The sequence below is a fragment of the Adiantum capillus-veneris genome, chromosome 3 (genome assembly GCF_014529385.1).
Source record: "Adiantum capillus-veneris isolate H3 chromosome 3, ASM1452938v2, whole genome shotgun sequence".
In the NCBI taxonomy this organism is placed as follows: domain Eukaryota; kingdom Viridiplantae; phylum Streptophyta; class Polypodiopsida; order Polypodiales; family Pteridaceae; genus Adiantum; species Adiantum capillus-veneris.
Window position 1 is genome coordinate 44524314 of NC_140933.1, and position 144179 is coordinate 44668492.

General features: G+C 42.9%; 1 protein-coding gene across 1 annotated transcript; it reads right to left on the reverse strand.

Annotated features, from left to right (window-relative positions):
• Window positions 1-29416: 29416 nt before the first annotated feature.
• LOC147460831 (uncharacterized) lies at window positions 29417-97929 on the reverse strand. The gene is made up of 4 exons (XM_086508520.1): window positions 97601-97929; window positions 97318-97519; window positions 30531-30708; window positions 29417-30103 (listed from the first exon to the last, which is right to left on the reverse strand). Exons 1-4 carry the CDS (start codon window positions 97833-97835, stop codon window positions 29594-29596), a joined length of 1125 nt encoding a protein of 374 aa, XP_086364646.1. The 5' UTR covers window positions 97836-97929; the 3' UTR covers window positions 29417-29593.
• Window positions 97930-144179: the final 46250 nt, after the last annotated feature.

Consider the following 144179-nt stretch of genomic DNA (forward strand, 5'->3'; position numbering starts at 1 on the left):
AAGAATAGGTTTCCCATCCCACGGGTAGAAGACCTATTTGATAAGCTACAAGGATTGACCTACTTCAGTAGGATTGACCTAAAAAGTGGCTATCATCAAATAAGGATAGTCGATCAAGACATTGTAAAGACCGCATTTCGCACCACATTTGGTCTTTACGAATACATTGTCATGCCTTTTGGCTTGACCAATGCAGCAGCCACATTCAACCGCTTGATGGAGAAGCTGTTCAGGCCTCATCGAACCTTCACTGGAGTGTTCTTTGATGATATTATCATCTACGCTAATTCATTAGACGAACACAAGCAACACCTCCAGGTAATATTTCAAGTTTTTAGAGAGAATAAACTTTATGTTAATCGAAAGAAAAGTGAATTTTTCTTGCAAGAGATTCAATATTTTGGTCATATTATCTCTCAAGATGGCATCCAAATGGATCCATCAAAGTTAGAGGTAATAAAAGGATGGCCTAAACCAAGGAATCTTCATGAACTAAGAAGCTTTATAGGTATGTGTGCATACTATAGATGCTTCATAGAAAAGTTCTCACAAATTGCGGGACCATTGCATGACCTAACAAAGAAAAGCGTTAGGTATACATGGTCTGCTAAGGAGAACAATGCTTTTGAAAAGCTTAAAGAAAAGCTTATCTCTCAACCTGTGCTTATACTATCGGATCTCTCAAAACCATTTGAGGTCCAATGTGATGCTTGTGGTGATTGCCTTGGAGCTGTTTTGCTTCAAGCAGGGCACACCATAGGCTATGAAAGTCGAAGGCTCGACCCTGTTGAGCAAGCTCTAGGCATATATGAAAAGGAACTCCTTGCAGTTCTACATGCCTTAGACTCATGGAAGCACTATTTATTGGGGACTCCTTTCATTCTGCAAACGGATCACCAAAGTCTTAAGTACTTCATGACACAGACCAAGCTCTCCGACAAACAAATGAGGTGGGCAAATTTCCTTTCGCAATTTCATTTTCATATTGCTCACATTGTTGGCAAGCATAATCAACTAGCTGATGCACTCTCAAGACGGTCGAGAGTGAATGCGGTTTCCATAGCAACTCACAATGATCTATCTTCAATGATAGATGAGTACGCTATTGATCCCGATTTTAGAGATGTGATTTCAGCCCTTGCATTAGGGAAGAAAGAAGAACCATTTACTTTACAAGATGGTTATCTTCTCTATGGCAATAGACTATGTGTTACTAACTCACTATGTGAGAAAGTAATGTATGAATCTCATGCTCCACCTTATGCGGGGCATAGAGGGATTCAGTCTACCTTAAAGGGAATTGAAACATATTTCTATTTCCTACCATGAAAGTGAACATACAAGAGTATGTTTCTAAATGTGTGGTATGCCAAAAGACAAAATTTGATAGAGGGAAGCAACTTGGATTGCTTCAACCCTTGCCAATCCCTAATTCACCATGGGAGAGCATATCCATGGATTTTATCTTTGGATTGCCTAAGTCTATCCATGGGAATACGAGAATATGGACGATAGTAGACAGGTTCAGTAAACAAGCTCATTTTATACCTGTCAAAAAGACTATCAAAGCCCATCAAATGGCAACCCTCTTCATTTCACAAATTTTCAATTACCATGGCTTGCCAATGTCCATAGTGTCGGATAGAGATCCTCGGATGACTAGTAATTTCTGGAAGGGTCTCTTTGAGAATTTAGGGACAAGGCTAAACTTCTCTTCGGCCTATCATCCACAAACGGATGGCCAAAGTGAAATAGCTAACCTAACCATTCTTGATCTACTAAAAGCCTATGTAACGGAAGTAGATCAAAGATCCCAATGGGAGAAGTACTTACCCTTAGTGGAGTATGCTTACAATAATACTGTACATACTTCCACGGGAAAAGCACCTTTCGAGGTAATTGAGGGAAGATCAAAAAGTCCCTTTCTACTTAAGGTACATGGGAAGATCTTCGCTGCAGATGAGTATAGCCGAGACCTATAAGAATCTTTTCAAAAGATTAAGGATGCTATCTCTATCTCACAGCAAAGGCAAAAGGCTACTGCTGACAGGCACAGAAGAGCCCAAGCCTTTAAAGAAAATGATTGGGTCTTATTAAAGTTTCCCAAGGCTCGATTAAGGCACACGATGGGCAAGAATCCTACGGGACACCAAAAGTACTATGATAAATTAGCAAAAAGGTACTATGGTCCCTTCCAGATTCTTAGGCCAATCAATGATATGGCCTATCAACTCAAGTTGCCCAATGATTGGCTCATACACAATGCTTTCCATGTGAGCCTATTAAAGCCTTACAAAGGAGAGCCACCTCAAGAACCAACTATTGAAGACCCACCGGAGATCGAGGACCAAGAGGAGGTGCTGCAGCTGGAGTCCATTCTCTGACATGAAGACAAGGTATTAAGAGGCGGTAAGACTATCCGACGATATCTTATTAAGTTTAAGAATTATCCTTTTGAAGATGCTAGATGGATGCAAGGCATACAATTAAAGGATAACCTAAACCTTCTCAATGCTTACAATGCTTCCCAAGAGTAAGCAAATGTACAAAATGTTAAAAATGAACAAAGTTTTTGTCTTATAAGACTCTCTTTTTCTTTATTGTGCACAAAAATGAAGTAGTATGCATGCTTAGATCAAGTTTGCGGAGACGAAGTCTGCAAAACACCAAGTAGAGCTTGTCACTCTACTATGGAAGATTGATAGGACTAATGTGCAGACATGCTTGCGGCAGCCTCAGTCTCTCAAGTGCCAAATGGACTAGTCATCCATTGTGGAATGATGTCGTAGGGTAACATAGGGATCCTCTACCCGCTAAGAAAAGGACTCGTGAATATGCTTTAACTTCTCTACACCATAGTCAAGGACAACTATGATTTCAAGAGAGAGGTAATGTCATAATAATCAATATCTAATTCTCCTAAATGATTTTCTCATGTTAAACTGATCATTTAATATGGGGAAGTGCCAGGGGAGAAAAAGCTAGAATATTGGTTAAGCTGGCAGACCGGCCACTGTAGGGATCCAAAGGAGGGAAAATATGGATCCAAAAGGGGGGGCCATCTGCAAAAGAGCCATGTGCAACAATGGGCTAAAAAGACCCTAAGGTTCAGCCCATTAAGACTTCCAAAATGCTAACGTTCCAAAAATTCAAAGGTTGTGTCCAAAGGTCGTGTCCAAAGGTCAACCATAGGGGAATTGGATGCTTTGTGTGTGTACAAAAAATTCTTTGCAATCCCTACTTATGAGGGGGCGAACCTTGCATGTAGGGGATGAGAGAGAAAGCCACACACACACACACACACACACACACAAGCTCCCTTTACACAAAGGGAATGAGGGACACATGTCAGCTCCCTAGGCCAGATGCCCACAAGGTGTACCCAATTCCTATTGGATGGCCTTGGAGGTGGACCAATGAGAATTAAGCTAGAGTAAATCTAGTTTAATTAATTCAAAAACACTTAACAAAAGAACCAATGAGAATTAAGTCCTCTAGAAGACTATTGGACAGTCTCCCAAGGGGTCCAATGAGCATTCAGCAGCCCAATGGCTTGCCTGATTCCTGTTGGCCAGGAGGCAAAGGGGTCCAATGAGAGTTTAGTTGAATTAATAAATTACCTAAAGCTCTCACAAAAGGGGAAAGGGGGACACATGTCAGAAGGCTATCACTTATGCTGCTTAATTGTCATTGGGTAGCCCTAGGGAGGTCCAATGGGAGGATGGCAAGAGCAAATAGCAAGAGGGCTTGCCCAAGAGAGAGAGAGGGGGCTAATTTTTGCAAGGCATTATCACACACATACTCTCACACAGTCTATGTGAGAACCAAGAAAAAGACTATCTCTTCCCAAGATTTAATGGAGAGCACATCACCTACTCCAAGCTTGTGAGATAGAAGCCTACATCGACACACTCTTGGCATGTGGATGCAAATCCAACCAAGAGCCAAGCTTCAATGCATGCTCATCTCCTCTACCATGCTAATTACTAAGCTAAGCTATGCTAATATGAGTGATTATGTGAGAAGATGTACATCTTTCTCGTAAGATACTCCTTCTTCCTCTCAATCTACTCTCGTACCCTGCTAGCTCTCACCATCTTTGAATGTGTGTGAGGTCTTGGGTCTGAGACCGGGGATAATTGATGTTGTGTTTGCTAAGTGTTTTGCTTAGTGCATGAAGCTTTCATCTTCATTGCACTTGCTAGTCTTGAAGGAACACAAAGAATTGTATTGTACAACGTCTCTCTTGATGGGAGAAACCATAATACAAAGCCTTTGGAGGGGGGACCGGCTCCATGCAAATCCGGTCCTCAATTGTTGTCAATAGCTTAATTTCTCTCTCTTTTGAAAGTATTGTTCATGCTATCTAACTAGGTGTTATGCTTTTTGTTGCTCTCTCCACCCAAGCACTCTTGTAATTCTCATTAGGAATCTATTCTAATGAAATGCCCACTATGTTCATGCTAATTTCCACTACACACAAGTTTTTAGGCCATTAAATGCTACACAAATTTTGACCTCCATAGCACGAATTGAAGCGATACACAGAGACCAATCACGAGAGTTCTCAAAAGCTCTACTATATTTATAGAAGAATAGCTAACTTGATTAATTTTGTACACGAATCAAGTTGCAGAAGAGGAATCGGTGGCTTGACAAGAAAGTTGCAATTGAATCAATTAGAAACTGACGATAAGTCAATCCAAAGGTGAGTACTCTATTCAGGGCTTCATAAGTCTATATGAACCTTAGATCTGGTCGTGTACTAGAAAATGAGGGCATACTTGGAGAAACCTACAGTAGAGTATCTATCGAAGAATGCGTGAATCAAGGCAAGTCCTTGCACACAATTCCTGAAGAAGTCTCAGACACTTTTTCAGATTCAATATCTGAAATGTCTTCTTACTCGACTCACTCGAAAACCTGAACGACAATGCGCTATAAGCATATACTCTCTTTTTACAAGACTAACCGTCATGGAGCCAAGGTTTACTTGGACCCTAACGAGGAGTATGCTATTCACATTGATGACTATGGTATTGAGTTCGAAAAAGAGGTTAGGGCAAACAAACAAGAAAAATGTACATGGATCGAAACGGAACTCGATATGTACAAGTCAAAAATCCTGATGTGGTAGAAAAATGGGGGTAGAAGTAAACACTCTAATCCCAGATATGTCAGCAAAAGAAGGACCACCAACTTTGAAATTCGAGAGATACGATCAAGTAGACTTGAAGCCTTTGAAATGGCTTAGTACGGATAATCTTAGGGTCGGAGTCTATTGTTGGAAAGATAGAAACATAAAAGATCTTTTGTGGAATTCTCATGCCAGACCGGGACGATTAACGGCCATGAAGATCATCTATATCTTCAAGATCAAAGATAAGGGATCTTTAGATCTACCAACTTACTTGTTTAGGGATTGTTATAACAACAACTTTGTTATGATGACTCCTGAGGAGGTAAAACAAACCAAATACCATGGGTATTCCATATGGGATTGGATCTTGGGTCAAGGACCAGACACCACTCCAAGAGACGAACATCGTGAGAGATCATATGAGAGTAATGTAAAGAAACCAAAAACCACCTCATCACGTAGAAAACCGGGTGACACTAAGGTCAGTCCAGGGCTGCATGAGTCACTATTTCCAACAAACTGGTTTGAAGGACTCGGAACAGGACCAACTCTCAGAGACCAAGAGTTGAACCAAATAGACGTGTCAGACCAGCTCATTTTCAAAAATGGGTCAGAAAATACAATGGATCAGGGGATCCATATGACCACTTAGCAAGCTTTAAGCAAGTGCTAAGAGCAGAGCGTATATTTGATTTCCATACTCAATTCAAGGGGTTTGGAATGACATTAGAAGGAAAATCTTTGACATGGTTCCAAAACATTCCACCAAGGTCAATCATGGACTTGAACACATTAGCTCAAGGATTTGTAGCTTCTTGTTCCAAAACGGGGATTAAACATAATACGGTAGCTCAAATTTACAGCTTTAAATAGAAACATGGTGAGTCTATTAGGGATTGTGCAACTCGAATGAAACAATACATTGCCAGATGCCCAGAGATGGAGATACCTGCAGAAGAACGACTAGTATCCTTGTTTCTGGAGGGACTACTAAACAAAGAACTTCATGCTATACTCTATAGTAAAAAGCATATAACCCTAGAAGCGCGTGTGTCTGATGCGATTGACCTAGGAGACAATTGCGAGATCTTCAATGAAGAAGATGTCCCAAAGGATAACCAAAGCGAGAAAACATCATCCACAAAACCAGTACAAGTGGGAACGGTTGTTGCGGCACCACTCTTAGCCATAGGAGATATGCTAAAAAGGATGAACAACATGCAAAAAGCACCTATAAGAGGATCAGGACAAGGGATACCTCCACAGAGACAACCAATTAGGCCACAAAAATGGTGTGCAATCGAGGGTAAATGGACCAACCATGAGACCAATGAGTGCTACTACAGACTAAAGTATGATGGAAATGTTAAGTACGTGCCCATGAGGCCACAAGGACAACCCATGTACAGATATCAGCCTAATATGGCCCAAGCTCAAAGACCACCAATGGGTATGGAAAGACCTCAACCTGTGTTGGGACAACAACCTTCGTATCCAGGACATAACGCATTGCTTGTAAAGTACATGCACTCGGAAGGAGTCATAGATGAATAAGCATTACTGCCTGTTACACCCTATGCAGAACCTAGTTCATCTACAGTAATGGTAGAAAGAGATTAGTATAGTCCACATCCACCACCAATGGAAGAAGCCATGACTTATGCTCCACCAGAGCTCACGCCAATGTATTATATAGCTAATCAAGGTGTCAGACCTCCCATGGGAAGACCCATGATGAAACCTAGAACATGAAAATGTCATAATTGTGGTGTTGATGACCATTGGAAGAACAAATTTCCATAGCCTGACAAAAACCTCAAACCAATTGAAGCCTTTTGCATACAATGTTGCAAAAAGGGAGGACACTTTCGGGAATATTGTCCTAAGAATCCTTTGAACAAGGGAAAAACTATCGTAAACGTAGTCCAAGTGATGTCGAGTAGCTCATTAGATAATGAACTGATTTTTCTAATCAAGGTAATCACTAGAGCCCAGGCAAAGAAAAAGAAACACAACTCCTCTGATGATTTGGAGAACACAAAAGTTTCTTCTTTAAGAATCAAAAGGAGCAGAAGCAAAAGATATGAGATGAGAAAACAAAAACAATGGGTGCAAAACGAAGAGAAAGCAAAAATGCTAGCCCAGGACAAGTTGAAAGAAACTGACAGTGAATTCAAGGAAACAATCGTGAAATCTGGAGGATCCATTCTGGTTGATAAAATTTTGAGCCTGTTAATGCTGCCTTCGAAGCCTACCAAGCAGGACTTAAAGCAAGCCAAAACATAGAAAGCAAATGGAAAACTATCCATCTCCAGACATGGAAGCAGCAAAGTTGGACGCTTATCAAAACTTGGTAAGAATCACACAAGAAATGTTGGATAAACAAAAACCCAAGCTTGAAGGTATTGCAAAACCTGAAGAGCTTGCGATAGAAGAAACGAAAGCGAAATCTGACGTGGTGGCAGAACCCCACCTTGAAACAAATGAACTAGAGCTTATAGTGCCGGATAGCGAAGATGCCTTAGACAGAATTCCATTCGTAGAGGAAGACTGGCCAGGACACTTATGGGAAAAGGTAAGAGAGATCAATGATGGGAGCCTAACTTTAAAGTCGGTTCCTATAGAGGAAGTCTGGTTGGATGACCTACCATATGATATGAACATGGATTTACAATCCTTGTACGGGGATTGCGGATCGGAAGCTTCAGGAATATCTAAACCATTGACATTAAAAACATTACCTTCTTACTTGGAGATAACGAAGATGAATCCATCGTTTGCAAGACCACTCAAGTAAAAAGAGCCAAACAGACCTAGAAGTAGACAACATTCATGCAATCATGTCTACACCCATCCAATGCACTCTTACTTTGGGAGAACTGTTGAAACTCAAACCATACTTGTGGAACGATTTACAGAAAACCCTAGAGAAGGTGGGGATAACGGGGTTAATCTCTAAGAATTTGGAAATTTTGAAAAATGAAATGAAAAACAAAGAAATTCGATTAGTTCCTATGAACAAGGTCAAAGAATATTATGAAGGGGAAGAAGGAAACACCACCCTCCCAGTGAAATATAATGACATTGAAACCATGGCAATACTGGATAGTGGAGCTGGCATAGCCATAGCCACTAAACCAGTATGGGAATCCTGGGGACAACCAACCATTAGACAAACGCGAATGAAATTGCAGTTGGCTGACGGACACATTGAGAGACCACTAGGGCTACTTGAAAAAGTGATAGTCAATTCTTGTGGAATTGAATATCAACACACTTTTACCATAGTAGCTACAATTTGGAAAAAAACTCAACTATGAAATCATATTGGGAAGACCTTTCATGCGACAGGTACAGCTTATCCAAGATTGGGGAAACAACTATCTGCACTTGAAGAAGGTGGAATCTATAACAAGAGTCAATCTAAAAGGTCACACTTATAGAGATGTCTTGAAAACACCCATCCAAGAGTTTGATTCAGTCTCTTCGGCAGAAACTAAACTCCCATCCTGGTTAAATAAAGACACTCCTATTTGGATGTGCAGAGCTTCAGAAAATGGAAGCTTAAGACGAGAGGAATGTGCCTTAGAAAGAGACTGTACAGACGAAGCCTACATACCTGAACCCCTTCCAGAGAATTTATTTGAACCATTCGAGTGGACTCAAATTTTAGTGACAATGGATATGCGTGTTAATACATCTATGCCTACTCAATTTTGCAATGAGGATGGCTACGACATAATTCCCATACAAATGATGTCAGTCCTCAACATTAAAAACAAGGATGAGGAACCCAAGGACTTGATGAAAGCTCAACAAGTCTTTTCTGACCTCTATTACGATGCAACTGATGAGTTAGATGAACACTCAGCTACCTCAGAAGATTCGGGGTCAGAAAAAGAGCATACAAGAGCCCAGTTACTCTTAAGGGGAGGGGAGGAAAAGTTTTTTGACTTTCCAAACCAGAAATTAAGAAGACAAATATGGTATAGACGAAAGAGAGACGCCAATATTGTGAAAACACGACCTATGCCATCAATCTCTAGTAAAACACAATTCTTAATGAAGATAGATGCTAATGATTGTGTCAAGGACAAAATAACTGGCAGATATCCTTCAAACAGAAACTCAGAAATGTCTTAGACATCGAGAAAAACAAGAAAGGGAACTCAAGAAAAATCACAGAATAAGAAACCACTCATGACCAGAGTCGAACCGAAAAAGAAATATCAAGAGTTGAAAAAAGCTATAAAGGAGATATACACAACCGAAATGGAAATCACGAAAGAGGATAGTAAGGATGTAATGCATGTTCCATCCCATTACAAAAAGTATACTCTCCAAGATCGAAAAATCATAATTGAACAACCTGTTAGGAAACAACGAAAACAAGGCGAATCTTACGAAGGGCCTGAAAACGCTAAAAGGGTAGACTTGGCTGAACCATGAGAAGAGCCTAGACCTGCTTACATCGCAAATGACCTAACAGAAGAAGAAGAAAAGCTTTTTTTGAGCCTGTTAAAGGAATACCGGGATATCTTCGCTTGGTCTTACAAGGATCTCAAGGGTGTTGATCCAGAAATCTATCAACATACTATACCCATGAGAGATGATGCGAAACCAAGTAGACAGAGACCATACACTTATAACGAAACATTTGCCAAGAAGATCAAAGAAGAGATTGGAAAACTACAAGAAGGTGAATTCATTTACAAAACTGAACACACAGATTGGGTGTCTCCAATTATGGTAGTACCTAAGAAGAATGGGAAGTTACGAGTGTGTGTTAATCTCAAAAAGGTGAATGGAGCTACCATTAGAGACAACTTTCCTCTTCCGATAACTGAGCATGTTTTAGAACAATTGGCAATAAAAGAAGCTTACAACTTCTTAGACGGATTTTCGAGATACAATCAACTTTTGGTTGACCCAAAAGATATCAGCATAAAACTGCTTTTGCAACAGAATGGGGTATATTTGCCTATCGGGTTATGCCGTTTGGGTTAACTAATGCTCCAGCCACATTTCAAAGATTGATGAGCCATGCTTTCAAAGAGTATCTTCGGAAATTCTTAGAAGTATACATGGATGATCTATACGTACATTCGTCAATCCGGGCTGATCATTTTGAACACCTCAAAAAGGTATTCGAGAAATGTAGACTTTATAGGATTTTCTTAAACCCTGAAAAGTGCACATTCATGGGAAGACAAGGGAAAATTCTTGGACATATAGTGTCTAAAAATGGCATAGCTACCGATATTGAGAAGATTCATGTCATTGTTGATTTTCCTAGACCAACAATAGTCAAGGGGGTACAAGCCTTCATGGGACATTGTGGATATTACCGACGGTTCATCTACATGTACGCTATAATTGCAAAACCCATGTATAGCTTGATTACACACTTTGAATGGACCGAGGCATGTGAAGAATCCTTCATGAAGCTTAAGCAAGCTCTCACCTCAGCTCCAATATTAAAAGCACCAAATTGGGATAAGATGCTTCAAACTTTGCTATTGGTTGTATACTAGCCCAACGAGGAGATGGAAAAATTGACTTTCCTATTTCTTATGCTAGCCGAGAATTGAACATGACAGAAAATAATTATACCACCACCGAAAGAGAAGGACTAGGAATGATCTATGCCATTAAAAAGTATAGACATTACCTATTAGCCAACAAGTTTGTGTTCTTTGTGGACCACCAAGCTTTGTTGTATTTGGTCAACAAGACATGCAGCACATGGAGAATCGTGAGATGGTTCATCATTCTTCTTGAATTTGATTTCACTATGGTTGTAAAAAAAGGCACTACACATCAACGAGCAGATCATTTGTCAAGGATTGTTTCAGGGGAATTACCTAAAGGGGTAGACGATGATTTACCAGATACCTCTTTGTTATCCGTGGAAATGATACCTAGATGGTCGGAAAATATTGTGTCATTGATGACAATAGCTCAAGTGGATTCACAAATACCACTTCCTATCACAATTGATTTAATCGAGCAATCGCCTATGTATCAATTACTAGCTGGAAGGTTATATAAGAGAAATCGGGACGGGATCTTGATTTTATACATTAACCCTGAAGAAAAAGAACAATACCTAAGTCAAGCACATGTTACCATAGTAGGACTTCACTTTGCGAAAGACCAAAATATGCAATGAATCTTGAAACTTGGAGTATTTTGGCCGACTATGAGGAGAGATGTTATATCTTTTGTAAAAGATTGCCCTCAATGTCAAAAACAACCACCCATTCCTCATGTAACATTGTTTCAAATGTCACATGTTCCTAAGTGGAGTAATTATTTGGTTACTTACTTATCGAGCCGAACATTTCCTGAGGATATGAGTAAACGTCGTCAAAGAGCAGTTGAAACTGAAGCAAGAGACTATACTCTTATTGGGAACCAATTGTATCGGAGAGGTAAAGATCAATATTTGCATCTTTGTGAAAATGAAAACAAGTATATTCCGATTATAGAATAAGCATGTGCTGGATTAGCTGGAGGTCACTTTTCTAGTGAGACCGCTGCAAGAGAAATCTTGATGGCAAGCATATGGTGGCCAACGATTTTTGCAGATGCCAAAGAATATGTTCAAAGGTGTGATGCTTGTCAACGAGCAAAAATGCCAACACGAGTAGACAGCATGTCCTTAAGACCAATGATGGGGGCTAGAGCCTTTGCAAAATGGGGTATAGATTTTGTTGGACCGATATAGCCACCTGCTTATGGAACCCAAGCTCGATATATCATTGTAGCTACGGATTATTGGACCAAGTGGGTCGAGACTAAAGTGACTCAAAAGAATGATGCCAGAACCACTGCTGCATTCTTATATGAGTATGTATTCACGAGATATGGACTGCCAATAGAGATTGTCAGTGATCGGGGAACTCATTTCCTCAATGAGGTAATAGAATATTTCCTTAATGAGTTTATGGTCATCCATAACAAGTTAGCTCCCTATCACCCACAAGCAAACGGACAAGTTGAGCATACGAATAAAATTCCTAGCTCGGTACTGACCAAAGTGGTTAGTTCAGGAAGGATAGACTGGGAAATGAATCTCCATGCTGCTCTATGGGCTTATCAAGTTTCATTCAAAATAGCTCTAAATGCTACACCCTTTAACCTTGTTTATGGTCTTGATGCCATATTGCCAATAGAATTTATATTGCCGACATTAAGGGTAGCACAGAATCTTGAGTGGACTGGACATGAATTGTCAGAAAGACTTGAAAATTTGGAAAAGCTAGACGAGCAAAAGCTAACTGTTGTAGCTCATATCTATGCACAAAAGCGAAAACAAAAACAGTTTTTTGATTCCCACTTAATCACAAAAATCTTCAAAAAATTTCTAGTCTATTCCCTTAAGCAACACATTTCCAAGTTTAAGAAAAAGGGGAACGGACCATTTATCATTGAAGATGTATCTTGAAGTGGAGCAGTAAAATTGTCTACCCTAGATGGTGAACCAATGGCGAATTAGATTAGTGGATGTCATTTAAAGAAATACAATTTTCCACTACCCAATGATTTGCTAGAAAGAATGCATGCAGCCAAACAAAGGAAGATCAAACGACAGCAGGTTATTGATGAAGCCCAAGAGGAAGCTAGGATTTGGGTACTCAAGCAGAAAGCTGCTCTCAAGAATCAACAGATACCGATTCCCATCAACACTTTGGAACTAGATGATCGACAATGGGAATTACCTAAAGACGCAGTTTCAACAGATGACGATTGGTTAGATGGAATGGATCTGCGCATCAAAGTACAGCTCAACAATCATAGCACCAATGCTTTTGTAGACACGGGAACTAGAGTGAATGCAGTCAGTTATTCCACATACAGGAAGGCAACAAGTCAAGCATTGACAGTAGGAATAGCGACAATCAAAGGATGCAACAAGAATCCAACTCCAACATTGGGAGTAGTCAACTTGAACGTGGTAGTACATGGATGTTCATGTCCTTATCAGTTTGTATGCTTGCCAGATGAACACATGAATGAGACGATAATTCTTGGAATTCCTTGGATGCGTACATACAAAGCAGTACCAAATTGGGATACGAATCAACTAAAACTATCACCTAAAGGTGGGCAACTCATTGTTCCAATTGCACCAAGCAAGGAGGAATGGAAAAGAAGCAATCAGCAGACCAATCCATGAAGCCAATCTTCTCCATCCCCTCGACAATCAAATGCTACATGCAACATGCAAGGAGTCAGGAAGATTTGGGTACCAAAAGCACAGCTTAAGGATAAACGAATTCAAATTTGGGTGCCTAAAACTTCACCGAAGAAACAAAAGAAGGTTCCATGGAGTCGAACACAGAATCGAGTATCTCCGAGCAAGGAACCTAACATGAAATGGGTTTGGAAGGAAAAGGAGCACTTATCTTCTCCACAAACCGCGAAACCAATCAAGCAGTGGCAAGTTAAGTCTCAACAGACTCCACCACACCATGCAGCACCAAGCCGACCAAGCTACCAATGGAGAGAAAAAGCTCGACAATAGTCGAACACTTTCGACAATAGTCAAAAGTGCTACCAACAACTCAAGCAATTAGAGTGCTAAAGCACCCAGATGGTACAATCAAACAGAGAGCACAAAAGCTACAAGATTTTCTCTTTGGAAGACATCGGCAGTAAACCTCGACATCGGAAACCCTTGAGTTAAATACTCAAGACCCAGCTCTTGCACAGCATATTGGTTTGCATTGCATTGATCTTCATATCATGGTAGGGCCAATCACATCTATGCATAGACACAATTGTTCAACCCATGCACGCAGTCGTCCCGGAGTACGCCATCTAGGAGGGGTGGAAGAGCGCTAAGTACTAAGTAATTAAGGGCAATGTTTGAAGAGGGAGAAAAAAGTTCCATGTTAACGTGTGATTTTTTGCAAAATTACCTAATAATGCCCTTATAATCCATCATCAAGGGAAAATTCATTGATAATATCTTCCCGATGAGCGTAAATAGTGTATATACTATCAAAAAATCATCAAAAATAGTCCTTTTTGGGTATTTTTCATCATTTTTGTTGATAAGGAGGCTTAAAAATAGAAAAATCCAACAAAAAAAACAATAAAGCTGTGTTTTTCAAGGGATTTTCTTAATTATTGGATTTTTACTTTACTTTTTTAGAGCATTTTGCTATTTTCTTTGATTTTTTCAAATAAACAGGTTAAAATTAATAATAAATAGCAGGAAAGCTCATATGGAAAAATGGAAGACACGATGGTGATCAGAAGTACAAGGCGGGCAAGCACAAAAAGTTTCAATGAAATCAGGAGACAAAAGCGGGAAGCCTGAATTAGGCAGTCAGGCCTACTTTTGCAAAATTCTTGCAGAATGAGCTACAGGAATTCGATCAAAGAAATTTTTGAGTCTAACATAGATTTCACGGCCTAGTAGGACAAACGGGGGAATTTGGGGAAATTTGGTTCGGGAAGTTCAGGTATAGATATCCATGGTAGGCCAAAACCACCTCATTTCCACGTGGAGCCTTTGCAGAGAGAGATTTTGGCGTCTTTTGCGCGACATTTCCAGAGCCACAGTTGACCATTTTTAGCGCCCTCTCACACGAGACATGAGGGTAAGTTCTTTACTCGATAATGATCCATTTTGCACGGCAGGCGGTAGCTAGTCTAAAGCCTTAGAAAAAACCCTAGAAATCGAGCAGTGCACGAAGACCTACAACCTAAAACTGACCATAGCGGCCTGCCAGCTTGACCAAATTCAATGGGATTTGAACCATAGCATGCCCTAACATAATAGAACCTTTCTATACCATCAGATGACCATTCGGATGGGGTCAAGGGGGTCCGCAGTAGAAAAGTTAGGTTTTTGGCAAATGCCAGAATTCCGACCTGACTCCACAGATGGCTTGCTAATGAGGTCCATATACAATTTATATGATTGGTTCGGTGAAATCCATCAAGCAAAGCCCTTGAAAAGCAGAAAATGGCTCGAAGGTTACAAAGTGTCAAATTTGACATACGAGGCCAAACTGACTCCAAACGAGCCAGAATTGGACAGGTAGCTTCACGACTATGTTGCAGACAAGTCCAAAGCCTCAAAGTTGACCGACCAACCCAACGGACAAAGTAATCACAAAAAATGGTGATTTCAGAGTCGACAGAGCACAAAGTGATTCCGGCATGACCAAACTTGAACAAATTCAATTTAGAACTTGTATTAGGTGTATAAAACATGTCTAGGTCAAAATTTGTAGTTTTGCAAAGTTTTTGTCACTGAAGTTAATAATCACGATTATTTATACTTTTGCATCATTTTTGCTTGGAAATTGTCAAATCACCTCACCTATCATGTGTACACACCTATTACATGCCAAAAATCAAGTATGAGCCAAAATGACAACCCATTACTTGTAAAATTGTCAAAAAACGCAAAGAAGTCTTTGCAAGCCAAAATTTGGGTTATGAACAACTTTTCTTGATCCAAATCACCTCGTATCTCATACCCAAGGTCTATGCCATGCCTAGAACCAATTTGTACCAAAAAATATCAATTTTGAAAGAAAAGTTAATTATCGCGATTATTTACTTTTTGGTCAAAATTGGAAAATTTTGATATTTGGCCATCATACATCCAAAGTACATGTTGTGATAAGCCCACTAGCCAACTTGAATCAATTTGGATTTAATCTCAGATTTCCTTTATATCTATTGTTTCAAAGACCTAAAGCCAAAATCTGGTACCATTTTCAACCTGTGCATCCAAATGAGCCCATATTTCACTCAGAGCATGTATTGGGTATATACTTCAAGCCTATAAAGCCAAGTTTGCAAAAAGTTAAAAATTTTCCTCAGCTGTAAATAATCGTGATTATTTACTTTGGTTGCAAATTTTTGATTTGACCACACAGTTTTATTCCTTGCATGATTTTATGCATTTTTGCTTGTTCAAAATTTGATTTGAAGCAATTTGAACCAGATTATCAGCATTTCAGTCTAAAAGGCCATTCCAGAGAAAATCCGACAAATCTGCTAACTTTGCACTCTATTCACTGAATAGGAGCAATGCAAGCAGCGGAGAAGGCCAAGAAGAAGCTAAACCAAAAAGAGAATTACAAGAACTGCCTACGTATCAACTAGACCCCGAGTCAGTCAAAGCGGAAAAAGCATCCTATCTTTCTAAAGAACAGCTGGAAGAGCACCACACTACGGTCTTCATTGGCATATTCAAGAGTGAAGAAGGGCATCAGGTGGAGTTGCAACTCTTGCCTAAAGAGGTTTGTGATGTAGCTGTCAAGCCAGAAACCAAAGAGGCTAACCGCAGGTTGGGGCTCAGACATTTCTACGAACAAGAGCCTTGCAGAGTGGACTTTCAGAAAGCTTATGAGCTTTTGTCCACAATCAAAGAAGACGGAACTGCCCAGATATCAGACACCCAAGGGAACAAGGTCGAGGTAGTAATCACAAAAGAAATAGTGGCAGAGGCACTCCGGCTGTCCATTGAAGGAAGGACCATGCGGGCAAGAGATAGGAAAACCACAGGCACATTTACCAAGGAAACAACCGCGGCCACATTTGCCGATCTTATCCACAAACAGGTGGAAGAGCCAGCCCGTTTGTACCATCAACACTTTCATTTCCTGGCAAAAATGTCACCAAGGTACACTACACCAAATCACGACGTGGCCACCACCTTCACTCAGGTTCTTAAGTCAACAACACGGCAGCCTGTGGACCACGCGCAGTATGTCTTGACAACCTTGAAGGGCACCAAGAAGGAGGGTAAAATCACATACTTGGGCACGCTAGAAGTGTTGAAAAGAATAGCCTATCATGCCAATGGCATGGCCGATAACCTACCGCCTGCACTGATCAGAATACATGGATCTTGGCAACACAACCCTCTCCAAGAGCTACAAGATCAGGTAAAAGATCTTTTAAATCATGTGATGAATCAGATGACACCTTGCTGGAAAGGCACAGCAGTGAGAGCTCTGACAACGAAGCAAAGAGAGCTCGGAGGGAAGAGCTGAAGAGGAAAGGTGTGGCTGCCCACCAAGAGGAGCCAGCTCAAAAACAAGTGCGTTTTGAAAGAGAAAAACAGTCTTACCAACGCAGTAGGCAAGCACAAGGAAAGGACCCAGAAAAGTGGGTACCCGCAGGACTGAAAGGACCTCGAACGAAGCATCATACAAGAAAAGAGGCAGATAATCCAACAGATTATTTAGAAAGAATGTACTAAGAGGCCGAAGCCCTAAAGCTGAAAGAAGCAGAAGAAGCGACAAAGAAAGCTGAGGAAACGGCTACACAAGAGCAAAGCCAGGGATCTCCCCGACCCGACTCACCACCGCTGGAACAACAGGACCATCCCATGCCTAGCCCACCACCATCACCACCACGCAAAGGTTCCAATGAAGAAGCAAAGACTGAAAAAGAGAAAGATTCTGAGTCCACCCAGCGAACAAAATCTACACAAACAGCTTGACCACACCAACGGACATGAGGAAAAAGAAGCCGAGCCAGAACCGGAGCAGGCAGCAGAAGAAACTCAAAAGCCGGCGGAAGAAACTGATAAGGAAGTAGATACAGAAAAAGAGCATACCACTACACATGAAACGGAGCCCGAGCCAGAGAAGGCAAAAAGGCCAGCACCTGAAGAGACAGTAAGAGTTGAGACCACACCATCTATTTCTACTCAGCCAGAAACTGTCGAGGCATCAAAGCCTCCAGATGGCCAAGAAGAAGAATAACCATCTACCTCCACAGAACCAGCAACAATTACGATGCAGCAAGAAGCAACACATGAGACTGCAGGCACATCCGAACTGGCAAGACAGGAGGAGTGGCAGTCCAATGATGAAGTTATAATACAGGTCAATGATTATGCACGCCAGATGCAGGAAATGACCGAGAGACTCCGTTCTGCAGCTCTGAGCCGCATCACAAAGGCGAAGGAATTAAAAATGGTGATCGACGCTCTTCAAGGAGAGCTCAAAGATAGAATGATTATCATCACTGATCTCCAAAAACAAGTGCAACAGCAAAAGGTAGAAGCGGAACAGCATCAGATAGCCAGGGATAAACAACAAAAAGAAATGGAGGAGTTAGGTGACCTCCTCACCAAATTATCTGATGCTTGCAAGGTAAAAGAAGAGCCGCGGACAGAAGTCATGAATGAACTTCTTATAACCTCTCTGTCAGCTCAAATTTTTCAAATGCAACTAGATGTTGCCAATGCTTCCCTGCAATATTCTGAACAGAGAATCAATGATCATGCCATTTTCTTACAGCAAATCAAAGAAAACCCAGCCGTGGCCTAGATCAAGGGAGCTGATGAAGTGTACAAGGCACTAGAAAAGAAAAACAAGGATTTAGAACTGGAATTAAAACTCGAACAGTCACAAGGCAGAGACCTGGCACTGATGCGGGTTCAAAGAGAGGAGGAGCTCCTAAAGGAGATAGCAGAACTCAAGCGCATAAATCAACTCCTCAGAGATGGAAAGCCAAACATGCAGGAAGCAGGCACTTCAGAGCTGCCCCAAATAAACATACCCTCGGTCTCGTTTGTTGAGTTTGAGACGCAGTCCATAGCAGAGCCGAGTGGAAGATGAAGATTTTCAGGTTCACATCACAGACGAAGATACAGTGCCAATGGTCCAGCTGTCAAAAGCTAAAGAAGACGCACTAAAGGAGAAGATCACCTTAGAGGTGGATGAGCAGTGGAAGGCCGCTATGGATTGGGAGTTGAGAGTTTTACACTCTGCCAATGTCACACAACTCGCTCCCAATCAAATCAATGCTCAGTGGCACCAACTATCCCTGCCATACCCTCTCATCAATGTAGAACTTTTACAAGTGAAAGAAAGACTGTACAAGGATATGCAAGAAGATGGCGCAGATAAAGACCACCCAAAGTGGCGGTTACGTTGGATGAACAAGAATTCGCGATACCTGATTCTGTTCACAAGAGCACCTGCAGCCTTACAAAAAGATCCAACATTTTGTCCTGTACCTAGAGTAAGGACATGGCAAGCGCATGAAGCACTGCAGAAGAAGGGCCAACTTGGCTCAACTTCCCCAGGTTTCCAGCTCCAGAGAGAGGCCAAGCGACAGAGGAGTACATGGTGAAACCCTAACGGGCGCCATGGCATTCTTCAAGAGTCTGCTAGATCTCTCCTACACAATGTTATATAGGATATGCAGGATGCTACTCACATGTATACAAGTTTTCAATGAGCCTGAGCAGACAGGAGCCCCATGGCTCTCATTGTTGGAAGGAAACAAAGACCTATGTTATGATCTGAGTGGGCAACCTTTAGAAGAAATCCTTTATCGATTCTATGCCAGATGCATGTTCCTACCCTCGCATAATATGCTAGCCTTTGAAGAATCATTCTACACTAGATTCTTCACCTGGTGAATGAAGATATTTGCGTCGGTGATAAGCAACCTCACATCCAGGTTTGTAGGCTACTTAGCGGTGAAAATGAAGAATCAAGTCACCATGCAATTTTTGCAAGTGCCTGACAAAGAACGAAGAATCAGATACCCAAAGGCACTGGAAGCACTTAAAGACCACCTCGCCCGTCGTCAACCCGAAGACTACTTCAGTCCATAAAGCTGTGTCAAGGGACGACACAGGCGAGGAGCGGGGGAATGTTAGCAGCAAGCTAACGTGGACACCATTTTTCAGAGTTCTCCTTGTAAAACAATTATTATTTTGATAAATCGAAAATATTGTACTCCTATTTTCTTGGTAAACTTTGTAATTAATGAGCCGGAGCTACAAGCTTCCAGATTGTATCAGCCAGTCAATTCCCAACTTTGGTAGAACTCCAAATTATTAGTTTTGACCACCCAAAAACCTTGGCTAAGGTATAAAAGCCAATTTTTGTAAGTTTTTTATAAGTTTTGGATAAGAAATACACAGCGTGAGCCAACGACGCTCACTTCTCTCTTTCTCCCTCTTCCTACTCTCTCTCCGATTGTCACATTGCAAATGCGTCTGTTGCATTGCAACCACAGGTAAGAGCTCTACGCATTGACGTAAGCCATTCACAGTATTTCGTAGCTTTTGGCGTCGCCGACCCGCAGCCTAATTTCATCATAACTATGAATTTACATTTTTAAATCGAAAACTAAGAATAGGCCGGGTATTGCGGCATCATTGCTAAGCATTTAGATGCATTCTGGGTCAAAAACGACTAGGTCAAAAATCCACTGCTATTAATAATCGCGATTTTGAAACTTGACCTAAAGTGGGATTTGAGACCATAGGCATGTGTGCTTAGGTCTTGTAAACTTGTCCTAGAAGTTTCGTTATGTTTGGATGTCATTTGATGCTATAACGGATGTGAATTTTTTCTCGATGAGCGATTGGCTTTTGGTGATTTCAGTCACTTGAGTGTAGCTTGAGTTAGATGCGAGTTGTTAGTTGTTTTTCGAGAGATTGATAACCTCTTGTAGCCTCTATGCACTAGTCGAGTCAGCTTCGTCCCATGGTTTGACAAATTAATCGTGGTTCTCGCTAATACTGCAATAAGATAGGATAGTGAGATTAGACATGCATCCCACAGCAACTGCATTTGTAAAATTTTGTCCACACTTGTCATACAAAGTGAGCTTATACAGCCCATGGCACAAAAGGCCAGATGCAACAATTTCATCACCAAAATTGAGATGGTGAACTGTACATCTGTTATCCACAAATTTAACTACAAGTCCAAGTCTAGCAAGTGCAAATAAAGACAAAAGATTCTTCTTGATCCCAGGTACATAAAGTGCATCAACAAGTGTGAAAGGACTACCATTTGCAGCAGTAAGCACAATCTTTCCAATTCCTTAAACCGGATAAGAGGCATTGTTGGCACAAGTGACTGAATTCCCATGAAGGACAGACTCGAGAGAGGTGAACAATTCACGATGTGAGGTAATGTGCTTTGTAGCACCGCTGTCGAAATACCACACATGTGAATCTGCAGCAATTGACATGCATGCATCACGGACAGTAGGATTGTAAGTGCACTCTGCACTAAAAGCCCATTCTCCATCAGCATCAGCATCACAGTCTCCTTTCATCACAGAAGACTCAACAATGGCTGCATTTGTAGTGGAACCAGCATTTGCAGTGGAACCACCCTCTTTCTTCTTAGCCTCTTTGGCCTTCAACTTAGGACACTGCTTGATCAAGTGATCATTAGCTTTACAATAATGGCAACACATCTTCTTTTTGCCCTTATCACCAAAATTTCCATACCAATTGCTGCCAGCAAAAGTATGAGGAACAAAAGTTTTGCCACTCGCAGCAGAACCATAAGAAGTGGCTGCATTGCTAATACCACCCTTTCTTTGAGAAGCAATAAAAGCCTGTTCAACTGCACGCTGCCTAGACCTGTTTTTTTTGGAAAGTGACTCTTGCAACAGCAATGTGCATAATGCATCAAACTTGACAACTTCAGGATTTCCGTGGGTCATAAGTCTCCAAGTACTAGCAAAAGTCTGGTAGGAATCTGGTAAGGCATCAATAACAGTCTGCACAAGGGAACCGTCTGAAATGACTTCACCTGCAGAAATAAGTTGCTCATTGATATCCTTGGCACCAGCAAGGAAAGTGTCCATATCATCTTCCTCATGCATAATCTTCGATTCCAGCTCTTTCCGCAGCAAAGCAATTTTAGCTTTATTGCGGCTTGCATGAAGACCTGCTAGAATATCCCAAGCCTATTTTGTAGATTTTGTTGAACGAATGTGAGGAGTAATGGTGCGCTTCACAGACAATGCAATCAACACATGAGCCTGCGCATCCTTTACATCCCAACGAGCTTGTTCAGTTGTAGGCAAAACAACTCTAATAGCAGCAATCCTTGCAGCAAGACGTGCCACATCCTCGACATTGCCTACATCCTCAGAACCAGGACGTACATCAAGGCCCTGCACAATATTCGAGACGCCCTTTGACACAAGAAGATGTTGCATCATGTAAGCCCACATAGGGTAATTGTCTCCATCCAATCTGTCTTCAGCAACAAACATCTTGAACACATTTGTGCTGTTGTCAGCCATGGTAAATGTCTGCACCTGATGTGAAAATTGCCAGAAATGAGGAGAAACTGAGTGAGACCAGCACGTGCTAATAGCACAACCCGTAGTAGACTGTATGGGACCTGTTATGCAGTATTTGGCACTGACAAAAATTTTGCACAAAATGACAAAATTGCCTGCATAGACCTGGCTGTAGTGGAAACAGAGGCCGAAATGAGCTCGAATCAAAAATCTGAGCAGACGTGTGCTGGAGCTGCTGGGGCGACAAAGCCCAAGAGGATGCAACCTGCTCTAATACCAATTGTTGGAATTAGGGTTGCAGAGAAATGCACACAGCTTGGAGAAGACGAAGGAAGCTCAAGGCACACAATAGAGAGTGTGTTACTTAGTGTGCAATGGAAAGATAGATAGCCCTAGAGTGATGGGCGTACATACAATGCATGGGGGAAAAAACCTCCTAAAGAGGGAAAAATTTCCCCGGCGGTCCTAGTGTGTTCATACACATCACTACCCCATGTATATGGTAACAAAGGGTTGTTTCCACATTATGTAGGCAGTAGGGACATTGTTTTGGCCATATCTCCCAAACCATTAAGAACTAGGCCAAACCCTATGACTTAGAGAGTAATGATACCATTTAGAGATTTTCTCTGTTGTGCGTCATGTGAAACTTTGGCTTGAGTGAAGGGTTACGATCAAAAAAAAATTTATAATCCATTGTACAATCAACATCTTAGATCTCAGGCTCCTTGGGGAGAGCCACTGTATAGACTTACTGGATAGGAAAACCTACATAAGACAAGTCAAGGCTTTGCTTGGACATGTTGACAAACGTATTTAGATTATCGTTATCACTCCATGAATAGATTTATTAATCGCTTTTTGTACGGAATTACCTATAGGTGTAGGGGGGCTACCAAGAAGGAGTACCATATGGGGTCGTGGCTTTGATGTGAGATTCATATATAGTTTATGGTTTTTTTTAATGAGTTGATTTGATGTCCATAAATTTATGGGTAGATATCTGGTTAGCCAACCCGAACGGTATGGGCAGTTTTGCATAAAATGGCTTTCTTCTTGTGTCATGGGGGTTAGCATGAATTGCATATGGGTAAAGTGATGTGACAAGGTGATAGTTTATTTTATAAGGCTAAGTTTGATGCATTGATATGAAGTCAAACACTTTCTCTTGAATATCATGTGTGTGTGTGTGTGTGTGTGTGTGTGTGTGTGTGTGTGTGTGTGTGTGTGTGTGTGTGATATGAAGTCAAACACTTTCTCTTGAATATCATGTGTGTGTGTGCGTGCGTGCGTGCGTGCGTGCGTGCGTGCGTGTGTGTGTGTGTGTGTGTGTGTGTGTGTGTGTGTGTGTGTGTGTGTGTGTGTGTGTGTGTGCGTGCGAGAATAGAGAAAAGTTGTTTGTGAAGTTATGGTATATTTTTTATCAAAGTGATGCGGCTATTTGGCATCATGATTGGGGTTATGTGATGATGTTATATGATGCATGGAACCTGAAATAAAATGTGTGTATTGTTTTCCACCATTCAAGTCGGAACTAGCTCTATGTGCAAGGGGAGTGAATGTGCGCTTATGATACATCGTTTGTATATGGTTAGATGCTTCTTGGTTATTCAAGATTATGTTTAGACACTAGTTGGATTATTTTGTATGCATTAAAAATTTGACCTTTAAGGATTGTGTGTGTTGGCTCAATTGACTAGTGCAAAGTATAGTCAAAACTCCAAGTGTGGGAGTTGGTTTCAATGATGAATATGGTTTATAGTCAAGGGATGAAGATCCCTTACGGTTATGATTGTTCTTTTTTGTTATGGAAGTCGGTGTGGATCTTGGAACATTTTTTGGGAAATGGTTGTGCTATAAGAATACTACCAAAAATTTTGCATCCATATTATGTGCTAAAGTGGTTTTGTAGAATGGATGTGTATCACCCAAAGTAGGGTGGAGTGCTCATCGCTTGATGAGGATTTGGATGATGGTTTATGGTTTTAGATTTGATTATGATTGGTTTATGGTTTTCGGAGAGGATAGAGGTGTTGTAAATGCTAAAGCAATGTATATATATATATATATATATATATATATACACACACACACACACACCTCCACTTGGTCATTTTCTTGAGTGTGCTTGCTTTCATTCTATATGGGCCACCATGAGAAAGATGTCATCTCCAATATTCAACTCTCGTAGAAACCACATCACCATCAGTTAGAGTTGTGAACAATGAGTGCTATCCCAAATTATCAATTCTTGGCATTGTGCAATGCATGTAGGCTAGCATGTCTCCTCTCCCCTTTCTCTCTAAGTTGTGACTTGGCTGCTTGCCACCCCAATTTCTCTCAGTTTAACTTTTTTGTAACCTCCCACATGACAAAAGGTAAGTTCTCAATATTTTTAGAGCGTTCACCATTCTTTGGAATATAGAGAGACTAGTCATTTTTGGAACACTACACGTGATGAATGATGCAAGTTGCCGTAGGATTTTCTCTAACTATGTCAACCATATCTCACAATAAAAGGAGAAGTCTATACCAAAGGTGAATTAAGGGTTTTACAAAGTCATAAGGGCCCGACATGAGACATGAAAAGGGTCCAGGATGGATCAAATCTCTCATTAAATATAACCTTTTAGGCCTTTAAAACCCTACCTTACCTTCTTCATATTTTTGTCCTTGATGCAACTTTGGAAATTGCACATGTTCATTCATACACATTCTATATGGGTGTGCATATTGAATCTTCCCTCCCTTCTTTCAAGATTTACCATACACATGCATGGAAAGTTTTAGTAGCTTTTCCCAATGCCATGCAAGTTTTGCAAGCCTTTCCTCTAGGAAGGGTATTTAAAAGACAAACCAGCACAAAGAAGGCTATGTTTGTTAGAATCCCTTGAAACATCAATTCTGAAAATATGTAAGGCTATGTATTAGATAGAAAACATTAAAAAGAATCATAGCTCTATTGACAAAAGGAACACCTCAATAAAGAATTGTATGAAGCATAACACGGAATCCTCATCAGAGATAAAAGTTTTTGCTTGATCCTATTGACATTCGTGTTGAGAAAAGTGTGTCTCAGCTTAGCCTTGAGCTGGTTAGAACTTCAAGAAAGCCAGTTGAGAGGAAACTGAAAAGGAAAAATTCCGCTTGGATTTTGCAAGAAAATAGTGTCAATACAGCTAAAAATATAGTTTAATTTGAGAAAAAAATCGGTTAAGATTTGTGTATATTTGGCATGAAGGTTTTTCCCGAACACTAATTGACCAAAACTCACTAGGATTGAGAGGCACATTGTGAGTTGTGTCACGTGTCAACAACAAAATCTCTACAATTGCAAATTCGTCATGTTTGTAGCAATGCTCAACTACAATCACCTTGATTTTATAATCATCTCCATTTGCTCATGCAGCTTACTTGCTAGGTATCCACATGTAGGGAAAAATTTACTACAATCCAAGATTCAATTCTCCACATGCAAACCATATTTTTTGTATTTCTTTGAGTTCCCTTGTATATAGGAGTATTTTTATATTAGATACTTCAAGGATGAGGATGGTAAAAGCATCCATCGTTGCATTTGCGGGATTTGGTGCATGCATTGAGCTTCAAGGAAATGGTGGAATTGGCTATGACACCATTATGAGAACTTGAATTTTTTTTTTTTTTAATCATGCACTGACTACTGATTAATGGACTTGCACGAGGACACAAAATTTCAATATTTGTATCTTTTCTATGGAGTTTTGTCAAATGCATTTTGCTTTGTTCCATTGGTTTCACTTACCTCTTGATGTATAAAGGGATTCATTTGAAGCTTCATAACTAAAGTTTGCAAACTAGCATGGTACCAATCTTTTGGTGTCCCTCTTGAGGACATATGGGCAATTGAGTTTTCAAGTTAGTAATTACACCAAATTTGGAAGGGTAGCTAGATTTTGCCTTGTATTTTGGCAACCAGATTAGATCATATCCTTTCTTCAAGGATGGAAACCGTAGAAGTTTCCCTTCCTTAGGAAGTGCAAATTTTTAACCTTGCTTAAACTATACCCTATGTTACCTCTTTGCTTTTTCTTTGTGTACTTTCTTATCGCACTTTGATGATCCTAATCGCCTCTAGACCTAATGGTTTTGATGCTTTGTGTTTTTCTATACATTATTTTATGCTCACCGCATGAAATAAATTTTGCCTAATTGCCTTCATAAGAAATCGAGGATCACGAGTAGAACATACATTGTTGATACGTCATTTATAATAAACTTGCTATCTATTATATGCTCACTACAAGTCTTTGCTCCATTTACATTCACCATCAAACCCTGGATAACAAGCAAAAATGAATGTGTGTTGTTGACATGTTATCAACATCCATTTTTTTTCTACCCCTCACCTTTGATTAAACCATAAGTAATCACTGGGCCTCTACGGTTGGTGAACACTCAAACACATAATTTTTAATTAGAGTATTTTGCATGGGCTACTGTCTTACTTGTATATGCCCTACAACGATAGTCAAAGCTCCTACCCTTGGAAAGCTCCTATTCAAAAATCTTACTAAACCAAGGCATACTTTGTAGGCTTGTAGAAGATTATGATTTTCACCTTCAAAATGCCACACTTAATTTTGAAGCATCGTGCATAAGAATCTTTAGTATGGTCAAAAATCAACTAAAATGACAATGATAGTGTTCTTTGGAATAAAGGGATTTTGCACAAGGCCATATTTGTATCCATTTATTTCTTTGTGGTTCCTTTGAATCTTCATTTTGAGAAGACATTACCTGCTTCTCGGAGGGAGGTAGTGATAGAGGCGTACCTTGAATTGTAAGTGAACACTTAGTTCACTTTAGTAAATACCTTTAACATGCCACTTTAAATTTAGAAACTCCTTTTCTTAAAAAAATTGACATCTAGTTACAGGAGAATCAAGTTGGTGTATCCTTTATGAATGTCTTCACTCCTTTGAAGAGCATTAGAAACTCCAAAATGTGTGTTGCCATTATCAACACAAGAAACCAAAGTTTTGACAAGACTACTGACTTGTTTTATGGTTTCATCTCTATAATCAAGTGTAAACTATTTTAAAGACCATAAAGCTTCAAAATGTTGTTGTTTTGGAAGCTAGAATAGAGGCCCACTCAAAAAATACACGAAGTCCCTAAAGGATTGACCATGGGAAAGTTACCGGACAATGTAAGTGCAAGCGAGGGGGGGTGAAAAATTACATAGACATGTGAATTAGAGATGGTAGGAGTTTTAAAGGTACATAAGCATGTAAGTTAGGGATCAGCCCCTAATAATCAAACGAGGGGAAACCCACTTTTGTGTGATTTTTGGATTATCCAACTTTATTTTATTTCCTTTGATGAATGTGTTATGCAAAATAATAAACATAAACGTTCTTATCAAAGTTGGTTGTTATGAATGCTTTCTCAATTCTTCTTTTATTGAGTTAGTAAGCTCATCTATGGGTTTGATTATACTCTCATATAAGCTAAATTATTTTTAATCATGATTTGTGATTTATCATCTCAAATCTCAGTGTAGATATTAAATTGATTTATATATAACAACCATACAAAACCTAATATAAATAAGATAGGCGTACAATAATTTTTTTGGTAATTTTATAAGCTTAAAAAGTGGGTTCATATTTACCTCATACAACATAAATAGAGGTTTTTCCTAGACTCTCCTCTCGCAATGACAGGTACTTTTTTATAGGGAGAATCCCTCGAGACAAAGATATCTTATCTACATTACTATATACACGATCTGACAGTGTCTTTAGATTCATTGTTTTTGTTTGGACAATGTCAAGTATTCGTTCATATGGTTTTGTTGTTGAAGCCTCTAGGAAGCCCCTTATTCCTACCTAGAAAGAGACTATTTGAACTTTCAATGAAATGATCCTACTTTTTTTCAGTAAGAGAATTTTATTTGCTTCTTTAACCAATTTGATCATGTTTGTATATTAGATGAATTGTTCAATTAGTACACAGGCACAAAGCATATGTATATACATATGTATAGCATAAATACATGCATCTGTGGCATATGCATATACACACACTCTCCATATGTACATGCATATGTATTCTACCAAACATAATTTAGAGGTCGAAAGAATGCTTACTTCGATATAGGTATGCATAGTTATACTATGTACACTAAAATTTCCAAAAACAGCATGTCAAAGTAGATAAAGCAAGTATAACTCAATCTGGTGATAATAAGATGTGAAGACAGAGGCATGAGAGAAAATTGCAATATAATCCGGTTCTAACCATTTGGTGCTTTTTTCATTAGCATTCAACTATTATATACACTTCATTTTGGTGGTTGACATTTGAAAATTTGTGACGGCCTTCTTTGTTCTATTGTGCAAAATGAGATCACATAAATCCACTTACAAATTTAAACTACTCTCACAACTGCTTTTTGAGGTTTGTTATGCTCATTTGATGTACATACTACATGCATGAAGGGTCAACCTTTTGAGGTAAATAATTTGAGGGCTTTTTTGTCAAACTATCTAAGCAACATCACAATTTCAAGAAATCGCTTTTGTCAAAACTTCCAAATTCTACTTACACGAGCACTCCTATACATGATGTATGTTCCATATCTAAAAACTTCCTCACGATCAGTTGTGGAATTTTCCAAAACAACCCTCAACTTCGTTAGCAGCGACAATTAATTTCCTGAAACTCATTTGCTAAAGTGTGAATGGCATTATAATTTCCTTCTTTGTTATGGATCAAGCTTTGGTCCCACAAAGTGGTGCATTACAATCATTCCATTACTATAAAAGTGATGAGCGGCTAATAGTACAAAGGTTTTGCTGCAAAGGTAAGATGTCTCTGCTTAGAAGAACATTTTTCAGATGCTATCAACTTAGAAACAAAAATCTTGATCCCCATGTCTTTTCAAGAGAGACAAATTATAGACAATCAACAACAAGAATTCCACAAAACCATAAAGGCCTTTATAAGATTCTAATAATTAAATTTCATTTTGTGCCACCCCTCCCTTCTCCTCTGACCCTCTTTACACATAGGGGGCCAAATATCACATGCTCAAAGCAATCCTAATGAGCTAATGGGAGGATATAATATCTCTTGTGCCTGTGTGCGCACCAAAGAGAAGTTTTAACATCGTAAAAACAATCCCAAGAGACCTCAAAGAACTATTGGGGGGAAGAGGGGGCATTCAAGATGGAAATCATTCAGGAGAGGAATCATCCAGCATTCTCAAAATCACGTGTGGCAAGCTCACATCAGCATTTTCTTCTGTGCTGGAAGTGTTGTTTTGCACAAGCCAACAACCCCAGAATGCAAAACGATGAACTAAGAACAACACCCCCAAAACTCAAACCAAGTAAGTACAGACATGCTTCAAGCACAAATCATCCATACATCCTCTGCCTGGCCAAAAAACTCCCCTGCAATTGTTATGAGAATGTTGAGCATGTACAACTCTTCATCGACCACTGTCTTCTGCGATCGTAGCTCAGCGCACTTTCGCAACATATCTCGAAAAGCGGCACTAGTCTGGTCATCAAGAGGAGAATCAACAGCAGCGGCGAGAGCAAAGAGCCACATGGCTCTGTCATACGCGAGCTGCCTCTGCTCATTCAGCCATGATGCATGATATCTGAACAGCGTTGCTCTTGAATTCTCATCCAACCTCAGCAAAAGTTTCAAGTATGGAGAGTGGGTCTTGGCATGACCATTAAGTGCAGGGAAGGGATCTGGGCGTGCACAGCCATCATCATGCTCATCAGAGGACACATCGCTTGACCTGTTCCTGCTCTCGCCAAAACACACAGACTTCCACACAGATCTATTTCGAATGGGTGGTAGAACTTCAGGATAGTCTTCCAAGGCTGAAGTACTAGATATGACCTGCAAATCAATGAACAAGAACGTGAAGACTTTGTCCAAGTTCACCATCACAGCAGTTCCTTTTCACAAACAATTATTTTACGCCAGAGATGATCTTTTGAGCATAATTTCTCACAGACATACACAAGATGCACAGGTGCACACACCACCATAAGTCGGATGAAAACCATTCTGTCCTCTTGAAACGAAGCAACACAAAACACAAGAAATATTTCTGAACAAGGATGGGAAAACCTCCAGTCAAGGCACTAAGAGAAAATTTGGGTCAAGTTTGCAACTTTGCAGTTTCCAACAGCAATAACAGAATGAGGACCTCTCTTCATGCATGCAGCACACACACACATTGTTTCCACAAGAACTCTTAAACGGCAAGCAATGTTCGATTCATTACAGCACGCGAAACTAGTGCCATCAGATGTAAACTCACCTCACGTAAAGCAGAAAAGTCCTTCAAAAATGCATGAACCCAGTCCTTTGAAGGAAGAAGGTTTGGAGAACATGTGAGTATTGGAGCAATCTCTGGCATGTATTTGGTCTGCTCTGGAATAACCTTTGTTTCACCAATCTTGGCTACTTTCACCTTTGGACATTGAGCTGCCTCCCACCTTTTATACATAGACAATATAATAATTATAAAGGTGGTTCGAACTTCAAAGTGCTTTTAAATTCTCTTCAAAAAATGATTTTCAGATGAACAAAACATATCCAGCTAATTGGCAAAGAAACGAACCTATATAAATACTATTTCCAGCCAAATGGGATGAGTACTATGAATGCCCGTAGGACAGCATGACGTTGACAAAACATTTTTTATAAAGTAACAAGATGCTCTAGCAAATGCCAACTATGCAATAGCAAGACTAGCCTAAAACAAAATTTTGGTTCTCTCTCTCTCCCACCTGTTCCCTTGTCACGACACCTTTTGCTGCACTTTGGCATTGTATCAAAACCTAGTCTTGACATGGCCTAGTGGATCCGGAACATGAGGAGGGGCTGATTGTGGCTGTGTTTTTCATCAGCAGGAGGGCGACTTGTGGCTGTGTTCTTGTCGCAAAGGACCCTTGTGTACCTACGTTTTTCAGCCGGGTTTTTGACCGAGTGTTGCTGGTTATTCACCATGGAGTTGGACAAGATCTGGGCTGCATTTAAGGTGATTCGTGTGCGACGGTTTGTGCCTGGTACCTTTACAGATTTTCTACCAGCCGGTTCTGCGGCGAAGGGGGCTATTTTGGATAGATTTCAGCTGGACTACCTGCCCTTCCTTGGAACCCGGTTTGCACGTATCTACAATGGGCATTCTCGTGTTTCTTGGCATTGACGTCATACGTCGGAGATGGACAATGGACAGTCTATGTTGTTGTACATCGACATAGACATGGTGGTTCTAACTTGCTGTCACAAAGTGATGACGTGGCTTATTCCACTGAAGAGGACCTGTTTAAAGCGCCCAAAAGTGGCTGCACAAAGTGGACAAGCGCGAAACCAAACAAAATATGCTGGTGTGGCATCTGTACGAACAGCCCGGAAGCACCGCAAAACACAGTTGTACAAAATTTTCGTAAAATGCAGAAACAGCCCAGAGTGCACCAGCTTTTCAAATCAGAAGCCTTGGGGGGCCTCTCTAGTAATCTAGCATGTGTAAATGCCGAGACGGAGCTCCCCGACAGATGTACCTTTTGTCAGAGCAATATAAAAGAAATACCGAAAGGGGTGTGTCAAGGTTTGGGGCCAATGCATCTGGGAGTGGAACTCCACTCCGTGTCTACCATGTGGACTCTCTCTCTCTCTCTCTCTCTCTCTCTCTCTCTCTCTCTCTCTCTCTCTCTCTCTCTCTCTCTCTCTCCAATTGTGTATGAAGTACTAAAGACTAAAGTCTGTTCCACTTCTGTTTTTTTTCAGATGGCACCTTGCGCCCATCTGTGACCAAGCAAGATAGGTACGATAAATATGGTACCAAAAAAAAACGATAAAAAACATTGTATAGTATGGGTTATCACTACCAGTACAAAAAGTATGTTGAGTACTGATTACAAATAGACGTACATGTCTACTTATGCATGGTTATACATGTAAATAGGCATGCATACACACGTAGGATATATACATACATATGTCTACAACATAATACATGTCTACTTATGCATGGTTATACATGTAAATAGGCATGCATACACACGTAGGATATATACATACATATGTCTACAACATAATATACATGCATGTGTGTGTGTTGGTGAGTGAGTATAAGTAACACCCAGTACGTTAAGTAGTAATACCAATACGCGTATGTATTGTACCATATGGGAAGAATGATAAATACGAGTTTGAATGCAATCTTGGTTGTGGCAATGGTATCAAAGCTTCAATCGTTTGCTATCTTGACAAGCAAACCAAGCTTGTATCGTACGCACGTGTGAATTCTATCCGTACAATACGGATCCATGCCATACGGATAAGATCCGTACACGGTTTTTTTAAAAACAAAAAATCATGGCCGGATTATTTCTGTGTGCTCACTTGTGTTGGATGAGGGTTTTTTTAGCCCTTTACCTCATAGTTACATGGAACGGGAACGGGGAATAGGAACAGGGGCCTCCGGAACATTTCCGGAAGGGGGAGGCCCGGAACAGCCGAACGAGAACGAGGGCCGGAACGGTGTCGTGTCGCTCTGCTTCCACATGAGGAAAAAGAACCAAGTTATGAGATTTTCTTCAAGTGAAGGGTAGATACAAAAAGCATCATGAGGAGTCAAAGGCCGCAAGATTCTCTTTCCTGACTAGACTAAAAGCATGTGCTCAGAAGAAGGATTTGAACCAAGTTAACTGGGATACACATTGTGTTGTACAGTAAAGGAGTGTTTGGTAATTCCTTGGTTGGTAAATAAGCCAAATGTGATGAACTTTGGAGGGAATAAGTGGTTGAGGAGTTTCGGGAATGCCCTAGTTGATATGTATGCCAAATATGGTGCACTTAATAGAGCAATAAGTGCTCAAGGAGCATCTTGTCCAAAATGTTATCGCTTGCAGTGCATTGATAGCTGGGTATGCTGCTAGAGTTGTGCTCAGCACTACCGTGGTTGATCTGTAAGCCTAATGTGATGATCATCGATGCTTTGGCCAAATGTGTTGTGGTTGGCAATGCTTTGGTCAATATGTAATCAAATGTGGTGCCCTTACAAAAGCACACAAGGTTATTGATGAGCTCTCTACAAAATGACGTTTATTGGAAACCGTTGATTACAAGAAATGTCCACTATGACTGTGTCATGAGGACGTGGCAACTCCTAACCTTAGTTGTTGGTTTCTTTCCAATGATTTTTATTTAATTTTTGAGACCCTCTTTTTTAAGTTGCAAATGGTCGGACATTGTATGGCCAATGTGAACGGTAGTTTCACCCGCAGACGGAAAGTTGGTCAGCACTGGAATTCGTATAGTAAGAGGATGTCTAGGCTCAGTTCAAGATCATGTAGGTCCCCCCGTCGCACTTAGCAAGTTGGTGGATACTAGGAAGTGAACTCAATTAAAGCATAAAGTCAAGGTGGGATCACCAACAGAAAGTATCTAACAGTTGGGCCACATTGCACTTTTGGATGCGGTCCCAATGAGGATAGATGGTCAGATGACCAGTGGGAGCCCAACGGAAGCATCTCCTAAAAATTAGGGAATCGCTATTTTGGGCCGTCAAATGTGTTCACGTCATTACCTTCGGTATGACCAGAGGAACATTTTATTACTCCACTGCAAAGTCAACTGATGCACCAGTTGAGAGATTTTTAAGCAAGAAGCCCAATTTGGGAAATTGCATGCATGAGTGCCAAGTGGCACTTTTTGGCCAATTTACCAAGTTTGGGACAATAGAACTCGTAACTGACTTTTTGGAGCAGTTTTGGAGGCTGTTAACGCTGATTTTCAGCCATTTCTCTCCATTTTTTAGCTTCCCGTGACTTTGCCTAGGTCCAAGGAGCTCATTTTCAACATTGGAAGGCATCGTATGCGTGTTTACAGGGCTGTTTTGCTGCATTTTCAGCAATACGCAGATTTTGGCAGCCATGGAAATCTTTCCCTTTTTGCATCTATTTGTTCACAGAAGCATTACAGGTCAAGGGCAACAGAGGGGGCACTCAATTTATGTTGGGGGGATGCTTCATTGAGAACCTGTCACACGTTAAGAGCTATGGAGTGCTTCCTTTCCATTCTATGTACAGTGTGGTGCTAGGAGTGATGACCTGCACACTACACACTGCTCTCTCTCACTCTCCCCTACGTGCAGTTATGTGATGCCCCACAAGAGGGCTCTTCATTTGACTGATGTATAGCTGTGTGGGTTCATGCTTTTGTGCTAAAGCAAGAGCCTCCTTGAGAAGGAACAGGGATAGCTAACTACTACTCCAAAGCAGGCACCGGTGAGGGTCATACCCTCACCGTACAGATGCTCTTTTTCAGCCATACGGACGCCAGAAACCTTGGGAATCGTGCCCCACTGGCAGAGGACAGTTAGGGGACTGTTTGGGGTTGAAAACAGGGCAAAAACCAGTAAATACAGCGTGCTGAATTTATTGTTTTTGGGCAGGAATCAGAGGGTTTATGCCAGTGGAAGAGAGTTCCAACAGGGGAATTGGTTTTGCGCATGTTTTGGGGCTGTTATGCTGCCGAAATTTGGCCAAAACAGGCGATATCTAGCTCGATACAGATAAAGGATTCCCAGGACTCTTCTTTGTAATTTACCCTCCTAAAGAATAAAGAAATACCGAAAGGGGCGTCAATTTTGGGGCCTACAGGTTGTCGGCGTCTGCCCGGAGCATTCTAGCTTCCGAGCCGTATGTGTACTTAGGTGTTAATCCCTGTTACAAGTTACCTTTGCAAAGTACTATGTGTGTGTTTAAAGTAAAGAATTTCGGGTGAAAACCAACGTATACCGCCCCACGGGCCGGTTTCAAGGTTCCATTGCCGAGATATCAATCACTTTTTCGTCAAAGAGTGAACCTCGGTTGTTTTGGGTAAAGACACAGAGTACAGGAATGTGGGATTACACTATGGCCGACAAAGTGAAGGGCATTATGGAAGAGGGTTCCTCTTCACAGGACAGACAGGAAATTCCGCATGTTCGCCTTGCTAAAAAGTGGTCAAATTAGGGCTGATTTTCTGCTGCGTTTTTAGGGTTTTGCAAGTATGAACCAAGATGAGATAGGGAGAGGTCTAACGGTGGTAGATTGGCCACTAGATCTCCCGCGAGAATGATGTGGGTCTGCCAAGTGGCACGCTGCTCGCCGATTCTCTGAGGCGATTGCTTGGATTCTATGACGCATTGGTAAATCATCTTGAGATTTGAGCTTACTTGGTTGTGGGTACAATGTTGTGGAATTATGCTCGTTCGTTTGCAGAGGCAAGAGTCTCTTGCGCAGGTAAAAAAGTTAAGGGAGAGGTTGCAAGATGCTATATGGTGAAGTTCAAGAACTATCCACCTATGGATGGAAAGTGGATGGAAGAGCATGAACTGCTAGAGTCACCAAATGTATTGCAGCTTTACCTTGAAGCCTTTGGGTTACAACCTACCTATACCCCAACCCAACGTGTGCCAAGAAGGGGTAATTATAGAGCTAGCACATCAAATGTACATATGGATTTAATGCAATAGCAGTGTAACTTTGACAAAAGTATGAAGGTCTCATTAAGTCATTTGTACACATGTTTTGACAGTCTTTCTTGCGGATACATGCGATGATAAAAGGGTGCTTACCACACAAGATCATCTATGGCATGTATTTATGGTATGCAATCGAGGACGTTTGCAATTTCAAGAGGGAGGTATGTCACAAGGACGTGGCAACTGCTAACCTTAGTTGTTGGTTTCTTTCCAATGATTTTTGTTTAATTTTTGAGACCCTCTTTTTGAAGTTGCAAATGGTCAGACATTGTATGGCCAATGTGAACGGTAGTTTCACCCGCAGAAGGGAAGTTGGTCGGCACTGGAATTCGTATAGTAAGAGGATGTCTATGCTCAGTTCAAGATCATGTAGGTCCCCCCGTCGCACCTAGCAAGTTGGTGGATACTAGGAAGTGAACTCAATAAAGGCATAAAGTCAAGGAGGGATCACCAACAGAAAGTATCTCACAGTTGGGCCACATTGCACTTTTGGATGCGGTCCCAATGAGGATAGATGGTCAGATGACCAATGGGAGCCCAACCGAAGCATCTCCTAAAAATTAGGGAATTGCTATTTTGAGCCGTGAAATATGTTCACGTCATTACCTTCAGTATGACCAGAGGAACATTTTATTACTCCACTGCAAAGTCAACTGATGCACCAGTTGAGAGATTTTTAAGCAAGAAGCCCAATTTGGGAAATTGCATGCATGAGTGCCAAGTGGCACTTTTTGGCCAATTTACCAAGTTTGGGACAATAGAACTCGTAACTGACTTTTTGGAGCAGTTTTGGAGGCTGTTAACGCTGATTTTCAGCCATTTCTCTCCATTTTTGAGCTTCCCATGACTTTGCCTAGGTCCAAGGAGCTCATTTTCAACATTGGAAGGCATCAGATGCGTGTTTACAGGGTTGTTTTGCTGCGTTTTCAACGATACGCAGGTTTTGGCAGCCATGGAAATCTTTCCCTTTTTGCATCTATTTGTTCACAGATGCATTAGAGGTCAAGGGCAGAAGAGGGGGCGCTCAATTTATGTTGGGGGGATGCTTCATTGAGAACCTGTCACACGTTAAGAGCTATGGAGTGCTTCCTTTCCATTCTATGTACAGTGTGGTGCTAGGAGTGATGAAATGCACACTACACACTGCTCTCTCTCTCTCTCCCCTACGTGCAGTTATGTGATGCCCCACAAGAGGGCTCTTCATTTGACTGATGTATAGCTGTGTGGGTTCATGCTTTTGTGTTGAGGCAAGAGCCTCCTTGAGCAGGAACAGGGGTAGCTAACTACTACTCCAAAGCAAGCACCGGTGAGGGTCATAACCTCACCGTACAGATGCAAATTCAGCGCTGTGTATGCGCAGAAAATTGACTGTTTTTCAGCCATACGGACGCCAGAACCCTTGGGAATCGTACCCCACTGGCAGAGGACAGTTAGGGGACTGTTTGAGGTTGAAAACAGGGCCAAAACCAGCAAATACAGCGTGCTGAATTTACTGTTTTTGGGCAGGAATCAGAGGGTTTATGCCAATGGAAGAGAGTTCCAGCAGGGGAATTGGTTTTGCGCAAGTTTTGGGACTGTTATGCTGCCAAAATTTGGCCAAAACAGGCGGTATCTAGCTCGATACAGATAAAGGATTCCCAGGACTCTTCTTTGTAATTTACCCTCCTAAAGAATAAAGAAATACCGAAAGGGGCGCTAATTTTGGGGCCTACAAGTTGTCGGCGTCTGCTCGGAGCATTCTAGCTTCCAAGCCGTGTGTGTACTTAGGTGTTAATCCCCGTTACATGTTACCTTTGCAAAGTACTATGTGTGTGTTTAAAGTAAAGAATTTTGGGGTGAAAGCCAACGCATACAGCCCCATGGGCCGGTTTCAGGCTGTGACAAGGAAGTTGCGGCCAGTTTAAACCGAAGGCAAAGGGAAACCTTCCGCCAAATGCAATCATCTATACTTGCATTTTTAAGGCATGTGGCACCATCCAAGACATTGATATGGGCAACAAAATTCACGGTGATATTGTCAATTAGGGGATGCTGAAAACGTGGCCAATATATATGCCAAATATGGTGTGCCCATAAGGGCTTAAGCATTGGCCAAGAGGGTGCCCACTATGCCAAATGACCACCAAAGGGGGTGTGTCCACCCAATGCATGTGTGAAGGGGGGAAAAGCAAGGGAAGCATGGCATGATCCAACGAGCAGAGGCGCAGAGGGAGAGGAAAACGCTCACGACGAGCTATGTCGTGCTCAGATGATGTCGCGCATGAAGCGAGAAACGACGAGCGTGCCATGGCACCCCAGTTCAATACAGTGACAGATTTTCCACGTCATCACCAAGGTTTCACGTGCCTTGTCACGGCGGCGTGACAACCAAAGTGAAAATAGGGGGAAATGAACGAGGAGAAGGGGACTTTTGCATGAACGAAGAGTAAGAGAGGAGGGTTGAGCGGGAGGGTGAAAAGAACAAGAGGAAGGGGAGAAGAGGGATAATCTCTCTCGCTCTCTCTATTTTGGGATTCAAGGCTACCCTCTCTCTCGGCATGAAGGGAGCTCAATTTCTCTTTCTTGGCTAAAGAAGGCAACAAGAGAGGCAAAGTTCTTTTATGGCATGAGGAGCGGTAACTCTCGCTCATATTTGGGAGATACAAAGACATGAGGGTGTAGAGAATTTAAGCTAGATTGCATGTTCGAAGAAGCAAAAGGGAATTGAAGGCAATTGAGAGGAGAGCTACACACAGGAAGTAAAAGGAAGAGGAAGAACTGGAGGCGACCGAGGATTTCCATCGCTCTCTTCATCATCTTCAGCTTAAGCTCTGTTAATCTTGTCCAGTCTTTTTGTAAGGAGCTTAAACTTCTTAATCCTTATGTAATCCAAGTTATGGTGCTATTAACGGCCCGCTTAGTCTTCGTAAGGAGCTTAAACTCCTTAATCCTTATGTAATCCAAGTTATGGTGCCGTTAACGGCCCGCTTTGGTTCTTGATTAAGCTTTACTAAAGGTTTATTTACCTTCTTGGTGATTGTCGAAGCTCTCTAAGTCTGCTACTCTCTCTCTCTCACACATCGCTCACAGCCACAGGCCCCGCGCCTTCCAGGCTCACCTTTCGACATACCCCCCGACATCTTTGGTGAACCCGACGTGAAACGCGCCTGGGTGGGAGGTGCAGATGGAGAATTCAAACCAAATGATGACGCTTATGGAAACATTAACTTCCAAAGGATTTGATAAAAATCTAGTAGTTGGAAGATGCTTGAATTGGTACAAGGATGTCTGTTCGAAGTGAAAGCTATGAAGATTAAAAAGAAAATTGACGATGGGGTGGAGATGGCAATCAATGCCATATATGACCAATATTGTGTTTTTCCAAGGCATGATCAAAGGGTTTTATTGCATGTTATGAAGCCGAGATAAAGAGTCTAAGGGTTCCAGAAGATCGGATGATTGCAGCTTTTGAAGAAGTTGTAAGCTCCGAGTTCAAAGATCAGGTTCAAGAGCTGGCGAAAACATATCTCACACAGTGGGACTGTTTTGCAAATGGATTTATTCATGAAAGCTCAAGGGTTATGGAATTGGAAATGAAGCAGATTACTGAACAAAGCCAGATTATCTTCAATAAAGGTGATAGGGATCACATGCTATTCCTTAGCTATGATGAATTTTGGGAACACATTTTTGCAAGAAATAAAGCCAAAATAGATGTAGCTTTGAAAGTAGCAGATTCAATCCAGAGGACCATGTCTTGGGCAATATAACAGAGTTGATGCTAAAACAAAAATTGACGGAAATTTTTCAAAGATTGCTTGCATTTTTCACTTATTTATTAAGTGACTTTTGTTGGGAACTAGGTAGGGCAATTTTGCTAAGATAATATATAAGCAAACCAGAGCTAGCACTTTCTGGCAGAAGAGGCAACAAGAGCACACGCTCAACAGGCAACTTCTCAGCAGAACCCCCAAGAGGCCTAGCGTTTTTGCATCACAGTAGAAGGCTTGCGTTTTTGGACCAGATCAGCCCGCGTTTTTGCATTGGCAATAGCTTGGCGACAGCAAGAAGCAACAGACTCCCAACGTTAGCAGATTACCCACAGCCATACCATTTTCAGCCCTAGCATTTTTGCATCTGCCAGGCATTTCAGCGTTTTGCAGATCTACCACGACGGAACCAACACAAGCACTAGCGTTTTCAGTTTTCAGCACTTAGACATCGCAGAACAAGTCCCGAACCTCGCAGATCTCACCTTCCCGCAGCAGATCCTCGCCGCACAGTCAAATTCCGCAAGGTTTACAGATTCAGCTCGGAAAATGCAAATTTCAGCATCTGCGTTTTCAACACATCGTCGTTGCATCGTCGCCATCGACATCGTCACCGACATAGAGTCAGAATTCAGCAAATAAAGATTTGCAGATTTCAGCCATTAGCATTTTCAGATTTCAGCCCGCCGTCTCGTTGTCATCCTCATCGTCATCGACATCGTCGGCAAGTCCAAAGCATTTAGAGATTTGTGCAATCATAAGTAGACCGCTCTCGCCCTAGAGAGTGGGGCCTTCGGAGGAGGGTTCGACAACTTCCCCGTGTCGTATTCTCTTCTCTATCTCTCACTCTCATGCATTTCCATTCACAGTGTCCATTCACTTTGTTTGTGTCCATTGCACTCTCTCACTAAAGGAACGGAAGGCTCTCCCTTCCATAAGAAAAGGAACCTTGAGCACAGTTCAGAGCACTCATCTTGAGCAAAGTTCACCATTCATTCCGCTACACCTTACATTGGTATCAGAGCTTTGGCAGTGTTCTGTATCACTCAAGGAAAGAACCACAGATTTTTTTTTGCTTGTTGTGGTCGCACGTAAACCAAGTCCTCTTGGGCGTGTCGATTCCTAATCGTGTTTTTGAAGAGTGACAAGAAACCCAAGAAAGAAGGGCTTGTCGAACCTCCCCTTGTGCCTCTTTTCACTCATTGAGAGCGGACCGTGCACTTAGCGGCCGGCCAATCGACGTGAGGTGGGAAAAATCAACCTTGCGTGTAAGGCCACCAAGGGGTGCGCCCGCGGAAAAGAGCAGAACTTGGGTGAAGAGAAGATCCTTCTCTAACACAGATTGCAAGCGAAAGAAGAACCTCAAGAACCCCAAGAACCAAGACCCCCAAGAACCCAAGTTCCTTGTGAACTTAAGAACCCAAGACCACAAGAACCCAAGACTTCAATGGATGGTCATCACTCGAAGCGGAATGGATACTTCGCTTGGAAATGATGAGCATGAGAGAGACAAAGAAGAATTTTTCCCACCAAGAAATTTTTCCGATCCTCTCCCTTCCCCATATACGCAAAGGATTGCACTAACTCCTATGGAGGCTTTCGACATGATGATGATGGACAGGAAGTTAGAACGCGAAGCAAGAAGAGCAGAAAGACGGGCAGAATTTGATCGTGAATGCGCAGAAAGAAAAGCAAAAATGGATCGCGAGAACAAAGCAAGAAAAGCCATGAACGACCGACACATGTAAGAGATGTTGCAACTCTTTTCTCAAGTGCAGGCACTCTCGTTGATTGGGAGGCTAGCTCTTTAACTCTCAATGCCAAAAGTGATTCTCCTACTGTCTTTCATGGAGTGGACATTGATCACTCTCCATCTCCCATTGCTAATATACAGGACAAGGTTGAAAGGATTCGGGATATGGAGACTCTCCCAGTCTCTTTGTCTCCACAGCATGACACACAGAATTTGCATGATTATGAGAAGCATGATGATTTGATGGATAATGATTTGCATAATGATTTGGATGACAATGACAAGCATGATGATTTGCATGATCAAGTTGTGATTTCTCACAAGCATGATGAGTTGCATGAAGAAGATGTCGTTGTTCACAAGGATGATGTGTTAGTGGATGCTTTTTCTAGCAAAGCTAACCTCGTTGTAGATTCGATCAATCACGAAGATCCGACCTTCGTTTTCGAGTCGAGGTCCAAAGAACCCCCACAAGACGATTCGATCATTCAAGACAAACAGATCTTGGCTCTCGAGCCTAGGTCCAAAGAACCGTCACAAGAAGTATTATGTGTTCGCATGATTGATACGCACGCATTGTTCAAGTGTTTCATTCGTGAAGGTTTCCTGTATTTTAGTCAGCATCGTTATGTGATCCCTTTTACTAGGCATGACATATTGTATGCTGAGCACGTTTCTCTCATGGATGAGCACGAATGTATGCGGATTTTTCGTAAAAAGCTGAAAAGTTTGTATGTCAAGAAGTCACATTCCATGTCTCTTTCTTCGCATGACACAGTTGTTGACAGAGCACATGATTGTATGAGCACCAAGCATGGGCATTTCCATTGTGATTTGCCACAGTTGATTAATTTCGATCAAACAGAAAAGATTCGAACGCTCTATGTTCGTCTACATTGCATACACAGTCTTTAGAGAAGACGAGATTTTTTTCCTTCACTTTACATGGAATGGGTATGTTCATGGTTTTGTGTTGGAGATGGTTTCAAGAATTTTCAGCCATGGAGATTCTTGACGACGAAAGAAGCAGGACTCTAGACGAAGTTGAAGCAAGAAAGGAGATTCAGAAGACTTTGTGTCGCTTTCGGCGCGGCCCAAAGAAGCAAGTGTTGCAGACCTTTATGAAGTTCAAGTACCGCTCGACCGACACAACAGAGTGGGCCGGCGAAGAGTCCCTTCCAGGATTCTGGATACTGTTGGCGATCTCCCTCGACGCCATACAGTTCGGTACTAGTACCTCACTTTGAAAAGGAGGGGATGTCACGTGACACATCCCAACCCTATGTGTCCGTGGACAAGCTACACCACAGCAGGGTTCAGTCAGTCCGATCAAGTCTAGATTAGCAGTGATCTGGCACTTTTGTGAGTCTATTCGTAGACCGTGCATGCCCAGTCACTTAGCATAGATGCATATCCTCCGGTTGCACACAGTATGATCATCAGAATTTCCATTAGAATCCATTAGCATCAGTTAGGGAAATTTTCCAGTGCATTTAGCCTATTTTCCTATTTATTAGGATTTTCACTTATTATTTTTAAGTGACTTTCCAACAAAAGTAGGTAGGGCAATTTTGCTAAGTTTGTATATAAGCAAACTCAAGTTAGCACTTTCTGGCAGAAGAGGCAACAGGAGCTTCCCGCTCAACAGGCAACTTCTCAGCAATACCCCCCCCCCCCCGCAGCACCATCGCCACAGTGCTCCCTTCCCTTGGCGTTTCCAGGACCTGCCATCGCCATCCCTCAACCCTCACGCCTGCGTTTCCATTATCCACTGGCAGCAGACCCCAAGAACCACTAACGCTAGACTTGCCTGATCTCCACCAGTGTTTTCAGCCACTACTAACGCCAGCCAGCAGTCCCTAAGAGCAGCGTTTTTCACCTTCAAGGGCAGCAGCACCCAGATCCCATTATCGCTAGCTTTGCTTGAGATTTAGCAGTGGAATCAGCCATTAAAAACGCACCCTGGACTGCAGCACATCAACGTTTGTACAGCAGGTTTTTTCAGCAAGAAAAACGCAGCCTTTGCTAGGTTTTTTTCAGCAGATACATCAGCGTTTTGCCCTTATCATTTCAGCCCGACAAAACAGTCATTTTCAGCCTTAAGACAGCAGTAGAAAACAGTCATTTTCAGCCTTGAAACAGCCCCAGAAACTCAGCATCAAGAAGATCCCAGATTTCAGCCCAAGCCGCCGTCGTCATCACCGTCGTCGTCATCGGCATAGACCAAGCTGCATAGCCCATCGCATACGCATTGTACACCTTTGTGCAATCAAAGTAGACCACTCTCGCCGACGAGAGTGGGGCCTTCGGAGGAGGGTTTTACAACCCCTCGGGTGTCGTATCTCTTCTCTCTCCTTCTCTCAGTCTCATTCACTTGCACGCACAATCCACTCACTTTGTTCGTGACCACAGCACTCTACAAGACGGAAAGCTCTCTCTTTCCCTAAGAACTAAAAGGAACTTGACCAACAATGATCTTGAGAAAATACAACATTCATTCTGCTGCACCTAACAATGACAATGACAAGCATGATGATACGCATGATGATTTGCATGATCCAGATGTGATTTCTCACAAGCATGATGATTTGTATCATCAAGACATGATTGTTCACAAGGATGATGGTAGTTGATACTTTCTCTAGTAAAGCTAACCTCATTGCAGATTCGATCAATCACGAAGAACCGATCTTGGCTTTCGAGTCGAGGTCCACAGAACCCCCACAGGAAGATTCGATCAAACACGAAGAACCGATCTTGGCTCTCGAGCCTAGGTCCAAAGAACCTTTACAGGAAGTACTCTGTGTTCGAATGATTCGTCAGCACGCATTGTTCGAGTGTTTCATTCGTGATCGTTTCCTGTATTTTAGTCGGCGTCTTTATGTGATCCCTTTTCCTAGGCATGACATATTGTACGTTGAGCACGTTTCTCTCATGGATGAGAACGGATGTATGCGGATTTCTCATGAAAAGATGAAAAGTATGCATTCAAGGAAGTCACATTCCATGTCTCCTCTCTGGCATGACACGGTTTCAGAAAGAGCACAAGAAAGTTTGAGCATCAAGCATACACATTTCTATTGTGAATTGCCACAATTGATTGATTTAGATCAAAAAGACGAGATTCGATCTCATTGTTTGCGTTTGTGTGGTGAACGGTTTGACACTCCGTCTATTTGTTCATCTACATTGCATGCACACTCTTTAGAGAAGACGAGATTTTTTCTAGTCACTTTACATGGAATGGATATGTTCATGTTTTTGTGTTGGAAGTGGTTTCAAGAATTTTTAAGCCATGGAGATTCTTGAAGAAGGTGGACTTACATCCATAGACAAAGTTGAAGCATTGAAGGAGCTACCAATGACTTTGTGTCACTTTCGGCGCGGCCCAAAGAAGCAAGCGTTGCAGACCTTTATGAAGTTCAAGTATCGCACGACCCACACCTCAGAGTGGACCGACGAAGAGTCCTTTCGAGGATTCCGGATGTTGTTGGCAATCTCCCTCGACGCCATACAGTTCGGTACGAGTACCTCACTTTGAAAAGGAGGGGATGTCACGTGACACATCCAACCCTATGTGTCCGTGGACAAGCTACAGCATGACCAGGGTTCAGTCAGTCAAGTCAGTCTAGAATACGAAGTGATCTGGCACTTTTGTGACTCTGTCCGCAGACCGTGCATAACCAAGCACTTAGATTAGATGCATATCCTCCGGTTGCACACAGCATGATCATCAGCATTCCCATCAAAATCCATCAGAATCCATCAGGGGAATTTTCCAGTGCATTAAACCTATTTTCTCTATTTTTGACATTTTTCATTTATTTATTAAGTGACTTTTGTTGGGAACTAGGTAGGGCAATTTGCTAAGATAATATATAAGCAAACCAAAGCTAGCAGTTTCTGGCAAAAGAGGCAACAGGAGCACACTCTCAACAGGCAACTTCTCAGCAGAACCCCCAAGAGGCCTAGCGTATTTGCATCACAACAGAAGGCTGGCGTTTTTGGACCAGATCAGCTAGCGTTTTTGCATTGGCAACAGCTTGGCGACAGCAAGAAGTAGCAGATTCCCAGCATTAGCAGATTACCCACAGCCAGACCATTTTCAGCCCTAGTGTTTTTGCATCTGCCAGGCATTTCAGCGTTTTGCAGATCTACTATGACGGAACCAACACAAGCACCAACGTTTTCAGTTTTCAGCACTTAGGCATCGCAGAACAAGCCCCGAACCTCGCAGAACAAGCCTTCCCGCAACAGATCCTCGCCGCACGGTCAGATTCCGCAAGGTTTACAGATTCAGCTCGGAAAACGCAGATTTCAGCATCTACGTTTTCAGCACATCGTCACCATCAACATCATCACTGACATAGAGTCAGAATTCAGCAGATAAAGATTTGCAGATTTCAGCCATTAGCATTTTCAGATTTCAGCCCGTCTCGTCGTTGTCCTCATCGTCGTCGACATCGTCGGCAAGTCCAAAGCATTGTAGAGATTGGTGCAATCATAAGTAGACCGCTCTCGCCCTAGAGAGTGGGGCCTTCAGAGGAGGGTTTGACAACTTCCCCGTGTCGTATTCTCTTCTCTATCTCTCAATCTCATGCATTTCCATTCACAGTGTCCATTCACTTTGTTTGTGTCCATTGCACTCTCTCACTAAAGGAACGGAAGGCTCTCCCTTCCATAAGAAAAAGGAACCTTGAGCACAGTTCGAAACACTCATCTTGAGCAAAGTTCAACATTCATTCCGCTGCACCTTACAATACTGCAAAAAGTGCACAGTTTTCTTCATTTTCTTGGACAATATGCCAGCTATGGTTGGGTTTGGATGCTCTTTCTAATGATGCTTATGTCAGCGATGTTCTGGATGCCAGTAAAAGGGAGTCAGTGCTTGTAGCGCGGATAGTGTGTCTTGCTCTCTACAGTGGGTGCTCCTCAGTGCAATGTGCGTGACAATCTCACTCAAAACAGACTGAAAACAAAGGAACAAATAGACAACAACTGAGCTCACAGAGACACAACAGCAGACCACAACATATGACTCGACTATCTCAAAGAACTGATAGAGACTCTGGCGTGGCAGCACACTCAGCTCCAGCCCATGACTCATAGGTACAATGGGGTGTCGAGGCTCAGGTGTGCAGGGATGGTGAAGCAATGTTGTGTATATAGACTCGCTACTCTAGACGACGACACTGGACCATATATCTAGAAAACGATCCCCCAACGGCTCATAAATGTCAGCCACCTAAGCCAATCTCCAAACTTAGTGGTGGTGGTGACCTGGCCACGATGTCCACTAGAACCACCGTCGTATCCCTGCCACGTGTCACTGCCCAGCCCAGAGAGTCCGTCTAGTGTGGACTAGACCACACCAGACCAACTGTACTAATTATGTGTGTCCTGTGAAAGTGACATTGTAGCCTGCTACTACAGGTTGCCCGCCACAAGACCGCTCACCGTCTCGATGAGAGGAAATATTGAAAAACTAGGAAATACTGAAAAACTGTGAAATAAAACCACTAGGTACCGCATAGTACATCTTTCTTGAAGCAGGTGCTTGGCCCAACCATGCAAGAAATGATTGTAGCTGGCAAGAGAATTCAACACTTGGAGGAGGAGGTTTCTCTGCTCGAACACGGGATGGAGGATTCTTATGCAGAGATGATGACAGTTCAAAAGAATTCTAGGAAATTCCAAGTAGAGTGTGAAGAGCTGCAGCAAACTCTTGGCACTTCTCGAGCTGAAAACCAATGAAGTGTAGCTGCTCTGAAGGAGGCATATGAGAGGCTCCTGAAGGAGTTGCAGAGGCAAGTCGTAGTTGTTGAGGAAGAGAATGAAGGGTTCAAGAAGCAGATTGAAATGCAAACTTTGAAAGTTCAAGAGATTGAACAGCAAGCAATGAAGGTAGCTCCTTGTCGAGAATTCTTGGGTTGCAAAGGGAGCTTGAGGCTACTGAAGGCAGCAATGCGGATCAGCGGGGTGGGGGGAGATGAGGCTGAGGCTGAGGCTGCGGCTGGGAGGGGTGGGGAGGGCTAGATGGGGGAGGGGGGACTAGATAGGGGAGGTGATGAGGGAGCATGGGTATTATAAAAGCTCTGAGACGGAAAAGTACTTTGCATACCTTGCATAGGAGGTGTTGTCAGCAGAGGTGGCATCGGGTTTTGATGGCCATAGGGTGAAACCATGTTGGATGCAGGTGCTATCCCCTGTCGGAGAGAAGGAGCTAGACTTTGTTGTATTTGCCGCAATCCCTTGATATAGTAGCAATCCTTGTCTTCATGCCCTGACTTTTCCCAGAAGTGGCAATAAGCCCGAAGGCGACAGTCCTGTGGAGGATGTCCTGGAGAGCGACACAAGCTGCACCATACCATAGCCTTAGTCTCCTGCTGAGACCGAAGCTCTTCTAGCTCTCTCTTGATTTGATCCAAAGCCTTAAAATGTGGTGGTTTCTCCTGGCGAAGAGAGAATGATTTCTCCTCTTGAAGAGCGCGTTGTAGTTTTAGGGCTTCAAGTTCTCTACGTAGAGTAGTCAATAAATCAGCAAGACTTTCCGAAAACACAGAGGGGGTCTCTATGTGAGGGGAGTTGTTGAACAGCTTCCTAGCCCCCTCTATCCTAGTAGCAGCTGCGATGAACTCCTCCAGAGTGGCGTCGGATCGGAGACTCTCGGAGTTTTTGCTGAGAAGTTTTGGGAAGCGCCTTCTCCACCCACTTCTTAACCATAAATTCACCGGGTTGCTGGGGAAGCTTGGCAACCAGAGACTTGGTTTTAGTCATAAGCTCTGCAATTGTTAGGTGCAACGGAATGAATGTTTGAACTTTGCTCAAGATGAGTGCTCCGAACTGTGCTCAAGGTTCCTTTTGTTCTTATGGAAGGTAGAGCCTTTTGTTCTTAATGAGAGAATGCTATGATCACAAACAAAGTGAATGGACACTGTGCGTGCAAGTGTATGAGACTGAGAGATAAAGAGAGAAGAGAATATGACACCAAAGATGTTGTCAAACCCTCCTCCAAAGGCCCCACTCTCTAAGGCAAGACTGGTCTACTTTTGATTGCACAAATCTCTACAATGCTTGGACTTGCCGACGATGTCGACGACGATGAGAACGACGACGAGACGGGCTGAATCTGAAAATGCTAAGGGCTGAAATCTGCAAATCTTTATCTGCTGAATTCTGACTCTATGTCGATTTGACGATGTCGATGGTGACGATGTGACGACGACACGCTGAAAACGCAGATGCTGAAATCTGCGTTTTCCGGGCTGAAACTGTAAACCTTGCGGAAACTGACCGTGCGGCGAGGAACTGCTGCGGGAAGGTGAGATCTGCAAGGTTCGGGGGTTCTTCTGTGATGTCTAAAGGCTGAAAACTGAAAACGCTGGTGTTGCTTGAGGTTCCATCGCGGTAATCTGCAAAACGCTGAGGTTGGTCTGCAAATCAAAAACGCTAGGGCTGAATTCTGTGCTTCTGCAAAAACGCTAGGCTTCTGCTGTGTCTTGTTGTCGCCGGGTTGGTCTGCAATGCAAAACGCTGAGGCTGATTTGCAATGGAGAGAAACGCTGGCTGTCCTTGGTTGAAAACGCTAAGTCTCCTGCCGGGGAGGGTCTTGCTGAGAAGTTGCTCGTTGAGCAAGGTGCTCCTGCTGCCTCTTCTGCCAATTAGTGCTAGCTTTGGTTTGCTTATATACAAACTTACTCAATTTGCCCTACCTACTTTCCAACAAAAGTCACTTAAAAATTATAAGTGAAAAATGTCAAAAATAGGTAAAATAGGCTAAATGCACTGGAAAATTCCCCTGAAGGATTCTGATGGATTCTGATGGGAATGCTTATGATCATGCTGTGTGCAACCAAAGGATATGCATCTACACTAAGTGTCTGGGCATGCACGGTCTGCGAACAGACTCACAAAAGTGCAAGATCACTTCATATTCTAGACTGACTGTACTGACTGAACCCTGATCATGTTGTAGCTTGTCCACAGACACATAGGGTTGGATGTGTCACGTGACATCCCCTCCTTTTCAAAGTGAGGTACCGGTACCGAACTGTATGGCGTCGAGGGAGATCGCCAATAGCATTCGGAATCCTGGAAGGGACTCTGCGCCGACCCACTCTGACGTGTGGGTCGTGCGGTACTTGAACTTCATAAAGGTCTGCAATGCTTGCTTCTTTGGGCCGTGCCGAAAGCGACACAAAGTCTTCTGTGGCTCCTTCAATGCTTCAACTTCGTCGAGAGTCATGCTTCTTTCTTCTTCAAGAATCTCCATGGCTGAAAATTCCTAAAACCACTTCCAACACAAAAACATGAACATACCCATTCCATGTAAAGTGAGTGGAAAAAATCTAATCTTCCTCAAAGACTGTGCATGCAATGTAGATGAACAAAGAGACGGAGTGCCAAACCGTTCCCCACACACGCACGCAAACAATGAGATCAAATCTTTCTCTTTTGATCTAAAGCAATCAACTGTGGCACTTCACAACGAAAATGGGCATGCTTAGTGCTCATACTTTCATGTGCTCGTTCTACAAATGTGTCATGCAAAGGAAGAGACATGAAATGTGACTTCCTTGAATGCATACTTTTCAGCTTTTCATGAAAAATCCGCATACATTCGTGCTCATTCACGAGTGAAACGTGCTCAACGTACAATATGTCATGCCTAGGAAAAGGGATCACATAAAGATGTTGACTAAAATACAGGAAACGATCACGAATGAAACACTCGAACGATGCGTGCGTATCAATCATGCGAACACATAATACTTCATGTGAGGGTTCTTTGGGCCTAGGCTCGAGAGCCAAGATCGGTTCTTCCTGAATGATCGAATTGTCCTGTGGGGGTTCTTTGGGCCTCGACTCGAAAGCCCAGATCGGATCTTCGTGATTGATCGAATCTACAACGACGTTAGCTTCACTAGAAAAAGCATCAACTAACTCGTCATCCTTGTGAACAATCACATCTTCTTCATGCAACTCATCATGCTTGTGAGAAATCACATCTTGATCATGCAAATCATCATGCTTGTCATTGGCATCCAAATCATCATGCTTAGCAATATCATTCAAATCATCATGCTTATCTTTGTCATCCAAATCATCATGCTTGTCATTCAAATCATCATGCTCATCATTATCATTCAATTCATCATGCTTCTCATAATCATGCAAATCCTGTGTGTCTTGCTTTGGAGAAGAAGAGACTGAGAGAGTCTCCTTTCCCCAAATCTCTTGCATCTGTGCCTGAACTTGAGAATAGAGTCGCCAGAACTCTTTGTTTTGTCGGTCGCTCTGTTCTTGTATTACTTTGTTCTCTGCTTGTCTTTCTGCGCGCTCACGATCCAATTTGGCTTGTCGTTCTTTGGCTTCAAAGCGTGCTTGTTCGCGCTCATGCGCTATGGCTGCCATTCTTTTTTGGTGTTCGCGCTCCATTTCTGCTTTTCTTTCTGCTCTTCTTGCTTCGCATTCTAACTTCCTTTCCATAAACATCTGGTCCAAAGCCTCCATAGGAGTTAGTGCAATCCTTGATGTAGATGGGAAAGGGGGGTCGGAAAAACCTCCTGGTGGGGAAAATTCTTCTTCGCCTCTCTCATGCTCATCACCTCTAAGCGAAGTATCCATTCCGCTTCGAGTGATAACCATTCTGAAGTCGTGGGTTCTTGTGGGTTCTTGTGGTCTTGGGTTCTTAAGTTCACGAGGAACTTGGGTTCTTGAGGTTCTTGAGGGTTTTCTTTCGCTTGCAAACCGTGTTTGAGAAGGATCTTCTCTTCACCCGAACTCTACTCCTTTCCGCGGGCGCACCCCTTGGCGGCCTTGCGCTAACACCAAGGTTGCTTTTTCCCACCTCACGTCAATTGGCCGGCCGCTAAGTGCACGCTCCGCTCTCAATGAGTGAAAAGAGACACAAGGGGAGGTTGGACAAGCCCTTCTTTCTTGAGATTCCCGTCACTCTTCAAAAACACGACTAGGAATCGACACGCCCAAGAAGACTTGGGTTACGTGCGACCGCAATAAGCAAAAAAAATTATGTGGTTCTTGTGGTTCTTTCCTTGAGTGATACAGAACACTGCCAAAGCTCTGATACCAATGTTAGGTGTAGCGGAATGAATGTTTGAACTTTGCTCAAGATGAGTGCTCCGAACTGTGCTCAAGGTTCCTTTTGTTCTTATGGAAGGTAGAGCCTTCCGTTCTTAATGAGAGAATGCTATGATCACAAACAAAGTGAATGGACACTGTGCGTGCAAGTGTATGAGACTGAGAGATAGAGAGAGAAGAGAATACGACACCAGAGATGTTGTCAAACCCTCCTCCGAAGGCCCCACTCTCTACGGCGAGAGCGGTCTACTTTTGATTGCACAAACCTCTACAATGCTTGGACTTGCCGACGATGAGGACGACGACAAGACGGGCTGAAATCTGAAAACGCTAAGGGCTGAAATCTGCAAATCTTTATCTGCTGAATTCTGACTCTATGTCGATGACGATGGCGATGGCGACGATGTGACGACGACGCGCTGAAAACGCAGATGCTGAAATCTGCCTTTTCCGGGCTGAAACTGTAAACCTTGCGAAAATTGACTGTGCGACGAGGAACTGCTACGGGAAGGTGAGATCTGCGAGGTTCGGGGGTTCTTCTGCGATGTCTAAAGGCTGAAAACTGAAAACGCTGGTGTTGCTTGAGGTTCCGTCGCGGTAATCTGCAAAACGTTAAGGTTGGTCTGCAAATCAAAAACACTAGGGCTGAATTCTGTGCTTCTGCAAAAACGCTAGGCTTCTGCTATGTCTTGCTGTCGCCGAGTTGGTCTGCAATGCAAAACGTTGGGGCTGATCTGCAATGGAGAGAAATGCTGGCTGTCCTTGGCTGAAAACGCTAAGTCTCCTGCCGGGGAGGGTCTTGCTGAGAAGTTGCCTGTTGAGCAAGGTGCTCCTGCTACCTCTTCTGCCAATTAGTGCTAGCTTTGGTTTGCTTATATACACACTTACTCAATTTGCTATACCTACTTTCCAACAAAAGTCACTTAAAAATAATAAGTGAAAAATGTCAAAAATAGGTAAAATAGGCTAAATGCACTGGAAAATTCCCCTGAAGGATTCTGATGGGAATGCTTATGATCATGCTGTGTGCAACCAGAGGATATGCATCTACACTAAGTGTCTGGGCATGCACGGTCCGCGAACAGACTCACAAAAGTGCCGGATCACTTCCTATTCTAGACTGACTGGACTGACTGAACCTTGATCATGCTGTAGCTTGTCCACGGACACATAGGGTTGGATGTGTTACGTGACAACAAAAGTCTCCTCTGGCTGGAGCACCATGTTGGCCAACTCATCCAAAACCTTCTCCTGGTAGTCACCTGGCCTGAATGTTGCACAGAACTGTTGTCTTAAGGCTGCCCAAGTTGCAAAATGGTTCTCTGCAAACTGGCTGTACCATTTGTCTGCTAAGCCATCCAAGGTAGATGGAAAGAGTACCAAATAAGCATCCTCTCTATTAAGACCACGACCCCTACAGAGAGATACAAACCTCCTTGCATGGTCGTCGGCATCTTCTGAAGAGAGTCCTTTGAAGGTAGGGAACTTGATGTTCACCTTGGCCAAAACACTTGCCAAAGCCTCCATGGCCCCTTGCTCAAGAGGTCGTTGCTCTATAGCCTGTTGTAGCAGAATAGGAGAGAGCTTTACTAGGGAAGGTGATCTGGAAGATGTGGAACCGGATGGAGGAATGGGTGATGTCGTATGTGGATGTATGGGTGATGAGGTTGATGGACTTCTACTAGGTACCAAGGGTCATCTTCTGTTGTAGTACTTCAGAGGACTCAGTAGTGCGCTTTGACGCTCGACTGACCGCCTTGTATGTGTCATGCAACGACCACCAATCCAACCAAGCTTTGGGTAAGAAAACCTTGAACTGGCTGAAGATTTTTCTAGACTCTACTAGACAAAGCAAGTGACTAGACGCAGGCTGGACCAGGAACGAGGAGGACTAGACCAGGGTTGAGGAGGACTAGACCAGGGACGAGGGCTGGTTGGACCAGGGCGAGAGATAACTAGGGCGAGAGAGGACTAGACCAGTTGGACCAGGGCGAGAGGCGAACAGTGCAACGCAAGGTAGGCGAAGCTAGATAGACCCAACTAGCTTAAAAATTTGTACCTCACAAAGAGTGAGACTTCAGTTAAGGTCCCACCGTGATCGCCAAAATGAGAGCACCTGTAGCGCGGATAGTGTGTCTTGCTCTCTACAGTGGGTGCTCCCCAGTGCAATGTGCGTGACAATCTCACTCAAAACAGACTGAAAACAAAGGAACAAATAGACAACAACTGAGCTTACAGAGACACAACAACAGACCACAACATATGACTCGACTATCTCAAAGAACTGATACAGACTCTGGCGTAGCAGCACACTCAGCTCCAGCCCAGGACTCACAGGTACAATGGGGTGTCGAGGCTCAGGTGTGCAGGGATGGTGAAGCAGTGCTGTGTGTATAGACTCGCTACTCTAGACGACGACGTTCGACCATATATCTAGAAGATGATCGCCCCAACCGCTCATAAATGTCAGCCACCTAAGCCAATCTCCAAACTGAGTGGTGGTGGTGACCTGGCCACAATGTCCACTAGAACCACCGTCGTATCCATGCCACGTGTCACTGCCCAGCCCAGAGAGTCCGTCCAGTGTGGACCAGACCAAACCAAACCAACTATACTAACTGTGTGTGTCCTGTGAAAGTGACACTGTAGCCTGCTACAGTGCTCTTTAATGCTTGCTAGTAACGATCTAAAGTTGCCAAAATTTTATGGGATGTGGGTATTGCACTACGCTTCAGGTGAAGCTCTAGTATATTGTGGGGCCCAACAATGCTATGTCCTTTCAATGATATTTGATCCAGAAGATCTAGGGATTATCAAAAGCAGGTTCAATACGGATGGGTACTTTTGGGTATACATTGTGGTTGCTTGCTGTTGGATCCAAGAATAGCATATCTACACCAAAAATGTTTGATGTTGATTGATACACGCAAAATATGCTCATGTGAATATTATGTTGTTGTTTGGGCACTTCCTTTTATCCCATTTTATCTCGGAGGCTACTGAAGTGCAAGTTGTAGATTCAAAGGATGTCGGTTATTTCTTTTAGCAGGTTACTTGGTAATAGGTTTTGCCTTTATGGATTCGTGCTATGTGGGGAAGAGTTTTGGTTTTATGGTCAATAAGTTTACATGGCTAGCTTTCATTTGACTTCTTTGGAAAATTGCAATATCTTCACATATTTTGGGTTGTTACTGAAGTGAAGGACTTGATAGCTATTCCGTGTGCAGGCAAGCTAAGGCATACTAGAGCTTGACAGAGCTCCATGAATCGAGCTCGATGGTCAAGACATGTGTACAATTAACTGGAGCATACTTGAGTTTGGCGGGGTTCACTATACAGGGATTTCCTTAATTGGGTGTGTTGGAGATGCAACGGATATGGTTCGAAGATTTGTGATGGGCAGTTACCAAATGATAAAGCTAGACCATTGGTGATAGGGTTTAGACCTTATATTGTTTTACATGTACTTACCAATTATTTGAGCTTGATGGCAAAGTGTAGCAGGGCTACAGTGTCCTTCACGGTACAGTGTCCTTCACAGGACAGACAGTTGGACAGTTGTTACACTTGGTTTGGTTCACACTGGACGGACCCTCTGGCTGGGGAGTGACACGTGGCAGGGTACCGACGGTGGTCTAGTGGACATCGTGGCCAGGTCACCACCACCACTCAGTTTGGAGATAGACTTAGCTGACTCGACATTTATGAGCCGTTGGTGGCTCTTTATGATGGTACATGTGAGTAGTAGCGGTAGGGTCAGGATCATCATCTTCTTCATCTCTGGTCCTGGTACGTAGTCATCTAGAGTGAGTGAGTCTATACACAGAGCACGTCTTCACCATCCCGGCACATCTGAGCCTCAACACCCCCATTGTACCTGTGAGTCTTGGGCTGGAGCTGAGTGTGCTACCACGCCAGAGTCTGTATCAGTCTTTGAGATAGTCGTGTATATGGTCTGCTGTTGTTGTGTCTTTGAGGGCTCTGTTGATGTCTATTGTTTCCTTTCTGTTCAGTCTGTTTGAGTGAGATTGTCACGCACATTGCACTGAGGACCACCCACTGTAGAGAGCACGACACATTATCCGCGCTACAGGTGCTCTCATTTTGGCGATCACGGTGGGACCTCAACTGAATCTCACTCTGTGAGGTGCAAATCTTGAAGCTGGTTGGGTCGATCTAGCTTCACCTACCTTGCCTAGCTTCGCCGACCTTGCCTTGCAATGTTCTCTCGCCTGGTCCAACTGGTCTAGTCCCCTCTCGCCCTAGTCATCTCTCGCCCTGGTCCAACCTGTCCTCGTCCCTGGTCTAGCCCTCCTCGTCCCTGGTCTAGTCCTCCTCGTCCCTGGTCCAGCTTGGTCTAGTCACTTGCCTGGTCTAGTAGAGTCTAGACCAGTCTTCAGCCAGTTCAAGGTTTTCTTGCCCAAAGCTTGGTTGGTTTGATGGTCCTTGCATGACCAATACAAGGCGGTCAGTCGAGCGTCAAAGAGCACTCCTGAGTCCTCTGAAGTACTACAACAGAAGACGACCCTCGGAACCTGTTAGAAGTCCATCAACCTCATCACCCATACCTCCACATACGACATCACCCATTCCTCCCTCCGGTTCCACATCTTCCAGATCACCTTCTCCAATAAAGCTCTCTCCTATTCTACTACAGCAAGCTACAGAGCAACAGGCTCAACAAGGGGCCATGGAGCCATTGGCTAGCGTTTTGGCTAAGGTAAACATCAAGTTCCCTACATTCAAAGGACTCTCCTCAGAAGATGTTGATGACCATGCAAGGAGGTTTGTATCTCTCTGTAGGGGTCATGGTCTTAACAGGGAAGATGCTTATTGGGTACTCTTTCCATCCACCTTGGATGGCTTAGCAGACAAATGGTACAGCCAGTTTGCAGAGAACCATTTTGCAACTTGGGCGACCTTAAGACAACAGTTTTGTGCAGCTTTCAAGCCAGGTGACTACCAGGAGAAGGTGTTGGATGAGTTGGCCAACATGGTGCTCCAGCCAGAGGAGACTTTTGCAGAACTTATGACGAAAACCAAGTCTCTGGTTGCCAAGCTTCCCCAGCAACCAGGTGAATTTATGGTTAAGAAATGGGTAGAGAAGACGCTTCCCAAAAGTTCTCAACAAAAACTACGAGAGAGTCTCCGACCCGACGCCACTCTGGAGGAGTTCATCGCAGCTGCTACGAGGATAGAGGGGGCTAAGAAGCTGTTCACCAACCCCCCTCACACAGACACCCCCTCTGTGTTTTTGGAAAGTCCCTCTGATCCTTTAACTTCTTTACGCAGGGAACTGGAAGCCCTAAAGTTACAGCGAGCTCTTCAAGAGGAGAGGTCCTTCTCTCTTAGAGAAGAGAAGCCTCCACATCACGAGGCATTGGAACAGATTAAGCGCGAGCTAGAAGAGCTCAAGTGTCATCAAGAGACTAAGGCTACGGTTTGGTGTAGCTCATGCCGCTCTCCAGGGTACCCTCCACAGGAATGCCCCCTTCGGGTTTACTGCCACTTCTGTGAAAAATCTGGACATGAGGACAAGGACTGTTACTACCTCAAGGGATTCCGACAAATACAGCAAAGTCTTGGTCCTACTCTTCAACATGGGCCAGCACCTGCATCCAACATGGTTTCTCCCTGTGGCCATCCACACCATATGCCACCTTTGCTGACAACCCCTTCTATGCAAGGTATGCAGAGCACTTTTCCCTCTCAGAGCTTTTATCATACCCTTGCTCCCTCATCACCTCAAAGCTTCTATGCCTCCACCTCCAACTCAATGCACCAGGAGCAAGGACCACCTCGCCCTTCGACTCGCCCTTTGAATCGGCCCATTTTGTGCTACAGATGCGGGGAATATGGGCATTACCAAAGCAAATGCCCCCTGCCAGAAGGGTCCCCTCCTTGCCATCATTGCCCTGAAACGAAGGATCACTACAGTAAGGATTGCCCTAAACTTCGTGCATCCACGGCTTCGAACTCAAGTCAAAGCCAGAATGAGTTTGCCTTTCCCAAGCTCAACTTGATAGCAGTGAGCACTGTTTCTCAACCGCCCCCTTCTACCCACGTGGTTACCCCTCAACATAAGCCGCCGCACTTGGCAGAGGAGCCATCGAGCGTCTTCACCCGGGCCTAGAGAGCCGCTCTCGGTCTTAGCATTCCATCAAGTTCAACTCCCCCACACATTCACACCAGTGGATACCCTGCCTGCAGCGGTAAACAAGCCATCCCCCAGTACCAACCATCAAAGAATCCAAATCCTTGCTGATGAAGCTTTCTTGGAAGCAATTTCCGATCTACAGAAGATCAAGGTACTAGAGGAACAACAGGTAGAAAAAGAGAAGCTTACAGCAAAGACAATCTTGAAGAACACTTTCTAACAAGTGTCCCTCTACGACATGTTGCGGCTAGATGCGAGTTTCATAAGTGACACCCTTGCTCTTGTTCAGTCACTTTATCCTGGAGCAGGTCCTAGTGGCGAGCACCTCCCAGTGCGACCATCAGAGTCCTATATGATATCCAATCCCGCTGCTCCACTCACTGATTATAGAAGCCCTCGCCTGACAGTGTCCGTTTTAGGTCGGCAATTCTCAGGAGTGAGTGGATGGTGGATCTGGCATCAACCTGATGCCCGAGTTCACTATGTTAGCTCTAGGTCTCCAACCTACTCGCCCTGCTCCCTTCACAGTTACATTGGTCGACCAGCGAACAATCTACCCAGTGGGCATAGTGGACAATGTGCCTCTGCAGGTACAAGACTTTACTTTTAACTTGGATTTTGTTGTGGTTTGTCTTCCCCAGGTTGAGGGCGGATTTCCTTTGCTCATTGGAAGACCATGGCTGCGACACACTAAAGCACTTCATGATTGGGGAAACGACGCAATGTGGATACATACTTCTGGCTCCTCGATGCAACCCATTCTCTTAGAAGGTGGTATGGATCTCGTGGTGCAGCAAGTTTCTTTGTCAATGGAAACCAAACCTGAACAAGAACAGCCTACTACACCTAAAGGGTCAGATGGAGATTCTGCTCGAGTGGTTGGAGGCTACCAAATCTATGCCTTGTTTTGGAGTCTCTATTCACTCTTGGCCTGAAGATACACCCTCTTCAAATGTTTCCACAGTCACTAAACTTAATGTGCCAGCTCAAGAGTTGAAGGTCACAGAAGATACTCATGATGCGCTCTCGGTGAAAGCCCCCTTGGTGAAAGCCGTTGAATTTGGAAAGCCTATGAAAAAGTATATAAGCGGGAAGAAATCTCCCCTACAGGAGTTCACCACCCCTCAAACATCAACCCCTGTGATGTCTGCTTCTCCGACAGGAACAAAGCTCTCCTCTGCATCTAGCAAACTCCCTTCACAGAGCCCGTCCTGCAAGATGAATTCTATGATCATGGTATCTGTCTTGGTCATGATAATTGGGTGCTTCTTATTTGTCCCTAGTCCACCTCATCCCCTCGCCCCCTACCCCTCGCCCTACCCTTCCCCTCTCCCACTCGCCCTCGCCCTCGCCCCCTCACTACCCCTCGCCCTAGTCCTAGTCCCTCGCTCCCTACCCCCCTTTCCCCCTAGCCTCGCCCTAGTCCCTCCCCCTCGCCCTCGCCCTAGTCCCTCCCCCTCACCCGCTCGGCCTACCCTCCCCCTCTCCCCCTAGTCCCTCGCCCTACCCTCCCCCTCACCATCTCGCCTAGTCCCTCCCCCTCGCCCTCGCCCTCGCCCTCGCCCTCTCCCTCTCCCTCTCCCCCTAGTCCCTCGCCCTCGCCCTCTCCCTCTCCCTCTCCCCCTAGTCTCTCGCCCTACCCTCCCCCTCACCATCTCGCCTAGTCCCTTCCCCTCGCCCTAGTCCCCCTCACCCTCGCCCTACCCTCCCCCTCACCTCCTCGCCCCTACCCACCCCCTCACACACTCGCCCCTACCCACCCCCTCTCTTGCCCTCCCCCTACTCGCCCCTACCCACCCCCTTACACACTCTAGCCCCTACCCTCCCCTTACTCGCCCCTACCCACCCCTCACCACTCTCGCCCCTACCCTCCCCCTACTCGCCCCTACCCACCCCCTCACACACTCTCGCCCCTACCCTCCCCCTACTCGCCCCTACCCACCCCCTCTTTGCCCTCGCCCCTATCTAGCCCCCCAACCACCCCTTTCCCCCTCGCCCCTACCTAGTCTCTCCTCCCCCTCCCTCACCCCTACCTAGTGAGCATATCACTTTGCTGTGGTGGAGCCTCATTTTGTTGTGCTAGTTGGGATTCTTGGACTAAAAAATCATACTGGGATCCCGCCTATTCAAAGGCTTAGGGCATTTGCAAGCAGTGCAGTGTTTTTACCCTGTGAATATGGTGTACTTCTCCTGCTATAAGGTCATGGTTGGGCCTCACACTGCTTCACGAAAGATGTACGGAGGCGGTGAGTAGTGGTTTTCTTTCACACTTTTTTCAGTATTCCTCTCACCGAGACGGTGAGCGGTCTTGTGGCGGGCAACCTGTAGTAGCAGGGCTACAGTGTCCGTCACGGTACAGTGTCCTTCACAGGACAGACAGTTGGACAGTGATTACGGTTGGTCCGGTTCACACTGGACAAACCCTCTGGCTGGGGAGTGACACGTGGCAGGGTACCGACGGTGGTCTAGTGGACATCGTGGCCAGGTCACCACCACCACTCAGTTTGGAGATAGACTTAGCTGACTGGACATTTATGAGCCGTTGGTGGCTCTTTATGATGGTACATATGAGTAGTAGCGGTGGGGTCAGGATCATCATCTTCATCACCTCTGGTCCTGGTACGTAGTCATCTAGAGTGACTGAGTCTATACACAGAGCACGTCTTCACCATCCCGGCACATCTAAGCCTCGACACCCCCATTGTACCTGTTAGTCTTGGGCTGGAGCTGAGTGTGCTGCCACGCGAGAGTCTGTATCAGTCTTTGAGATAGACGAGTATATGGTCTACTGTTGTTGTGTCTTTGAGGGCTCTGTTGATGTCTATTGTTTCCTTTCTGTTCAGTCTGTTTGAGTGAGATTGTCACGCACATTGCACTGAGGACCACCCACTGTAGAGAGAGCGACACATTATCCGCGCTACACAAAGATCTTAAAGTGCTCATAGCAGATGCAGATTGAAGACCGGCGCGCACAAACCGGAGGCTGTGCAAGTTTAGAGGGGGCAAAGATGTCGGGGGATATGTGTTCGAAAGGTGAGCCAGGAAGGGACGGAGCCTCTGGCTGAGAGAGAGAGAGAGAGAGAGAGAGAGAGAGAGAGAGTAGCAGACATAGAGAGCTCCGACAATCACCAAGAAGGTAAATAAACCTTTAAGTAAGGCTTAATCAAGAACCAAAGCGGGCCGTTAACGGCACCATAACTTGGATTACACAGAATTGCTGCGGGACAGGGTTTTGGGGCCTTGGAACGCCGGAACGGAGTTCCGACCGATCGGATTTTTTTGGAACGCCCCAAAACGGACAGACGTTCCGACGGGCAGGTTGTGAGCCGAACGGGCAAGTAGGAACGGGCCGGAACGTTCCCAACGGCCAAAAACGGGCAGTTTTTTAAGTTTTAAAAAATGGCTCTTTGGGGCAGCCAACGGCCAAAAACAGCCAGCATGAGCTTATATATTGCCCCCTCTTCCCCCATTCCTTCACAAATGCATCAAGGTCAAGGTTGAAGGCCCTCTCCCCCTTGCTCTCAACTCTCAAGCCATAGGGCCTCAAGGCTCTGTCACAAGACGGGCACCACGTGCCTATAGAAAAGAACAGACTGAACAGACTTTTAACACTTCAATAACAACTGAACTAAAAGAGAGAGACGATACCCGGGCGTAAAATCACCAATCATTGAAACCAATATTAAAACCAGAGTCAAACAATTCAAATCGGTACCAAGACAGGTTCAAAACAGATACCATCCATTTCAAACAAATTTCAAACACGATCACCAAACAAGTTCTCAAACAGATTCTCAGACAAAATTCAAACTTAAAAAGCAATCAAGTCGATGATGGAGATGATGGCACAACAACAAGAAACGAATCGAGCAGCGATGGCACACCTAGAAAGAAAAACAGAACGATAGGAAGCCAAGGACCGCGAGCGCGAAGAAAGAAACGAAAGAATTGCCATACAACAAGAAGCGATTCGCATTGCCTTGGAACGCGAGCGCGATGAACGAAAAGAAAGAAAAGCACAAAGACGGGAGGAAGCTGAAGCAAGACGAGCGGCCTTGCAGGCCGATCGGGAGGCTCAAAGAGAACTCCGCACTCAAGAATTGGTTCGACAAGTTAGTAAGTATGATGGTAAGATGGATGCTACGGTTATTCATTCTTGGTTGCATCAATTTAATGCTTATTTTGCGACCACTAAGAAGACGGGAAATAGCAAAGTTTTGACGACAGCTATGTACCTTGCCGGTGATGCCATCAATTGGTACCACGCATGGCAAGAGGCAAAGTTAGCCGCGCACCTAGAGGAAGCCGACGAATTCACGCCCCTTTCCTTCAATTGGGCTGATTTCCAAGACAAGCTCAAGGCGCGGTTTATGCCACCTCAGTACCTCGCACGATTGAAGGACGATTGGCGCGCTCTCAAGAAAAATGGTCTGCCGGTTATGTCTTTCTCTAATCATGTTTTACAGCTCAGCACTCAATTACGCAAATCGGATGCGGAGCGCAAGGAGGCATTCCTTTATGGATTGGACGATTATATCAAGTATGATGTGGAGGTACTTGATCCAATCGATCTCAACAAAGCGTTAGCGATTGCTCTCGCACAGGAGATGAAGCACAACAAGGGAAAGCCTAAGGAAAACAAGACTTCTCAAGGAACGTCTCAGAATTCTCAGAACACGTAGAATGGTAAGAATGGTAACTCTTCTAGCCCTTCTTCCTCTAATTCCTCGGAAAAGAACTCTAACAATGAATCTAAGGGTAAAGCTAAAGCACCTACAAAACCTAAGCTAACCCCATATGAAAAAGCTGCACAAGGAATTATTGGAGGATACATCACAGCTGAAGGACAAGTGATTTATGCTAAGGAAGGTAGATGTTATCAATGTCACGTCAAGGGTCACATTAAGAAGGCTTGTTCTAAGACAGCCCCACCTAAAGAACCAAAGGCACCCACAGCAACCACAAGCACTATAGTGAACCAAGCTGAATCTTCTCATGACTCTGACACACACATTGATGAGTCTCTCATGAAGTGTTATGGTCATGTAAAGGGTTGGCGTTTTATCATATTGTTTGATCCAGGCAGTATGCATGATGTGATTAGTGCCTCTCTTGTTGAGAGAGCCCGCCTAGAGGTTAGTCAGAAATCTCCTCTCGAGGTTTTTGGCTTCGCTCCTAGTATGGACTCTCTTGTCACGAAAGAGTGCCTTGATATGATGTTTACCGTTCAACAAGTTGCTTTCCGTCAGAAATTTCTTGTGTCTCCTCTCTCAGGATGTGATATGATTTTGGGCATAAGATGGTTTTGTGAGCTTAACCCTCTCATTGATTGAGAGGCTAACACTCTCACTTTAAATGCCAAAACTAACTCCCCCCTCATCATTCGTGCTGAGGAGGGCTTGCATTCTTTGCCTCTCATCTCTCATGTGCAGGTAAAGCGTGAATTACGACAAGGAGCACAAGCGGCATTCATCTATGCTGCTCCAATTTCCCAGAGCATTCAGGCTCCAGCTAAGTATTCAGATTTGTTTACCAAGTTTAAACATCTCTTTTTGCAGGATGATCTTCCACCTTGTCTCCCACCTGAGCGGCCAGAGGACCATCGCATCGAGCTTATGGAGGGGGCACAACCTGTCAGTAAGGCTCCCTATAGTTTGAACAAAACACAGGAGGAAGAGTTAGAGCAACAACTCACGGAGTTGGTGGATAGAGGATTCATACGTCCTAGTGTAAGTCCTTTTGCTGCTCCTATTTTGTTTGTTCGCAAGAAGGATGGTTCGTCTCGTTTGTGTGTTGATTACAGGGCATTAAACAAGATGACCGTCAAGAACAAGTTTCCGATGCCTCGCATTGAGTAGATCCTAGATAGGCTCAATGGGGCTAAGTTTTTCAGCAAGGTCGATCTCAAGAGTGGATACCATCAGGTAAGGGTATTCAAAGGCGACATCTTCAAAACCGCTTTTCGCACCGAGCGACGGCAATGGGAGTATATTGTTATGCCTTTTGGATTGACAGGTGCCGTGGGTACATTTAATCGTCTCATGGTAGGACGTTTCGGCGATATGGTCGGTGTATGTGTGTTCATCTTTTTGGACGATATTCTCATTTAATCTGCATCGTGGGAACTACATAAAAGAGATGTCAAAAGGGTACTAACCCGTTTGGATGAGTGCCAGTTGTACATTGCAGCTAAGAAGTCTGAATGTTTTCTTACTAAAGTCACTTATCTGGGTTATATCATTTCTGCAGAAGGCGTCAAGCTAGATCCCGTGAAGGTGGAACAAGTTCGTTATTGGGATTTGCCCAAAACTGCATATAATGTGCGTTCTTTTCTTGGGTTATGTCAAGTATATAGTTCGCACATAGAGAATTTTGCACGCATTGATGCACCTATGACTGATGTTTTGAAAGGGGTAAAGACTCGCCGTCAGTGCGTAGACTTGCCCGAGGCAACCATTGAGGCTTTCGCAGCTCTCAAGGTTACTGTGACAGAAGCACCGTATCTTATTCTTGCCTCTTGGGATGATCCCTTTGAGGTATGGACGGATGCGAGCAATGTCGCCATAGGCGCTGTGCTTCAGCAGCATGGTCGTCCTGTAGCTTTCCTTAGCCGGAAGCTCAATAGTGAGGAAAAGAATTATTCATTTTATGATAAAGAACTTTTGTTTGTCATTCACTCTCTTAAGCATTGGAAGCATTTTCTTTATGGTAGAGAGTTTACAGTTCGCACAGATCATCAAGCTCTCAAGTGGCTCCAGTCTATGTCTAGTGCACATTGGAGTGATCGCCAAGCACGGTGGTCACAATTTTTGGAGCAATTTGGAGGTTTGATTGAGTATGTGCCTGGAAAAGCTAACCCTGTTGCAGATGCGTTGAGTTGCAAAGGACAGATTTTGGCTCTTGAGTCAAGATCCGCATTTTCTATTCAGGGTGGGTGAGTCTTTCGACAGCATGAAGAATCAGTATGCGGATTCCAAGTAAGCATTGGTTGCAGGCTCTTGCTTCCCAAGGGCCAAGCAACTATCTCATTCGTGATGATTTGTTGTATTTTCGTCAACGTTTATGTGTGTTGCCCTCTCTTAGGCCAACCATATTGCATGACGCACATGATTCTCTCACGGGTGGACACAGGGGAATGAACACCACTTTGGAAAAAATAGAAAGATTCTTTTATTGGCCTAAAATGCGAAAAGATGTGTTTCATTATGTCACACGGTGCACTATATGTCAAAAGGTAAAAGCTCCTCGTGGTAAGCAGCAAGGCCTCTTGCTTCCGCTGCCTATTCCCGATGAACCTTTTCAAGATATTTTGTGACTAACCTACCACCAAGTTTGCATTCAAGGAACACTCAATGTTTGACAATTGTTGATCGTTTCAGCAAGTTTTGCACGTTGATTCTGTCACAAAAATACGAAAGCATAAACTGACGTTTAATTGCACTTCAAATACTCAAGAGAATTAGAGGGAGAGAGAAAACTTGACACTCCATTGGGGACCAGAAGATGGGCTGGTTCCCCCCCATAAAGAGAATATCTATATTACTAAGGGAGAATCTTTACAAGCACAGGAACGGGGCATACGCCCGTCCTCTATTCTTTCTTCTGTTCTGTTCTGACTACTGACTGAGAAAGTGTTTCCACTTTCTTTCTGCTTAGGGGATTTCCCCTCTTCTGCGAGATTGGTTGGAAGCTCTCGAAAAGAGAGTCTATCTTCCAAAACAGCTCATCGGAAGCTCTCACAGAGGAGAGTCCATCTTCCGTTATGTGTTGCCTTCATGCTCATTCATTCATGCATCGAACGCAAAAGAGAAACAAGCAAAATGCACAGGCACATGCTTGCTGTAATTTTCTGCACATAACCTGAAATTCTTACCTGTGCACACTCCCCTATGCCGAAACAGAGGTCTTATTCGCGATGGAATCGCGCCAAACTTGATGTAGACTTAGGATAAGGAGAGAGAAGAGAATTTCTATGGCTGATCTGCTGAAAACAGCCCTAATTGAGGTGATTAGGGGCTGAAAACAGAGAATTACAGCAGCCGCACTCTGCTAAGAGAGCGTCTACGGCAGCTTCTCGCGATGAAACTTCACCAGAAGGTGTCTATGACTGTGAGATCCCTTGTTCTTGACAATGGGAGCACAAGGCTACCGCATATGTCGCAAGGGGTTGCTCTCAAGCTTCAATGGAGGGCTCCACCGGGTAGAGCACGCTCACATTAGGGGGGGTACGTGCACTGCCAGCCCTGAAAATGGAGGAGGGGGGGCTCCTAAATAGCCATCAGGGAGAGGGGGCGCTAGGAAGAGAGAGAGGGTGAGAGTGAGAGTGAGAGAGAGTTAGTTTGCATTGGTAAGTGTGCCACTTGGCACACTTACTTAAAAAACTTAAAACCCATTCAGCTTTTGACTTTAAAAACTTCTAGCTCATTAATTAAAAATGTGCAACTAACTAACAAATGCTACCAATGATTCTTTTATGAGAACACCAAAGGTCTGTCGGCGCAATGCCGCACTAGCACTGCACCGCCTTTACCTGTTCACACTTGTCCGGCCGCCTGCCCGAGCACGGACCGTTAAATTTAATTTAACGAAACTTACCCTAAGGCTTTATTAGCTTTATTAGCCTTAGGGTCACTGTTCTAAGGACCCCATCTCATTCATGTGCTTGTACTAACGCGCGTATTTTTCCTGATCTGAGGCTACTGCTTACCCCTTTCTGAAGACCCGATTTCCCAATCACTAGGGCTTTAGGGTAATTTCTGCTAAGGTCCCTCTGAGGTGTTGTGGTCCGCATTTAGGCTCACCTGAGGCCTTAGAACTGCTAGGTCTATTCTGGTGTACACACAACTAATTAGATGATTCTGTTCTCGTAAATAAATTAATTATTTACAAAGTCTGACTTAGTTACAGATTCCTTGTAAAGCCACAGTCACGGCACAAGATGTAGCACGGTTGTTCATTAAACATTGGTACCCCCTCTGTGGTTTGCCAAAATCGATTGTTTCAGATAGGGATGTTAAGTTCACGTCCAATTTTTGGCGCGCACTCTTTGAAAATTTTGGCACTAAGTTGAATTTTTCATCGGCTTTTCATCCACAGTCAGATGGTCAAACAAAAATTTACAATCAATTGGCTTTTGATGATTTAAAGTCATATGTGCATGATCAACAGTCTCAGTGGGAGCTCTATCTCCCATTGGTTCAAGCTATTTTGAATGACTCTTTTTCTTCTGCCATTGGTCGAACTCCGTATGAGGCAGCTTTTGGCCATCCATTCCAGTCACTTTTGACTCGCTAGGTCAATCAAATGCCTGATGCCAATGCTGAAAGTCAGTCATTGGATGAGATTTCTGAGAGTGTGAAGCTTCGGCTAAGCAAGGCTCAAGAATCTTATTCACGGCAGGCTAACAAGCATCGTCAGGACGTTTCGATCAAGGAAGGAGATTGGGTATATTTAAGAATCATGAAGCAACGTCTTAAGCAAGTTGAAAAGAAGTGTCCCAAGTTGTCTTTTCGTATGTATGCTCCATTTCCAGTCATTAAAAAGATAAATGAGGTTTCAATGAAATTGCAGTTGCCTAACTCATGGTCAATACACAATGTTTTCCATGTTTCTTGGTTGAAAGTGTTTCAGGGAACACCTCCAAAGGACATTTTGGAAGAAGAAGAACCGGAGATCATCGATGAAGATGAAGTCATGGAGCCGGAGCAAGTGTTGTTGCATCAGTTTCGACATGGTTCGAAGAAGCAAGTGAGAATATACTTTTTGAAGTTCAAGGATCGAGGGACCCACGAAGCGGTGTGGGTCGACGAAGAGTTTTTCAAAGACTATCCAGAGTTGTTGGCAGACTACAAGGAAGCCATGCAACTCGGTACCAAGACCTCACTTTAAAAAGGAGGGGATGTCACGTGACACATCCAACCCTATGTGTCCGTGGACAAGCTACTTCATAACAAGGGTTCCGTCAGTCCAGTCAGTCTAGATTAGAAGTGTTCTGGCACTTTTATGAGTCAGTTCAATAGTTACCCGGAACGCGGAACGGGAACGGCAACGGGATCCCCGCGGAACGGGGGAACGGCTAGGGGTCCGGAACGGGAACGTCGCGGAACGGGAGGTATAAAAAACACCCAAATAGTGCAATTTTTAGCTCCTTGTGTTTAAATACAAGGAGTATTAGAGTGCTTTGACTCTAATACTCACAAAAAACTCGTTTTGAAGACCATTCAACCTTGCTATGACTAGATGATGTAAGAGAGAGAGAGAGAGAGAGAGAGAGGGAGAGGGAGAGATTTGAGAGAGTGGGAGGGAGAGGAAGAGAGCTTAAAGGCTTGAAGCCTTGAGCCTTGAGAGAGTGAGTCTTGAGAGGGAGAGATCTTGAGAGTGAGAGGGAGAGCTTGAGCCTTGAGGATTAGCTTGTGAAGAGAAAGGGGAAGGGGGGTGCATTTTATGAGTCCTTGAGGCCTTGGACACTTTCAAAATAAGCCCAAACATTTACTTCAATTTTTTCAATTTTTGCCAAATTTGTTTGTAACCGTTGGCCGTTCCAGGGGCATTCCGGAACGGTCGGGGGGCGTTTCGGAACGTTCCGGAACGGCCGTTCCGGTTTGCATTGGCCACCCGGAATGTCAGACATTCCGGGACGTTCCGGAACGTTCGAGAAGAGAATTGCCCCCCGGAACGGGGGCTAGGGGGCGTTCCCCGATAACTATGGTCAGTTCACAGACCGTGAATGCCCAGGCACTTAGTGTAGATGCATATCCTCTGGTTGCACACAGCATGATCATAATCATTCCCATCAGAATCCTTCAGGGGAATTTTCCAGTGTATTTTACCTATTTTCCCTATTTTTGACAATTTTCACTTATTATTTTAAGTGATTTTTGTTAGGAACTGAGTAGGGCAAATTGGGTAAGATAATATATAAGCAAACCAAGGTTAGCACTATTTGGCAGATGAGCAAGGAGAACACAGGCCTCGGCAACAGGTTCCCCTCTCTCTCTACAAGACTCCCCACCTTGGGCGATTTCCCTCCAACAAGCTCCCAAGCGTTTTTCATCAACATCGCCCTAGCTTCCCACTGCTTGGCGTTTTCAGCAAGCCACCATCGCCTTGAAGTCACAAGACCTAGCGTTTTCAGCAGAACCTCCATCGCCAAGTATCAACAGGCCTAGCGTTTTTCATCCAAGGATTGGGCGCCACAGTTCTCAGCCCTTGGGCGATTTCAGCAGGTCATTTTCAGCCTTTCAGCCCCTCAACAGTAGCAGATTTTCAGCGACGAAGGCCAGCAAAATCAGCGTTTTATCTTGCGTTTTCAACAGTAGCAGAATTCAGCCAGCAACGTTTTTGGACAGTAGTACAAACACGGCAGAATTCAGCCCTTAGATCAGTCTCGTCATCCCCGTCGTCGTCATCGATCTAGCCTAGACTTGCATCAGTCACATGCATCCACTTTGTACCAGTTTGTGCAATCAATCGTAGGCCACTCTCGCCAACGAGAGTGGGGCCTTCGAAGGAGGGTTTTACAACGTCTTGGTGTCGTATTTCTCTTCTCTCTCTATCTCTCAGTCTCATACACTTGCACGCACAGTGTCCATTCACTTTGTTATGATCATTGCACTCTCTCATTAAGAACGGAAGGCTCTCCCTTCCATAAGAACAAAAAAGGAACCTTGCGCATATTATGGAGCACTCATCTTGAGAAAGAACTACATTCATTCCGCTGCACCTTACACTCAAACCCTCAAAGATCAAGCTCTCTCTTTCACGGATAATCCATGGCCTCTTCTTCTGCTACAACCCCCTCCGTTCATGCGGGCAACACTCAAAAGACGAAGGAATGGTCGTGGTGGGATGAAGTGACCTCGGAGGGCACCTTGTCGGCGGCGGGAGGTTCTCGTGCATGGGCATGCAAGCTATGCTCTTACACGCGGAAAGGGGGGCATGACAAAGTGAGGGCACACTTTCTTCCAGTGCCGAGACATGAGGTGAAATTTTGCACCAACGTAACCATCGAGAAGAGGAAGAAGCTCGAGGAAAAGGATCGGCAATTCAACCATAAAGCCAAGCCCGCACGCAAAGGTATCGATCCAAAGACCCTCATTTTCCCTTCTTCCTCTCTACCCGGTTTAGGTGCCGGTGGATCTTCATCGGGTCCGATTCGTCGCCAAAGAACCCTTGCCACCTCTTGGGACCCAAAGAAGAAGGAAGAGGTGGATGCAGTCGTGGCCCGATTCTTCTATCACGACCATATCCCATTTGTCGCGGCGAGGTATGTTTTATGATTTATCAATCTTCTCTCTCATTTCTTCCGTTATCGTCGTTTCCACCTTTTTGATACTAACCTCTTCTATGTTTGATCGAAATAGGTCGGAGTATTGGAAAGTCATGGTGCAACGGATAGGAGAGTATGGCACCGGCTATGTGCCCCATCTTAAGAGGCTCTCCGAACCACTTTGCTCGATCGAGAGAAGGCTATCGTGGAGCAAGCAACACTCAATATTCAGCGTCTTTGGGCCAAACATGGCGTTTCCCTCATTGCCGACGGGTGGAGCGACACAAGGAAGAGATCTATCCATGGTCTCGTCGCATACTCGAGTGGAGAGATATACTTTGTGCACTCTCATGATGCCACCGAGAGTGGCAAGTCCACCAATGTCCTCTCTGCAGAGTGGACAACGGCCATAGAAACGATCGGTGAGCAACACGTGGTAGCCTTTGTCACAAATGGGGAGGCATCAAACAGGGCAGCAACAGCTATTATAGAGGGCCACTATCCGCATGGCAATGTGCTTTTGCATGGCACACTGCTTGAATAACCTTCTAAAAGACATCGGCAAGCTAGACTAGATCGCTCCAGTCATTGCTGATGCAGTGAAGATTGTTACTTTCATCAACAATCACAACTTGGTTCGGAGTGAGTACCTCAAGACGTCGGGCGGCAAAGTGCTTCTAAAGTATTCAGACACCCGCTTCGCATTCAACTTTCTTCCTGTGCATATGTGCAGGTTGTTTGAATGTTAAAATGCGGTCCAACAGGGCTTCATCAGTGATGAGTTCACCACCTCCCTATGCAAAGACAATTGCAAGGATTTTGTGCAAGGATAAGGCAGAGGATCTTGAGTAGATAGGTTCAGTGCTATGGTGGGAGGACTATGACTATGATGGCCTTGAGCTTCAGAGATTGGCGATTCGTATTCTAAACCAGTCAGTTAGTACCTCGTGCTTGGAGCAATTGTGGAGTACCTTTAGCCACATTGCTTCCAAGAAGAGGAAACGGCTTGGAGTGGAGAAGGCTAATGATCTTGTCTTTGTCAGCGTAAATTTGAAAATGCTTTGCAAGAGTACAGACAAACAGACATATCCTTTTACACAGTGGGAGATGGAGCAAGAGGCTCCTCAGGCAGGTGGAGATGCACATCCACCAACACCAGGTACTTCACCCGTGGCTGAGATTGAGCCGGACCTAGAGCTCAATGATGAGGAATGGGAGGATGTACAGCCGGCTACTACAAATTGAAAGGCCTCTCAGGCTAGTGGCTCTTGAGTCTTGAGGCTTAAAACTCGAGAGTTGCGACTTTAGGACTTCCAAGTTCCATTATCCTTACCTTTTTGTATGGCTGCTTGAGCCTTGCCCTCTTTGATATTTATAGCTACTAGCATCTTTATGGTATTTGTCACCTTCAGTCTTTTGGTATTGTGGTCACTGGTTTGGTCCCCTTGTAGTCTTGACCCTCATTATGGTATATGTCACCTTTGTTTTTTTTGTAGCGCCTTGGCGGGCCTTGTTAGCCAGAATTAAGCGAAAAGTGTTATCTCTGACTTCTACTCTTGCAATTATTTGAGAGCTCTATCTGTAATTACATATGTTATTGACAATTGTGTTATGGGCATTGTGTTTGTTCAATGTTGTGTATGTACTATGTACTCTGGGTGCCGCACATCCCAATCAAGTCATAATAAGGTTGAATGGTCTTCGAATCATGTTTTTTGTGGGTATTAGAGTCAAAGGACTCTAGTACTACTTGTATTCAAACACATAACACTAAAAATAACATTATTTGGGTGTTTTTTTAGCCTCCCGTTCCACACCGATCCCGTTCCCCCGTTCCGTAGGGAGGCCCGTCGCCGTTCCCGTTCCGCGTTCCGAGTAACTCTAATTACTTACATAAGCATTAAAGAGTTTAAGCTCCTTACGAAGACTAAGCGGGCCGTTAACATCACCATAACTTGGATTATATAAGGATTAAGAAGTTTAAGCTCCTTACAAAAGATTGGACAAGATTAACAGAGCTTAAGCTGATGATGATGAAGAGAGCGACGAAAATCCTCGGTCGCCTCCAGCTCTCTCTCTTCCTTTCGCTTCCTGTGTGTAGCTCTCCTCTCAATTGCCTTCAATTCCCTATTGCTTCTTCGAACATGCAATCTAGCTTAAATTCTTTACACCCTGATGTCTTTGTATCTCCCAAATATGAGCGAGAGTTACCGCTCCTCATGCCATTAAAGAACTTCGCCTCCCTTGTTGCCTTCTTTAGCCAAGAAAGAGAAATTGAGCTCCCTTCATGCCAAGAGAGAGGGCAGCCTTGAATCCCAAGATAGAGAGAGCGAGAGAGATTATCCCTCTTCTCCCCTTCCTCTTGTCCTTTTCACCCTCCTGCTCAACCCATCAGTATCCCTGAAATTTGATGTCAAGTGACACATCCAACCCTATGTGTCCGTGAACAAGCTACAGCTTCAGTTCAAACAAGTCAGTCTAGAATAGGAAGTGATCTGGCACTTTGTGAGTCTGTTCGCAGACCGTGCATGTCCAGACACTTAGTAGATGCATACCCTCTGGTTGCACACAGCATGATCATCAGCATTCCCATCAGAATCCATTAGGACATTTTCCAGTGCATTAAACCTATTTTACCTATTTTTGACATTTTTAACTTATTTATTAAGTGACTTTTGTTGGGAACTAGGTAGGGCAAATTTACTAAGTTTGTATATATAGAAACCTAGCGCTAGCACTTTCTGGCAGAAGAGGCAGCAGGAGCATCTTTGCTCAACGGGCAACTTCTCAGCAAGACTCACTCCATCAGCAAACCTAGCTCTGGCAAGGCCTAGCGTTTTTGGACAAGATCAACTCCTGGCGTTTTTGCTTTGCAGATCAGCAGATCCGCAGCAAGGCACAACAGATCCACAACAAAACACCACAGTCTCCCTAGCGTTAGCAGAATTCCACAGCAGAATTCCAACCCAGCCTATGAACCAGCATTTTGCAACAGGAATTCAGCGACAAACAGCATCAAGATCAGCGTAGACCAACATTTTTACAAGCACTAGGCCAGCGTTTTTGGAAGGACAGCACTTCAGTGTCGTAGGACAGCAAAGATAGCATTGCAAGCGTCTTCGGCAAGGCACTAAGCACATAGATCAGCCCCGACTGGTTGCGACAAGAACCAATCCACAGCATTCAGATTTGAGCCATAGTCTCGTCATCGTCAGCACCACCGTCGGCCTCGACATAGCACCATTTAGATTTGCATCAGCATCTTGTACCAGATTGTGCAATCAATAGTAGACCACTCTAGCCATCGAGAGTGGGGCAAGGTTTGACAACTTCCCAGTGTCGTATTCTCTTCTCTCTCCATCTCTCAATCTCAGCACCTTCACGCACAGTGTCTATTCACTTTGTTTGTGTCCATTGCACTCTCTCATTAAAGAACGGAAGGCTCTCCCTTCCCTAAGTAAAAGGAACCTTGAGCACAATTCGGAGCACTCATCTTGAGCAAAGTTCAACATTCACTTCTGTTGCGCCTTACATTGGTATCAGAGCTTTGGCAGTGTTCTACATCACTCAAGGAAAGAACCACAAGAACTTTTTTTTTGCTTGTTGCGGTCGCACGTAACCCAAGTCCTCTTGGGCATGTCGATTCCTAATCGTGTTTTTGAAGAGTGATAGGAAACCTATCACGAGGACGTGGCAACTGCTAACCTTAGTTGTTGGTTCTTTCCAATGATTTTTGTTTAATTTTTGAGACCCTCTTTTTGAAGTTGCAAATGGTCGGACATTGTATGGCCAATGTGAACGGTAGTTTCACCCGCAGACAAGAAGTTGGTCGGCACTGGAACTCGTAAGGTAAAAGGATGTCTAGGCTCAGTTCAAGATCATGTAGGTCCCCCCATTGCACTTAGCAAGTTGGTGGATACTAGAAAGTGAACTCAAAAAAGGCATAAAGTCAAGGTGGGATCACCAACAGAAAGTATCCGATAGTTGGGCCACGTTGCACTTTTGCATGCAGTCCCAATGAGGATAGATGGTTAGATGACCAGTGGGAGCCCAACGGAAGCATCTCCTAAAAATTAGGGAACTGCTATTTTGGGTCGTGAAATGTATTCGCGTCATTACCTTCGATATGACCAGGGGAACATTTTATTACTCTGCTGCAAAGTCAATTGATGCACCAGTTGAGAGATTTTTAAGCAGGAAGCCCAATGCGGGAAAAATGGAATGTATAAGCGCCAAGTGGCACTTTTTGATCAATTTACCAAGTTTGAGAGAACAGAACTCGTAACTGACTTTTGGGAGCAGTTTTGGAGGTTGTTAACGCTGATTTTCAGCCATTTCTCTCCATTTTTGAGCTTCCCATGACTTTGCCTAGGTCCGAGGAGCTCATTTTCAGCATTGGAAGGCATCAGATGCATGTTTACAGGGCTGTTTTGCTGCGTTTTCAGCGATACGCAGGTTTTGGCAGCCATGGAAATCTTTCCCTTTTTGCATCTATTTGTTCACACATGCATTACAGGTCAAGGGCAACAAAGGGGACGCTCGATTTATGCTGGGGGGATGCTTCGTTGAGAACCTGTCTCACAGGTTAAGAGCTATGGTGTCACAAACGGGAGCACATAGCAATATAAAATATACTCGGATAAATAAAATTTATCACTTAATATTGAAGCCAGAGGATATAGAGAGAAATAGATAGAGAGAGAGAGAGAGAGAGAGAGAGAGAGAGAGAGAGAGAGAGAGATAAAGTGAGAAGATCGACACAGTACTGGGGACCACAAGATGGGTTGGTCCCCCCCCGTAATAGTATCTTTATTACTGAGGAGAGAAGTCTATACAAGCACTTGAACCGAACGTATTACCACGTTCGTTCTAGAATAAGACTTGATGGTTCCCGGAAGCATAAGCTTCCCATTCCTAGGGCAAAACCCTATTCCAAGGAACTTCCCGTTCCTTATTCCAAATCCTTGAGAACCAAGGTTCTCGCCTCTGGATCTCACCTTCCAGACTCAGGGCATGACATCCCTGCAACTCTCTTTTCCAACTCTGTTTCCAGAGTCCTCTTCCCGCAGAACAACTCTGCTTTCCCGGCCGCGAAGTCCTTACTTGGGAATCTCAACTTCCGGATCACAACTCAAGAGACTACCTCTCTCCGATCCGTGGATCTACTTCCCAAACTTGGGTACGAAACCCTTGGGCTGATCTGGCTCTAGTTCCTAAGAGCGCTTTCTCCTGCAGAGGCTCATGCCTTCCTCTGCTCCTACTCCCTCAAGAAGAGGAAGTACACCGGCAATCAAATACTTAGAGATCATAACATGAAAATCGTTACCTTCAAAGTCTCGATGCTCGAAACGCAACTCGGTTCTCGAAAAACAATTCCCCGGAAGAGATCTCTACATAGAAAATCCTCTCTTCCAATTTTACACACAGAAGAGGTGTCTTCTCGGGTTCCTTCTCGTAAATCAGCCCAGTCTACGACATTTATGGGCTGAAAACAGAGAAAAACAGCAACTTCTCGCAATGGAAACGCGCTCCGTATGCACTTCTTCGCAAGGGAACTCGCGCACTGGGTCGTGGCAACATCTGGTACACTTGGGGCAGCCATGGGCATCACCGGCAACGTCTTCTTTATGGTTGAAATCTGCAGCAGCATCTCCTCCTTGCAAAGATTGGTCCTCTTCTTAGAGTGAGGGCATGTAATGCTTTCATAGCTCCTAGCCACGGGCACGAATAGCTGATCGCGTAGAGATCGCGGCCGTTTTTTTATTTTTATTTTTTTTTTCGTTGTTCTGCCAAAAAAAGAGAGAGAGAAAACGCTGGCTGATCTATTGCCTTATTTATCAGATGGCTGCCCACTTATTAAGTGGGCGGCCAGCGTATTTTAAAAATAGTCTGAACCTGCCCAAAAACTCAATAAAACCTTATAAGTTAAAAACAATGCTTTCACAGCACTTCCCAAGCGTCCCTAGATGCAATCACATGCACAGTTGCAATGCAAACATAGACTTCCTCGCGGGAAAGCATCTGCTTTCCCGAAAAGCAATCCCGCTTTCTCAGAAAGCATCTGTTTTTCCTCAAAGTTTCCTCTGAACCCATCTTCATTCAAGTGCTTGCTTTTCCTTGTGCACAATTCCAACACAGTTCGGAATTTCCTCCCGACTATGGATATTCCCTTTCCGATGCACCCGTCACCCACCTTGTGATGCATCAGGAATACCCATCACCTAGTCCTTTCCTACCGAACTTACAGTACAATCTCCTTCGCAATGCTCTCTGTCACCCATCCTATGACGCATCAGAGATGTCCGTTCCTGGATGGTCGGATACTTCTTTCCGATGCTCCCTGTCACCCATCCGATGTGACGCATCAAAAGTACCCGTTCCTGGTGGCCTTACAGATATTCCCGTTCTCAGTGCTCCCGTCATTACTTGAATGACGCACTAGGAATACTCTGTACTCGGATGTCTCCAGTGAGAAAAGCCCTCTCACTTAAAATTCCAATAATTCATTTAGAATTATTTTTCCTTGGTGTTCCAAGCGAGAAAACCCTCTCACTTATAAATCCAATGATCCATTTAGAATTATTTTTCTGTAAGATAAAGCCAATTTAGCAACATCCCTCTCACTTATAAACAGTTGTCCTCAACTGTAGAGGTCCAACTGAACTGCCGGGGAGAAACCGGAAAGATTCCAAAACTTGCTCAATGGTGAGTTGAGCTAGTCCTTCTCAAAAGAGAACTTAAAAATTAAATTAAACAAAAATTCAATAATTCAATACTTACCTTACCGGTTCATGTCTTTTCCTCTAGTACCTCGAGGATATCCTTCACCAATCGTCAAACTTACGAGCAGTGGAAGAACTCGTCATTCGTGTCTTTCCAACAGATCGAACGTTTCCTCATTCGAGAGTTTGTTAACTCAATTCCACCTTCTCAATCCGAGAAGAATAATCCTCCTAGAAATCAATCTAGGTATTTGTCCTTGCGCATAATCCTACGCTGTTAGACTAGAGGGTATTAAACCTCTCGTGTCCTCCCACATAGGGAATGCTCAAGTCATAGAGCATTAAGCTCGATGTCTTTCTTCCACAAACAAAGTTTGCGATCACCTTAAAGAAGGTTCTTGTTTCAGGCCGTCGCTCAACGTAGACGGACGGTTCCAATCCGAAGATTCTTTGTGCATGGCGGCACTTCCTTCCAATCTTTTCCTCCTGCGAGTTATTACCACCACCAGTGATTTCCCAACGCCCATTAGCGTCTCTTCCTTACAAAATCATTAAAAAAATGATTCACCTTGCGAGCATCAATGACGCCTTGCAAAATCTCAAGCTAATAGGATTCTAGCCATAGCATTTTTTGAACGTACGTTCAAACCCGGTTCACAATAGAGCGAACCTTCTTTGATTCTCAGGGATGTTCTCCCATATGTAATTCTTACCATTTTGAAACGGTTGGCGAACTATATTCTTACGAACATAATAGTGCGAATTTATTCCAGCAGCGTGTAAATGCTACTTGACCTGCTCATGGAGAAACATATACCGCAACCAAAAGTTGCTTCTGTAATGGTAAAAGCACATAGTATACTCAATGATCAACGATCATTAGAAAACCTCCTCTCCGTAGAGAAACTCAAATTCCTTGTACCGAACACATCTCAAATAGAGATTCTCGTGTCGGAATATCCTTGCGCGCAAAAAGGCGCTCAAGAGAGTATAACAAACTCCCGTCGAGATCCTAAAAAGGAAGTTGGTTCATCTCATTCCGTTGTGCAGAAAAAAATTCGATTCGTAGATGACCCACCTTAGCATAGGTCTGCATCTTCGTGTGTTATCCATGTACCCAAAGGTGTACATAAGTTTCAGTGAGCTTGGGAAATTTCCGTCCCTTCGTAAGATCCTTAGAGCGAAGACGCTCAACCTAACGATCCCTTGGCACAATCTTAGAGCAAAACCCGCTCATCAAATAATTCTTGGATTCCTCGAGCACACGCCCGTAGTCGTCATTTGTTTCTTCCCTCGTAAAGAGAGTGTTCATTCACTTGTGCGAAAAGCACTACCATATCTTCCCTTACCGGGTAGGGGGTGTTGGTTCATAAGGTCCTCAAGCTTAGTGAAAGCTTTTCTTTGGTTGAAATCTCGGAATGGTTCCTTCCTTTCTGCCGTCCTACCCACAATAGCACGTAATTTGTTGGTGAACTACCGGATACGAGATCAATAGTTGACCTTCCAGATGGTTGAGCAAACCAATTCATCGCATAAAGCAATGTTTCAACTCAATTCTACTCTCATAAACACTTGAGAGTGATTGTCCTGGTTAGACACATGCATATCTTGTGCATAAAAGCAATACGCAGTTTATGAGTTCCTCAAAGATTTAACTTTGATCAAAGAGCTGCCCTCTCACTTAAAGTTTGAGGGTCTTCTATTCAAGAACTCAGGAGTTAGATTGAATTCCCTTACTCCAAACTTTCTCCGGATAGCAACGTATCCTTCGAGGAGAAATAACAAAAATTCATTGTTTCTGTGTTCAATGGTTCTCGACCCACTACGGGGATTGTATTCTATGTACACTAAGGTGTACACTTTCAGCTTTTATTGCTGACTCCATCATCTGCTGCAAAGTATCTTGCAGATGCGTCTACAAAATTCGGGCAAAAGTCCTTCGTTGAATTTCTTCATCTTTCCTTCCTCAGAGAGGGTCAAGAATGGAGCTACCTTGGCAAGAGTGAACCACTACTTGCTTTAACTCGCTCATCTTCCTATTGGGCAAACCAATCCCAATCTTCTTGAATGCCTTCCTCAAAGCGTAGAGGAAAAAAATTTGTCAGAAAATTCAGCCTTGAATTGTTGTTGTAAGTTCCTTGCAGAGCTTTGGTATACCACCAAGTACTTGCAATCCCCTTGAGGTATTTGGTCACATGCCTCACCTTCGATACTTCTCAAAAATTGTTGTTTGCAAAGGCAACTTCAAACTGTCGAATGAAAGCAGTAGCTTTCAGGAAATCTTCCCTTCCGTCAAAAGTATCAAACTTGACTGGAGTGTTTCTAGGTCTAGAGACCGTCTTCATATCCTTCCCGAGATGACGGGATTTCTTGGCTATGGTTCTGGATTGATGTTCATGGATATCTTCTGGATTCTGAAGGATCTCGAGCATTCCGCTCCTTGGATTCTCTAGGTTCTTGAGCATCATGCTCTTGTCGCCTTCTCAGAGAATCCCAAATCTTGTGTCGACTTCTTGCAGAGAGAGAAAAATTTCCCCACTCTGCGAGCTTTTCCTGCAGCACTTAGGTTTCCGCCTGCTTACTTCTCTCTTGGCTTGTCATGGCTTCTTCCCGTATCTTCCCAGAGTCGTCCTCCTTTACAGAGAAAGAGAGGAGACCATGCTTTGATACCACTGTCACAAACAGGAGCGCATAGCAATATAAAATATACTCGGATAAATAAAATTTATCACTTAATATTGAAGCCAGAGAATATAAAGAGAAATAGATAGAGAGAGAGAGAGATAAAGTGAGAAGATCGACACAGTACTGGGGACCAGAAGATGGGCTGGTACCCCCCCGTAATAGTATCTTTATTACTGAGGAGAGAAGTCTATACAAGCACTTGAACAGAACGTATTACCACGTTCGTTCTAGAATAAGACTTGATGGTTCCCGGAAGCGTCAGCTTCCCATTCCTAGGGCAAAACCCTATTCCAAGGAACTTCCCGTTCCTTATTCCAAATCCTTGAGAACCAAGGTTCTCGCCTCTAGATCTCACCTTCCAGACTCAGGGCATGACATCCCTGCAACTCTCTTTCCCAACTCTGTTTCCAGAGTCCTCTTCCCGCAGAACAACTCTGCTTTCCCGGCCGCAAAGTCCTTACTTGGGAATCTCAACTTCCGGACACAACTCAAGAGACTACCTCTCTCCGATCCGTGGATCTACTTCCCAAACTTGGGTACGAAACCCTTGGGCTGATCTAGCTCTAGTTCCTAAGAGCGCTTTCTCCTGCAGAGGCTCATGCCTTCCTCTGCTCCTACTCCCTCACGAAGAGGAAGTACACCTGCAATCAAATACTCAGAGATCATAACATGAAAATCGTTACCCTCAAAGTCTCGATGCTCGAAACGCAACTCGGTTCTCGAAAAACAATTCCACGGAAGAGATCTCTACATAGAAAATCCTCTCTTCCAATTTTACACACAGAAGAGGTGTCTTCTCGGGTTCCTTCTCGTAAATCAGCCCCGTCTACGACATTTATGGGCTGAAAACAGAGAAAAACAGTAACTTCTCGCAATGGAAACGCGCTCCGTATGCACTTCTTCGCAAGGGAACTCGCGCACTGGGTCGTGGCAACATCTGGTACACTTGGGGCAGCCATGGGCATCACCGGCAACGTCTTCTTTATGGTTGAAATCTGCAGCAGCATCTCCTCCTTGCAAAGATTGGTCCTCTTCTTAGAGTGAGGGCATGTAATGCTTTCATAGCTCCTAGCCACGGGCACGAATAGCTGATCGCGTAGAGATCGCGGCCGTTTTTTTTTTTTATTTTTTTTTTCGTTGTTCTGCCAAAAAAAGAGAGAGAGAAAACGCTGGCTGATCTATTGCCTTATTTATCAGATGGCTGCCCACTTATTAAGTGGGCGGCCAGCGTATTTTAAAAATAGTCTGAACCTGCCCAAAAACTCAATAAAACCTTATAAGTTAAAAACAATGCTTTCACAGCACTTCCCAAGCGTCCCTGGATGCAATCACATGCACAGTTGCAATGCAAACATAGACTTCCTCGCGGGAAAGCATCTGCTTTCCCGAAAAGCAATCCCGCTTTCTCAGAAAGCATCTGTTTTTCCTCAAAGTTTCCTCTGAACCCATCTTCATTCAAGTGCTTGCTTTTCCTTGTGCACAATTCCAACACAGTTCGGAATTTCCTCCCGACTATGGATATTCCCTTTCCGATGCACCCGTCACCCACCTTGTGACGCATCAGGAGTACCCATCACCTAGTCCTTTCCTACCGAACTTACGGTACAATCTCCTTCGCGATGCTCTCTGTCACCCATCCTATGACGCATCAGAGATGTCCGTTCCCGGATGGTCGGATACTTCTTTCCGATGCTCCCTGTCACCCATCCGATGTGACGCATCAGAAGTACCCGTTCCTGGTGGCCTTACAGATATTCCCGTTCTCAGTGCTCCCGTCATTACTTTGAATGACGCACTAGGAATACTCTGTACTCGAATGTCTCCAGTGAGAAAAGCCCTCTCACTTAAAATTCCAGTAATTCATTTAGAATTATTTTTCCTTGGTGTTCCAAGCGAGAAAACCCTCTCACTTATAAATCCAATAATCCATTTAGAATTATTTTTCTGTAAGATAAAGCCAATTTAGCAACATATGGAGTGCTTGCTTTCCTCTCTATGTACAGTGTGGTGCTAGGAGTGATGACCTACACACTACACACTGCTCTCTCTCTCCCCTACGTGCAGTTATGTGATGCCCCACAAGAGGGCTCTTCATTTGACTGATGTACAGCTGTGTGGGTTCATGCTTTTGTGCTGAGGGAAGAGCCTTCTTGAGCAGGAATAGGGGTAGCTAGCTGCTACTCCAAAGCAGGCACCGGTGAGGGTCATAACCTCACCGTACAGGTGCAAATTCAGCACTGTGTATGCCCTGTAAATTGACTGTTTTTCAGCCATACGAATGCTAGAACCATTGGGAATAGTGCCCCACTGGCAGAGGACAGTTAGGGGATTGTTTGGGGCTGAAAACAGGGCAAAAACCAGTAAATACAGCGTGCTGAATTTACTGTTTTCGGGTAAGAATCAGAGGGTTTCTGCCAGTGGAAGTGAGTTTCAGTAAGGGAATTGGTTTCGCGCAAGTTTTGGGGCTGTTATGCTACCGAAATTTGGCCAAATCAAGTGGTATCTAGTTGGATATAGACAAAGGATTCCCAGGACTTTACTTTGTAAATTTACCGTCTCAAAGTATAAAGAAATACCGAAAGGGGCACCAATTTTGGAGCCTACAGGTTGTCGGCGTCTGCTCGGGGCATTCTAGCTTCCGAGCCGTGTGTGTGATTAAGTGTTAAGTCCCGTCGCAGGTTTCCTTTGCAAAGTGCTCTGTGTGTGTCTAAAGTAAAGAATTTCGGGTGAAAGCCAACGCCTACCGCCCCACCACGGGCCGGTTTCATGGTTCCATTGTCGGGACAGAATCACTTTTTCCTCAAGAAGTGAGCCTCGATTGTTTTGGGTAAAGACATAGAGTACAGGAACGCGGGATTATACTATGGCCGACAAAGGGAAGGGCATTATGGAAGAGGGTTCCTCTTCACAGGACGAACAGGAAATCCCACATGTTCGCCCTGCCAAAAACTGGTCAAATTAGGACTGATTTTCTGCTGCGTTTTAGGATTTGCAAGTATGAACCAAGATGAGATAGGGAGAGGTCTCACGGTGGTAGATTGGCCACTAGATCTCCTGCGGGAGTGATGTGGGTTTGCCAGGTGACACGCTGCTTGCCTATTCTCTGAGGAGATTGCTTGGATTCTTTGACGCATCGATAGATCATCTTGAAATTTGAGCTTACTTGGTCATGGGTGGTACATCAGGTTGTGGAATTATGTTTGTTTGCAGAGGCAAGAACCTTTTGCACACATAAAAGTTAAGGGACAGGTTGCAAGATGCTATGTGGTGAAGTTCAAGAACTATCCACCTATGGATGCAGAGTGGATGGAAGAGCATGAACTGTCAAAGTCACCAAATGTATTGCAGCTTTACCTTGAGGTCTTTGGGTTACAGCCTACCTATGCCCCAACCCAATGTTTGCAAAGGAGGGGTAATGATAGAGCTAGCACACCAAATGTACTCATGGATTTAGTGCAACAGCAGTGTACAATTTGACAAAAGTATGAAGGTCTCATTAAGTCTGTCACAAAGTGATGACGTGGCGGACAACAGAAACCCTAATTTCTGCCAAAAACCCTAAAATTCCTGCAAACCCTAATTTTTGCCAAAAACCCTAAATTCCGGAAATCACGGAGGCGGATTATTTATAATTTAAAAAAAAAAAAAAATTGGAAAATGATGAGCGACGCGAATTTTGCTTTTGCTTTTTTTTTATAAAAAAAAAGAGAAAAGACTCTCTAAGAGAGAGAGAGAACTGATGCTTTTGATTTTAAAAGCTTTTGGGGCTCTGCTTTTGGGCATCCCTTGTAACCTTTAAATTAGTGGTGAGGGCCTCACTTCTCAGAGCATCTGGACGCAGAGTCTGAGAGTGAAACCCTAACCGCTCTCTTGTACTTTGATGATTGATTAATACAAAAAGAAATACCGAAAGGGGTGCCAGTCTTTGGGGCCAATATCTCTAGGCACGGAACTCCGCCGGGCCAGTGCAAATCTATTGTGATCTGTGAATTGTTTTGAAGTGGTTATTTGGTGCTGTCGCGGTTGATTCTTGACTTGGAGTGTCCAAGTTTGTTACAGTGGTATCAGAGCACGGCCGATTTCTCTTCTACGGGAAATCCGATCCCCGAATTTTTTTTCCGCGGCACCTATGGCTTCAGGCAATGATCAGTCGACTCCCTCTGCATATGGAGATGCGGGCTGGGATCACAACGAAGATTCAGACAGAGAGTATGGCCCGCCTTGGCCTATACTTAGGCGGAGCGGCGAGAGATAGAGCGTCGCCAGTTGATCAGCGATGCAACAATGATGATGCTCAATTTTGCCAAGGACCCGAAGATGGCAAAATATATGAACCAGACTTCTTTGAAAGAGCTACAGATGGAGTGGCAGAGAACCACAACACCACTCCCGAAACCCGCTCTCAAGAAACCTTCTACCTCCAAGAAATATACGGAGAAGGAACTGGAGAACGTGGTTGATGCACGGATTGCTCAGCTTTTCGACGTGCAAAAGAAAGGCAAAAAGCACGGCAAAAAGCACGGCAAAAAGCAGAACAAAGGTACTGACTTCCCGGGATATTTGGGTCGTCAGTCGACATTCGACAAAGCAAAGAAACGGAAGAAGCGTGTTCGATTTGAAGGAGTACCCAGTTCTTCTTCTTCTTCTTCTTCTGACAGTTCTTCTAGCTCCTCGGATTAGAGCGAAGAAGACAGAAAAAAAGCAAAAAGCGAAGCAAGACACAAAGCTTCGGAACGGGCAAGAAAAAGGCAAAGAAGGCTACATCTCGCCCAGAGACTGACAGTTCTACTGAGGACTCGTCTACAGACAGCTCAGATTCCGATGACGGAAAGTTTTATGCGAACAAGAAGAATTTTTACAAAGCCAACCAGTATGACTTTCTCGAAGATAACAGCAAGAAAGTCCGAGAGTTTAAGGAAGGTGGCCACTCGATCAAGTTTGATACTTTTCAGGATACTCAGATGCTTCGAAGGCTATGTCTTTTATACAGCAGTTTGACATCGCTTTCGCGGGAGGACGCTATTCAGAGCACTCCAAGATTCGGAGAGCTGCCTCTTACTTTAAGGGGAATGCTCGTACTTGGTGGTCCATACTTCTATTAAGCAAGACTGTGCCAGTTACATGGCTGAAATTCAAGAGGCTTTTTATTTCTTCTTGGTTGACTCAAGAGTTTGAGCGAGATATACGAGCTGCTTGGAACCATCTCCGGATGACCAAGAGCGATACAGTGAATTCTTATTGTGAAAGATTCTGGAGCTCTTTTCTACCCGCCTCTTCATTCAGAGAACAGATTGAGCGGTTTACCTTGGGTCTACCTACAGAGATCCGAGATCACTGCTTGGAACAGAAGTCAGCTTCTATTCAGGAGTTGATGAGTCATGCGAAGCGGGGCTTTGCCATTCACTCTGGCAGTCTGACCTACCCCACAGATGAGGCCATGACACAACGAGCCAAACAGACTTCTGGGAATGAAAGTAGAATGAAAAAGAGCAACCCAGAGAAAAAAAAAGGATGCACGACCCAAGCTTACTCCTGAGGAGAGAGCTCGCTTCATCAGAGAGGGGAAGTGCTTTGGATGCGGGAAACATGGACATATTTCCGCAAAGTGCCCTGATAAGGCACAGAAAGAACAGAATGATAAAGACGACGACAGGTCTGAGAGTTCGAGAGCAGCTGAGGAATGTGGCAGAAAAGGCAGATAGAAAAGCAGAACTGGTACCACATGGCGTGGGACTTGCACCGAATCAAATGAATGAAAGTACAAACTTTGCCGTTTTTTTTGGGGGCAAAGTGAAGGATCAAGAAGCTCTTTTGAAGGAGCCAAGGCCAACTTCTTTTCACTTGGAATTGGCGGCTCGATTTGGAACTGCGCCCGACAGACTGACGCCACTGGCGGAGGTAGTTCGACTGGCACCCGGATGGGATGTTGCCATTACACCGAGCATTGGCAAACTTCGTTTGCAATGACAGGGGTGTTCAGGGCACGTGAGTGACGTTCTACTCGGGATCCCTTGGTACCACAAGAACTACGCCGTGGTTGACTACCGGGCCGAGAAAGCGACTTTGATAAATGAAGGGCTTAGAGATTGTACTTGATGAACTTCAGTTTTCTTACTCATTCTTTTGGGAGAACTGAACCATGGATAAAAGTTGAATATGTTTTGACCTGAAGAAAAGAACGCCAAGATTTTTTTCTCCACGCTCATGCCGATTGCTTTTGAGAGGGCCTGAAGATCATACCATTGATCTGATATCTGGAAGCACACCACCGAATCGGCCACCTTATTGTGTGAGCCGAGTACAGAATGAAAAGATTATGAACTCAGTGAAAGACCTCTTGGAAAAGGGTCTTGTCCAGCTTAGTACTTCACCGTATTGCTCTCCAGTGTTGTTGATTTTGAAGAAAGACAGATCTTGGAGAATGTGCATCGATTATAGCACTCTCAACGAAATCACCATCAAGAACAGATTTCCGATTCCTAGGATCAATGATATACTCGACAGGTTACAGCGATCCTCGTGCTTTAGCAGGATTGACTTGAAGAGTGGATATCATCAGATCAGGATAGCGCCAGGAGATGTCTACAAGACAGCTTTTCGGACGACTTTTGGGTTATTTGAGTTTTTGGTGATGCCTTTTGGCTTAACCAATGCTCCTGCGACATTTAACCGGATGATGGACAGGATTTTTCGAGAGTACAGGCTATTTGTTGGCACTTTCTTTGACGACATCATTGTTTTCTCGAAGAATGAGGCAGAACACAGAGATCATCTGCTTCAAGTCTTTTAGGCATTACGAGATCACACGCTAGTGATTAATGCAAAGAAAAGTGAATTTTTTCCTACCATGGATACACTTTTTGGGACACATTGTGTCAGCAACACAACAGAAGTGCAAATGGACCCGGCCAAGATAGAGACTATCCGTGATTGGCCCGATTTGAGGAATGTCCATGAAGTTAGAAGCTTCTTTGGACTGTGTTCGTACTACATGCGGTTCATACGAAACTTTGCAGAGGTTGCTTCCCCTTTGCATACCTTGACACAGAAAGGAGTACCTTTTTCGTGGGGACCCACAGAGGTGACTACCTTTCGGACATTGAAAGAGAAATTGACTACGGGACCTATTTTGACTTTGCCGGACTTGCAGAAGTCATTTGAAGTATTTTGTGATACTTGTGGTCGTAGTCTGGGTACGGTCTTGATGCAAGAAGGCCATGTCATAGCTTACGAGAGCCGTTTGTTCTCTAGGCCGGAGATGACAGCACAGATTTATGAGAAAGAGCTTTTGGCGGTTATCCATGCTCTTACTCAGTGGTGGCATTACCTACTCGGAGCGGATTTTATTGTCTTTACAGACCATCAGAGTTTGCGCTACTTCTTGTCACAGAAGCAGCTTTCGGAAAAGCAGATGCGGTGGGCGAACATCTTGTCACAGTTTCACTTCCAGATTGTCCATGTGCAGGGACAGAAGAATGTGGTGGCAGATGCTTTGTCTCGGAAATCGTTGGTTCTGGCTATTTCCGCGATACATCATAGGAGCTTCGAGGATATGGTCGATCAGTATGCCACAGATACAGGTTTTGCAAATATTTTCACACGGATATGGGATGGGGAGACAGTAGCTGGATACACCCTTCGGGAAGGCTACTTGATGAAAAAGACTATGTTGTGCGTTACATAGCCGTTGAGGGAAAAGGTTATGACTGATTGCCACTGTCCACCTTTTACGGGTCACCGCGGCATTGCTACCACCATGAAAGGGGTAGAGAGAGATTTCTTTTGGCGGAGACTGAAGAAGGATGTGGAAGAGTTTGTGCGCAGTTGCTTGGTATGCCAGAAGGTCAAGTTTGACAGGCATAAAGCACAGGGATTGTTACAGCCTTTACCCATACCCACCCGCCCCCGGGAAAATATTGAAATGGATTTCATTTTTTTTTATCTCCCGAGAATACAGAATGATCACGATGATTTTCCGATTACATGGCACGCCTGAGACGATTGTCTCCGACAGAGACCCCAGATTTATGAGTTTGTTTTGGAAGGCAATTTGGGAAAACATTGGGACGCGGTTGCAGTTCTCGTCATCGTTCCACTTGCAGACTGACGAGCAATTTGAGATTGCCAATTCAGTGATTTTAGATTTATTGAAGTCTTGTATCTCGCATCAGAAGACTCAATGGGAAAAGAACTTACCTTTGGTGGAATTTGCCTACAATAACACGATACACTCTTCGACGGGGAAGACGCCATGAGAGATTGTTGAAACTGCTGCGAAGGTTCCATCCTTCCTGAGCACGAAAGATTAGAAATTTGAAGCGGATGAATATTCGCGAGATTTGGATACGGCTTTTGCCAAGGTTCACGAGACTTTACAGAAGTCTCAAGAACGACAGAAAAAGGCAGCGGATCGCCATCGTCGCGACTGGAAACTGAAGGAGGATGATTGGGTGCTCTTACTTTTGAGAAGGCACGCCTAAGAAAAAAAAAAGGGAAAGGAGAGGCTTTTTCCAAAGCTTAGTATGTGATACTACGGACCTTTCCAGATTACTGACAAGATAAATGATGTCTCCTTCCGATTGGACCTGCCAGATACTTGGAGGATTCATAATGCATTGCATGTGAGTCTCTTGAACCCTGTTAAGGGTGATGTGCCCGATGATGGGGAGCCTGATGAGCAACCCGAAGTGGAAGAAAACGAGGAGATCCTTGTTCCTGAACAGATTTTGGCACATAATGATACGAAGAAAGGTAAAGTCCGAAGGCGGTTCTTGGTTAAGTTCAAGAACTTTCCTGCATTTGATGCGAAGTGGATGGAGGAGGAGGACCTAGCAGATACTCCTCGGATTGTGAAACTTTACCTCGATGTTTTGGTTTAGCATAGTCTACTCCAAACGGAACCCAGAAACTCAGCTTGGCCGAAGATCTGGTGCAGTGGGATGCACAAGAGGGGAGTCGCTCCACTCCTTTGTCAACAGATGCCTCGATTTTGATACTAAAGTCACTGATGTCTCTTTGAGCTTCAGGGATACTGAGAGCTGACAGTATTCTGCTGGATGACTTTATGAAATGGAATTCCTGATTATGATACTGATTTGTTCTTGACTTCTTGTGAGTGCAGGAACTGATAGCCGAAATGACTGCAGCATTTTGGTCTGATTGATCTCGAATAGACATGGTTGCAATAGGGGTTAGTCAATCGGACATCGATGAGGTCCCGATTGGACCTAGATGTGATTGCTAGCTACATTGCCGATAAATCATGGTCTAAGATCCGAATGAATGTTGAATGTCATGTGATGTCCTGTGATGTCTGGTGATGTCCTGTGATGTCGTGTGATGTGACTGTCGATTTTGTACATGTGCTAGATGTGTGTTCCTAGTACGTAGGTACTAACAGTCAGTGTCTGCTAAAACGGTTTATGGCTTTTGTCGGTTTTGCAGGCGTAATCGCGGTCGATTACAATGCTTTCAAGAGGGGGTTATGTCACAAAGTGATGACGTGGCGGACAACAAAAACCCTAATTTCTGCCAGAAACCCTAAAATTCCTGCAAACCCTAATTTTTGCCAAAAACCCTAAATTCCGAAAATCGCGGAGGCGGATTTTTTTTTAAAAAAAAATTGGAAAATGATGAGCGACGCGAATTTTGCTTTTGCTTTTTTTTTATAAAAAAAAAGAGAAAAGACTCTCTAAGAGAGAGAGAGAACTGATGCTTTTGATTTTAAAAGCTTTTGGGGCTCTGCTTTTGGGCATCCCTTGTAACCTTTAAATTAGTGGTGAGGGCCTCACTTCTCAGAGCATCTGGACGCAGAGTCTGAGAGTGAAACCCTAACCGCTCTCTTGTACTTTGATGATTGATTAATACAAAAAGAAATACCGAAAGGGGCGCCAGTCTTTGGGGCCAATATCTCTAGGCACGGAACTCCGCCGGGCCAGTGCAAATCTATTGTGATCTGTGAATTGTTTTGAAGTGGTTATTTGGTGCTGTCGCGGTTGATTCTTGACTTGGAGTGTCCAAGTTTGTTACAAAGTCATTTGTACATATGTTTTGACAGTCTTTCTTGCGGATACATGCGGTGATAAAAGAGTGCTAACAACACAAGATCATCAATGGCATGTATTTATGGTATGCAATCGAGGACGTTTGCGATTTCAAGAGGAGGGTATGTCACGAGGACGTGGCAACTACTAACCTTAGTTGTTGGTTTCTTTCCAATGATTTTTGTTTAATTTTTGAGACCCTCTTTTTGAAGTTGCAAATGGTCGGACATTGTATGGCCAATGTGAAAGGTAGTTTCACCCACAGACAGGAAGTTGGTCGGCACTGGAACTCGTGAAGTAAAAGGATGTCTAGGCTCAGTTCAAGATTATGTAGGTCCCCCCCGTTGCACTTAGCAAGTTGGTGGATACTAGGAAGTGAACTCAATAAAGGCATAAAGTCAAGGTGGGATCACCAACAGAAAGTATCCGATAGTTGGGCCACGTTGCACTTTTGGATGCAGTCCCAATGAGGATAGATAGTCAGATGACCAGTGGGAGCCCAACGGAAGCATCTCCTAAAAATTAGGGAACTGCTATTTTGGGTCGTGAAATGTGTTCGCGTCATTACCTTTGGTATGACAAGGGGAACATTTTATTACTCTGCTGCAAAGTCAATTGATGCACCAGTTGAGAGATTTTTAAACAGGAAGCCCAATAGGGGAAAATTGCATGTATGAGCGCCAAGTACCACTTTTTGGTCAATTTACCAAGTTTGAGAGAACAGAACTCGTAACTAAGTTTTTGGAGCAGTTTTGGAGGCTGTTAACGCTGATTTTCAGCCATTTCTCTCCATTTTTGAGCTTCCCATGACTTTGCCTAGGTCCAAGGAGCTCATTTTCACCATTAGAAGGCATCATATGCGTGTTTACAGGGCTGTTTTGCTGCGTTTTTAGGGATACGTAGGTTTTGGCAGCCATGGAAATCTTCCCCTTTTTGCATCTATTTGTTCACAGATGTATTACAGGTCAAGGGCAACAGAGGGGGCGCTCAATTTATGTTGGGGGGATGCTTCATTGAGAACCTGTCACAGGTTAAGAGCTATGGAGTGCTTGCTTTCCTCTCTATGTATAGTGTGGTGCTAGGAGTGATGACCTGCACACTACACACTGCTCTCTCTATCCCCTACGTGTAGTTATGTGATGCCCCACAAGAGGGCTCTTCATTTGACTAATGTACAGCTGTGTGGGTTCATGCTTTTGTGTTGAGGCAAGAGCCTCCTTGAGCAGGAATAGGGGTAGCTAGCTGCTACTCCAAAGCAGGCACCGGTGAGGGTCATAACCTCACCGTACAGGTGCAAATTCAGCGCTGTGTATGCGTTGTAAATTGACTGTTTTTCAGCCATACGGACACTAGAACCATTGGGAATAGTGCCCCACTGGCAGAGGACAGTTAGGGAACTGTTTGGGGCTGAAAACAGGGCAAAAACCTGTAAATACAGCGTGCTGAATTTACTGTTTTTGGGCAGGAATCAGAGGGTTCATGCCAGTGGAAGTGAGTTCCAGTAGGGGAATTGGTTTCGCGCAAGTTTTGGGGCTGTTATGCTACCGAAATTTGGCCAAATCAAGTGGTATCTAGTTGGATATAGACAAAGGATTCCCAGAACTCTACTTTGTAAATTTACCCTCTCAAAGTATAAAGAAATACCGAAAGGGGCGCCAATTTTGGGGCCTACAGGTTGTCGACGTCTGCTCGGGGCAATCTAGCTTCCGAGCCGTGTGTGTGATTAAGTGTTAATTCCCGTCGCAGGTTTCCTTTGCAAAGTGCTCTGTGTGTGCCTAAAGTAAAGAATTTCGGGTGAAAGCCAACGCCTACCGCCCCACCACAGGCCGGTTTCAAAACCCAAGAAAGAAGAGCTTGTCCAACCTCCTCTTGTTCTCTTTTCACTCATTGAGAGCGGACCGTGCACTTAGCGCCCGGCCAATCGACGTGAGGTGGGAAAAAGCAACCTTAGTGTGAGCGCAAGGTGGATTGGTGGAGAAGGCGTAGGTGTCCTAACGAAGGTAAGTTAAAAGTCGATTTTAACTCATTGTCTGTTCGAATGTCTGAAGACTCAACATATTCGTAGATGCGGAAAAGAGTAGAACTCGGGTGAAGAGAAGATCCTTCTCTAACACAGATTGCAAGCGAAAGAAGAACCGCTAGAACCTCAAGACCCTCAAGAACCTCAAGACCTTCAAGACCCTCAAGAACCCCAAGAACCCAAGTTCCTCATGAACTTAAGAACCCACGACTTCAGTGGATGGTCATCACTCAAAGCGGAATGGATACTTCGCTTGGAGGTGATGAGCATGAGAGAGGCGAAGAAGAATTTTCCCACCAAGAGGTTTTTCCGACCTTCTCCCTTCCCCATCTACGCAAAGGATTGCACTAACTCCTGAAAGCTTTCGACAAGATGATGAAGGACAGGAAGTAGAACGCGAAGCAAGAGAAGCAGAAAGAAAGGCAGAACACACAGAAAGAATGGCAGCCATAGCACGTGACCGCATAGAGTTGTTGCGACTCTTTTCTAATGTGCAGGCACAGATTGCAAAGGATCAGGAGAAGGAGACTCTCTCAGTCTCTTCTTTTCCAAAGCATGATCAGGATAAGCATGAAGAATTGCATGACAATGACAAGCATGATGACTTGCATGATCAAGATGTGATTTCTCACACGCATGATGATTTGTAGGAAGATGATGTGATTATTCACGAGCATGATGATGTGATTGTTCACAAGGTTGATGGTTTAGTTGATACTTTCTCTAGTGAACCTAACCTCATTGCAAAGACGATCAATCACGAAGAACCAATCTTGGCTCTCGAGTCGAGGTCCAAAGAACCCGCACAAGACGATTCGACCAATCAGGAAGAACCGATCTTGGCTCTCGAGCCTAGGCCCACACAACCCCCCCCCCCCCCCCCCCCCCCCGAAAGTATCATGTGTTCGCATGATTAGATAGCACGCATCGATCGAGTGTTTTATTTGTGTCGTTTCCTGTATTTTAGTCAGCGTCTTTATGTGATCCCTTTTCATAGGCATGTCATATTGTACGTTGAGCACGATTCACTCATTGAATGAGCAACGGATATATGCGGATTACTCATGGAAAGATGAAATTTGACTTTTGTTCCAAGCAGTAGTCTCGGATCTCTGTAGGAAGTCCGCAGCAAAATTGCTCGATCTCTTCTTTAAATGAGACCTTCTTAAATGAAGAGGTTGGTAGAAAAGAGTCGCAATAAGCGTTCAGAGAATCTCACTTGGTCATCTGAAGATGATTCCAAGCAATTCGTATATCTCGTTCGTACTCAGCCAAGAAGAAATAAAGAGCCTTTTGAATTTCCTGCCTCAGAAGAAGATTGGACCACCATGTTCGAGCATTTCCCTTGAAGAAAGATACAACCCTCTGAATCTTGGAGTGTTCTGAGTAATGTCCTACAGAGAAAGCTATGTCAAATTGCTAAATGAAGGCCAAAGCCCTTGGAGCATCTCAGAATATAAAAAAAGAGTCAAACTTAATTGAATGTCCACCTTCTTTGAATTCTTTTACTTTCTTGCTTTTTCTTCGAGGAAGTCATATTGGTTGGCTCTATAAAAATGCTTTTTCTTTGTATAATGTGATCATCGCAGTCCGAACTGTCTAAGGATGACTCCTCTGTAGAACTGTCAGAAACTGGGCGAAATCTAGGCTTCTTTGCCTTTTTCTTGCCCTTTCAAAAGCTTTGCTTTTTGCTTCGCTTTTTGCCTTTTCTGTCTTCTTCGCTCGAGTCAGAAGAGCTAGAAGAACTGTCAGAAGAAGAAGAAGAAGAATTGAGTAGTCCTTCAAATCGTACACGCTTCTTTTGCTCTCTTGCCGATGCAAAAGAAGATTGGCGACCCAAATAACCCGGGAAGTCAGTTCCTTCCTTGTGCTTTTTCTCGTGCTTTTTGGATTTGTTGTTTGCGTCCAATAGCCGGCTAATCTGTGTCTGAACCACCTCTTGTAATTCTTGCTTTGTAAACATCCTCGGAGAAGGAGGTTTCTTGATTGCCGGTTTGATGGGTGGTCCTATGGATTTCTGCCACTGGGTGTGCACTTCTGCGATGGATTGCTGAGACAAAAATTTTACAAATTTCGGATCCTTCGCAATTTTAATCATCTGCTTTGTTGCCTTGTCAACCAATTGTCGACGTTCCATCTCTTCAATCTCGAACTGAGTAGGCGGAGGTGGGCCGTACTCTTCCTCTGTTTGCTCATGAGAATCTTCTTCGTGATCTCCTCCTGCATTCACACATGCAGAAGAAGTCGACTGTTTCTTGTTGGAATCCATAAGTTCTGCAAGAAAAGAATCTAATTTCTCGGTAGAAGAGAAATGGCCACGCTCTAATACCACTGTAACAAACTTAAACACCCCAAGTCAAGATTCTACCGCGACACAACAGAGATTCACTTCGAAACAGTTCACAAAGATGACACGGCCCGGTGTAGTTCCGTGCCCAGAGTATTGGCCCCAAAGACTGGCGCCCCTCTTTTTATATTAATTTGTGCTCAAAGTACAAGAGAGTTAGCGAGTGCTCACTCTTCGACTATACGTCCAAATGCTCTGAGAAGTGAGGCCTTGCCCAATTATTTATAAGTACAAGGGATGCCCAAAAGCAGAGCCCCAAAAGCATTAAACTCAAAAGCAGTTGTCCCAAAAGCTGTCGTAAAAATCAGCCAGCATAAATTCTGGAATTCCATACAGCGTACGGACTGCCACGTTATCAACGTAATTTGCGGCGGAAATTTTGGGCGTCCATACTTGCTGCCACGTCACCAATGTGATCCGTACAGCCTGCCATGTGTCTATCAGCCTGAGTCAACAGGAGTGTGTGTGTCCAAGGACTAGCCACGTCACAAGTTTGTGACATTCTCTCAGATTGCCCTCCAAAACAAACTAGTAAACAAGGGATCTCTCTCCAAAGCAACGGACTCGCGCATGCCATATATTCAAAAAATCTGTGAGACAAACAATTTCGCCAAAATGATTTTTGGAATTCCATCCAGTATGCCACGTTTGCATGTCAACGCGAAAAGCGAAAATCCGAATTGTTGGTCCACGTGGCATGTCAGCGCGAATTTTGGACGTCCATTTAACTCCCACGTCATCTATCCGCAGTCTGTCCACGACAGCAAATGGTCATGCCACGGCACCATTTTGTGACAAACGGGGATGCCAACCTACCGAATGAGCAACACCGTGGAGTGCATCGTCGAGAACATGTACGTCTACCCAAGATACGATCGAGCACAACCACAAACATCTTTGGGACCAATGCATCCAGAAGCCGAACTTCGCCGCCTCTCTCTCTCTCTCTCTCTCTCTCTCTCTCTCTCTCTCTCTCTCTCTCTCTCTCTCTCTCTCTCTCTCTCTACGACATTAAAATTATCTTCTTCTCGGGTGTGTGGGTGTGTGTGTGCGCTAATAAAAAGAGGAAAATGGTATAACCTTTTTATCAAGTGTGGTAGATTGGTTATGCCATTTCCCTCTTGAATAACAGGTCTTAAGTTCAACTCTCCTCAACGGATAGATCTTTAAGGTCTCTTGGGATAGTTTCCTACACGTTAAAATTCTCTTCTTCTCGGGGGGGGGGTGTGGGTGTGCGTGTGTGCGCTAATAAAAAGAGGAAAATTGTTGTGACGTATTCTGTCTTTGTATTACCTTCTTCACTTGATTCTTTTGCAGATACGAAGATGCAACAGATCCGAGACCCCGATTCTCCAAAGGATGCATCTCTTCGCCCAAGAGTCGCACCTGTTCGGCGAATAGCCATGCCTCTTCAACGAATGGCTGCACCTTTACACTGAAGGGTGACGACTCTAGACCAGAAGGACACAACTATTGGCCTAGAGTCATGTCTCTTGACCTATGGTCATGTCTTTTCATCGTCTCTTCAATTTCTATATAAGAACACCCTTGTAACACAATTCAATCAACACACATTCAGTCTCCGAGTCTCTTGTCTTCTAGTTTCGTTCTAAGTTTAGTTTTTATCTAAGTTCAGTTATGAATAAACACATAAAGTAAGCGTGTTCGTCACAAAAATGGTATAACCTTTTTATCACCCAAGTGTGCCATTTTCCTCTTGAATAACAGGTCTTGAGTTCAACTCACCTCGTCGGATAGATCTTTAAGGTCTCTTGGGATAGTTTCCTACGACGTTAAAATTCTCTTCTTCTCAAGTGTGTGTGTGTGTGTGTGGGTGTTAATAAAAAGAGGAAAATGGTATAACATTTATATCACCTAAGTGTTGTAGATTGGTTATGCCATTTCCCTCTTGAATAAGAGGTCTTGAGTTCAACTCTCCTCGTTGGATAGATATTTAAGGTCTCTTGGGATAGTTTCCTACGACACTAAAATTATCTTCTTTTTTCTCTTCTCTCTCTCTCTCTCTCTCTCTCTCTCTCTCTCTCTCTCTCTCTCTCTCTCTCTCTCTCTCTCTCTCTCTCTCTCTCTCTCTCTCTCTCTCTCTCTCTACCAAGCATAGAGATAAAAGTATCATTTCGTTCGTGAGAAGACCCTAGATAGTACAATTCAACTCGAGTATTGTTCTACGTTAGATAACCCTACTAATATCTTCACCAAACCGCTACCACAAGCGACATTATCCCTTCATGCCGGCTCCCTTGGATTGGTTCCTTGTCCAAGAGCTAAAATGGGGTCTTTAGAGTTTCAACTTATGTTCGTTAGAGGCTCCAATATCTCCCATCACCAAATTAGGGAGTGAGGATAATTTTATTGCTTGTTTTATTGTTATGTATGACGATATTTAAGGTAGAAATACCATTTTCAACGATACAAGCCATGTATGTAACCACCGTAAGCTCACGAGGGACGACCCCTATTCCTAGGGTTTCCCGCGTCAAGAGTCTCCATTTTCTACCATTAAGCCTATGTTCACCTCTAGGTGGCCTAAGTAGAACAGCTAGACCGATTGGGCCAATTGGTCCTTTTATTATACGTGATATTTTGATAGAGATCCCGCGGCTGCCTGTGTTCGCTTTTATGTTGCACCTTTGATAACACTTGTATAAACCATTTATAAGAAGCAAGTTACGACTGTCAAAAACCTAATCTAACCGGATGAACTTGTACGGACATGCAAGTCTTGCAAACATGCTCACAAAATTGCTAGTAAAAAATTCCCTCGGCTCTCTAGACTGTTTGGCTTTAGAAGTAAGTTTAGCATGTCCACGTGGCACAAGAGGTAGCATGCATGTGACACGTATGTCTATCCAACCGGCACAACCACACCCAATCCTCGTACCAAACCAGGCCAAGAGACCACACCAAAGCAGAGAAGCATCATGCCCTATAAATCTCCTCTCAAAGAGATAAAACAAAACCATTGCTGGCTCCAAAACTTGAACTCCTCAATCAATTGAACCTAAAATGGCAGATGCACTTGGTAACCAAAACAGTGGCACAATGATGCAAACCACCACCCACAACATGAATAGCCAACCTCTCACTAAGGGGACACATACATGCACTCATTAACCGTGAGAAAACCCTGCACTAGCAAGACTCACACACTACCTCCTCTCCTAAGGCCAACAATTCATACAAGGGGGTTGTCCTATCACAAAGAGGGTGATAATATTATGGGTGCTAGACAAGGGAAGCTGGATATAGGCAAAGCAAGTGAGATCGTGTAATTGAGATAAGTGCCTACACCTAGGAGCTGAGAATAAGGAGTAGACTTAGAGCAAGCAAGAGTGGCTAGTGAGATCTTCAAGTGCACCATTCAATTTCAAGTTGTCATCACAGGTACATCCTTGCATGTGCATTGTGTATTTTTTCTTGTACGAAACCTTTCTACAATTCGAAGCAAATTCCACGTTGGTAACGGAGTGGGCCTTGAGAGGGTAAGTTAAAACCACATCGTGGTGTCGTCTCCTCTCTCTCTATTTCTACCTGAGATAAACTTCACCTCTGAATCTCTTTCTCTATTCACTCTGTTCAGAAGGAACCAACTCCCAAGTGAAAGAGATTTTGTTTGTGTGTCACGCTTACCATCCGCTCCGCATGATATTGTAAAATACTCTGAAAGATTCTGAAAAAATAAAATCAAAAAATGCATAAACACTTACATGACCCTTCTCAAATATTCAAAGCCATCTTGCGGTGAGCCTGATTCAAAGTCCGGTTTACCATCCACCATGAAAGCAAGCGGTTGAAGGCTGACCTCATCCTCGCTATCATCTGAAGCATCCTCTTCTTCATCAGTATGATTTACATATCCATCTAGACTACACATCTCTTCATCTACACTCTCCCTAGGCTGAAGGAATACTGCATGAGAGCACCAAAAAGGTCAGTGATGTGACAGAGAAAAAACTGCTAGAAAAAAGAAAGAAAAGATAAGAACAGTACGTGGAGGGGTAATGGCACATGGTGAAGCTTCTGGGGGTGCCGGCACATGATGTTTCGATCCTTGACGCCGGTCGACCTTTCTGCCACGGGGGTAAGGAGGAGACGGTTCTGAAGTCTGATTGAGAAGCCCTGGCGGGATGGCAGCAGCTATGCACTGCCACTGCCCCTCCTCTTCGCCTGCCTCCTGCAAGCTCAACAGCTCCTGTTTGCTGTAGCGAAGGCGCTCCTCCATCATCACCGGCAAAGGTATTGACGCGGGAAGCTGGACGAGACAGAAGAAAACATTGCCCCGTTCGGTGACGGCCTTCAGCGCCCGGACGGATAAGTCGTAGGGTCCCTCAAAAGGCTGAACTAGGCTACGGTCACACCAATTTGAAACAGTGAAAGCACCCACCCTAAATGTCCCAATGAGTTCATAGTCAAGGACGACTAATTACTTGGTGACCATAATGTCGTTTTCTATGTTCTACAGCCTGGAGGTGGCCACTTGGCATGATCTAGACCATTCTCTCTGTCTCTCTGTTGGCGAGCTATGGCACAGACCTCTCTCTCTCTCTCTCTCTCTCTCTCTCTCTCTCTCTCTCTCTCTCTCTCTCTCTCTCTCTCTCTCTCTCTCTCTCTCTTTCGTCTGCTCGCACACAAGACTGTGGGTCTCCACACGATGACGGGTTTCAACCTCTTTGGTGTGCTTGGTGCTTGCACTGCTGCTTCCATGGCAACGCTGCCAGGAGCACCACTTCGCCAAGTTGCTTTCCGCCTTGCTCCATGGCACTTTTCCCATGCATTGCCAATGGCTAGCGTGATCTGTAGGCGGGTGCTACGCCACCCGAGTTCGCTGCGGGCTCCACTCAACTACAGGTTTTGCTTGCTTCTTTTGCTTCCTGCAAAGGCATTGTTGTGAGGCCCTACGACACCATTGGTCATGGTGAGGTTATTCAGTTTGTGTTGATGAAGACAAGCAACCTGGAAAGGATAAGGAGTTGCCTCAACCTTCTAAAATCGATCTCTTTTCTCCTTTAATTGCCTCACCAAGACAGGAGAATGGTGGTAGAGCCACTCCTTCTCAATTGACGCTTTTCCTCAGTTTTGAATTGCCACCTTTGGAGGATGGGAGATCTGAGGGGCTTCAAACGAAATTGGTGTCACCAAGAGCTTCCAAAAGGTGTAGAGATCCACATAGAAGGCTAGACAACCAACCTATCGATTCAGAACTTCAGCTACACACCGAGGGAGATAACGATATGAATGGATACAACACTCATAAGAGCTCAATGATACTTCATACGGAGCTGGCAGGACCCAAGATACATGTGAAGAAGCCCTTCTTCCAAGAGGAGAATGGTTGCCAAAACAAATACAAAACACTTATTGTTGATGCAAGTTTACTTATGACCATGGATTCCAATAATTCAATTGAGGGGCCTTTGTCATAAAATCTAATATCTAACTTTACCTAATGATTTTCTCATGTTGTATTAATCATTTAATATGGGAGGATAAAAGAAGCAAGCTAGGCTTGTGCTTGAGGTGCTTGATGACTAAGATGCTTGAGGTGCTTGATGACCAAGGTGCTTGAGGTGTTCAAGTCAAACATGATACCTACAAAGGAGGGGGCGAGCCCTAAAGGTAGGGAATGAGAGAGAACACACTACCACACTCTCAAGAGCCACCGTTTGCACAAGAGGCATAAAGGACACATGTCAAGCCCCTAGCCATGTTGCCCTCATAGTGTGCATGAATCCTATTGGATGTCCTTTAGGGAGGTCCAATGAGAATTTGGATTGAATTAACTAATTAATTAAACTCTCTCTCTCTCTCTCTCTCTCTCTCTCTCTCTCTCTCTCAAAAGGGGAAAGGAGGACACTTGTTTAAATGCTACCTCTATTGCTAGTTATGACCAAAGCTTGTGATTGGCTAGGCCTTGGCATGGACCATTAGGATACAAGCTAGTGCTAAGGGAGAGGGGGGTCGATCAAAGCAAGATGGGGCCTCCTTTTTGGGCATACACCCACACACACTCGCACATTCTCTCATGTGTTGAGCAAGAACTCCATCTCCTTCTCCAAGCTTGAGAAGTGGAGAGCCTACACCAACACCTCTTAGCTATGGAATGCAAATCCAACCAAGAATCAAGCTTCAAAGGAATGCTTATCATCTTCTTCATCTCCATTACTATGCTATGTTATGCTCTAAGAGTAATGACAAGTGAGGAAACTACTTCCTTCTCGTAAGAATACATCTTCTTCTCTTCCCTTCCCTCACTCCCTCCTGCTAGTTCTCTTCACCTTTGAAGGTGTTTGAGGTCTTGGGATTGAGGCCGGGGACAAGTTCATGTTTATTGCAAGTTAATTATGGGCACAATATTGGTGCATGAAGCTTACCATCTTCATGGCATCAACAAAGTCTCAAGGAACACAAACAATGTAGTGTACCAAGTCTCTCTTTATGGGAGACCCTATAATACAAAAGCCTTTTGGAGGGGGGACCGGCTCCAAAAAATCCGATCCTCAATTGTTGTCAATTTCTCCAATATTCTCTCTCTCTCTCTCTCTCTCTCTCTCTCTCTCTCTCTCTCTCTCTCTCTCTCTCTCTCTCAAGGATTGTTCATGCCAAGCTAACTAGGTATAATGTTTATTTTACTCGTCAATCAAGTACTCTCCCTATGTTCATTAAGAATTCTCTGAAGGAAATCCTCACTGTTGTCACTTTAACTCCGCTACAATCAATGTTTTTAGCCTTATTTCGTTACTATTATCGTCAATCAAGTACTCTCCCTATGTTCATTAAGAATTCTCTTAAGGAAATCCTCACTAGTGTCACTTTAATTTTTCTATAATCAATGTTTTTAGCCTTATTCCGTTACTGTTAACCATTGAACACAAGGAAAACCCAATTTTGTATTATTTACTCCATCAAACTCAATGTAATTATTTTTCGGAACTCGATTGACTTTCTAGATTGTAATATACTAAATATGCGGATTAGTTGAACCCATGGAAGAAAGTAGGAGATGATTCTGAGAAGTTAGAACCTCCAAGGTTGATGTATAAAAGCCAATTTTTGTAATCCTAGTGACAACTTTTGAATTAGTTGACTTTAGAGCTCAACTAAGTGTGCCGTGAATTTTGTGTGAGAGAGTGAGTGATCTTCTTCTACTCTCTACATGCAATACAAATGCTACACTGCAAAGGCGTGTTCATTATCGTGTTAGCAACGGCGAGAGCTACGAGCCGATGCCAAGCTTGTACGGTTTGGATCTCTCTTCACTCGCGAAAAGCTCTAGCATGAGCTTTGAGGTGAGTTGTCTCTCTAACCGTGCATCTGAATAGAGATTGCTATATGTCATTGCGTTCTCAGTGAGTAGAACTACACATTAGGCCTAAACACGTTTAGAATAAGTGACTTGTAATTTTTAGCATGTCTTCATATGCGATTCTTGCACTAAGTATCTACCGGTAGCAAATTGGGTTAGAGACTTTAGGGTAGTGTTCTTTAGGTGATCCCTTGAGTTTCGTCATAATTCGACGACATGAGGTCTTGTTTCGGAGAGTGTAGCTGTCGTAGATACAATAGCTTGCACGCATACATAGTGTGCTTTGAGTTGGTTTTCCATGTTACTGATTGTCATTATAAGGTCGAGTAGGTGATTGACACCCATCTATTTGTTTCCATGCTCCTACAGGTCAAGTTCCATCCTTCATTGACATTTTTTTGTTGGCCTAGTTCTCACTTTGCTAGCAACTGCGAGCAATGAATCTGCTCGACAACATTGGGGCTGTTGTCGGGGATGAGAGCCTTGGGTAGGTGACCCTAGACTAGTCCTACGAGATGGAAGTTCCTCTGGATCACCAGAGCCTTGTTATTTTACTCTAGGTAGGACTCTCAAGGTTTTAGAGAGATTCTAGGGAGCATGTGTCTCACCTGGGTCTTTTGTGGTAGACAATTCAGTTAGTTTGGTATAGTTGTGGTTGTTGGTGTTTGATTGGTTGTGGTGGTGTGGAAGTGCTTACTAGTATGTGTGTGGCAGTAAAGTGTGTTTCTACACACATTTCAAAACCCCGCATGATGAGTAGGAGTAGTTGTAGATAGGACATGTGATTGTGATCTAGATCTATTCATCATCGACGTTATTTGCTTGTATGCTTGCTTGCATAAGTACTCTCAAAAAAGTTCGATTTTTAGAGATAACTTGCAATAAACAATCTTCGTTAGACATTTATGCATGGTTGAGTGAGGCTGGGCTTAAAAAAACATATATGCGAGAGATCTGGATGAGAAATCTGCAATTTTTCATCAGCAAACATCATATGCGTATGATGTCTTAGGGCCTAGTAGGAGACCAAATTTGACAAAACATATTGTACCATAGTGTTCTAAAGGGGTGTTTTACCCTAAGTACACCTTGGGACTAAGGTTTTGACCAGCATTTGGTTCCCAAAAGACAAAAGGTGAGTGTGAAAATGGAAAAAATAGAAAACTTTTGGTTCAATGCATGTTTTTGCATAAAAAATTTGTAAGAGTGCTTTGGAAGCAATGCTAGAGACTTGGGGAATTCTGTGCTTGAGTTTTGGACCAAATCTCCTCAACGCGTATGATGTCTCAAGAGTAGATATGGCAGCAATAATGTGCATTTGACTTGACACCCATAGTGTGCGTATTATATAGAGTACATACACCAAGTTCCAACTTATTTGGGCATATGAACTGAATATTGAGGAAGTTTTACTCTTCTGTGAAACTTCTCGAGAAAAAGTGGTGATAAGGTGTAATTTTGGTATCCAAACTTTGTTGTGAGCAGTTGTGCACGCTGTATACATCAAGGGGCACCTAGGAAAGAAACAAAAATGCATTCTGACAACTTAGACATCATACGCATATGATGTATAAATGGCCAAATTTTGGGCTAGAAGGCACCTTTGTGTGACCCATTGTGTTTAAGAGTGTTACCATATACATGTGGTAGTGATGTGTGTGAACACACTAGGACCGTTGGGGCATTTTTGCCCTCTTTAGGAGGTTTTTTCCCTCGAGCATTGTATACACACCGATCACTCTAGGGCTATCTATCTTTCCATTGCACACTAAGTAATACACTCTTAGTTGTGTGCCTTGAGCTTCCTTCGTCTTCTCCAAGCTGTGTGCATTTCTCTGCAACCCTAATTCCAACAATTGGTATCAAAGCAGCTTGCATCCTCCCGGGCTTAGTTGCCAGCATCTCCAACATACGCCTGCTCACTTCCTCTGATTTCAGTGAGCTTTGGCGAGCATTCGTAGGTCGTCTCGGCCTCCGATTCCAATACAAGCAGTACTGCACAAGCTATTTTGTCATTTTGTGCAGAATTTTTGTCAGTGCCGTTTTTTTGTATAGCAGGTGCATTACAGTCTTCTATGGTTTGTGCTATATAGCACGTGTTGTTCTCGCTTCATTTCTCCTATTTTCGGGCAATTTTCACATCAGGTGCAATATTTACCATGGCTGACAACAACACAGTTGTGTTCAAGATGTTTGCTGCTGAGGACAGGTTGGATGGGGACAATTACCCTATGTGGGCTTATATGATGCAACATGTTCTTGTGTCAAAGGGCGTATGGAACATTGTGCAGGGCATTGATGTACGTCCTGGTTCTGAGGATGTAGGCGATGTTGAGAATGTTGCAGGTCTTGCTGCAAGGATTGCTGCTATTAGAGTTGTTTTGCCTACGACAGAACAAGCTCGTTGGGATGTAAAGGATGCATAGGCTCATGCATTGATTGCCTTGTCTGTGAAGCGCACCATTGTTCCTCACATTCGTTCAACAAAATCTATAAAACAAGCTTGGGATATTCTAGCAGGTCTTTATGCAAGCCGCAATGAGGCTAAAATTTCTTTGCTGCGTAAAGAGCTGGAATCGAAGATTATGCATGAGGAAGATAATATGGACACTTTCCTTGCTGGTGTCAAGGATATCAATGAGCAACTTATTTCTGCAGGTGAAGTCATTTCAGACAATTTCCTTGTGCAGACTGTTCTTGATGCCTTACCATATTCATACCAGACTTTTGCTAGTACTTGGAGACTAATGACCCAAGGAAATCCTGAAGTTGTCAAGTTTGATGCATTATGCACATTGCTGTTGCAAGAGTCACTTTCCAGAAAAAACAGGACTAGGCAGCGTGCGGTTGAACAGGCTTTTATTGCTTCTCAAAGAAAGGGTGGTAACAGCAATGCAGCCACTTCTTATGGTTCTGCTGCGAGTGGCAAGACTTTTGTTTCTTATGCTTCTGCTGGCAGCAATTCGTCTGGAAATTCTGGTGATAAGGGCAAAAAAAAGATGCATTGCCATTATTGTAGAGCTAATGATCATTTGATCAAGCAGTGTCCTAAGTTGAAGGCCAAAGAGGCTAAGAAGAAAGAGGGTGGTTCCACTGCAAATACTGGTTCCACTACAAATGCAGCCATTGTTCAGTCTTCTGTAAAAGGAGACTGTGATGCTGATGTTGATGCAGAATGGGCTTTTAGTGCAGAGTGCACTTACAATCTTGCTGACCATGATGCATGCTTGTCAGTTGCTGCAGATTCACATGTGTGGTATTTCGACAGTGGTGCTACAAAGCACATTACCTCACATCGTGAATTGTTCACCTCTATTGAGTCTGTCCCTCATGGGAATTCAGTCACTCGTGCCAACAATGCCTCTTATCCAATTCAGGGGGTTGGAAAGATTGTGATTACTGCTACAAATGGCAGTTCTTTTACACTTGTTGATGCACTTTATGTACCTGGGATCAAGAAGAATCTTTTGTCTGTATCCGTACTTGCTAGACTTGGACTTGTATCAAATTTGTGGATGACAGATGTACAGTTCATGATCTCAGTTTTGGTGATGAAATTATTGCATCTGGCCTTTTGTGCCGTGGGCTGTATAAGCTCACTTTGTATGACAAGTGTGGACAAAATTTTGCAAATGCAGTTGCAGATTCAAGGGCTATTTCAGATGCAAAACTTTGGCATGCACGTTTTGGTCATCTGAATTTTGCCAGTCTACTACGTTTGCAGAAATCTGATATGCTTGCTTCTTTGCCGCCTCTTGAAGCACCTGTCAAACACATATGTGAAGGCTGTATTTTGGGTAAAATGCAGCGTTATTTCCAAAGGATGGTTCAGTTAGGGCCACATGCAAGTTGCAGCTTGTGCATAGTGATGTTTGTGGGCCCATGCAAACTCCGTTCTTGGGAAATTACATGTACTTTTTGACTTTCATTGATGATTACTCCAGGCATGCATGGGTATTTCCGCTTAAAGCGAAGTCCAAAGTTTTTATGTGCTTCAAACAATTTCTGGCTATGGCTGAAAATGTATCGGAATGTACTATGCGCACCCTCCGTTCCGATTGAGGGGGGGAGTATATGTCTCATGAATTTAATGCATTTCTGCCTAGTCGTGGGATAAAACACCAATGTACAGTGCCGTATGCACCTCAGCAAAATGGTGTTGCTGAGAAGAAAAATAGGTCTCTTACGGAAATGGCAAGATGTATGGTCAAGAGTCAAGCTTTACCACATTCGTTTTGGCTCGAGGCTGTCATGTGTGCCACTTATGTACTCAACTGGTGTCCTACAAAAGCGTTGCAGTCTATGACTCCATATGAAGCATGGCATGATAGAAAGCCATCTATTGAGCACATGCGTGTTTTTGGCTGTTTGGCTTATGGTTTAGTATCACAAGTGCAGCCTGTATTTTTTGATAAGGCTGTCAAATGTATTTTTGTTGGTAATAGTGCTGAAAGCAAAGGTTACAGGTTGTATCATCCACAAACAAAGAATATTTTGGTTTCACGGGATGTAGTGTTTGTGGAAGATTCTATTCAGCCCTTGATGTCATGTACTAGAGACAATAATGTAAGCTCACAGGACATTTATGACACTTTGTTGCCTCTTTCCAGTGGTGGAAGTTCGAATGTAAATTCCAATGAGGCAAATGTAAAGCCTTGAAGGTGCCACGAGAAGCGTGTGCGAGTGCAAGTGTGACAGCAGAGAGAGAGAGAGAGAGAGAGAGAGAGAGAGAGAGAGAGAGAGAGAGAGAGAGAGAGCTGCTTTGGGTGGAGCGCACAGTAATGTTATCCTATTGCAGCTGCTTATTCTGTTGTATTAAAGAATAAGTGTATACATGGTTAAGTTAGTAGATGGGTTAGTAGTAAGTGGGATGTCCGGCCAGTTGGCCTGAATCCCAACAAACTCCCACTTGAAGGCCAACGTAGCCCAACATGGAGCAATCTAGTGACTTCAACCTATACCCATCAACTCACTGCAATGTGTAAACTGCTCCAAAGCTAAGCCTTTTGTCAAAGCATCTGCTGGGTTGTCGTCATTGTGTACCTTAACCAAATCAATGAGCTTTTTGGCCAAGAAATCTCTCACAAGATAATACCTCACTTCAATGTGTTTCGATTTGGAGTGAAACACGGGATTCCTTGCTTATGCAAGAGCACTCTGACTATCACAATATATAAATGGAGTCTCATCAATGCCAAGATTTTTGACCAAGCGAGATAACCATACAGCCTCTTTTACTTGCATCCGACAATGCAACGTACTCTGCTTCTGTAGTGGAAGACGACGTACAATCTTGAAGACATGATCTCCAAGATACTGCTGCTCCAACAAATATGAAGACATAGCCAGATGTTGATCTCCTATTGTCGACACAACCCGCATAGTCTGCATCCGCATAACCCACGATGGATGCATCACTGTTCCCGAAGCGTAAACACCTGTCGACCGTACCTTTGAGGTACCTAAGAATGTGCTTCACTGCTTCCCAATGCTTGCTACCAGTATTTGCCATATATCGGCTCACCACTTCCACTGCAAAAGAAATGTCTGGTCTTGTGGCCACCATAGCATACATGAGACTTCCCATTGCCGAAGAATATGGTACCTTAGGCATTTCAGCTTGCTCAACATCATATTTGGGTGCATCTTCCTTGCTGAGTTTCAAGAATGCCTGCATTGGGGTACTCAATGCTTTCCCCCCCTGCATATTGAAATGTTGCAAAACTTTCTCAATGTATGTTTCCTGAGATAACTCAAGAATACAACGTTTGCGATCTCTTTTGATTTGCATGCCAAGAAAGTGTGTAGCATCCCCCAAATTTTTCATTGCAAAATTATTGCTAAGTGTTTTCTTCAAGTTGGCAATTTCCGCAATGGATTTCCAGGCTATAAGCATGTCATCAACATACAAAACTAGAACGATCATCGAGCCATCATCTAGTTTTCTTGTGTACAAGCAGTGATCCTCTTCGCTCCTTTTATATCCTTGAGACCTCATACATGCATCAAATTTATGACACCACTGCCTTGAACCCTGCTTTAAGCCATAAAGTGCCTTTTTGAGCTTATATACTAGCTCCTCACGAGATGCATTCTCCTGAACAAACCCTTCAGGCTACTGCATGTAAACATCCTCATCGAGATCCCCGTGAAGGAATGCTGTCTTCACATCCATTTAGACAAGTTCCATGTCCTCAATCGCTACAAGACCAAGTACGGTTCTAAGCGTTGTCATCTCTACCACAGGCCAGAAAATTTCATCAAAATCGACTCCCTTTTGTTGTTTGAACCCTTTGGCTACAAGTCTAGCCTTGTACTTTGGATTTGGATCACCTGAGGTAAATTTTTTCTTGTAAACCCATTTGCAAGGTAAAGCTTTCGCATCATTTGGCAGTTCTACCAAGTCCCAAGTGTCATTAGCCAGAATCGAGTTATACTCAGATTCCATAGCCTGCTCCCACTTCACCACATCATCTGTCATCGTGGCTTCTTGGTAGCAGCTTGGCTCACCGCAATCGATCAACATGATGTAATCAAGACTGGCTCGAAACGTGCAGGTGGACGAGAGACTCTAGTAGACCATCTCACTCCTTGACCATTGCTATCCGTTCCCTCTAGAGCATTGCTAGTGGAAGGTACATCACTAGCCCATTGAGTTGATTTCACTATCTCTGAGGCAACATCCTCAAAAGTGACTCTCCGAATTTCTATTTCCTTGAAAGGTTGTTTATGCATCTTCAACTCATTGAAGATCACATCTGAACTACGGATTACTCGACGAGATTCCGGGCGCCAGAGACGATATCCCATCTCTCCATCTGCACCATATCCAATGAAATTACATTTGTGTGACTTTGGCTCTAATTTTTGGCGAAGTTGTTTAGGCACGTGAGCATAATATTCACAACCAAAAACACGTAGATGGTCATAGTGGGGCTTACGTTTAGACCATAACTCTTCTGGAATCTCATATTTCAATGGCGTACTAGGCGAACAATTTATAATGTGCACAGCGGTCAAGACAGCTTCTGCCCAAAAGCCTTGTGTGAGATTTGCCCTAGAAAGCATGGCTGTGACTCTTTCCTGAATCGTACAGTATGGTGCAGTAAACTGCCTTTTAATCCCCCTTTTATCACAGAAATTGTCAAACTCCTTGGAGACATACTCTCCATCGTTGTCAATCGCAACCTCTTGAGTTTATTGCCAGACTGACTCTCAACAAGTGCTAAAAATTTCTGGAACACGGGAAGAACTTGATCCTTATGTTTCAAAGGATATGTCCTCGCCTTTCAAGTAGAATCATCTATGAATGTCACAAAATAGCTGCCCCCCCCTAGAGATATGGTTGACATAGGACCACAAACATCACTATGCACTAAATCTAGAGGTTCAGCTCGCTTTTGACCCAATGGTAAGTGCACGGACCTAGTCTGTTTGCCATAGATACAGTGCTCACAAACAGGAAAGTCAACATAAGACAAGACATGTAAGTAGCCAAAACGAGTCAGAGTTCTCATTCCTTTTTGGCTAATATGGCCTAGCCGGCAATGCCACAACTCAGTAGACGGCAGCTCGGCTATAGATATGTAATCATGACCAACATCTGACACATGCATGGAATACAAGGCACCATGCTTCTGACCTCTGAGTACAACAAGATTACCTTTGCATACTATCCACAAACCATTACCAAATGTGGTGTTGTAGCCCAAATCATCAAGCTGTTTAGTAAACTTGGGCACATGTCTGACATTACATAAAGTAAAGTGCGTGCCATTCCTTGGATGCAATTTGACGTTTCCGACACCCTCAATGTCTAGTTCATAAGCATCACCAAGTCTCACTTTTCCACAAGAGTGAGAATAAGTAGAGAACCACTCTCTATGTGGTGTCACATGGATACTCGCACCAGAATCTACTATCCAATTCTGTGCATCTTCTGTAACAAGAGCCTTGACAGGTAGATCTACTTTGAAGACCAATACGTTAGAGGTAAGTGGCATAACAACCGCCGCTGGAAGAGTCTCTACAATAGGCGCATTTAAGGACTCTAGCACATTGATCTCCTCTAACTTTGCTTTGCCCTTGTTTGAATCATCACACTTAGAAGTTTCACCGGATTGTTTATCCTTCTTGCTTTGCTGCCATTTCCTGCAATCCTTCTTCAATGCCCTTTTTAATGGCAGTGATAGCACTCGACATTACGCATAGAACCCCGAGACTTACTGCATGAGCCCCCATGTTCCTTGCTTTTGGCACGACTTTGAGTGTGATCCCTCTGTCTATCACTAGCAACATACACATCACCATCCTTCTTGCCTTCGAGAGATTTCCTGCAAATCTCCTCGGTAAATAGACTCCCAAGGACGTCATTGTACACTAGACCGGTACCAGGTGCTGAGTTGCTAATCACAGTACAGAACATATCCCAAGACGATGGTAAACTGCATAGCAAGAAGATACATTTGATTTCCTCATCGAAGACCAAACCCTAAGTGGTCAACTGAGTGAAAATGATATTGAACTCATTAATGTGAGTAGAAATAGTGCCCTCTTCCTTCATACGAAGGTCAAACAGATTCTTCATCAAGAAAACCTTCTTAGTGGCACTTTTGTTCTCATAACTGGAACACAACTTATCCCATACATCTCTAGTAGTCCTTTTTCCAACTATAGTAAAGTACACAGATTTGGCCAAATGCAAACGTAGGGTAGATTTGGCCTTAGCATCAAGTTTCTCCCACTCAAAATCTGTATACTCGCCCTCTGGGCACTCCATGATAGGATCCACCTGGCCTTTTTGTATTAGAACATCTTGAATATGCTCTTTCCAGATAGAAAAATTTGTCCCATCAAATTTTCGGATATTGTAAATATCCTTTCACCACTAGATGACATGGCTGCAAGCTAAAGATAATATGGCGATAAACACTGGTAATTTTGGAAAAAAGTCGGCAGAGTTTCCCTAAAAAAACTGACAGAATCTAATCCAAAACTGTCACAAGAGATCAGTAATGCATAAAAATTAATGCTCTCAGAGCATAAGACAGGCGCATCAACCACTAACTGTGCATAAAAAGTCAAAAGTTGATCCAAAACTACCAACACGGCGTCAAATGAACCTAGCTCTCTCTATACATGTCCTATGGCGAGGCCACAAAAAAAGGGGTACTCCAGCAACCTGTATCACCGAAAGGATCTCAACATTCAAGAATCCCCCAACTCAAGAAAACCTCACGCTATCGACCCTCACAAAAGGTTATGCAGACAAGAAACCAGCCCAGTCTCAGAAAGGGCCTCCGAATCGATTCTCAAAAATAGTCGGACTGCCAAAAACAAGCCAAATCGGCTCCACAAAAGGTACATATGGCAGTTTCCGCAACTCAACGTACATCCACTATCAACAATACTGCAAGTTGCACTATACGCGCTCAAACAGGCGCCAAACAAAATGTGCAAGCAGTAAACAAATACGTGCGGGGAGTAAAACTGCTCTCAAAAGAGCTCAAGCACTATCAAAAGTGCCAAAACAATACATATCCGCATAAAAAAACTCCCACTGAAATTTGTGCTGATGCTAAACACAAGAACCTGTAAGAAACAAGGATGTCATGTACGTATGCAAGAACCTGTGAGGAGATGGATGCCTGAAAAACCCGAGACAATGTCGATGCCGAAAAGTGCTCCTAATTAGCCCATAAACACCATCTCAATAGAACATAATAGCCATAAAGCGGCTATATACCATCCCAAAATAGTCTCTGAACAACCTGCACCTGTGTCCTGTACCTGTAGCAAAAGTGGAGTTGAAAAAATACAACTTCTGAAGCGTAGCTCGGATGAAGCTTTCGACTGCACGAACAATTTCAAAAGGGGGGTAAAACTGTAGAACACCTGCTAGAAACGCTCTCGGAATGTTGAATTTGCCGATGCCGAAATCGGAAACCTGTTTTCACTTTAAAAAGTGCGCGCGCGCGGAAACGAAAATGGCAAGCACAAACCTTGCTTTGATACCGATTGAAGGTTACGCGAGAAGCGTGTGCGAGTGCAACTTCGAGAGCAGAGAGAGAGAGACCTACTTTGGGTGGAGTGCACAACAACGTTATCTTGTTGCAGCTCCTTATTCTGTTGTATAAAAGAATAAGTGTATACATGGTTAAGTTAGTAGATGGGTTAATAGTAAGTGGGATGTCAGGCCAGTTGGCCATAATCCAAACAAGCCTATGGGGGTTTTCGAAAATGTTATAGATCAGACTATTACTGATGTAGATGTACATGATGTACTTGATGAGGAAAGGGCTGAAAATGAACAGGCTAGAGATATGCCAAAATGGCTAGTGCACACTTTGCGTGACAGTAAATTGGATGCACCTTTGTCTAGTCGTACTTGTTCAGGCTCTTGCCATGCATCTTATGCATCAGATCATTATGCTTTGGCTGTGTCTAGCTTACATGACGTTGAGGAACCTCTATCTTTTGATGAAGCACAAAATTCGAAAAATTGGATGGCTGCCTTGCAATCAGAATATGATGCACTTATAGAAAATGACACATGGACTTTATGTGATTTGCCTCCTGGCAAAAAGGCCATTGGTACAAAGTGGGTTTACAAGTGGAAACGCAAGGCGGATGGTGAGATTGATTGCCATAAGGCTCGACTTGTTGCAAAGGGTTATGCACAACAAAAAGGCATAGATTATGAAGAGACTTTTGCTCCCACTTGTCGTATGACTACTGTGCATTTTCTATGTGCATTGGTAGCTCATTTTGGTTGGGATGTACATCAATCAGGCATTGTTACTGCTTTCTTGAATGGTGACATATTCGAGGAAGTTTATGTAGCACAGCCTCGCGGTTTTATCAAGAAAGGACAAGAGGACAAAGTGTGCAAATGTAACAAGGCTTTGTATGGGTTGAAGCAATCTCCTCGTGCTTGGTATGAGAAAGCTGACACTCATTTGGTCAAACAAGGCTTTCGTAGTCCAACAGAAAGCACATTGTATGTAAAGCGTGAGGGTGATGTACTTCTCATTGTGGTTCTTTATGTAGATGATTTGTTGATCACTGGACCAAATGAGAGACATATTACTGAATTTAAGGCCGATTTGAATGCTACTTTCAAGATGAAAGATTTGGGGCTGTTGCATCATTACTTCGGGATACAGTTCAAGCAGTGTGATGGTGGTATTGCCTTGTGTTAGAAAAGTTACATAGAGACATTGCTATGTAAGTTTGGACTTGTGGATTGCAAACCTATTGCCACTGCAATGGAAGCAGGTTTGAAATTGAGGCTACATGATGCTGGTGATCCTGCAATTGTCACTCTTTACCAAACTGTTGTTGGATGCCTCATTTATGTATGCAACATGAGGCCAGATATTCAGTTTGTAGTCTCACAGGTCAACAGATTTATGCATAGCCCAGGGTCTAAGCATTGGCAGGCTGTCAAGAGGATTTTTCGCTACCTTAGTGGCACTTTACATCTTGGCTTGTTTTATCCCAAGGGGGGATCATTGCCATCAGACTTACATGCTTTTTCAGACTCAGATTGGGCTGGTTGTTTTGACACGTGAGTGTCCACAAGTGGTTTTTGTTTCATGCTTGGCAGTTCATGTATATCATGGTTGAGCAAGAAGCAACCTACTGTGGACACTTCGAGTTGTGAGGCTGAGTACAGGGCAGTCTTCACAGCTACGGTTGAGTGTGTATGGCTCAGACGCCTTATGGCTGATTTGGGTGTTGGACAAAACACTGCCAACACTATCTACACTGACAGTCAGAGCGCATTGGCAGTTGCGAGGAACCCAGTTTTTCATGCTCTCACAAAGCACATTGAGGTGAATTACCATTATGTCAGGGAGAGGCTCTCAGCAGGAGAGATCAGCTTGGCTTATATGCCAACACAGGACAACCTTGCAGATATTTTCACAAAGGTATTGTGTTGTGAGAAGCTCGAAGCTCAAAGCTTTCCGCAAAGCTTTGGGCTTACTCCCCTTTGTGGACTGCTCATGTCCTCAGGGCATGACACTTCCCTTTACTCATGTGCCAGCTCTGGTTCACCGCATCACTCTAGGGGGGATTTGTTACCATATACATGTCGTAGTGATGTGTGTGAACACACTAGGACCGCTGGGGCATTTTTTCTCTCTTTAGGAGGTTCTTTCCCCCGAGCATTGTATATACGCCCATCACTCTAGGGCTATCTATCTTTCCATTGCACACTAAGTAAAACTCTCACTTGTGTGCCTTGAGCTTCCTTCGTCTTCTCCAAGCTGTGTGGGTTTCTCTGCAACCCTAATTCCAACAAAGAGTATCTAGGGAGTAAATAGGCCAGGTTCCATTGAGCTTGAAGCAATATAAGGGTGATAGAGACCAAGAGACGGAGTTAAGAAAAGTGAATGCTTGATTTGACTATATCTAGCACAATAGGTATTGAAATCACATTCTGCAAGTGGCAATGAGTTTCTTATGTGGTGGGTAAAATCTAGAATGAGATTCACTCCATTTTGACTAGATAGACATCATACGCATATGATGACTTAGGGACATATTATATGACCAGAGCTGCCAATAGAGCTTACCATAGTGTGAAACATCTCAGAGCAAGCCTAAGGACCAAATTTCACCCAATTTGGATCAGTTTTGACTTAATTAACCTTTTGGATAAGCTAGCAGTGACCAAGGCCTACATAGGAGAGATTAACCTACCTACAAGGGTTAGAATTGCAAAGTAAGCCTAGGTTTGGGGTAAAAACATCAAGGAGAGTGCATGGTTCAAGTTTGAGTCAATTCTGAGAGAATAGACATCATACACGTATGATGTCTATATACCAATTTTAGTGCCTCAAACTTACAATCTACTGCTCTAGAAGCCTTTGCTTATATCCTAGCATTTCATTAGTCTTATCAGATAAGGATTTGGAGCTCATATAAGGATTGTGTCTTTATATACAGTAATAAGTGAGGAATAGTGATCTGACAAAGAATTGCAAAGTCAAAGTTTTGTATAGATAGCCAGAACCAAGGAACTTGCAAATTGGTAATTAGTTAAAATTGCAAGGCACTCTACCAGTTTAAAAATCTACTTGGAAGTAAACAAGGACAAAGGAACAACTGCAAGCAAACTTCTAAGGTGAGAGGTTGGGGTTGATAGTTTTTGTATTAAGAATTTAATGAATTTGAGTTCTGGAAGGTGTAGTCAAAGAGAACAAGGAGTGGCCGGAGATCAGGTTATCTTAGTATCGACAGAAGAGAGTGTAAACCAAGCAAGGAAAGATCCCTTAGCACCTATCATAGAAGAGGGCAGTGATACAGACACATCTTCCGAAGGATCATATCATTGGATGGCTAACTGACCACTTGGAGGTTTCCAACATCAAGGGACCATGGGAGGTAGTACCTCTCAAAAACCCTTAAACATGCTAAAGAACACTGCAATGTTTCTTAAGGGAACCAATGACCATGGAGCCCTGATGTATGCTGATGTTTGAGGACGTCAATGTATATGTATTGAAGAATAGCCAGCGAGAGGATTAACAGTAATCATGGTAATTGATGGCGGTGATAGGCTTCACGATGAGGAGGGAAACCACTATCTCATTGTCAAAGACACTGAAAATTACAATTGATATGGAGACAATGTAACAAAAGGGAAGATGGTTATGGAGACTCAAGAGATACCTCCTAAACTCACTCTTTTCGGAGCGTGCTGCATTTATGACAAGAGAGTGGAAAGAATGTCGACGATTCATGAAAACATCGGGATTTATAAGCACGAGGAAGGAAGAGTCACCTCTTACTACCGGTGCATGGAGCCCCATGTGAACGAGTTAAGCATGGACAAAGTCCTATACTTGTTTTCATATGATTTGATAATAGGAAACCATATTATTTTTGTTGATAAGTACGGACGAGAATACGAGTCAAATCACCTAGACAATGTAGGGAGAGTGGTAATGCAAGAACTGATGGCACAAGCTTTGGTAGGGAAGCAAAAGCCGATAGAAACCCCTAGAAAATCTACAAATCCCTTCTCAGATGATTACGACACCACATCACAGTCGAATAAACAACCACTGTATAACCCTCATAACTCACAAGCATAGCCACTATCATTTCAAGCGTGTCTCGAATAGTTTGCTACACCATACATGAACACGAAAGGGGGTGGATATCAGACCATGTCAGGGCTAGAAGCACCACCAAAACCACCACTCTATCGGCAATATCAGGATGAGAGTAGGACGAGAACACTAACCCAATTAGGACCGAAACACCACAACAAGAACGAGAAGAAAGAAGTCAAGCATAAGAACAAACACTTGCTAGGCCAATTAGGAACTATGGGTTAGGGGGGAGGATCATGTACCATATCCCAGGACAGAAAGGGCTTATAGAGGAGGAATAGAGGATCCTATGTTTAGAATGGTTGACCGGAGGATCAGACCCTCTCAAGTTCAAAAATGGATTAACAAGAAATATTCAAGAAATAGACATCCAAGGGACCACGTGGCAGCTTTTGTGCGTGTCATCAATGCTGAGGAAGTACTAGGTTTTTCTACACAGCTCGCAGGATTTGGGTTAACGCTAAAGGAGGATGCCGCAACCTGGTTTGACTATATTGAATGTAGAGATTTTGAATCAACGGAGGAGGTATTTGATGAGTTTATTAAAGAATTTTCTCAAAGAGGGATAGCTCATAATACAGTCTCACAAATCCATAAGCTCAAGCAGAAAGAGGGAGAATCCGTTAGAAAGGCAACCTTAAGGTTGAAATGCTACGTGAAATTCTACCCAGTGGAGGAATTACCAACTCAATCCTGACTTATGCTGATATTTATCCAAGGATTGAGAAATGCAGACCTTCATAAGAATTTGCATTTGAAGAAGAGCTCAACTCTAAATGAGTCGACCAAGGAAGCTCTATACCCAGTTGACAATTGTGTTGTCTAGAAGGAAGGTGACTATAGAGACTTAGATGATGACTCATCATCACAAGCATAGCTAAATCTATAAAGTCAACACAAAAGAGCAAAGTAACGATGAATCAAGAGAAACTTGTTGAGGAAGTTCTCAAACGGATAAGCCCGTTTGCTAAGCCACATGCTAAACAACCTAAACGGTGTGTCATTGAGCAAAAATGGATGAATCATGCTATGGAAGAGTGTTACTATAACAAGGCTATGTAAGAGAGCCGGCCCCACGAGCCCAAGTAGCACCTCCTCAGGTACCACCAATGCCTAGGTATGTTGTAGGAAATTTGCCAGGACCAGGAGGGGTTGAACGGCCACAGCTAGTTTTAGGGCAACAAACATTTTTGACAGGAACGTGATAAGTGAACGTCAAATATACACCCACTATAGAGGAATCAAAGGAACACGCCTTAGTGCATGCACATGTGTATTACGAAGAGCCAAGTGAATATGGGGCTAGTTCAACATAATATCCACCCGAAGAGCCAAAAGCACCTGAACCTTGGAGCATGATTGGAAACGTTGGACCACCAACAACAGCTCATGCTTCAAGAGAAGGTAGATACAGTTTGGATGAACGCATATTGCTGTTCATAGCCAATGGGGGTTAACGGGACCAAGACCTGCCTATCAATAGAGAGCGGCCCCAGGAGTGCCTTGCCAACCCTTACGACCGTGTTACAAATGTGGTGGTGACCACCTTCTGAAGGATTGTCCTCACATAGAGATCATGAGAGTGAATGTGCATTGTCCAGATTGCCACATTACGCATTTGATCAGTGACTGTCCAAAAAGCTCAAATAAGACAGTGAAAACTATATTAAACATAGTGGGTACGATCCCATCTAGTAGTGGTTCAGAAGATGAAATTGTGATACCCATATAGGTCGTCATAAGAGCACAAGCTCAAAAAGCAAGGGAAGAACCAATAAGTGAGGAACCTAAAACAAATGCACCTGTTTATGAATAAAAACGTCAATGAAACACAAAAAGCTAGGAAGACACGTATGAAAGTGAACGTGAACAAACAGCCCTAGAGGAGGAGTTAAAACAAACTAGGGATAGATTAGAGAGATTAGAGAGTCGAACTAACCTTGATTTGGAACTCCCTGAGACCAGAGAGCCTAAAGAAATAAAGACACCAAAGAGTGCAAGTTCTGGAGGATCAGTATTCTAGTTGAAAAAGTGAATGAACCTCTAGATGCACTTATGAAAGCCTACAAAGCACGACTTTAGACTAAACAAAGCCAAGAACAAAAGTGGATGACATACCCTTATGCTGAGTTAGCAAAGCAAAGGTTGAATATGTGTCAGAAAATAATCGAAACTACCCAATCTTTGCTGAGCCACTTGCAAGTAAGCCAAAGAGTTGGATCGAAGTTCCAACTCCGACACCGATAATCTCGTCTAGGCATGAAACTAAAGGGACAATTGGGAAAGCCATAACTGAAATAGGAAATCCAAGAGTAGTGATGAATACCATAGATTAGACATCTGAGGATCTCCACTCTAGGATATCAGAAGCTTACAAAGAGGATGATGGCTTAGACGAGCTTTGGAGACACATATGAGAAACAAACAATGCAAAAGAGTTGAGTCATAGAGTCAACCAACCCAATCACGGAAGGGATGTTTTTCTTCCACCAATTGAAGAGTTTGAGGTAGGATCTCAAATTGATCTAGACCTTCGATCATACTGGGGAGATAAGGGGTTAGTACGCTCTTTAGAGAGTCAACCTCAATCATTGAAAACCTTTCCCTTATACATGGGATAGTATGAAGCCAAATCAAAGGTGAAGGTAGTGCCATCACAAATGATCTTGTAAAAAAAGGCTATGGACTCTAAGGGATAGTCTACGCTTGTGACTTGTACTATTACGCTAGAAGAGCTCCTCCGGATGGTAGACGAAGTCACTACCACCAAGATGAGTGAGACTTACACATAACACTGACTTTTCTTGGAAACATTGGTTAGTTGAATGTGCATTGCTCTTTCTTAATGTTTAAGACAATTCATGATTTGGTACATCTTGCAGGGAAGCCAAATCCTTGGCCGTGTTCATCACCACCTTGTGCGATATGAGATCTAAAACAAGGGATCCCTCCATGCCCATCTCATTATATGGGTGGATACAAATGAAGATGTTGACCAAGCAGCATCAAAAGTTTTTTCTCATATCCATGTTGCAATTGCGAACGATGCACATGCAAAGACACTTCGTGAACTCGTCCTCAAGAAGCAAATGCACATGTGTTGTGATGCATGTTAAATACACACCAAAAATGGAAAGTGCAACTATGGATTTTTGTATGATGTCCAATCAAACCCCAATCCAGTCCTAGACCCTCATTCTTTGAATTGGATGTGCTCCACCCGAATTATGAATATTAGAATGTGGTCCCTTACCATAACAACTCTCCTCCTTTGGGGGGCTCTTATGAATATCCAACGTATCACAAACTCTTCAATAACATATAATTGCTCTAATACACAATGAAGAATAAAATGATTGGAACCTTTAATATATCTATAGAGGTAGCCACAAAATTGGGCCTGGAAGGACTTGACAAGATTAAACTACAAGATGTTGCAATACTAATAAAGTCAATTTCCACCATAGAAGCTGCTTTGAACTGCTCTCGTAAATTCCAGTTATAACTAAAAGCAAGGCTATTTTCTACATAGATTTATCACCTTTGGAACTCAAACTATATATCTTGTCCAGATCACACAATGTTTTGATGCACCCTACCGATTTATAGTGTGCTCAACCAGTCGTCCTTGAAAACTTAACATTCTTTGAGTACCATAAAAACCATGTTATAGAAAAGTGCTCATCATTGAGCACACCTTTCAAACCTTAACAGAAAACTATGGCAATATCGTCGAGCATCATAAAAGACTCATTAGGTTCATCATTATACCACCCAAGACACCACACAGAGGCCTTCTTTTGCAACATATTGTTGTGTCATATACACTTTTGCAGAGAAGCCAAACTACTATCCCCTGATAATATGACAGTCTCTTACTTCATGAAGTGTCAAACAAGGAATTTTATTCAAAGCAACGAGGACTTGGAAATGTACATTATAGAATATGTATGCTAGTCACAGAAGATTGACCAACTTGTAAACCTGATCGTTCAGAAAATGACACTATGAACAACAAATGAATTAATGACATCCTCATCATCGACCACACAACACCACTGACTGAAGTTCATTGGCTATACTAAAGAATTTTGTTGTTATTAGCAGCTCAAAACTCGCAACAAAACAATTGAACATATACAATCAATTGGTGATCACCAACAAAAGCTTGCACATTGTTACATGGATACCATGAAGCAAGAAAATACATTTGATTAGATAATTAGCATATGAATACATTAAACAAGACAAGAGTGTTATACTTATTGAATCCATTGGAGAAACAACAACAAGGCTGCATAGCATCCACATTCCATTACCAATTCAAGATACCAACAAGGAATCATCAATATTCCCTCTCCATTCACAAGACAAATGAAAGATATATGGGCATAAAAGAGGCAGATGTGATAATCATTGATGAGCTATCTATGCTGAGATAAGCGACTTTTGATCTTATCATAAGACACATTGTCAACATAACAAGCGGTACATTTGGGTGATCCTTTCAACAACAAGTGTGTCCTCTTGCTTGGCGACCTTGCCCAACTACCCCCAATTTGCAATCATGCAAAGGAGCTTTGCTACACATGTCATATCACAACCTTTGTCCATTGGCTACACACAACTTTCTACAATATGTCTTACTCAATAAGACATGCCACAAACCATGACTTACTCAACTTCTTGACCATCACTCATGAAAGGAAACCAACCATACATGAAATCAATTGTACCTTGGGTACATGTATTATAGATGAAGCACATGTACATGACTACATTGACAATTTTGCTACAGTAATCCGTAATCATAGATCACACCTCAAGCACTACAACACCCTTGCCTTGAATAGTTGTACAATCAGAATGACATTAGACAAGTTGATAAAAGACAAAGGTGAGAGGTATTAGTGTGCTCTAGCAATGGCTCCTAGACTCTAAGTTCAATGAGCTAGATTCAACTGCAATTGGGACTCGTTGCATGGTCACTGAAAATATTGACTTGACAATCGATGCAACGAATGGTTCCACATGCAGTGTGGATGGGATAACAAAGACCACAAAAGGTCAAGTTACCTGCATCATTGTCCTTATTCATTGGACTGGCAAAACAATGATACTTTGTCAAATGAATCATAAACAAACTTCAGTGAATGGAACATGGTACCATGAATGCACCTTCCCCTTGACACTAGCATATGACATGACCGAACATCGGGCATAGGGAGCTACAATATCCAACAAAGTTCTTCTAATTTTGAGAGATGCCTTTGCACCAGGCCTATGTGATTTTGTCATGAATTTTAGACCGTAGAAACCTCAACATACTTACCTTGCCAACCCCTAATATGTTTTGCCTTGTTCCACTTCAGATTGTCCAAGGAATTATCTAGTAACATCCCAAATGTATATGCACATGATTCTTTCATTTCTTCCATGACTTTGTTTTGTAATGATACAAATGATTTTTGAAACAACTGTGCAGGAATTGTTGTGTAGCTAAGTGATCTCTTGTAAGTCCTTTCTTTATTTTTCTTTCGTATTATTATGAGCCTACATTTGATCCTCTCCTCATTTTCATGTCTCTGTGTTGTTTTAAACACATATTATACTTTTTCATGCCCTTTTAGTATTGAAATTGTAGAATCTAATCATGTCACCATAGAAGGAAACATGTACATCCAAAATGAGCAACTCAAAGGTATACTTATTTCATGATGTGCTTTCAATCCATATCAATGTATCTAATAATGATAATTACCTGCCCATGTAGAGACTTCTTGATTTTTTCAAGCAAAACATTGCCTCAAGGAAACAACCCAGGGTTCATACTTCTTGACTTCTTGACTTTTTCAAGAAAAACATTTCCTCAAGGAAACAACCCAAGGTTTAGCTACTAGAGTACCCGAGCAAGGAGAAAATGCAGTTGCTTAACATGGGAGGTTGCTGCCAACGAACTTACATTAAGGGTTTTTTTTGCAAACTTTATGGAAATGCGATCATTTAAAGACAGGTCCTATAAAATGAAAACAACGACAAACGCATGGGTATCAAGAGACCAACATGTCGATTCTACACATGCATCCATACAGTTGTTAATATTTTCCTATCGATACTTCTCTAATTATAGCTAGTACGTTAAAATCTTTGTTATTTTTCAAGCCTAATCAAAGAAATCATTAGCAAGCCAAATAAGAAATGGATGTGCTTGAGGACCTCATGACTATTGAGGATGCTAAATCCGTACATCCTCAAGATGGTCCATTATGCCACCATCCATCATAGCTCACATGGCACCATGATAAGGATGTTTATAGAACAGGATTTGAAAGTTTTGATCCTTACGCCTTTATCAACATAGAAAATTAGCCTACAGGTAATATCGACTTAACCCAACCTTCATCAACTCTTAGAAATATATACTCCACCATTCATGAATTCTGCATTATAATCGACAATACCCTCATTATATCCAATACTACCCTCATTATTAATATGCAAAACAAAATGGCAAGAGCTAGGTGTTGCCACTCCAACCAACAAGAAACAATGGATATTGGATACATTGTCTTCTCCATCACATGCCGGCAAAATGGACGCAAGTACATAGGCATCACAAATAACTAAAAAAGAAGAAAGGTAGAACACACTCAACATCCGCCTTCCAAGATGCGGGGCAACATTTTGCACTACCAATTGTTCGATGGAAACTTTTTTGAGCAATTGTTTGTCTGTAGGAGTTTATATATGGCACACATATTAGAAATAACATTCATCATTAGATATAATAGGACAAGTTGATTGGATACAATGTTTTGCAAGCTCACCCCCCTCACTGTAAAAATACACGCTCTTAAAAAAGACATGTCAAATTTGAATAATGTTTGCCATTGATGCATATACCTCATATATTTTCTTTCATTTCCTTAAGTCACACTCCTTGATGTAATATTGGTAAATAAAATTTCTCTCATACATTATTAGTATCTCAATAAATTTACATAATTTACCTAGTAAATTGCTTTCCTTCCATGTTTACTAATCTTGTACATTGTTGGTGCCTTGGTACACTTCTAAACATGACATCTACTAATTTACTTTCTTTTTTACTTGAGTAGTTTAATACTTCAAATCCACACATCTTGATTCTGCTATATCTATTTATTCTACCTCACATTCGCTTGACTCTATATCAAATGCACTTTGCTGATTCATGATTCTACATGATTTTCTAATTCTAAATTTTATATACTTTTCAAATCAATGGTTTGTTTTTTCAATGTCCTCAATTTCGTGTCCAATCAATCTTTTTTCATTTACTAATGTACTCAATTTCATGTATCTCAAATTGTATCAATCATTACATTCCCGATAAAGTCTTGGAGCAAGGCCCACCACACAAGACTAGTTGTATGGGTTAAGGATCTACTTACAATTCTCAATGGTTCATGTATACCTCTAAGGTGAATCCTCACATAGGCATCCTAAAATGAAACCAAACCTTAAATAAAAGGACTCTTTAAAGAAGGCACTAAAAATTTATACTCATTTCTCCCTTCTTCTCTAAGGTATAATTTAACAAGTGCAATGTGGAGAAATCAAGGTTGAAATTTCTCTACGAGAAAACGACTCATTTGACAGGTTTGATTGGTCATGAGAGGTTTTTTCTAAAGGTAAAGTCTTCCACCATCTCAGAGCCCCTCTTAGGGTGGGCACATCTCACAAGCAAAGGTTCGAGTGGGCCATGGACAAAGTTTGGAGCAAGATGTAAAGGTGGGAACATGTGCTCCTCCCATTCCACATTAGGGTGAATTTGATCAACTCATTTATGATTCCATATCTATCCTTCGTCGGCCCCTCTTAAAGATGGAAAATGCAATTGGAAGGAATTCCTAAAACCATTGAAAAAGTTCTTATGAAAAAACACCAAAGATACTATACATTGGAATTGTGCTAAACGGGAGTGCGCCCCTAAACCCAAGGAGTAAGGCGGTAATGGGATCATTGACCTTGTAATGCATGCCGAAGCTCAGTGCACTAAATTTATGGTCTCAATCACCAAACAAGACCAGGCATGGGCCATCATGACATGGGACATGGTTGACAAGGAGAAGCTCATCTCTTAGGGGGGCTTCTGGAGGAAATCTATTGTAAACTCATATGCAAAACAAATTGATTCTCCCTACTCAGTAAACAATGGAAAAATGATTGGCCAAAATCTAGATGAGCATTGCTAGCAAGCAACATATGGGATCCTCAGTGGCCCCTGGCTATGAAGATCTTCCTATGGAAGTTGCTATTCCTATGATTTTCTCATATTAAACTAATCATTTAATGTGGGAGAATAAACAGGAACAAGGGTTAGAATATAGACATGTGCTTATGGATCTGTCTCAACACAGGGCCAAGGTTAAAGGGGTCCAAATGAGAGATGGTATGTTAAAGAGCAATGCTACCTAATGGAGCTTAAAGACCTTATGGTTATCTTCATTAAAGACCTCCAAAATTTAGTGTTAAAAAGTTCTTTGACCTTAGGCAAGCTAGGACTGACCTTGAGGTGGAAATTCTACCCGAGCATGAGGTGCTTGTCGGCTCAATCAAGCTTGTGAGGGGAGCTTGCTAAGTGTTAGTGGGAAACTTGCCCAAAAGCTTGAGGTGCTTCTCACATGCTTAAATGACTAATTTGTTGAAGTGTTCAATTCAAAGATAAACTCTCAAGAGGCATCAACATTTCCATGCTTGTTTGACTAAGTGCTTGAAGTATTCAATTCAAACCAAATGGCTTAATAAGAATAAAAGACACATGTTCAAATGATCCTCCACATGTGGCCCTCATAATGTGCTTGAATGCTATTGGATACGTTTTAAAGGGGTCCAACGAGAATTTAGATACATAAAAATAAATAAATAAGTTTTTTCTCTCAAAGAGGAAAAAAAGGACACATGTCCAAATGAAATAATTAAATTATACGAGAGAGAGAGAGAGAGAGAGAGAGAGAGAGAGAGAGAGAGAGAGGTGTTACCAAGCATGAGAGGGGGGTATACTCTCCTACACACACACACACACACACACACACACACATTTTCTCATTGTGCGGGGTGCAAAGTGCAAGAGCTCCATCTCCTTTTCCAAGCTTGTTGAGAAGTTGAGAGCCTACACCAGCACTCTTGGCTATGGAATGCAAATCCAACCAAGAGCCATGCTTCAATGCTTAATCTTGCCATCTTCTTCATCTTCATCACTATGCTATTATGCTATGCTAAGCAAGAAGAGCGATGATAAGTGAGGAACTATTTCTTTCTCCTATGGATGATTCTTCTTTATCTTCCCTACCTCATTCCTCGCTAGCTCTCTCCACACTTCAAAGGTGTTTGAGGCCTTGGGACTAAGGCTTGGGATAGTTAATGCTTTTTGCAAAGTTTATGTTATGCTCGTGATGCATGAAGCTTTCCATCTTCATAGCATCACCAAGGTCACAAGGAATGTAACAAGTCTCTCTTGATGGGAGAATCTATACTACAAATGCCTTTTGGAGGGGGGACAGGCTCCAAGTAAATCCGGTCCTCAACTATTGTCATGTTCTCTAATACTCTCTCTCTTGCAAAAGTATTGTTCATGCCAAGTTAATTAAGTACTATGTTCATGTTTCTACCATCAATTAAGTTCACCCTCTATGTTCTCAAAGTAATCTCAGAAAATGCTCACTCTAATTCTCTTAATTCCGCTGTTCTCAAATTTCATAGGCCATTTCCATTACACCCCGATAGATGCTCAGGGTGGAAAGTGGTTAGCAATGATCCCCGTCAATTGTTCTAACTATGAGAGGCCTACCGGGAAAATTTTGTAAATGTATACAAAAGCCATAGAAGATCTTGTTTATTAAGAACGGCCTTCTCTTGGGAGGTGAGATTTGGAAGAACCAAGCCATTCTGGTATGTACACAAATTGTTCGTCTATGCTGCTTCAGACGAATTTGTAGGGCTAGGAACTGACATATCTTCTTCAAAAGACCTCTTGCTAGGTAGCTTCAAAGAGATTATTCAAGAAATTAGGGAAGTGATTATCTTTATTGAAAAACACAAGAACTATGAAGACTGGAATCCAACAATTAAAGCCCTCTCGGGTCTGGTTTCTATCAGCCACCAAAATGTAAATGTCTAAGCATCTCTCATCCATCAAGGATTGTGTAGCCCAAATTGTGTATTATGATCCATGAAGGGAATTTATGTGCTTGAGGATTTTGTACATTCCTTTATGAGTTAATACGACTCCTCCACTCATAATTGTGAGTATGGCCAAATAAAAAACATGCCAACAAGTGATATTTTCACAAGGCCCACCTTCTTTTATTGGCTTAGCAAAATTTATGAACTCCAAACTCTCCCCCCTTATTTGACAAAAAGAAAAATATAGCACCACTACGGCGTAATTATTGCTTTGATAGCTTGAAAGATTCTTGAGGTTTGGAATCGAATGTCGTATTTTCTTTTCTAATATATGAAAGACCCCTCAAGCATTAGTTGTGTGAATTCTAATGAACATTGCACAAGTCTAGGTTTGAACACTAATTTCCAACCTTTGTGCATCTATCAATTAGGTGGTGATCTCTCTCTCTCTCTCTCTCTCTCTCTCTCTCTCTCTCTCTAGCCTTAATCGAAGAGCACGACACCCTCTATGCATTGATGTAAAGACATAAATTTTTAGAGTTATGGAAGGGGTTTTTGTAGCAACATTTGTGCTTGAATAGGTTCAACAAAGTTGACTCTCATCTCTTATTTTATATACAATGTCTTCCGACACTCGCAAGGGTTCTTCTTCTTCAACAAGGTCCACAACCATTGTGGAAAATGATCCAAAATCTCTTAAGTGTAGAGATAGCAACACAACCACCCAACCAACGACATCGAAAACCATGGTCATGGCATACTTGGTATCATTGCAAGAGACCATAAACAAACAAGGCAAAGACTTACGAGCACTTGCAATGGAGAATGGCACACTAAGGGTACTTGTGGTTGAAAATGAGAATCTCAAGAGGACACTTGAGATTCAAACAACACATTTGATGCAACTTGAAGAGGAAGTCAAGGAATGTAAATCCTCTCTTGTGGACTTGAATGCTTTGAAGGAGTGCATGAGCAAAGTAGAGCATGACCATGTATTGAAAGAGGAGAAATTTGACACCATGAGTCAGGATGTATGTGACATGAACAATGTATGAACAAACAAGTCTTGGCCTGATGTATGTGGTAACAATGTGGTTCCTAATTCCTCACTCATGCAAGATATGGTTCAAACAAAGAATGTTGAGAATGTGGATGTGGAGGAGTTGAAAGAACGGGTGCGACATTCCAAGAACATTGTTATTCGTGGAATTCGCAAAGAGAAGCTAGAGACACCTCCTTCTCTTGCCATTGGTATTAAAGATTTCTTCAAAACCCACTTTGGCATGTCCGGAGTTATGGTCTATGGAGCACATAGAGTGGGGAAGCAAGGAGCTCCTCACTCAGGAGAACGGCCAATTGTATGCATCATGTCGGATGAGACTAAACGAAAGATTATCCTTGATAATAATTGGATCTATTTGAAAGATACAAAATGTTTTGTATGTGAAGATCGCACTATTAAGCAACAAAATATGCGTCGCAAGGCATATGCGGAAAAGAATAAGAAAAACAAGGAGATCTCTCACGAAGAAAATGTGCCCAAGGAGGAGGCAAGTCCCTCGAGCAAATAGGGATGCGTGACCAATTTACGATTGAAAATATGTGTAATGGATACCCATGGAATGCAGGGGTTGGCATTGATGAAGTAACAAGCAAAGCCGATGTTGTACTTCTTGTTGAAACTTGGGAGCATGATACACAAAGGATTAATGGCTTGGAGGATTACAATGTATATTCATTGATGTGTTCAAAGAATCTCAAGCAACGAAGAGGTCAAGGAGGGGTAGCATGTATGGTTAAGAAAGGATTGGAAGATTTTGTATCAATTGTGAAAGATGACAAGTACAAATGTTATGTATGGCTGAAAATTATGACATTAGAAAGAGCACCCATTTTTGTAGTTGGTTGCTACATTCCTCATCATGATTCCCCGTTTTATGCATGCATGGATAGAGATCATCCATTTTTTTATTTTGAAGAGTACATTGCTTATTTCAAAGGCGAAGGTGACGTTATTGTATTTGGGGATATGAATGTTCGCACAAAAACATTGCAACATGATACTCAACAATTTGATATGCCATACATTTCAAGGGATTTAGAGGAAGTTCACTTGTATGATCGTACTTCAATGGATGAGAAAGAGCGAGATCACTATGGAAAATTACTTTTACACTTGTGTAATAGCACGGGTATGCTCGTTGCCAAATTTGGGGATATGAATGCTCGCACAAAAACATTATAACATGATACTCAACAATTTGATATGCCATACATTTCAAGGGATTAGAGGAAGTTCACTTGTATGATCGTACTTCAATGGATGAGAAAGAGCCAGATCACTATGGAAAATTACTTTTACACATGTGTAATAGCACGGGTATGCTCATTGCCAATGGTGTATCTTTGTGGAGTGGAACAAATGGATTTACATGTAAGAAACATAATGGGGACAGTGTGATTGCCTATATGCTACTCTCTGAGGCCATCATGTATCACATAAAGAGTTTTATGTTTGGCCAATGGACCCCGGAATCCGACCATCGGACCTTATGTATTGACCTTTCATGTGGAGAAGCAACTACGCATGATAATTTCAGCCAAAGGAAAGAGAAATTATTATTGTGCATAGATTTCAAATGGGCACCAATGTACATTGAAATGGTTGAGCAAAAGTTATGGATGACAAAGCTTCAATATGTCGCACCATTGAAAACTAAATGGGAAGCTTTCAAGAAAGTTATTTGTTCTTGCGTCAAAGAATGCTTTGCCATAAAGCATCTCCATGGTATCCATAAAGATAGATTACGCAAAAGGTGGTTTGATAAAGAATGTCAAAATGCTCAAAAGTCCTTGATAAAGCTTGATGCAACTATGGACAAATATAACTATCAAAGTCATTTGCATACATACAAGGCATTGATTCAAAAGAAGAGAAGAAGATGGAAAGTAAAGCAACAACTTTTTCAAGTCCAAGGAAAAGCACATGCATGCGGAAGATTCTGGAGAAACTTGAGGGACAAGCGGGTTGAAAATTTTGGTAACTTGAGTCTTGTGGATATGTACACACATTGTAGGCAATTATATGAGCAAGCAAATTCTGAAAAAATACCATTTTATGGTTCACTCCCATGAATGCCTTCTTTTTTTACTATTGAGGATGTATGCGGTGGGCTTGAAAAGTTGGCCACTTGCAAAGCGGGAGATCTTCAATGTATCAAGCCGGAGATGATCAAATGGATGGGAGATTTTACCCATGAGTGGATGTGTGATATGTTCAACCTTGCACTTCAACATGGTATGCCTTATGATTGGAGTACTAATTGGGTTAAGCCTTTGTATAAAGGAAGAGATGTAAAGAATGTAAACAACTACCAGACTATAATGAGCAAAAGGACAAGCGGATTTTTGTTGATGCCATAGCATCATTGATCATCTTGTCACTCTTCGTGTTCTCATGGAGGAAAGTCGGTTGAAAGGCAAGCGATTGTATTGTTGTTTTGTGGACTTCAAAAAAACCTTTGATATGATTCCACGTAACAATTTGTGGAGAAGGATGGAAGAACTACAAGTTCCAAGTGAGTTTATGCTTGCGGTTTCCCGAATCTATGAGAAGGTGATTTGTCAATTGCACATAGGAAAAGAAATTTCAGAAATTTTTGTAAGCACTATAGGGGCTAAACAAGGATGTCCATTGTCACCAACTCTCTTTGGTCTATGCATCGATCAATTGGAACAAATGGTACTTGACTTTATGCAAGAAGAAGGCATTAAAGAGATCACTATTTGCAATGCGGTAATCATGCTTTTGCTGTATGGGGATGATGTAGTGCTTCTAGCACACCCTTTAGAAGATGCACAAAAGCTTATGGTTGTCCTTGAGAACTTTTGCTTGCAAAGTGGGCTGATTGTGAATGAATCCAAAACAAAGGTTATGCTTGTGAAAACCAACCATAAGGAGAAGCCATGCATTGTGTGCAACAATGAGACACTTGAAGTTGTTGAGAGATTTAAGTACCTTGGCCTTGAGGTTTCGTCCAATCACAAGTGGCATGAATGTGTTATGTGTCGTTTGGAAGCGGGAAAGAGAGCATATTATGTATTTGAGAACATGTGTAATGCGGGAAACATCAAGTGTTGGGTTCTCAAGAAGTATCTTTTTGATGCATTGGTGACACCGGTTCTTCTTTATGGAGTTGAAGTGTGGGGCGGGATTATCTCAAAGTCTACTTGGAAACAGTTTGAGAATGGTTAAAAGCATTTTCGTACAAACTTTCTCCAAGTGAAGACACAAACATCATATATGCTCCTACTTCTTGAGTCGGGATCTCTTCCAATTGAGGTTATGGGCATGGAAAGGGTTGTGGAGTACATGATAAAGATGCATCAAAACCCCTCACATCGACTTCCTACAATTGCATGGGAAGCAAGCAAAAAAGTTCAAAAGATGCATAAAAGCAAGAGATTGAGCACGGGATGGATGCAAGACATAAACAAGTGGTTTGGGAGATGGGATGCATTACACTTGCTACATGATGCTTCAACTGACTCCCAAGTGAATGAAGCTTTTCTACAAGGCCAATGTATTACGGCTTGGGAGAAATTTGGTGGGTCACGCTTCATACATTACACCACCCATATTGCCCCCAACTACAAAACCATGTTCTTCGCTGAAAGAGAAAACCGTACTCACACTTTGATGGTTGAGCCTATCCCCTTGTCGGCAATATGCACTATCGTAGTCATTCGGCTTAGCTCCCATTTCCTTCGATGCGAGACATGGTGTTGGGGCAATGGAGAAGAGTCAAATCGAATGTGCATATTAGGCTCACTGCAAGTTCGAGAGTCTGAGTACCACACACTAGTAGAGTGCTCAGCTTTTGGTCACATCCGAACTTGCTTCTCTCACATTTTCAGCCATGACTTATACCTACACACTTTCCTCTCCCAGCCAAAGTGTGGGCTCTCCATTGTGACTCTTATCACCACAATTTTGGAGTATCGAGAATCACTCATCAGCCATACACATACTACATCACATGCAACTTTGGTCCCATAGGTCATATTTGAACTTCGAGGACGATAATAAAATCTCTCTCTCTCTCTCTCTCTATGAATGTGTTTGCTTTGGTTCTTAATGAGGAAGATGATTGGATTTTTTGTTATAGATGGTGTGTTATTATTCCTTGGTAACTCTTGCAAGGTCTCTTGGGTGGGGCTATGGGAGGTGGCAAGATAGTACTCCTTCCTCTTGTCCTCGGTGTAGTTCCTTTCCCTCTCCTTATTTCTCTCACAGTATGTGTGTTAGGCTTGAGTTTGTGTACTAATAGGTGATCGCATGAGCCTACAAATGTAGCTCTATTTTGGATCCCCCCTTGGTTATGCCCCTTGCTCATCTTCCTTCATTCTCCACCCCCTACAGATGGCTACTTGTCTATTCTAATTTTTCTTGATATGTTCTCCCATCTTTCTCGTTGGGTTGGAATGAAAGGCTTTTGATTGCATGGTCTCCAAGGACTAGGAGGAAAACCAATCATAGTTCAAGCCTCCATCTATCAAAGGAATATGTGAAGAGTGATAATGGTTCTTGCTTTGATAAAGGATCACAAAAGAGAGAGGAGAAAAGTAGGTCAGATGGAGAGGGGACCCTTGGTAGTCTAGGCCTTAATTTATGAAATGCCATGTATCAAAACTCATTCGAGTGACACAAGTGTTTTGCAAGCTAGCACCCTCAACAATAGGTGGCATGCAATGCACAAGGTGGTTGAATATCGACTAAACATCCTCATCATGCACAATCACAGCAAGGCAAAAGTGCTATGGCTAAAAATACATCCTCAACTTTATATTTTTGCTTGAACTCTCACAAACCATGCAAGCACAACACATACATACAACAAATCAAAACTATAAATAAGCATAACCAAGAAAACTTATCTCCACAAGCCAAAAACTAACAATCACAACTTGGCACATGTTCTAGGCTCATCCATGTCGCACGAGAACATTAACCTCTCGAATCTACAAAGCTCTTAAGAAATCCTAACCAAAAAGTTCTGTATGCAAAAGTGCGTAAATTGCATCTAATAGCCATGAAAGTGCTAGGGATGAATCACCCACTACAAACCAACACCAATGACCAAATATTTTTCCCCCTCTTGCAAACTCTAGCAACAACCAAACTTCCCATCGCAGCAAGGACAACCTTCTATGTCAATTTAAAGATAGGGTTTTGTACAATATCAAAGGAAACCTCAACAATACATCTAGCTACATGCATCTTGCTCCTTCTTAATCATTCTTCCAAAAGAATTCAATATTCCCAACAATGTGTTAGAAAGAAATAAACCACCACCCTGCTTACCTACCACAACCAAAAATCTAACAAGAATTTATTTAGCTAGCAAAAATTCAACTTCTCAATAGGAGTATCATAGTACACACTAAGAATCATACTTTTACGTGCCCAATTATCCTTGTGCTTTGTAGAACCACTATCCCCAACACTCAATAGTTCCTCCTCAAGGTTGTTGTCACAAACAAGAAAACCTGGGATAGTATTGCTGCCAACTTGCATATCCACATCTACAATAAATTGTAGAAAATTAACAAGTAGATAACTTAATTCTAAAGAAAGCTCTATTATGTGGACTGTATAGCAAGCTCTACAAATGAAATCTGCGTGAAGCCCTATTATGGAATTCTACAATAAGATTTACAAAGTAAATCTACTCCGAGCTCTACAAAGTAATTCTATAGCAAGCTCTATTAAGTAACTAAAACCAGCAATAAGTTACAAAAAATTAGCAAGTAGTTAACAAGATTCTATAGCATGAATCTACAGTAAGTAAATCTACACAAAGTAAACCTATAGTAACATAAATGTGATCTATATATCTACAATAACTAGCACAAAATCTACAGCAACATGCATGCAGCACATGCAAAACTCCCATGGAATCTAGAGGCCCCAATGTGCACATTAAGTCCATGACACCCATATTTACCTCCTCCAACACCCGCAACACCTACAGAACCCCGACATCACCAGCTAAGAGACAAAAGCTAGGATGGGAGCTCATTCCAAGCTCTCTTCAAAAGCACAACACACAACACGCTCAAAAAGAAAATCCCTGGCCCCACAAAATAACTTCAAGAACGCTCCAAACTCACCTTTCAAAAAGGCTTCCAACACACAAATCAAGTATGGAACCCTACCTCTTATAACACCATCTATCAACCCTAAAGACCATACCATTCAATCCACAAGGCAAACCTTGCCCAAAGAGAATCCTCAATGAGAAACACTAACAAACAAACCTAGGCAAAACCCTAGCCATAGCACTACACTCTGTAGTGCCTTCACTATCTCACAAACTATCAAGCACCATCGGCATATGCATGAGCATGAGCTACACTTCAAGCACCATTACTCATGCTCACATGAGTGTCGTTGCTCCTCATGCTCACACTCGGGAACTCATGCTCCAAGATCCAATGTTGCTCACACTCATGCTCACGAGCGAAGTTGATGTTGGTATGTCCTTTTCACACAAACTTTACTTTTGGCCCCCTTCCCCTAGACAATTGACCATGTACCGTTGGGAGCCAAGGGAGCACTTAATTTTAGAGAAATGACACTTGAGGTCGGTACCCTACTCCTTCTTCCTCAATAAATCTGCTATTAGTAACCACCCTAAATATAAAACCACAGATTCAATAGTCATGAATCAGAAATTCAAGATGACAAAGCCCATACTCATATGGAATTTGAGTACCTAGGTTCTTCTCCTGCAAGCTTCTTTTACAAAGCAAATCCTCCTTTCACTGAAGAATTCCTTTTGGTGTAGTCACCTTGACTTGGCAAGGAAGAGGATGGTTTCTAGCGCACTCCCACACCTTGCTCCTATGCTAACCATTGCTCCTTGGAAATAAGGAGAGTGCTTGTTAAATAAGTTTTTCGTGGAAATTTGCTCTCGTCAAGAGCAGAGAAATTAAAGTTGAAAGCACTTGAAACATATGGACAAGTTTTGTGGCTCAAATTTAAACGTAAGGCTCAAAAATACCATAGGATTACTAGCTCAACAATATGCTCAAGACACCTTTGAGGCTTGACAATACGCTGATGAAGTTTGATATGGCTCAAAAAAAATTCCATGGACAACATAAATGTTTTTGAATGAGTAGGGGTACCCAATTATATTAAATCAAAAAATAGGCTCATTAACTTTAGAAAGAAAAAAGGAAGGGTGATAGTAGAGGTGCATGTGTCCACACACGTGGAAAAAGTGAGATGTCAAACGGTTGGCTTGCCTTCTCTTTCTGTTTTCAACTCTCTCTCTCTCTCTCTCCACCTGTTGTGCTCGCCTCTTGCTCTCTTCTCTCTCTCGACTTGCTATTGTGAAGGCTTCTTAGCTATCTCTCACGTGCGATCCCTACAAGAGAGAACTCTCTCTCTCTCTCTCTCTGCCTGTTGTGCTCGCCTCTTCTTCTCTCTATCTCGCTACTCTATGCTGACAGAGTTCAATGCGAGAAGAGACTACTGAGGGAGACGAGCTGGTGTAGGGTCGTTGACACAGGATGGGAAGCCAATCGGGGGTGTTGAGAGAGAGGCGGGGCCCGGCTGCATGGCGGGAGCAAGGGGGACGAGAACTGTTGCAGGCAGAGGGGCTAAGCGAAGGAGCATGAAGGGAATCTTTCAAGCATCCGTCAAGTAATGGGATTTTATTAAAGTCTTCCCAGTAGAGTAGAGTAGAGTAGGGGGTATCCGGCTAGGTTGAATTGAAAAAGGCTAAGAATCTTGCGGGATACTCACAGGAAAGGCGAACGGAACGGCGGCTAAACCTGCAAGGAAGGCGGGTGGGAATGCAGTTGGAGAGGGGAAAGGGTGTCAGGCGCAGCAGACCAGGCAGGTGCGTGCAGAGGCAAGGGGACGAGACGCTGGGGCGAAGCTGATATAATTTCTTTTTTAATAAGTGGGAGGATCAGCATCGTTGCCCGCTTGCCACAGTGGTTATGGGAGTACATCTTGGAGCCGATCTCTCACATGTGAGGGTTCAATTCTTATACTATTTTGTAAACAAAGGTGGTGAATACTTCAAAGGAAAGAGCGAGAATCTTGGAGAATCTATGAGAGTAATTGAATAAATGTTTTTGAATGAGTCTTCTAGAATAAAGATGTCTCCTTGTAGCTTTAATTAACCTGTTTATATCAGGGTCCAAGGCTTGTAGCTCTAATTTTGTCACATATGAGAGTGAAATTTACCTTAAATTTATTCTATTTCCTATCAATGCAACTCAACCTTAGCTAAATAAATGAGAAATTAGTCGCCTTTTAATCTTGATGCAAATACTCTTAATTCTCAATTCTTTTACTGACCCCTTAGTGTATGAACTAACTCCAGCCAAATGTCACAAAGAGTCTCTACGATGGGACAGGGCAAGCCTCAAAGATGCAAAAGCAGCAGGCCCACTAGATGAACCAAAGTGCCAGGCTGCAAATGAGCTCCCAACACTTCTCTATATCACTACACTACTTCTGGGGGATGAGCTTTGTGGCAAGCTGAAGCGTAGGTTGACCCCCTTGAATCACTATCATCCTGCTGGTGGAAGCCATCTCAAAAGTGAGCGCTGAGTCTGAGAATGTGGACCAGGTTGCACAAGAAAGCATGTGTAGCGAGCTCTTGATGATTCAAGCATGCTTATCACCATTTATGAAGAAGAGTTTTAAGTTTCAAAAAATATGCTTATTTACATGAAAGGACTCGAATTTTAAGAAACTTATTAGTAAATTCTAGAAGGTGGAACTTCAATACACGAGAAAGTTTATGGTTTTTGCGAATGCATTGTCCACTCTATCATTCAAATGTCTCGAAGGCAAAAATATTTCAAGTTGCTATAATTCAAAAAGTATGAAATCAATAAGTCTCAAACTTCCTAAAATTTGTGTTCATTACAATTTTTTTCTTGTGCATTTGGTTTAACCAAATGTTCCAACTACCTTTATGATTCTTATGGACTATGTTCTATGTCCATTTAAGACCATGGGTACTAGCATGCTGATTACCTTCCATCCAACTCCCTTAAGTAGAGCTCCTTGGCTGAACTTGCGGGACCCCCCCTTGCCATGCATGTTGGACATGTGGCTCCTAGCCAAGGGCCTTGCTTTATATGTGCAAAGTTGAAGAGCACAAAAATTTATTAGAACCATGAGAACAAGCATGAAAAGCTACTTCTAAGTGGATAAATTTGCGCTTCAAAAACTTGCTGCAAGGTACCCACGACTTGTAGATAATGTGAACAATCTACACAAAAAATCAATGAGAAATTTGAAAAAACTTTCTTTTTCAAAGTTGTAGAGCCCTCAAAAAATTGGTCAAAAGTTCTTAAAACTTGCTGAAATGAACTATCTATATAGGGCAAAATAGATTTGCAAAAACAGCATAAAATTTCTACTACAAATCTTATTGTACAGAAAACCACAAAGGATATTGAAAACCACAATTTTTTTGGAAGACGACTAGTCTCACGACAATTCCAAAATGCTATGGAGTCCCAATCCCTATTATATTTTGTAAATTCCCAATTGTAGTCTTCATTTTTTATTAAAATGGGGTAGCTACCACTGCACTTAGTGCTTGACAAACATTGGAACATATGTTTGGTGAAATCTCACTGTAAATGCAATTATGTGGCTTGACGTTGAAAGAGGGAGAAAATCTCTCTAGCATTATCCTAAATAGTCTAAAGAGTATTTTCACACATAGGAATGTGTGTCTGGTCAAATCTCACTCAAAATTCAATTATTTGGCTTGATGTTGAAAGAGGGAGAAGACCTCTCTAGCATTATCCTCAATAGAATAAAGAGTATTTGCACACAACTTGTGTATATAGAAAGCATCGGTTGATGAAGAAGACAAGATAGTGGTTCTTCTTGAGGAGTACAACCAAATTGTAACTATTCTTAACAAACAACGAGAGCATTGAAGGAACTTCTAATGGACCTTATGCAGTCACAAGAAGCAAGAAAAAGCAGTGCCAACATTGTGGAAGATGCAAACATGTGTCAAAGGATTGCTATAAATTCAACCCATGCGTCATATGTGAAAAGAACACACATTCATCAGATTCTTGTTTCTATAAAGACAAAAAAGCTGGTACAAGCAACATAAGCAACTATAAAGACAAAGATAAAGGCAAAAACTCCAATAACAAAGGCAAAATAAATATGGCATCTCAAGACTTTGACAATGAAGATGGTTAAGCCAACACATACTACATTGATGACATACTCTGAAGCACCAATTTTATTTGCAGCAAAACCTTGATGGAAGACACTCGTCAAGGGGAGGCATTTTTGTCTACTCCTATTGTTAGATTCTCTAGGATATACATTTGATTTCTACACCCTATTGTTAAATTCTATAGGGGAGGATACTTCATATTTGTTGGGTGTTACATATGACATGCAAGGGGAGGCTTGTTGGAGAGTGTAACATATTTTTCACCTCCGTACGGAGCATTTTCCTAGCCACTTATGCATACCTAGCCATCCCAAATGATGTTTATATATAGGTATAAGACCCATGGATGTTTATACACATGTTCCTCTTGCATATGAAGCCAAGAGGTGAGAAAAAACAACCCCTAAAAAGGTGCATACGAGTTTTTTCCTTAACTCTCTCTATTTGGGCCGATCCTTTGGATGCTACTCACTTCACCATGATGTGAGTAACAAGTTCTAGCCGATGCCTATATAACAGGCACTCTTGTAATAATATCTATGTTGAATAAAGAAGCTCTATTAATGTTATTTTCTCCCATGATTGCTTCATTTTAATTTCCACCATAGCTTAATAATACTTGCATTATTTACTGCTAAAAATTGGCCTATTTTTCAAATGGATACAAAATTAACTTTTTTAAATGGACATCTTGAGGAGGAGGTATATCTAGCTGAACCACTAGGATTTTGAGCTACCCAAAAGCTTGGTTTTAGAAGAAGTGCTTTTGGTGCAACTTTGCATATGTTAAGGAAGAATGAGATGTATGTCATCATTATCTTGTGTGTAGATTACTCGATTCTCTCACGTGATCATAAAGAGTGCAATCATGAAACTCGCAAGAGTTTAAGCTTAGATTTTGAGATGATAGACTTGGGGTTTCTACACTACTACTTTTCGGAATTGAGGTGCTCAGGAAAATTCCCTTATGTTGCTAGTATCTTTTACAACCTATGGATATGTTGTTATGGAATAAGGATCCCTTTTGACTTGTATCCCATTGTAGATCACTTGTTGAACAAATAGTCTTCTTGATGACCTTATCTATATTTTCCAATCACCTTTATAGTAACCTTGAGGCTGATGATACCATAGAATGCATGATTGTGAGTAGGACCCTCTAGTAGGCCACTTGATTGTAAATCTCTCTTAATGGAAGACCTCTATTGGCCTTGAAACCCCGAATTTGCACTTGCCAATGTATAGGTTTCACATGCATGTTCTCACTTTGATTCACCTTAAAGATTTGTAGAAAGTCCCCTTATAATTGTTGTACAATGTAGAGGTTTGGATATGTACAACACGATAATGGTGAATCTTTCTAAATTACGGAATAAAACTTGGATGAACAAAGGGAAATTATCCAATAGGAAAACATTGTGTTGGTATACACTCTTATTGACTCAAGTAGTTTACATTGAAGCTCCTATTCATGCAAGGTGAGTTCTAGGAGAAACAAAAGAGGAATGCTTATTCAAGTGTCATTTATGCATCACTCTATATGCATACAAGGGAATTTACAAGAGAAACATAGTATCAAGAATGAAGTTGATGGGTAATTTAAGGAACAAATGTAGCACATGTGATACAAAGAAACATCTCAAGTAGCTTTCACTTTTCCAAGATGGGTTTTTTTAATGTAGAAGCTTCTCCAATATTACCTCACAAGTGTACGAGTGTCTTTTGAAAATTTTCCCTTTGCTCCACCAAACAAAACATACATAGACTTTGACTCTTATTGAAAAATTTATTGCAAGCTTTGAGACTAGTGCCTTTTTTATTGTCTTACATGGCCAACTCTATGTTAGACATCAAGTAAACAAGGGTATATTTATAGAGTGATAAGCAGTGAAAAGTAAATGAACCTACGAGATCCCAAAATAGCTAGGGTCTTTTGACAAGGCATAGGTTTGAAAGATAGACCAAGCGCAAGTGTGTGTGTAGTCTTGATGTCTAGGCAAGTGTGACTCCAACACACAAGACAAATGTGCCAAGATTAGCCATGGATTGTGGCAAGTAGTTAGGAATCCAACCTATGCTCGAAGGTTCTTACGAGAAGGAAAACAAGGGACAAAATTGCCAAGGCGTATGGAGGACACTTTAGTGGAGCCTCAATGGCAAGGTCTCTTGGATTTCTTTAGAAAGGCAAGGTCTTTTCCTATGTAAGCTTAGGTTGGGTGGAGAGTTACATACACTATACACATTTTTCACCTTCTCTTTCTCATTTTCTCTAGGAGCAAGGGGAGTTCACAAGTTTTCTATCTTTGTCTCTCACATTTGGTATCAGAGTACATTGCTGAATGGCCCCAACCATCTAATGTAGGCTAGCTCAGAGGATTCTTGGGGATCATGGGTTGCTGTAAAATCTTCATAAAGGATTATGCTATGATCGCTTCATCCTTGATTGACCTTCTAAAGAAAGGGGTGAATATAAATTGGGAACAAAAACACCAAAAAAGGTTTGATAAAATTAAGTAGTATGTCACTACTACACCTTGTCTAAAGCTACTAGATTTCAACTAGACCTTTGATGTCATCATTGATGCTAGTGGTATAGTAGTTGGAGTATTAGTTTAACTCAGGCAAGCCATTAGTTTTCACCTCACATAAGCTAAAGATCCATGAAGAGAACTACCCAACCCATGACCTAGAACTATTGGCAGTCATTCACGCTCTAAAGCTATGGAGGCATTACTTATTGGGAAGGAATTTTCAACCTATAACCTACCATAAGAGTGCAAAGTGGATCTTCATGCAACCAACCTTGAATGCGACAAAGACATTGGGTATAGTTTTTGCAAGGATATGACTTTGAAATTATTTATCACCTAGGAAAGGAAAATTGGGTTGTTGGTTCACTCAGTCAAGAACTTTTTATTTGTACCCAACAACCCAATCATTGAAAGAATCAAGGAAGATGCATTCTCTTATCCAAAGTATTAAAGGTAGATTGCCCTTTTTCAAACTAGAAAATCAAAGGATATATCATCAATGTAGCACTTCTTATACGATGACCATTGTCTCTATTATAGAGATAGGTTATGTGTACCAAAGGATACAAACTTAAGGAAGGCTACCTTGGTCAAGGCCCATGATAGTCCTACTTCAAGACACCTAGGGTATGCAAAGACCCTCAATCTTGTGCAAAAAAGATTCTATTGAATTGGACAAAAGGTGGATGAAGTCATCAACTTTATAGGTACTCAATCTTACAAGCTGAGGTTGCCAGGTTATCTCAAAGTCCATGATATATTCCAAGTAAGTTTATTGAAATCCTATATTCCTAGTGATGTTGACGAGGAAAAAATTGTCATACCACCCTAAAATGTCTTGGAGCTCCAACCCTCTAAAATATTGGAATCTTGAGAAAAATTCATTTGAAATAAAAAACTCAAAGAATATCTTGTTCAATGGCAGGATTGTTAGAGTTTAGGCATCTCTTTGGGTTTGTCTAGTTTGTCCCAGTTTCTCCCAGGGACAAGTGCTAGGGAGTGAGGGCTGTTTTGTGGCTGTGCCCAACCAGTGTGAGGCAAGTCTCTCATGTCCTGTCGTGTCTAGCCATGTTTAGCTTAGTTTTTGGCTTTGTTCCATGGTCACATAGGCTCCTAGAGGCTTGGGGATATTTTATCCCAAGTTTCCTCTATTTTCCTCCTTGTATCTGGTACCCTTCCCCTATCCCCCCCCCCCCCTTTTCCAAGGTCGTGGAGCATAGGGCTGGGTTGGGCAGGTTGATATTGGGCCTATATAGGTAGGGGAGGGGGAGAGCCTATCCATATGCAAATCAGGCCCAGCAGGGGGCGCCCTCCCTTGGGTGCCTTAATGGGCAACAAATGGAGATCGGCAGTAGGCTGCCCCAACATTTTTTCTTGCTGTTCTGGAATTTTCCCCATCAGGAAGCCCAATGTTTTCATCAGCTTGCACTAACATTTCCCTTGGCAGCCCCCATATTTTTTGTTTTGCAGCCTATGAGATGTTTCCAGGTGATGGTAGTTCCCTTTTGGTGGCGATATCTTGCTAGGACAGACATGTGCATCAGATCTTCTTCTCCTTGTGATCCTCTCAAGGCAGCCCATCTCGTGGGCATCTGAGTTCTTCCCTTTGCCAAGAGATAAATCGGTGGTGGAGAACCCAACCCATGCAGTGGCCGAGGGTCAGCCCCAATTTCTCAGAGACAATTACAAGAGGTAGAGCATTCGGAATCTGGCATGGTGGTAAATCGGAGGGGCAAATGTACTCCATTTTTGCCATCGGGTAGACTTTAAGACAAAGGATAAAGATAAGCCTTGTGGTAAAGCTTCTTTAACTTTAGTACACAGCTTGAGGGCAAACTGTTTGAGATCAGACTTGAGGAGACATAAGGGATAGGCTTTTGGGCTATCAAACAAAAAAGCATTCCTATGATTCCAAATAAACCAAAGTAAGTACCCTCTCCAGATGGACCAGAGTGGGATGTCAAGACCCCTGCAGCAACCCAGTAACAAGTCTTTGAAGTCCAATGCTTTAAGATTTATTTGGCTGGTTACATTCTGGATGGCTCTTAGTATCCCCCCATTAGCTTTATAATTAAACCAAAGATGTAGATTGTCTTCCACTGCTTTATGGCATCTTTTGCAAATACCATCACTAACTCCTGCTTTGAGTGCTCTGCTTCCGGTCCAGATGCCATTATGGATGATTAGCCACATGAGGGTGGAATGTTTAATCTCCAAAGGAAATGCCCAAAGACATTTAAACATGTAGGTCCATTGCTTCCTACTCCAGCCAATCTTCCAAATTTTGTTGAGTCTTTTCTTTATGTCCTCTTCTACACCTGGCTTAGGGTAGAAGTGCTTGTAAACATCTTCAGTAAGCTTGGCAATCCTGATTGCTGCCTGGTTATCTCTGAGAGGGACAGTGAATTGTCCTAGCTTCAAGTTGGCAGTCACCAAACACCACTTGGCAAGGGAGATTGGAATTGAAAATTGAAAGTGAAGTTGTCTTTCAGTCTTCAGTTTGCACTAATGGAGAATGACTTCCCAGTACCTAATGCCAGCTTTATGACATTTGTGAGCTTTTCTGCAAGGTAGTACAGAGGATTTTCTTGCAAAAATACCAAACCATATAGAATCTTGAAGAAAAAAGGACTGGTTAGAGAACAGTTCAGTTGAGGGTTTCCATTGAGCTTTGACTGTATTCCAGGCCAACCACATTCTGTTAACCAGCTTGGAACCTACTGGATGCAAATAGACAGATGACAACAGGATCTCCCTGAGATGAAAGTTTGACCAAGATTTGTAATTAGTACATCTAAATTTTTGAATATCCCTTTTGATAAGTGTAGCCCAGTAATCCTTTGAGTTTGAAGCTCTGTAGATTCATTTGGCTGCAAGCTTGGTGGAAAGTCTCTCAAGGTTAAGCAGCCCAAGCCCCCCTTTATCTTTTGGGAGACAACAGATTTCCCATGAAACTTTGGGCAGCCTTTTGTGAGCATTATCACCTCCCCACAAAAAGTTCCTTACCATAGAGAAGATTTGATTAATCTGGTACTTAGCTCGAGACCAGCAAGACAAAAGGTAAATGAGTGAGGGCAATAGGTAGTGATTTAAAATAAAAAATCTGGTTGAAATGGAGGAGTGGGCTTGCTGCCATTTCCCCAGCTTTTGTTTGAATTTATCAATGACCCAATCCCATCTCTGAGAAAAAGAAACTTTGAACTTCATTGGAATGCCAAGCAACCTAAAGACTTCCCCATTCTTAAGTTCTTGGCAGCCAGAGGTAGTAACTACCCGAGGAGTAAAACCATTAGAGCTTCTGTAACCTGTTTTGCTGTGGTTAATCACTGATCCACTGGCTTTGTAGAATGTGTCCAAACACAACCAGAACTGAGTAGTTGAAGCACTATCATTAGCAATTATGGAGTTGGTGTCATCTGCAGACTGTTGCAGTATAAGATCTCTATCCATCCCGGGGATCTTCAAACCCTGCATAATACCTTTGTCTAGTGCATCTTTCACTAACCATCCAAGAGAGTCAGAGCATATAGCATACAGTAGAGGAGCTATAGGACAGCCTTGCCTGATAGACCTCTTCTCCATTAATAGCAATTCTTACACAGGCATTACCAAATAGTATTTGAAAAAAATTGATAAAGGGTTTCCCAAAACCAATGTCAAACAGGCATTGAAAGATGAAGTCCCACTCTATTCTGTCATAAGCTTTATCAAAATCTATTTTAAAGAACAAGAACTCTTGATCACTGTCTTGGGCATACTCCATAGCTTCCCATAAAGTAATGATAGCATCCAAAATGAACCCGCCCTTAATAAACCCCTTCTGCTCTGGCAGAATGATGTGTTTCATGTGATCACTCAGCCTTCTAGTTAGGGCCAAAGAGAAAATTTTGTAAATGGAAGTAAAACAGGTAATGGGTCTCCAGTTACCTAGGTCCTCCTTTTCCCCTCTTTTATGAATTAGCTTGATGCCACCAATGTTCATAGAGGTAGATAGAGCTCCTGTCTTTAAAGCCTCCTTCCTAATGGACAAGAGATGGGGCAAATGAAAATTCTTATAAATTTTGAAGAACTCATAAGGTATGCCATCAATGCATGGAGATTTACCATCTTTTAAAGCATCTATAGTGTTTCTTAGCTCCCCCTCTGTTAGGGGCTGATCCATCACTTGAGCTGTAGCCTCAGGCACACTTTTTTTCCTTGCCTTAGCATAGTGGCTCTGGTAGCTGTGATATCAACCCCTCTTTTGGGGGGGGGAGGAGAAAATATCAGCAAAATAGTTCTTGGAAAACTTTAAGTTATCCTTATGAGATATCAACAAGGTTGTGCTTCACTACGACTTGTTCCCATTTGGCTTTTTCAGAGCATCTCAATGGAGGCCCCAATTGATTCCATTTGTCAAGAGAAGACTCTACCATATTAAAGTCCCCTACAATCATACAAGGCCCTGAGAGGAGCAATGTGTTTTTTAAGCACTATCATTATGAGCAACGCGATGAGTGAGAAATCCACGGGATGGGAGTGTATGCTTGTGAGCATCTGGCACGCCTGTGCGAGTTAACCAGGCAAGTGGGCCATGCCATCTGCATGGGGATTGGATGCGCACCGTCTGTGTTTTGAATTGCTAGCACCAAAAACTTGAGCTTTTTGCTTATTATTCGTGATTTGCTGTTGTCGTTCATCTAGCTTTTATTGTATCTACTAACATAATATGGCGGAAAGGGGAGCCCTTTACACGTGTCGCAATCTTCGACCTGAAGGCTAAAGTCCAAAACTAAAAATAGCCCCTTTGCATGCGATAAAAAGGGAGAGAGGGGGAGAAAGAGAGGCCGCCGAAGGCGGCCGGCCGTACTAGTACCCATATATAGTACACATGATGCGAGCTTTTGGTTGTTGCTGTCCCACAGCCCATTTAAGGCTTCACCAAGCTCAGTGCTCACCTGATTTTGCGATGTTTGCCAGGATTTGCACCAATAACCCCACAAGACCCAACTACACAATACACAAACCTCTAATTTCCAACTGCACGCTCTCGTCTGTGATTCCCTAGGCCCCCCTTATATGCACCTTGGCCGCTTTCAATGGCTCTGACCCATCACCAACCCCGCAAGCTGCAAACATGTTCCAAGTGTAGCAGTGCAGCCCATCAATTAATCCACATTTGAGGTCCTAGGCAGTGGACACACACACACACACGCTGCT

What these genes read in the sequence shown, in the direction of transcription:
- LOC147460831 (XM_086508520.1), bottom strand. Translation starts at nt 97,835, where the DNA reads ATGATGGAGGAGCGCCTTCGCTACAGCAAACAGGAGCTGTTGAGCTTG. An exon ending in ATGTGCCATTACCCCTCCAC is followed by an intron (nt 97,520 to 97,600) that starts GTACTGTTCTTA and finishes GCTCTCATGCAG; the next exon opens with TATTCCTTCAGCCTAGGGAG. An exon ending in ACTTTTCTGCTTTACGTGAG is followed by an intron (nt 30,104 to 30,530) that starts GTGAGTTTACAT and finishes ATTGATTTGCAG; the next exon opens with GTCATATCTAGTACTTCAGC.